Source organism: Nelumbo lutea, chromosome 5 (genome assembly GCF_056320005.1).
Source record: "Nelumbo lutea isolate HS-2025 chromosome 5, American lotus-T2T, whole genome shotgun sequence".
Taxonomy (NCBI): Eukaryota; Viridiplantae; Streptophyta; class Magnoliopsida; order Proteales; family Nelumbonaceae; genus Nelumbo; species Nelumbo lutea.
Window position 1 is genome coordinate 17,013,368 of NC_142688.1, and position 114,061 is coordinate 17,127,428.

At 38.3% G+C, this 114,061-nt stretch overlaps 4 protein-coding genes and 1 long non-coding RNA gene across 17 annotated transcripts; 3 read left to right on the forward strand and 2 right to left on the reverse strand.

Annotated features, from left to right (window-relative positions):
* The first annotated feature begins 603 nt into the window (after nucleotides 1-603).
* On the forward strand, nucleotides 604-18,289 carry LOC148850643 (ubiquitin carboxyl-terminal hydrolase 17-like). Of its 2 annotated transcripts, none has more exons than XM_088944781.1 (11): nucleotides 604-1,533; nucleotides 7,349-8,648; nucleotides 8,748-8,833; nucleotides 12,734-12,819; nucleotides 12,932-13,094; nucleotides 13,184-13,304; nucleotides 13,878-14,035; nucleotides 14,908-14,992; nucleotides 15,077-15,289; nucleotides 17,241-17,302; nucleotides 17,385-18,289. In XM_088944781.1, exons 1-11 carry the CDS (start codon nucleotides 1,250-1,252, stop codon nucleotides 18,166-18,168), a joined length of 3,342 nt encoding a protein of 1,113 aa, XP_088800907.1. In that variant the 5' UTR covers nucleotides 604-1,249; the 3' UTR covers nucleotides 18,169-18,289. The 2 variants fall into 2 exon arrangements, with proteins under 2 accessions (XP_088800907.1, XP_088800908.1); XM_088944782.1 differs by having other exon boundaries at nucleotides 835-1,604.
* An 18,241-nt stretch (nucleotides 18,290-36,530) lies between these two features.
* LOC148850644 (AT-hook motif nuclear-localized protein 17-like) lies at nucleotides 36,531-38,643 on the reverse strand. Its single transcript, XM_088947165.1, has one exon. The coding sequence runs from the start codon at nucleotides 37,670-37,672 to the stop codon at nucleotides 36,758-36,760; it is 915 nt and encodes a 304-aa protein (XP_088803291.1). The 5' UTR covers nucleotides 37,673-38,643; the 3' UTR covers nucleotides 36,531-36,757.
* A 6,057-nt stretch (nucleotides 38,644-44,700) lies between these two features.
* Nucleotides 44,701-51,286, forward strand: LOC148850645 (ribosomal protein S5 domain protein). Of its 2 annotated transcripts, none has more exons than XM_088947264.1 (6): nucleotides 44,701-45,249; nucleotides 45,358-45,399; nucleotides 45,514-45,629; nucleotides 47,082-47,187; nucleotides 47,405-47,458; nucleotides 50,736-51,286. In XM_088947264.1, exons 1-6 carry the CDS (start codon nucleotides 45,022-45,024, stop codon nucleotides 50,892-50,894), a joined length of 705 nt encoding a protein of 234 aa, XP_088803390.1. In that variant the 5' UTR covers nucleotides 44,701-45,021; the 3' UTR covers nucleotides 50,895-51,286. The 2 variants fall into 2 exon arrangements, with proteins under 2 accessions (XP_088803390.1, XP_088803391.1); XM_088947265.1 differs by having other exon boundaries at nucleotides 44,731-45,249; nucleotides 50,742-51,286.
* A 2,811-nt stretch (nucleotides 51,287-54,097) lies between these two features.
* On the reverse strand, nucleotides 54,098-90,421 carry LOC148850646 (protein FAR1-RELATED SEQUENCE 4-like). Of its 9 annotated transcripts, none has more exons than XM_088945138.1 (7): nucleotides 90,018-90,421; nucleotides 87,221-89,442; nucleotides 72,268-72,363; nucleotides 72,111-72,179; nucleotides 71,941-72,009; nucleotides 71,725-71,817; nucleotides 54,098-54,494 (listed from the first exon to the last, which is right to left on the reverse strand). In XM_088945138.1, exons 2-6 carry the CDS (start codon nucleotides 89,390-89,392, stop codon nucleotides 71,740-71,742), a joined length of 2,484 nt encoding a protein of 827 aa, XP_088801264.1. In that variant the 5' UTR covers nucleotides 89,393-89,442; nucleotides 90,018-90,421; the 3' UTR covers nucleotides 54,098-54,494; nucleotides 71,725-71,739. The 9 variants fall into 9 exon arrangements, with proteins under 9 accessions (XP_088801264.1, XP_088801263.1, XP_088801262.1 ...); XM_088945137.1 differs by having other exon boundaries at nucleotides 54,098-54,502; XM_088945136.1 differs by having other exon boundaries at nucleotides 54,098-55,837.
* Nucleotides 90,422-90,515: 94 nt separating this feature from the next.
* On the forward strand, nucleotides 90,516-91,809 carry LOC148850647 (uncharacterized). 3 transcript variants are annotated; one of them, XR_016099320.1, is made up of 4 exons: nucleotides 90,516-90,656; nucleotides 90,744-90,902; nucleotides 91,004-91,084; nucleotides 91,221-91,809. It is a non-coding gene; the product is annotated as an uncharacterized LOC148850647 (long non-coding RNA). The 3 variants fall into 3 exon arrangements; XR_016099319.1 differs by having other exon boundaries at nucleotides 90,744-90,898; XR_016099321.1 differs by having other exon boundaries at nucleotides 90,744-90,898; nucleotides 91,010-91,084.
* The last annotated feature ends 22,252 nt before the right edge of the window (nucleotides 91,810-114,061 follow it).

The following is a 114,061-nucleotide window of genomic DNA, read 5'->3' on the forward strand; positions in this document are numbered from 1 at the left end:
CGGTGGTGTAACGGATAATAAGTTTTGGAAAATAAAATCTCATTAACATGGTGAATTTTTATGTTTCAGAAGGTTATGGTGGATTTAAGAGAATTCGGAAAAACTGATGGTGGATTTTAGAAAATTCCCCCCCCCCCCAAAATCCAATCCATGGTTCATTCAACTGCGCTGGCTTCAGGTTTCTCGTCTTCTCGTCCGGCAACACATCACCGCCAACTCGACCGGCCATCAGTCATTAGGGTCATTACTTAATCATGGTTCAGGACAAGAGAGGCTGCAGCAGCGTATGGTGATTGGTGAGTAATACATCTCCATCAGTAGTAGTTGGGTTGGCAGCCAAGAAGGCACTGCAACCCTACGATTATTCGGTTCGTCTTCCAATTATCTTCTAAGCGAAAAGTAAAATACAATGCATGGATCTTTCGGCTAACTTTTGCTACTTACATTACACGTCTTCTGGTGTAAAACCTTATGCCACGTGGCATTTTAGGCTCACCAATTTCAGCCCTTTGCGTGTAAGACTCGCGTCAATCGTCAACACTGACTACAGCCAGCATTTTCCTGAGCAGAGACAAATAGGGACATCAGGGCAATGGTCGTCTCGAAAATGTAACGCAACTTCCTTTCTATTCCCTATTCACTTGGTCGGCCGGTTCGACCAAACGTTGGTTGAGTGGTCCGTGCGACCAAAAGGCCGAATATTTGGTGAGCGAAGAATTCACGCTTCTCCCACACCACAAAATTCCTTTCCTCCAACTGCCACTCTCGTTTTTTATTTTTTAATAAGAAATAAATATAAAAAACACTGAAAATGAAAGAAAAAAAAAAAATTGTGTGTCTCTGTCTTCATCCGTGGGCGGTTCCTCTCTCTCATTATCTCAAAAATTGAGGCAGAGGAACGAACTACGGATGTGCAGATTTTGCTGTGTCACGACCTCCATCGCCAGTACTTGTGTACTACAGACAAACTCTCAATTCTGTTGTTTCTTCTCTCTCTATCTCCCCAAAACGGACGCTCTGCCCTCACCTCACCATCCTCGATCTTTCCTAAAACCACCAACATCATTACCGAATCATGATGCGTCACCGTCAATCATCGATGGCTCACATCGTGAGACACCACTGATCTTCTGATCATCATTTGCATGCAGAAGAAGAGCCACCGCCATCGCCACCGAATCTTTATGTGGTGTGGTAAGAACGGAGAATTACGGTTGAGCGTTCTGGATGCATATCGGGTGCCGGATAAATGCTTGTTCCCGGGGATCTAGGATTTTCGTACCTGGTCCTGCTCTTCTTTTTCTTCACTCCGATTTTCGGCTTCGTAATCCGTCGGAAATGGAGGATTGCGGTGGCCAGGCAGGAGGAGATCAGGAGACTCATGGAGTTGGCTTCCGAACAGGAAGAAAGGGCCGCGCTCGAGGCAGCTGTTGAGTACGGCGCCATCTCTGTTGCTGCTCGTCAATCACTGTGTGCTGTTTGTTATTGTCCGACCACTACACGCTGTGCTCAATGCAAGGCCGTTCGGTACTGGTGTGTTGATTCTACATCTTCTATCCCAATTGGAATATGTAGCCATGGTTTTAGGGTTTTCATTTGGGCTGGTATCGTTATAAACCCTTTGTTCTCCAAATTCTGCTCGTAGAATTGTTGAAATTATGTGCTTGTTTACATTTCGTACATTTTTATTAGTATAATTGCGGTTCATCGACTAGAATTTGGTAAGAGACTGACTGCATAGATAATTTTGGCAAAGATAAATTGGGCAGCTGTTGCAGATGGTCCTTTAGGGCAAGGGCAGTGATGTTAACTCTTTTTATTGGGTAGTGGAAAACCAAAACATTTCTCGTCCAGTATTGATTTTGAATCAAATGGACGGGACAAACGGGAAAAACAAGTAACAAGGGAAATTTAACTGATATCATAATTCATAAACTTATTATCTGGCTTGAAACCTCAATTATCACTGCCAAGCTTTAGGTTTGCAGATTTGCAGGATCAACCTACTGAGACTTATACAAAGGAAAACTGTTCAGTATTTTGAGAGATCTCTAGAGCCAAGCTTGAGCTTCACAAGCTACCACCCAAAACTTAAGGAATTTCTTGATGAACAGAATTTTGGGACCAAACAATTTATTTAAGATTCAAAACTACCATGAATAAAAAGTAGTTCAGTTCATTCTCTCTCCATGGGCAACCACGAAGTATCCTTTTTTTTTTTGTAGTATCTCACAAATCGTAATTTCTCAATGAGTTACTCCCAGATAAAAACATGTATATATGATGGAGCAAGAGTCTCTAAAGTTCCTCATGGGTAAAGGACAAAGGCTTGCTATTCCTAGTGTAAAACCTTGCAAAAGGCAAAAGGTTGAATCATGAAGGGGAGAAAATTCCATTAGGATCAAGGGTCCATATATGACTGACTGCCCCTGCCCCCCTGCCCTCATTAATAATGAAGACCTAATAAAAGCTATTCATAAGAATCATAGCTTCCTCGCTCTACAGTTTCTTAACTCTTTTTTTTCTGATAAGTAGAATTCTATTGATCAGAAGAAAAAGGTATTACAGGTATCCCTTGGAGAGGCATGAGCTACCACCTCTCCCATGAAAACACAGTACAATTTACAATTCAGCCCAAAATAATTGACCCCTATAAACCCCTTGCTTGGTCAAATTATCCTCTATCACCGCTGGGAAAATGGCTTTGGAGATTTCCTAAAGAATCTATTTTTTTTTGTGGGCAACTAACATCATCACCAGAAAGTATGGGTCAAGTGCTACAGGTTGGGATGGCAATCTCCATTTGAACTCGGTAAAATCAATGAACCCTTGGAAAGGTATTACTTCTACTTGCAGTAGAAGTAATGGTTGCAAGGTTAAGTTTTGGAAAGACCTTTGGTGGGGCAATTCTACCCTAGCTGCTTCTTTTCCTACACTCTATAACCTAACCTTAGACCAAGAAGCATCCATTTCTTCTTGTCTTCCTTCCTCTCCATTTGAGAATACCATAAACTTAAGCCTTAGAAGACCTTTTAAGAGCCTTACAGGTAATTGATGTAGCAGGCTTTCTTCAAGCTCTTAAGGAGGTTTACATCTCACCCTACTCCCCTGACTCAAGAATCTGGACCCTTCACCCAAATGGCAAGTTCTCTTCTAAGTCTTTTCTCAAGGCTTTGATTGCAGGTGAACAGAGTACAAAGAGGGGAAAAGATCCTTAAGAGTAGAATTGCCAACCCAAACATCCTCCCAAAATTGGGCAGAGTCACTAGAAGTCTAGAATGCACATCATACCTGATAAAATTGAGAAAGTGTAGAAGAATACCATGAATAACCATCCAGGGTGAAGCCAAGTAGCCCGATGTGATACACTTGCATCCCATCCACCACCCAACCAACCATGATTGCTTGCCACAACCTCATGTCACCTTCAAAGCCATTTCCTTAATAGAGCTATATTCTTCTTTTCAATATTACCGATACGTAGTTGACTAGATGATCTTTGTTCCCTTCTCCCGGCTCCCATAAGAAATCCCTCATGACGTTCTATATCTTCTCAACCCCCCCTTTGTGGAATCCAGAATATTAAGAGATAGTATATTGACAGGTTACCAAGTGCAGATTTTATCAGTGTAATCCTACCTCTTGGTGAAATGTAGTTCCTCTTCTACAAAGCTAGTCTCTGAGCATACCTCTCTAAAATCGGATTCCAAAACATGCTTTCCTTGAGGCTTGCACCTAAAGGAAGACCCAAATATGTCATTGGCCAAATGGTTGTGGAGCATTCTTGACAGGCCACTGTAGATTATAATTTCCTATCCTCCAAGTTAATTCTTGTTTGTAACTCTTATCATATTTGATGTTCAAATTTGAAACATTTTCAAACTTATACCAAACCTTTTAAATTCCATACCATCCTAGTATCTCTCTCTTCACAAAAGATCAATTATATCACTTGCAAATTGAAGGTAACTAGAATTTACTTAATGAATTCAGTTATCTTCTCTCAAAAAAAGAAAAAAAAGGTAACTAGAATGTCATTTCTACCTACTCTCAAACCCCTAATCTCATCCTCATCAGCCTTGGAGATAAGCTTGCAAAAAGCATCAGTTACTAAGGTAAGTAGAAAGGGTGATAGTAGGTCCTCTTGCCTAAGCTCTTGCAAGTTGGAAAAGAATCCTTCACCACTTCATTGACCAAAATGGGATAATGACAAGATTTTAAACATCCGCTTAGCTAGTTGCATCATCTTTCCCCGAAACTACATCCTTCCAACTTGCACGAAAAACATTTACACCTCGATTGATAATGTATGGGAATAGTACCTTAATCCTCAGCGACATGACCTTGGCAATTATTTTGTATATACTAGTCAAACTAATGGGCCTAAAATCCTAAGGATGACTAGAAATAGGGTTGTTCAGGATCAAAGATAAAATGTGGCATTAATCCCTAGGATGATGAAATGCTTATCAGCAAATTCATTTAAAATCTCCTATAAATCATCTTTCAACACATCTGAACAATCATTTATCAAAAAAAAAAAAATCCCAACAATCCTGATAAAAAGCTATGCTAAAGTGTTAAATGCTGATAAAAATCTTCTTATTCTTCAAAATTCCTTTCCAACCATCTCATCTCCTCATTACCCAAGGTTGGTCAACCAAGGTCTTCCACTCTCTCCCTTGCATTCAGGGGTTTATTTGAAGTGATCCACAAAGGGGCTATCTCTTCTTAATTCGATATCACAATCCCGTGAACATCCAATTTAGCCACAAAGATTTTGCACATTCTATCATTAGCCAAGGCATGGAAGAATTCCCATTCCCTTAATTTATTTGTATCTTGATTTCTGTCTCTAGAAAATCTCTTCCCTAAGGACGACTTCTTCTAGCTCCTTCTTAAGTCTCAATCTTAACCCTCTATTTACTTGTTCCCTTACTTTTCCTTTTCATCCTATTTCTCAAATTGAGACATCAAATTAATCTTTTGTTCCTCTGCTCTCCCAAAGTTATCCCTATTCACACTCCTTTGTTTTTAACGTCACCCTCTTCAATTGTAATGAATTTTCACTCCCTTCCACTTCACCCCTCAAATTTCTTCATTTCACCACTCCACTTAATGCACAAAATCGTGATGGATTAACAACATATTTTCAAATCTAAAAGGTGTAGAGGGTCATTCAAAAAAGTTAATTTAATAGGAGGCTGATCAATAAGTAATTGTCTACAGTTCAAATTTATGACCTAGATCATGCTTTTGAATGGGTTCTTAAGGTAGAGAAGAAGAAACAAGTTACAACAAGGAATTTGAAGCAAATGGGAAGAAGCTATAAAGTTTAAGATAAAGCAAATGATTCCTTACATGTTTATGCCTATTCTAGAGCTAAAGTTGAGAATGAAGCTAAAGAACCAGAATTTTAACCTATAGAAGCTATAGACATTGAAGATCAAAAGGGTGCGGGACAAGAAGAGAGAGAAATTGTTGGAGGAGTTTCCAACACCCGTGATCAGCTTGAGGTTAATGATGAAGAAGAGATAGAGGTGGAGCAAGTTGAAGAAATTCAGGTGCAAGATACAAATATGCTGGTTGTAGTAAATCTTAGTAAGGGAGTAAGTCATGACTTTACCTTACAAGTTACAAGTTCAACTGGAACCAATTCAGGAATTACAAGCCAAATTGGCAGAAGTTCCACTTCCACCAACATCAACAACATAAGAAATCCTAGAGTTTATTGAAGAACCAAGGGTAGTTTAGCACAGTAGGAGTAGGGTTATTTTTGTCATTTCACAATTTTGGTGGGTTCCAATGATATGGTCTAATTTATCTTGTTATAGTTTGTTTATTTTTAATGTTTTAGAGTCATTGAATAAGTATATAAGATTTATTGGTCTTCTTTGAATTGAAATAGGATAGTGGCAATTCAGTTTGAGTGCTACTAGGATTCTTATGAGTCTTACAGTTTTGTTTTGAGTCCTATGAGGATTCTTAAGAGTCTACAATTTATAAATATGTATTGACATTTTACACAAAGATCAATGAAATTTATTGGGTTTTTTTGAGCTTATACTAATTATGGCGAGTGATTCCCATACCCTAGAGAGATTCTAGGTACCTCGTGCCGGGTATTCTCTCTTCTTTCTCTCTCTATTTTCTTCCTTATTCTTTCAAGAAGCCATTGCAGTCATCAAGAGCCATAATTTTTAATGGAAGGACTGGGATTGAGCTGGTCCTTACATCCAAGTATTCTATACCTATTAACTTCCTTAAAAAAATGCTTCATTTGGGTTGAAGTTGCTGACTTCGTTAAAAATAGATGCATTTGTCTCTTCCATAGTTGTCAAGGTGACACCTAGTCGGGCACCTAGGCGACAATGCCCTTGCCTAATCACCAAGCAGTTCTGTACTGCTTTAGCAATGTTTATAATTAAAAATAGATGCATCTGTCTCTTTATTTTTTGAGATTATAACTATAAAATAGACATTATTAAACTAAAATTTCATTTTGTGTGATTATATACTATTTTCTTTTTTATTATTTTCTTATTTATTAGGGTTTAATAACAAACATTGCTAAATGCTGTATTGAACCCTCAAAGACTTCAAAACCTGAACCAATAAGTAAGGAAGAACTTAAAAGAACTTAAAATTTTGTCTAATCTTCTTCTTCTACTTCTTCTTAAATATGGTTATGGTACCTAGGGAACTACCCTAGGATCTGTGTTTTTCACATAAAAAAGTCCATCGCCTAGGCGGCTAGGCGACTAGGTGACAAGGTGCTCCCCCTGTCACCTAGCCTCGCCTTGGTGCCTTGAAAACTGTGGTCTTCTTTAATAAGCCAGAGCCAAATGATACTAGTAGGTGAAGATTTTTAACAAAGCTTTGTCTCTCTCTGTGTTTTTCCCTTGTCAGAAACAAATCAATATCTTTTTTTGTTGAAGAAAAAAGAGTGTATAAATGGTACAAGAAACAAAACTTCGTCTCTCTTACAAAAGAAAATTAATAAATTAATTATCAACATGGTAGGTACTCCCGGAGCACTAGTGAAGTTAGTTGTTATTGTCTTGGCACATAACATTTAAGAACTAAATTTTAGAGAACTCTTTGGGTCCCTTTCCATTATGAAGATAGTTATGCAGCGGTTAGTAGAGATTGTTTTGGGTGCATTCTACTTGGTCAAGTTGATATCTCTATTAGTTTTTGGAGTTTTTTTTTTTCAATAAAAATACTAGCATGCAACTTATTGTTAAAGAACCCCATAAATACAATCAAATAGCTGTTTATTCTGGCCTCTCTTTAGATTCTTTGAGTCTATTCATTCAGGTTTGATCTTTGATGTACATTCTTGCAGTTCTGGTAAGTGTCAAATCATCCACTGGAGACAAGGTCACAAGGATGAATGCCAACTTCTGTATGCTACTCACCAGTTCAGTGACAAGGGAGGTGACTCTGACTCTGGTCAGAATGTAGTATTGCAAGGAGAACAGCATGAAATTTGCCATGATGATACTGGGAAAGAAGGCATATGCAATGCTCAACCAGTTAAAATGTCACCTGAGAAACCTACATCATCCAAATTTGGTTCCTTTTCAGAAGTCCGGTGTGAGAAGCATGATGATAAAGTTGAGCCACTGGTTAATATCAAAAGAATGGATGGCATTTCTGAATCTTCTACCTCATTGTTGGATGGATTTTCTGCATCCACTGCCGTGGATAAATCATCAGTTGATGTTTCTGCTGGCAAGATCCCTAATTCAATTTCTCCTGACAGATCAGAAGTACTTCAACCTGATGATACCACTGCTGCTGAGACAACCACTGATGTTAATGACAGGAAGCTAATTGAATCACGATCTTCAGAGTTCAATAATTTGGTTGATTCTCTAAATAGTTTTTCTTGTTCAAGTAAATTAAAGCAGAGGAAACCGAGTTGTAGTGATGGTGAGGTTCACAGTACATCAACTTGTCCTTCGGGCCCAAGCTCAACTGATTCTTCAGGTTCAAGCATCAATGGCTCTGATGAGAGTACAGCTTCTGAGTCTTCTACAGCCTCTTCTGATTTCTGGGAGGGAACTGTGGAGTCAAGTGGATCTAGCTATGATGTCTGTGATAATTCTGCTCATTCACGTGACACTGAAGGTGGGGATAGCATCTCGTCTGGTTCTGATTATCCTTTAAAATTCTCAGTTAAGAACCTTAGGCATACCATTCCTTCTTCACTCTCACAATTTTCCAAGCCCAAGGATGGTGTTGCTTCTCAGATGGGCTTGGGGAATGGAATTCCTGCCTGTGGAGATTCTCTTGCAGAGAAGATAGTCACAGATGTATCTGGGAATAGTATCCCAAAAGCCCTGATACATGAAAGATCAGAATCCATGGTTAATGCCAGAGGCAAGGATTCACAGGTATTGAAGTCTGTAGACAATGGATCTTATCTTCCATATTCTAAAACGGGAGGGCTTTCTATGAAATCCACAAAGGTTGATGGCATTCACACAGCACGCACTGCTTTATCTGAGGTTTCACGATCATCAAATGCTAATAATGGCTTGAAAACATCTGTTCAGAAAGTTGTTCAGCAATTTAGGGCATCTAAGATTTTGATATCCAACCCATTGGGAACCGAGAAAGGTGGAAAGTACAACTGCAAGGTATTCAATTGACTCATGCTGTATTATTTTATTGCATAAGTATTTGTTTCCTAATGACTTAGTAACATTCTTTGTTTGTTTATCTCTCTGTTCTTACAGATGATCTTTCCATATGAACAATTTGTCAAACTCTATCATGACAAGATGGAACTGCAGCCTTTTGGCCTCAAAAACTGTGGGAACAGGTGAGTTAGTTTCATTCTTGTTCATGGCAATGGGAGCAAAATATCCGTTAAATTACATTATGCAGTTCTTGAGAGTGATACCATCATGCTTTACATTATACATGTATTGTTATTTCAATGCTGGATAAATACTCAAAAGATAAGCTGTACATACCATGCATTACTATATATGATTTTAGAAGTTATTGAAAAAAAAAAAGAAAAAAATTAAAGGGTTATAAAGATGGGGGCTTGAGATAGAAAAATGAATACAAGGGCCAAAGAAATCAAGAGTTACAAATTATATCAGTGCCTAGTTTTGTTGGATATGCTACTAAAGAGAAACTAAGATCCTTTTTTCCCCTGCACAATGTTCCCCCATTTAGATGGTCTTCATCTTCTTCTATTCAGGAAAATAAGCTTTCCCATTGCTGTCATGAAGTACGAATTGGCAACTCTGTTTATTTAAAGCATCAAACATTTTCTTTTGATGATAGAAAAAGAAAATTCATTAGAAGGAAAAGGAATCAATGCAGAACACAATTACGGAGTATTCAGGGGACACTCAGCAAACAATCCTAAATCTACAAAGATCAATTTCAGTACTACCCCCAATAAACATCTTCAAAGAAAGCCACCCAGAAAATGAACCAAACAAGAGATGACATCAACTTTAAATTTAAGCTGCATTTGTTTTTGAGAAAAAGGATATTTTTCATTGAAAAAAAAAAGAGATAGGATGTAGACGATGAGATGTACATGTAAGCCCAGCCAAACTGAAAGCCAAAAAAGAAAACCTCCTAGGATTTACAGAGGCATTGGGGAGTTACTATGCAAAAAAACCCTACCCACCCCAGATTTAGCCAAATCATTGGCCACTCTATTCAGCTCTCTAGGAATCCATCTAGATTGACAAGACACGTAAGATAAGATTTCCTTGATTTCATTAAATTTAAACTGCATCCTTGCCCTTGTACAGAATTCAATTTTTAAGAGTCTTCTAACTCTTTTCCTTGGTCAACTCCCTCTTACTAAAAGGGCAACAACCACAGCAAAAACCAAAAATGTTGATCTTGCTTAAAAAAAAACCAGTCTCACCAACCTATACAGTCACAATCTCATTAATTCAGCAGTCCCATTTATGAATATCTTTGCTCTTCCAATTTCTTTGTTTTGGGCCACTTTTTAGCTTTCTTTCTTGTTCTCTGTTGTGGGGGAGTTAAGATATTTTACCTCCCCTCTCTTGTACTCAAAGTTTCACAATTTTTATAATCTAATAAAGCATTCTGTTATTGATAAAAAAAATATCTTTGCTCTTCCATACCATCAAATCCCTTAACTACCTACTTCCCTCTATTTCCATCATTTTGGAAAGCTTCATTAACATTGATTACTGATCCCTTTCTCACCTCCCTGGTTATTAAAACTCAGAATCAATGAGCAGACAACCTGGGAGTTGCACGACACAAGAGTTAAACACTGGACTGCAGAAAATCCACCACTATCACTTTATCAAAACAACTCCTAAGCAGACTTTTTGCACCACTACTGCTATGCATTGATTCTTTTCAAGCCAACTCTTTTCAGTACCACCACTAGTACACCTTGGTTCTTTGACTGATCTTTCACAATTATCACTGGGTTTATACATGAATGAATTTGATTTCAGTGGTTTCTCACCTCATAGTTATTCATAACCACTGAAAACCCATTCTCTAATATATGATTGTGAAATCGAATTTGAAATCATCTTGATTTTTAAAATGGAATATTCTTCCTCTTTTGAGATACAGTTTTTTGACTTGGGCAGCTGGTTTCAGTCTATGAGTCCAAGATCACTTGTTAGCTGATGCCATGTGTAAGAGACATTTGACAAATTGAGAATCCGTCCATGTTGAAGAATGTCACTCATGGTTTTTTATTCCTGAAAAGCACTGAAACCAAAATCATTCTTGGGACTCAGTTTGGTGGGAGTTTGAATGACAGAAATCAGCTCATGTTCTCAATTTCTTCTAGGGTCTATGAAGAAGATTCTGAACTTCCTCAAGCACATCCCCTGGATCTGTCAGCACAAATGTCTTGCCGATATCTTTTTTTAATTAATAAATGACATGTTGATATCCTTACGTAAACAATGGACTTTCTCTTCTCTCAACTTTTTAGAGTGGCCTCAACAAAATCATTTTTATTTGATAAGTAAAAAAGAAAATTCATTAATAACAAAAAGTAGTACATCCATGATAGGTGTTGAGGCAACACCTGATAACAGAAATAGAACAAAAAGAAATATAATTCCAAATCGCCATCTCATGGATTTGTAACCCCACCACCACCAAAATCTATCTCCTAGAACATCTCCCAGCAGATGAGATGCCTCAGCCAATATCACTGCCAAAACTATAGTAGATTTGCTCACTGCCGACCTAGTTGTCCAGCATCCATTCCTTGTCTTCATAGATTCCTTGATTCCTTACTAGCATCCTTCTTCTACAATCTCGAAAACTCCTTACAGACCAGGAAATCAGCTTCATTTTTGTCTTCCCCTTTTATTATCCCCTGTAACTTTCTTCCACCAACCCTTTCACTCTTCTCCAACTCAATTATTTTCTCTCTTCTCCTCCCTCCAACTCCTCTCTTCCCTCCCTAATTGTTTTTTTCTTATTTTTTCTTCCCTTCTGTTTCTTTCAAACTGTTCTATTACTTTCCTAACCACCCTCTCCCCTCCCAAAATGAACAGGCCAAGTGACTTGCCCACTTCCACCTGTTTCTCCACCAGCTTCTCAGTCTCCACCCTCTTCTCTCCTCTACTTCCTTTGGAATTTCCCCCTCAGTGTCCACCTCCACCTCACTCCCCTCTTTTAAATCCACTCCCGAGCTTTCCAGCTCACTCTCTTTCCCACCACTGAAAAGAGGGTAACCCAAGCAACGTTGCACTCACCTCATGCTGAACTACCTTTTTCAATAGAAACGACTTACCAACCTGGTGAACTTCATTCATCAACGTCTTCATCAACCTCACAATCTCTTTCCCTGCATCCTTTGTTCCTTCCAATCCACTTCCTCTGTACCTTTGTACTCCACTTCCAACCTTTAAACACCTCCCATCAAGGCTGTTGATGACAGCCCAACATTTAGATCCTCATCATGGCCAAGCATGATGAACAGCGGTAACTCACAAATTGAATCTCCTTCGCTGTTTCTGGCACTGATCCAAAAGCCACCTCAGCCTGACTTCTATTCTTCACTAGCCCGAGTAACACTTTCTACCATCAGCAACTCATTTTAGACAGGGGCTAGTGGAGTCAGCAGATGCTTGTGACTGCGCATCAACTGGCATCACAATCACAATAGGAGCCACCAACAATGGAGATTCTTCCTCAACACAGATCTCTTGAGTGATGCCACTGGCCCTTGTTATGATGTTACATTTCTAATTTGTTATTGATTCAATCCATGATGTTTTGGGTATTTATTTACATCACATGGAAGTATTCACCTGGGATTTTCTGATATACCTCATCTATTTACTTGCTATCAAATGCTTCCTATGGTACATTATTCCTCGATACTTTTATTATCAAATATCCATTCTAAACTAACACCTATATGTGGATTTGCATTAGTGGAAGGTATTTAATCTCTATTATTACTAGATGTCCCTTAAAATGCTTTGTAAATATGTGGGTATTTACATCATCTCTTTTTTGGCCTCCCAACACCTTAAAAAGGAGATACTGCAGGTTTTACAAATGTATTTGCAATGCTCATTGCTGAAGTTTATTTGTTTTTTATAATGCTATGATATCATCAGCAGAAGTACTAAATTTTCTCTTATAAAAAAAAGAACATTCTTTTTTCTCTTTAGTTGGAAGCCTGTTTTTCAGTTTTTTGATCTCTTTATTTTTTTTTAACCTTCTGCAGCTGCTATGCAAATGCTGTGCTTCAGTGCCTGGCTTTTACTCGGCCTCTTACTTCTTATCTTCTTCAAGGACTCCATTCCAAAACATGCACGTTCCTTCCTGCTCTTCATGTCCTTGGATCTGTATCTTATTTTGTTTCCTAGGATTCTTTGTCTTACAACTTTGTGATTTTGTGACATTCCTTTTTGTGCTCTATCAGGCCCAAAGAAAGAGTGGTGTTTCACTTGTGAATTTGAAGATCTAATTATGAAAGCAAGGGAACGGAAGTCTCAATTGTCTCCAATCCGTATTCTTTCCCAACTACAAAATATTGGTAGTCATCTTGGTCAAGGGAGAGAAGAAGATGCCCATGAATTTTTAAGGTGAGTGTGTTTCAGTGTCTGATTATTTGAGTTTACATGATTATGGTTTTATGTCTTCTCTTAAATGTATATAAGAACTACTTTGGCAGGTATTCCATTGATGCAATGCAATCTGTTTTCCTAAAGGAAGCTGGTTCAAATGTGGAGGGCCCTTATGCAGAAGAAACAACTCTCATGAGCCTGATATTTGGGGGTTATCTTCGGTCTAAGGTACCTTGTGGCCTCTGGGAGATTGTATATTGATATATTATGAAACTGATAACTTTCCTTTTCATATGTTTGACATATTCTGATTTCTGTAACAGAAAACATGAGCAGTGCTAGTGGTGCAAGTTTTTATTATCGTAGTGGGCATAAATGCATCATGCATAATACATTTGGAGTATTGTGTCAGTCATGCATGGTACCTGCAACTGTGGCTCAATTAGTTTGACACTATGTTTTCGATGTGTGATGTATGTACACACTAATATCCTACACAAGAAAGAAAAACTTGTATTGCTAGCATTGCTCAAGCAACATTCATCATATATTAATGAGGTGTTGGAAATTATAGAAAGGATAAGATGAATCCCTCACAAAGGGAATGCTGCCAGTTAATGCCCTTGAATTATTTAATGGCATGCAACCATTCAACTAACAAATGATGAATGTCCACGATTCTCTCTCTCTCTCTCTCTCTCTCTCTCTCTCTGTGGGAGGGAGAGGGGTAGTCCTGGTATTTCTTTTGTGTCTGTGGGCAAAACATTGTATAAGTTCACCAGTCAAGATTGGGATATGCAGATAAAGTGCATGAAGTGTCAAGGAAAGTCTGAACGTAATGAACGCATGATGGATCTCACTGTTGAGATAGATGGTGACATTGGAACCCTGGAAGAGGCACTTAAAAAATTTACAGCTACTGAGATCTTGGATGGAGAAAACAAATACCAATGTGAGAGGTAGGTTTATTTGCTATTTTGCTTTAATTCTCTTGACTGAAAAATTTGGCATTTTTTGTTTTCAGTAAGGTTGTAGTCTTAGTTTGTTATATCCTTGCTCCCCTTTGGGAAGTCTAGCATGACTGAAAAGACATGTAGCAACTGCTTAAGCTATAAATTGTAGCCAATTTCTATTACCATCTGGTACAGCCATAAACTAATGTGGTAATTCACTCAAGTGAAGCTGTTACCAGTACTGCATTTGTTATATCCCTGCTTCTCTTTGGGAATTGTAACATGACTACGATGATATATATCAACTGCTTAAGCTACAAATTGTAGCCAAATTTATTGTTACTGCAATCTGGAATAGCCATAAAATAATGTGTTAATTCACTCAAAGTGGAGCTGTTAGCTCTACTGCAAGGTTTAAAACTTACCTTAGCAACTATCTGGATAGGATTACAAGTTAAAGGAAACTACCAAGTGGTCCATAAACTGGTTGATTTTAGGGCAAGAAGCACTTTATGTGCTTGGTTGATTTTAGCAAGAAATGGAGTCAGAAGGGAATAGAACAATTTATTGAGGAAAATGAGAGTAGTCAGCACAGTGCTATATCTTTCTACCCTGGTACCTAAATTCTCTTGAAAAATCTCAATTTACTGTTTTCTTATTAAAAAGAAATCAAATTAATGTGGTACAACCATTGAAGTCAGGGTTTACAAGGTGGTGCTTGATTTTCATCTGTCCATCTTAAGGAATTTTAGCAAGCTGCTGCAATTGTCTATATATTTATATAATGGCCTAGTCAATACAGCTGTACTTATTGCAGTTTTGCTGTTAGTAGCTGCTCTTTTGAGACTACTTTTTAAATGCTCTTTTTCTCTAATCAGATGCAAATCGTATGAGAAGGCTAAAAAGAAATTGACAGTGTCGGAAGCTCCTAATGTCCTTACAATTGCCTTGAAACGTTTTCAGGTAATCCTTAAAAGTGCAAAATGGTTCTCTGTTTTGGTTGTTATTTTTGTCTTCTTAACACTTGCTTCAATTTCTGCTTTACAGTCTGGTAAATTTGGGAAGCTCAATAAGGTGGTACGGTTCCCAAGGGTCCTTGATCTGGCTCCATATATGAGTACAACAAACGACAAATCTCCTGTATACACACTTTATGCAGTGGTGGTTCACTTGGATGTTATGAATGCTGCATTCTCTGGTCATTATGTGTGCTACATTAAGAATTTTCAGGAAAAGTGGTACAAGATTGATGACAGCACAGTATGTTCCCTATTTACCATTAATCTATATCCTCACAACATGTTTTGCATTTAAGCAGCTTGTGTGGATTCCCATTTTCTGACAAATTAATGATGCTCTCCTTGATTGTTATTGCTGATCCACTAATAAAAGAAAAGAAACTATAAGGCATGCTTCATTTTGGGTTCTGCATTCCCCTTGTGGTTTCGGATCATCTACTGTGAAATGTCATGCACCAGTTTAATGGACCTTAAAAACCAATTTGCATGTAGTCTTCAAGGTGTTAATAAATATAGAGGATGCATCCAATATGGAGATCATCCTTGCGTGAATATAAATCCTGTTGGACAGTTCTGACCATCTGGTGTATTGACTTTCTTTAGAAGAAAATGTGCTGAACCCTCTAGGAGAAAGCATAGAGACCAGATGGTTCAAATATTGGTAGTGATTGATTATCTGCTTTAGACATATCCATAGGTCTGGCTATATGGTAGCTCATACTTTATTTTTGACAAATGATTAATGCATTAAATATGTCAGAAGAATAAAATCAGTACAAGCAACCCTTGGAGAGGGGTGATTTGCAACCTCTCCCATAACAAAGGTAAAAAACAAACTAAATAAGGAAGCCGATTACAACTGAGCCCAGTGTAACATATCCCCATTTGTCCCTTGTTTGGCTAACCAATCAGCCATAGTATATGCTAATCTCCTGACCCACTGTACTCTTATATTCGTGTTTCTTGTATACCATTTAAATTTCTTGATTTTATCCCTTTAGCACCATATGACAGTCTGGGTCTTGCAGCCACCCTTCCCTACCACCACCTTAGAATCTCCTTCAATTATTAATTTCCATATTTAGCTGATTTGCAATTCAGATTCCTTGTAGTGCATCTAGAAATAGCTTATTCTTTGGCATCTAGAGGCTTGTCCTAGTTGGTTGAGGGAGGTCATGGATTTAGAGTCCTTTTGAATCTTCAGGTTGTTGGTTTCTTGTTTGTTTGCTCCTTTACTCCTTTTAATGGGTTTTCTCTTTACCCCTACCCCCCCCCCCAAAAAAAAAAAAAAAAAAAAAAGAGATTGATAGGCTATGTTTTTTTTTGTGTTGGATGCTGGCTCCCTCATTCTTCTGTGTTGGATGCTGGATGCTGGCTCCCTCATCTACCTTTAGGCTGAAAGGTGGGACATGTTGGATGCTGGCTCCCTCATTCTTCTGTGTGCAATATCTGACTCATAATTACCTGATTCATAGGCTATGTTTTTTTTTTTTTGATAAATGATTCATAGGCTATGTTGTTGGTTAGAATTTTATAATTTGGAGCCCTTGAATGAACTGTGTTTTCTAGGGGTAGGATGTTCATTGGTTTGCTAATGGCTAATGCATAGAGTTCTTGGGAGATATTTTTTACGTGTATGATTTACAAGTATTGTAGATATGTGTTACATGGTAGACGATTTGCAAGTAGGGATAAGTATATGCAGGTAATAGAAGGCATTCTTTTGTAGGTTTTAGTTAAACTCACAGTAAAAAAATTCAGTTCCCAAAATACAAGAACATTTATTGTTATAGATTCATTTCTTATTCAATATCTTTCTTTCTGATAAAAATGTCCAATTATTGTGTAAATATTAAGTTATTAGGTTTGTTTAAAATCGCTAACATATTATTAGGTATATTTTTTAGATGTCTCAATAAGTTGGAATCCTTATTATTAGGCTCTGTTCTTTCCATTGGCTGGCCAAATTATTGCAAACAGTTCTGCAAAAGTGGTTTGAACGGAACTAGTTTGAAAATCAGATATGTTGCAAGTAACTATGGTCCAACTGGGATACCAGTATGTGACAATGTCCATAGTCCATACTATAAATTCTAAGAAGCACTTTTCCTGTGATTAATATGCATTGTTCTTTAAACTGTAATAGTTTTGAATGTATTGTTTTTGACAATGGTGGTGGTCATGGATGTTAGGTAGAACCTGTAGAGCTTGAGAAGGTATTATCGAAAGGGGCATATATGCTCCTTTATGCAAGGTAACAAGACAGATTCTCGCTTTATATGCTGGTTTGCTTCTGATTCCTGTGATGTAAACATGTTTAATTGTCTCATGTCCAGGTGCTCACCACGGGCCCCAAGTTGGGTAAGGAACTCAATGTCCCATGATGGCAAAATCAGGAGAAGCAGATTTTCGGAAGCTATTTCTTCCAACCATGGTGGAAGGAGTGCTACGTGCAATTCCAGGCCCAACGTGGCTCCAAATGGCAGCCCGTCTGGGGCACATTGGAAGCCTGAAGACTATCCCTATCGGATGACCTTAAATGGTTCTGTAAACTATGAATCTTTTGATTCAGATGATGGGAGGTTTCACCATTTATCCAGTGATAACTCGTCCCTTTTCAGCTGTTCAGATGAAGCTTCCTGCAGCACTGAGAGCACCAGAGACTCTACTAGTACAGAGGATTTCTCTGATTACTTTTTTGGAGATGCATGTCGCGAATGGAGCAGTCCTTTGAGAGTTTCGTCGGATTCCGATGGTTCTTCCTCCCCTCTCTGCTCAAGATTTTCACCACTATCGGTCTCAAAGAGGCATTCATTGAATTCCCCCGTGACAAGTGAATATAGAACTTGTAACACAGGTTCAGTGCCTGATGCAGATGAAGCACGTATAAGGCAATCCGAAGAAAGCAGCACAGTGGAGAATCCTCCCCTGCAGAATTCTAATACAACTAAACCCTGTAGAAAGTCAACAACCCGTAGTAATTGTAGCAATAATCTTGATAGTTGTAGTTGTAGGGAGACTGACCGGAAGCGATTTGGGTTGGCTAACCCCTTCGGTTCAAAATATGGTATATCATTAAGAAGATCCACTAGGGAAAGAACAACTCAAACATTTTATTAAGGTTTGAGTTGAGGGGAAAATAAGAGTTTTAAGCTGTATGTAATGTATACATTTTGCTGGTTTAATGGAAAGAAATCAGCAGTCGTTTTGCTCATCAAATATATCTGACTACATTACATTATCTCTGAATCTAATTATTGACTAATGACCCTCCCCCCCTCCCGCGGGACAATAAAGAGCGCCTTCATTTCATTTTTACTCTTCATATTAGATAATGGATCTAATGGCCCCATTTTCAGGTACTGAATTTCTTAGATTTGTATTGTATAGAAAATTATAGATGAAAGGTTGATAGCACGTCTTCAGTGTTCCCTTCTACTTTTCCAAGTTCCAACAAATCAACAATGCTTGCAGTATTTTTGAGTCATTTCAGAAGGAACACTCCTTGATCTCTAGGTCATCCCGTGGGTGACGTTATGCATGTTGAAAGTGCAGAAAACAAAGAAACGGAAAGCTAGAGTTACTGGGCTGGGCTTGGAATTTGTCTTCGTCATTGTGCTCTGGCCAACGAATATGAATATTTCTTGGTCAACTTTCTCGCTTCTGGATTTTAAGTCTTAATTTTATTTGGATGATAACAATATTGATTGTGTAAATGAATCACACCAGGTTCACCATAGCAGCTTTTTCTCACAAAACCTGTGTAGGTAGCATTTTCATTTAGCCTTGTGCAATCCGCAACAGAGAAGTTCTCTGAAGAAAGCATAAGAAAGATGAAAGTGACTTTACCGTAAATTTGATTCTTTATGAAATTGACTTGAGCGCTCCACCAAATTTCTGCAAATGATTTGGTTGTGCTCTTTGCCAATTCAATTGCCACCCCTCAATTGAAATGGATCTGCAGACAATCAATCCACAAGAGGGTGGAATCTAATCAGGATAGGATAGACTTATGCCTGTGACCAGACACTCCACATATCACAGTCACAATGATCAGGGCCAGAAGTCCAGAAGCATTCCGGCTTTAGCTCTATCAATCACTATGACAAGCATCTACAAATACAAATTTATATTTTCGTGAAGAGCTTATAAACGTACCCTGCACCAAAAGAATGGAATTTCAGTTGTCCCTTGTCCCCCCCACACAGAATCAGGATGAGTGGTGTTAAACTGCTTAAGATGGATTCGTAATTGTAAAGTCATACAAGTGAAGTGAAAGAATCTGTATGCTCGGCATTTTGAATTTTGAAACGAGCAGGTCAATTTTGACCCGTCGGTCGGCTCATCACTGATCAGCATTCAGCAGCTGTCAGAAAGTCAAAAAGATTGAAATCCGGAATCAGAAAAGACAAGAGATTCCACGTGGCAAGACTTATGCTACGGCACCAACTTCCCACTCAAGAGATGATGAATCATACAATTTTTACTCATTTACAAAATATTAACGATACCCCATCCTCTTTCTTTAACCTTTTTTCTTCTTATTTAATTTAAGACCCGTATAAGAACCAACTCACACGCACGCGTTGAGTTGAGTGGGCCCGATATGACGGTGGGGTGGGCCCCCCATATGACAGTCAAACTCCAATCAAGACTTCAATCAGTCAGCATCCACGTGTTCAACTATTATGATGCCTACGACGTCAACCACATGCAAATTGCAAGCACACTCCACCAGATGGATCTGGATCTGGACCTGGACCTGGATTGTTCACCCAACGTCATTTGTTTCGTGGGCCCCATCTTCCTGTCGCCGACAAGCAACCACCTACTTCTCTCTACATCTATCTCTACACATCTACATCTCTCATCTCTAAATCTCTATATAACGAGAAATCCGTCCTCATCACGCCCGCCTCCACCACCTTCACCTCTCTCTCTCTCTCTCTCTCGCGGGTTGCTTAAATCAAAAGTCAACGGTATTGATGAAGCTGATCGTCCAGGATGTTTATGTACCGTTCATCATAATTACTTTAGCAATCACGACTACTCTATCAAGTGCGACAAAGCATAGAAAATCAGAACGCCAATCATCTCATCTGATGAACGATTGGCCTACCGCCTACCCACCAAAAGTCATGTACCCCATCCAAGATTTGACCGGGACCACATCAAGTTGTTAGTGCAAGGAAACAGGTGGGGGCCCAATTTGCGTCATTGAGATTTGAGCCATTTATCATTTTCTGCAGGCTGCAGCCAGCCCGGTCCAGCCCAATTATGGTGTTTGATGCTGCTGCTGCACTTCATCTATTTCACCAACATTATTTACAAAATATATAGGGGACTGGGCACTGAAACAAAGTTATTCTAAAGCCAACGGTTTTTTTTTTTATAGTCAGTGAGCTTCGATGGGCATCAGCCGTCCGACCAACAGTGATGTTAACCTAATTGGAGTGTTAGGGTAAAAGGGCACAATCGTCATTCCACCACTTTTTGACCTTCCTCTGTGTTATTATTAGTACTTGTACAAAAAAGGGCACAATCGTCTTTCCCTCGCTTTATTGTTACTTATTACTTGTACACGCACGTGAGCCGTGAGGCCAGCAAAAGTGTGAAACACTACATTAATAGGAATTTGTACAGCAATCAGAGCCGTGACCATTATGCAATTGCTTTGCACAATGATCTATGTATGATATCTCTATAGTCCCAATGTTCCATCTAAGATGTTTTGCGTCGGGATCCCCAATTTGTACACCCCCCACTGAGTACAATTGCCTGAAAGAATACAATTTTTAAAGGAACGACCTGAGAACTGAGGTTGTCCATTTGTCCTACGTGGGCTTCCCCAAACGACCCTGAGATTGTCCTACGTGGCAATTTAATTGGTCCCAGAGGGGCCCGCATCAATTGGTGTCAAAGTTGCCTCACCTCTCAACATTAGCAGGAGGTCACATTATTTTCTCTACTTTGTTTGTTTGATTGATTGATGAGCACTAATATTTCTTCTCTGGCTAAAAGTTTGGTTTGATAGGATATCATAGAAATAAACACTTTCTCCTAACTCTCTTTTCTCTCTTATTTTCTGTCAAATCCAACATAGCCTTACAGTGTAACAACAGAGATAGGTTCATGAACCATTGGCCTGTTTTTTTTTTTTTTTCTGTATTTTTCTTTTTCTTCGTGTTCAATAAGTAGTACAGTAGGGTTATATTGTATTTAATAGAACAGTTGTATCATACATGGTTTTTAAAACCGAACCGGTCAGGGGTTTAGTTACCGGGTCAAATAGTCTGACTGTTCGAACTGAACGCTCGACCCATTCTGACAGAAAAATAAAATAAAAATAAAAAATGATCAAAACCGTTTGAACAGTTAATCGCCCGATTTAGCAGTTTGTTGACCAAAATCAACAGTATTGGGGGAAATCCAGTTTTTGGAGAAAACGGAACTGATCAGGTGTCTGGCTTTAAAAACCATGGTATCATAAACAACCCCATCACTCAATGGAACTTAGATATGAATATGAATACAACTATTTTTCCTACCTAGGTAACAGGTTAGTGGTTCAATCATTTAAATCAAATGGGTTAATCCATGATATCATAATTAAATAAAAATTATAAAAATAATTAAAATATAAAAAATAAATAAAATTTATTCAAAATATTTGGACACATCTATAATATAAATTATGAGCTTTTTTAACCAATTGTATAAATTATATTTTTAAAAATTGTAAATTGCTAAAAGGTTATTTAACTCTTAGTAAGGGGTTTATTGTCAATATGCGTATTTTTTTTTTCAAAACAAAACAATTAACACATTAGCAAATACATATTATTGAAGACCACCTAAATTTTCTCGATTTTTTTTTTCAAAGTAGTTTCAACATTGGATTATGGGAGTAAATATATCAGGCTACATGTTTTCCCATTATTTAAAGCTTTTGATTTTGCCACAAGGGTGCCTTCACTAGCCTTTACACATACTATTATTAAATGACTCTTCATTAGTAAGAATCAAATAACTTAGTAATACAAACCAAACCCTTAATTTCATTAAATATGCCCTCTCCTGTTTTTTCATCCATCCTTCTCAATGGTCTACATGGTTTTAGCTGATTTCTTACATCCTAGAGATAAAATTAAATGATCAAATTAACTAACTTCCAATATCCAATGACTACACAGACAGAAACATTAAGTACACATTTTTCATTATATATAGCTGGTGTTCACCAATCTAAATTGTTTTCCTTGTTGCCAGTTCCAAAATCAAATCAAAACCATTTGGTATGAAAATAAATTGTTTTCAAAACAAAAAATAAAAACATTTTCTTGGTTGTGTATGCATTTTTTGTTTTCAAATATTTAAAGAGCAAATATTTGTTTTTGTTTTAGAAAACATAAATTTGATGGTCTTAAAAATATAACTTGTTTTTGAAAACAAAACCATCTTATTTCACTTTTCCAAACAAAAACAAAGAGAACATGCTTCTTTATTTTGCTGATGTGGCAATTGAAAAACAAGTGAAAAAAGAACATTCACATCATAGAACACCCCATGATTAATCATCCAGTAATCAAAATGAATGCTTAAAAAGAGCATATCTCAGCTAGACCTTAGGCTAAGTTTGGGTGTGTTTATTCGAATAAGCACTTATTTTGGGTTGGGACTACACCAATAAGTACTTATTTGTGTTTAGGAAATAAGTTCGAATAAGTGCTTACTACTTAGAATAAGCACTTATTTGAGAAGCCTACAATTTGAGCTTATTTAATAAGTACTTATTTCCTTTCTAGTCTATTTTGGCCTACCACATCAGTTTGAAAATACATATACTACCCCTGTTTGAAATACGACCCCATTTGAGGGAATGATCATTCCCTACCCCTCCCTTGGGAATGAAATCTCATTCTTGCTGATTCCAATTTTTATTCACATTCTTATCTAAATCAAACAGACTATGGGAGTAAACCATTCTGATTACTATTCTAAAGGATTTCAATTCCAATTTTGAGTGCGAAGCAAATGGATCATAGCAAATAAACCCTCAATTCCATATACACCTCATGAGCACTTATTAGAATAAACACTTATTTTTCAAATAAGCACTCCTAAATTCGGTCTTAGACACTTAAACCCTAGCAAATATAATTAATTAAGCAATTAGGTAAGACCCACTTAACAAACTTGGACTACATGAAAATTTTGTCCAATCCAAATCCGAAAGGATAGTAAGGTTATATTTGTTTGAGGCATATTTACACCATTGATTAGCTGAATGATGTAAAAGGGAACCGTTGATTTTTTGAGCTTTATACCATTATTGTTTAGTAGTCATCACGGTGTACAAGTGTAAATACAAATTTCCATCAAGTTATGAGAAAAGAATGGAGTTTTACAGTTGACTAGAGTACTGGAGTTTTACACTCATTAACAAAATCGAACCAGAGCGTAAAATTTATCCTACTTCTCTATTTTACACCTCAAACAAGCGCAGCTAAAAGAAGAAAGAAGAGTTCACATGCTTAATATACGCACAAGGCGCAATGCATCAAGAGTGGAGGGGTTACTTACTTTTTAGATAAATCCTCTCCTTTTAGTGTTAGGTGAGGGAACAGCGCGTAGAGTCGTACCATGCTACACTCTCAATTCTCAAGGCTAAGTAACAAATTAAAGAAATTAAAGAAGAGGAGGAAGCTAAGCCTAAGAGAGAAGAAAGGTGCGGTGGGGCGCACCGGCTTTTGTCCAGGTGTTGTGCAAAGAAGAGACACATTCCAAAGAGTCGAATCCGAGTGAACACAACTCATCAAATCGATATTTGGCTGTGTTCGTCTCTGCTCCCACTCTCCCCCACCACTCCTTTACGGCTAACGCAGTTTTCAGACTTTGGTCGTTTCTCTCTTTAATGACGCGTCTCGCCCCGGTGCATGCACTTGAACCAAAAAGTTATGACGGTCCGGTCCTTCCCATGCTGTTCCCTTCTGTATTCAAATTTTCCATTATTGACATGGTCAGCTTCATTCACACCTCTCATGGCCCCATGACCCACCTTCCATCCCTCCTCCTCCTCCTCTCACTTTTGGTAATTCTCTTTCTCTTTCCTCTCCTTTGTGTAATTCCTTTGGTGTACGCAATTTGTTTTCATTGCTGGCCGACTTATTGATATAGGACTGGGGGGAGGGGGGCTAAGTGGCTACGTGTCATTTTGGGAGGGTTAAAGTGCAGTGGCTTCTGTCATTTTTTTTGGGGTGGGGGTGGGGGTGGGGCTAAGTCATGTTTGATGACAAATCGGGAGAATAAGGGCTGTTTGCTTCAACCTCTTTGAATACTTTATGTTGGCACTTCAAAACAACTGAACCAGCTTAGCTAAATCTTAATCTCAGCCCTCTCAAAATGGAGTGTAAATTTCGGTTTAGGGTAAATTTGCATTTTTGGTTCACTTTTGCCTGTATTTGGTAATATTACATTTATGCATTGACAAATGACAGATCAATGCATGTTTACATTGATAATAAGATGTAAAATTACATCAATGAAAAAGAAGTAAATTTACATTCAAGTGGGCTTTTGATGAAAAAAAAATACTTTATTGGAATTTGTATTTGCATCCGTAGCTAAAAATTTGTTTGGTAAGAAGATAAATTTGTCAATGTAAAATTAACCCAACTTTGTAATTTATAAGAACAGTTTTACACTCTACATATTTGCATTCACACTTATTTACATTATTTCCAAATGCAGCCTAAATGTTTCGGTTTGGGTTGGGTTTGCTTGTCCAACTCTAGGGCGACAAGGTTGGGTCAATTCAGGATTCATTTACCCCTATCCTAGCAAATAAATGAGTGGTTGGATTGGACTTTAATCTGATTCAAATTTGAACATGATTCGTTTAAATTCAATTCCAAATTTTCAATATCAACCTAGCCATAATTTAAGTTAAATCAAATAATAATTGTATAGATTTATGTAAATTTATTAAGTTTTAAATCAAATAATAATCAATGGAATCATAAACTTGGATACTTAAACAATAAATGGAATTTGAATCCATGTTTTATGTATCTGTTGGAAATCCAATTCGGATTTCTCTGAATTATACCCATCTGAATTCAATTCTATCTATTTGCAGCCATGGCTGCCTGATTGGTGATTCATCCAATTTAGAGCGAAATTACGGTGGTTTAAAATATTTTACTTGATGGAGAGATAAGGGAGTCAAAGACAAGAATGAGCAGCATTTCTCTGTCTCTTTACCTTACTGGTAACTGAGTGGGTTGTTGAATATTTGTTGGTTTTTGACCCTTCCAACTTACTTTCTCTTCTTCATCTTCCTACTAATTTTCACCTTCAGTTCAGTTCAGCCTTTCTTTGTTAAAACATTGAGGTGGGATGAGACTACTGATGGCTGTGTTGAGGGTTGCTTTATCAATAATAATGCCCTATGGCAGTCATCAGGTGTGGATTGAGTGGTTGTGGAGCATATACGCTTGATGGCTGGTGTGGTGTGGGGCATTATTATTGGTTGAAAAAGCCCCCAAGCTATCAAGTGCAGCTCAACATTTGATTGATTGATTGACGATAAAAGGCCATTATCTAATGTTGGTCCCAGTTATTTGAAATCAGGGGAGAAGTATACCGGAGCCAAATTGACCATTTCAGGTTTAAACCCACATTCTCACACTTGTCAGTCTAGGTTTTTGATGGATAATCTCAAGGCCTAATACATTTTGGCTCGACGCATGCAGTTAGGACTTGGACCGGACCCTCGTCGATGCATGCAGCTACCGGCCGGATGCCCATCTTCGCCTCTCAGCCCTAGTTTCTTCCCGGCTGTGTTTAGTGCTCATGTGGAAAAAGATGAAATGGAAGCCACGCTGCCGCGCATAAACAGGAAATGCTTGGAATGATCACAACACCTACATACGCCCTCCCATTAGTAAATACATACACAAACAGTACACAGAAGAGGAATTGGAATTGCATGATGATAACGATGCTTTTGTAAATCCAAACACTTGCTGTTCTGTCATTTCCTCCAGTGGCAATTATATGACCAATTATGGCCTGTCTATTTTGCTTATATGAACGTATTTGGCATTGAGTCAGCATTGGTTGTTAAGGGTTGTACATAGATGTTAATCCCATTTATGTTTATATTAAGAATATTTCCCCATGAACAAAAACATAAAAGTATAGAGATGTTCCCAATGTATGACTGTAAAAAAGTCAGGTCATGAGAATAGTATGAAACAATTTTATAAGGATGAAATCCGAATTCTTATGATACACCCCCTGCCTCCTGTTCATGGAAAAGAAAAGTATAAAGCAAGGCCAACACCACCACCAACCAGTCTAACCGGTTTGTTTTAGGGTTCAAGGTTTGAGTGTCTCGTCACTCATCAGTCCAAATTAATGCTTGGTTATTGGGTTGATTTGGGTCCTATTCCACTCTCAAATCCTATTATGACTACTGCCTCATGTGGGGTACAAGTAATTTTCATTACAACTCAAAAGCCTCTTTCAGTCCTCATCAGTCTTCTCTCTCAAACTTCAAATTAAATCACATACCCCACCACTATATTGGACTTTGTTGAGCCATGTAAAGCTTCAATTTGTGCAATATAATTGAAGGGGAAAGAAGAAATGAAATGGGTACTAGAAATAATATGGCCATATATATACATATATACATGTTACATTGTTACCATCATAAGTTGCATGATACTGATAGTCTTATGTAGTCATGGCATCCAACCAATGTGTGTCCATGTCATATATCTTATCATTGGTGAACCACTTCTTTAATGTGGCCTAGCAATAGCAAGCCTAAGGCAACCCATGCCTATCAACGAGACAAAAGAGAGGTCCACAATTCACATTCCAAAACAAAAGTGTACAACCCATGCCTATTCCAACTTCTTTTTTCTTTTTCCCTTTGGCTTTGTAATTATCCAGTTGATATGCTCTACCAATTACTTTGGTTGGGGTCTAACTTGTATTAACCCATGTGATCTACCTACTCTTCTATCCTTTCTCTCGCTCCTTCCTTTTCCAAAAATGCCAGCAGCTACTATTGCTTATTGCTTGCGTGGGTATGCGACGCGCCTTGTCTCTTCTCTCTCTAAAGACCCAAGGATTCTAGGCTGTAGGCTGGAGCAGATCTAATGGGGGGGGGGGGGGGGGTTTCAGTATTTCACTACCTGGACTGTATAGGGAAATGGGTCTTCTACTTGCTCGACGCAAGGCTTCAACCAAACTCGGCTTCCCAATGCTTCTGTAGGGACATTTATAGATAACTGTATGATAATTTGTCCTATTCAGCTCAGAAGAAACACGAGGACATGTCATGTGAAGAAGAAGAAGAAGAAAGTTGGGTCAACGGGGTTGGTTTAAACTGTGGCAAGCTTATATGGGTTGGCTTGGAGGGCGTTGCAAAATTGGGTCAAGAGGATAGATGCAGGTCTTTGGCTCTTTGCTCCTTGGCCTGCATTATGTGAGCATGTAGGACCCAACCTATATCATTTTGCGCATTTTAGGCGGAAGAATCAGCAAATTGTCGTTCTAAAAGGAGGTGAATTGATGACCTCTCTCTAATTAAGTATATTGACAAGCCTGCTTGTTAGCATTTTCCTTTCAATTGATAAATCCTTGGTCCCCTGTTGCTGTTGGTTTTGGTTGGCTCAAAAGAAATTATTTGAATGCTTTTGACATGTGCAAGCAGGTGTGTCAATAGTTCACCTAGAAGTGATAGGTTACTGTTAGCGCCACTGATGATAGATTTTGGATGCTTGCAACGTAGAGCAGTCCTAGGGCCCTCTAGCTTTTTCTGCCACAGCATTAACTTGGAAGTTGGAGCCGTAAGGAGAGCACCTGGAAGGCCAATCCAACGGCATTCTAGTTGTTTTGTTCATTTTATTATTTTCACAAACACTTAGTGCCCATTTTGAGAGGGCTGAAGCTCGGCGGCTGCCGGCTTTTAACTTTGCGAGTGGGCCTTGTACGGTCAGTCTATAAGCAGCTGAAGCAACTCAGTTGAACCTTCAGCTCAGCCCTCCAACTGGCCATTTATAGTATGCTGTTCAGTTTGCTGCCTTGAAAGATTGTAATTTTGAGGTTTAATTTAGTGATGACCAAGAGTAAAGCATTCTATAACCTATGTTTGATAAAAACCCAGAAAGCACAAATAGTTGTCAATTTGTCATTCAGCCAAAAATTTGGCTTTTTGGTGAAGCTTGTTTTATTAGTTTCTTTTTTTTTTGAATCCCTTTAAGAGGGCTTTAGCTTTGATTGAGTTGCTTTCATTTAACCACTTTAAAGATGCTACTAAAACCAGCTCGACAGAAAAATCAATTTCTTGACTGGATAGAAGTGTATTTAAGCTTTCCGGGTTTTCACGAAATACAGCTTTTATACTTTCCATGTAGAGTCCACCTTGCAAATGGGCACACTCAGTGAAATCAACTCAATCAAAACTTCAGCGCTGCCAAATGGGCACATTCAGTAAAATCAGCTCAATCAAAGCTTCAGCCCTCCCATATGAGTCCAACACTTGTGCATCAAGTGAAACTGTAACCATTTAATTCAAATCATCCCTTTCATCCCTGATATTCCAAAGACAAAATTGACACACATACAAGTGTGTGAATACTCCTTAAAAACAGTAAAATTTATAGGTATCAATGGTGGTGGATAATAAGGTTTTTAAAATCGATCCGGAGAACAAACCAGTCAGGGGTCTGGTTCCTTGGTCGAACGGTCCGGCTATTCAAATTGAATGATCGGCCTGTTCTGACAAAATAAACGGTCAAACCCGTTAAAACAATTTGCTAACCAAAATCAATGATTTTTTATAAAAATCTGGTTTTGGGAAAAAATGGAATCAATCACTAACCGATTCCTGATTTTTCTGGTCCGACCGCCCGGTCCAATCTGGTTTTGAAAACCATGGTGGATAACTATTGCTTTAGAGCATAGAAATCAGTTTCTTTTCTTTTTCTTTTTTAAAGAAAATACCCCTAGGCCGATTTGTTCATCAACAGAAGTCAAAGTACATTGCTAGGTTTCAAGATCCACTAATTGTTTGATAGATCAGGCACATTTGAAGATAGAAATCAATTTTCTTATTCTGACATGGAGGTTGTAAGTCTTTAATCTTCATCACTATTCCTTTGTGTGTTGAAGCCATTTCCTCTGAACAGACAACCAAGCCAAGCCTGTTATCATACACCACTCATAAATGAAATGATTCCATGATGCATGTGGTATTTATTCAGGTTTTAGAGCACTAGCTTCACAATGGATCCATTCCCAGTTACAAATCCATATAGGATTGCAAGAAATGCCCTCATTTCCTTCTTACCATTAGCAAGTAGCAACCACAAATCCATCTCTAATTTCGTGTAGGGCAAATGTGGGTTTAAACTTTAAATGGAATGCCAAACTAAATGGGCGATTCATCAAAATCTATGAGTTGGGATCTCCTACCCAGTACCCAAGAAACTTATCTACGCTACATTATAGCTGTGCATTGAGAACATCTTTCTTATTTGCATGTTATCATTTATGGAGAGATATTCCGAATGTATACTTATGGTGTTACGTGGGTAGGAAATCTGAATTCATCAAATTCTATACGGCATTAGATACATAACCTAAAAGATGTGGATTCTCTATACCAGACTCTAAGTAAACACAACAAATTTCAATTCAAATACCATAACTTTTGTTATCAATTCCACTTTCCCATATGTTGAAGTTTTTAGCAAATGAAGAGTGCATCACTACGATATGTATACCAAGTAGATATTTATCTCGATTTTTTATTATATAATATTAACTTATATGTTTATCCTTTATTTACACACCACATAGCATAGCAGGTGCCCTTTGAAATAACGTTCACAGTTTTATGTGGTGAAACCCATCAAACATAGCTTCTATTTGGTATTCAATGACATCAACCCAGTTTGACTCTTACAGACATGGAAGATGGAACATTTATAGAACTCCACTGTTTTTCTGTCTTTGGGTGCATGGCCTTGAGATATTATGATCAGGCCTTTCATAACTCGAGCTCTAAACGACAAGAGGGTGTTTGGTTTCATTTATATTTAAATGTTTTATATTTGTGTGGTTAAAAAATCGAGAAAAGTAATTAATGAGGGTGTTTATGACATATCGGTGTCATTAGATATCACATCAGTATAGTGCCAATAAATGCCTATCCGTTTCAAGAAGCTCTAAAATGAAACTTCCTGAAACGGGAGAAATGCATAGAAATCAATATGTACAGATGTAACTAATGAGACCTTTACTGATGGAGCACCTATGTAACAGCGTTTACTCAATAAACGTAAACAGAATCAAATACATATAAGGTGATCAGCATGAAGTAGCTTAAACGGCAACTTCCGTAGCACAAGGAGAAATTGATCTTGCCCATTTGGCTGAAATTGAATTAAAAAGAAAAGAAAGAAAGATAATTGGAATCGAGTTAAAATCAAAATTAGGTAATAGGAGGTATAAATAAAACGAATAAAAGTAACAGAAAATATCAGATATAAAATTACTAAAGCAAACTGAACCAGTTTTTTTTTTTTCTTCTGTTTTTCTTTTCTTTTGATAGAGACAAACTAGAGAAATAGTTCATATATATTTAGCTACTGCCTAAACTAGAGGAAATTTAAACGAAATTTCATTTATAAGAATTAAGAATGAAAGGGTGGATGTGTTAACTTGTGTTTTAAGGGGTATTGGAAAGGATAATGAGACCTCAGCTGAGATAAATTGAGAGGGGGAAGAACGTAGCTCATCGATGCTGCATTTTAAGAGGAAAGTTGCCATCATCTAAAGCCTTGTCTCATCTATATGGAATTGGCTACATGAATCTTGTTTCACCGTTATGTTCTTTTCCATTCTACGGAATGGGATGAGCTATGCATAAAGTTATGTGCATTAGGCTATGCATGGGACCGATAAAAAATGAACATGCTCGTGTGGCCACACTTTACATGTACGGACTCCGTTTCACTCCTGAGAGGTCCCATAGTCCACTGTGCAGAATTTTGTTTGTAGTCCATCTTGACTCCATAACCATAACCATTGTTAAATTATGGGCACTCAAATGGGTATTCAACAACATGGTTGGTTTTATTGTCAAATGCCCCCAACTTTATGAGGAAAGAGGAAGGAATAATTTTTTAGTAGGATTAATTCTTAAGGTTCTGTTCGGGAAGAATATAAATATAAATATATTCAATAGTTCATAATTATATTTCTAATCCTTGTAATTGCACCCTTTCCAAATGGAACCTAAATTAATGATCCAATTGGATAATCAGAAGGAGAAAATGTGGAATTTTCTTGAAACCCGCATCTGCAAATTATTGTTTTGTGTGTGTAAGGGGTAGGGGATAAAAACTCGTATTAGATCTATATCAGATTAGATTTAGTCTTCACATCGTCCTCCTAACATTTACAGCCCTGCATTTGAAAACATCTCCGTATTTGTATATTTTTATTCGTAGGAAAATGTTCGTAATGCTCCGTTGTGAAGTGCTGTGAGGACATTTTTGTAAGGATGAAATCCATATTCGTTCTATGTAGGCCGACCAGAGCCAAAAGAAAAACGGGAGACCCACACGCTTCTCCATCTCCATTAATTAAGTGGGTTCTGGCTGGTAGTAATAAAATCATCAGCTTTGGATGAATTTGTACCACCCTGAAGGCCCTGAACAATCTGAACCTGACTGGGTCAGCAATCTGGTTGGGATAAGTCAAGTAATACCCGAAAGTGCAGATGCAACCTCCCGCTCAGGTCAAGAATTGTCATCTTCACTTCTGCTTAAAACAAAAGTTCCATGTGATAAGGAGGTAGTTGTGCTGATGTTGCTTTTATGACTAAGCAATACTTTGGTCTATTCACAGGTGAACACTGTCATTTGTACATACATACATATATACATATATATTATTATAATCGTATCAGTGACTTATCTTTGCAGTATAGATGCAGAGAATTGGAAACCTGAGATGGGCCATGGAGGGCCAGCAGAGGACTTGGAGCCTTTGCTTGCAGTTGGCCAGTTGCATTCCCCACCCTCTAACAATAAAGTGGATCTACATCAATCGGTCTCAACTCTCAACACATGTAAAGAAGCTTCCAGGCACCACCTAAGAAGAAAGGGTGAAAAAAAATTGTCAAACCAGTCAATCAATATGGTGGTGGATGCCATGTCAAATTTAGGTGAGGATTAGATTGGTGTAACACAACTCTGGTGGGCCATGCGAGCTATATGGGGCGGAGGCAGGTCAGGAGCCCATCTGGCCTGCCAGTTGAAATTCGGATTTGCTCCTCACAGAAGTCATCTTATAGCATATTGCAGCCGTGCATTGAGACTATTTCTCTATAAATGATAACTTACAAGTATAAAGATGTTCCCAATGTGCAGTTTCAAGCATTGTGAAGTTGGTGTGAGACGTGCTCGGCGATGAAAAAATCTGGATTCAGCCAGGCTGACCCTAATTCTGTAATCTGTCCCACATGTTATTACCGTGTGAGAAGCCTTATTCTTCCAAGTTCCACTGCTTAATATGAGATGGAAAGAGAAATTTGTGAGCAGGAATCTAGGTGAGAAAAACTAGTACTGAGATTTGTCTCTCCAGTATCCGCTTTGGGTCTCCTGTTCCTCTGTGTGCTACCATTGTCATTGCGTCCATTAACCATGACTTTTCACTTTCACCTCTCTGTCGACAAAATAATGAGAAACCAAAAAAAAAAAAGAGAGAGAAAGAAGATAAAACAAAGAAGAATTTTATTTTTGTTAAAGCCATTTTCTTGACAAGAAAAAGCACATAAAATATTAAAAATGCAGCAGTTAGTGATCATCCCTATTCATCCAACTTCAACCATCATCATCATCCAAGCCTTATCATGACTATACCAATTATACGGATCGGTTATATGAATCCATTTTTGACATTTTTTTCTATTTAAAATTATTTTCATTATCAAATTATTAGCGCTTAAATGATCTTACTACTTGAGCTCGTGTCATTTCTGGTCTGTCCATGCTCAAACTTGCAATAGATCACTTTCTTATAGATGTTATCAAAGGTTTTATACACATTTCTTATAGATGTTCCATCCTTTCTAGTTTTTTCGCTGATCCATCTCGTTATACACATTTATGTAACGCTCATTTTTTAGACATATTATTATTTTTCCATTCATCTATCTTCAATCACAACTTGAATTTAATTTTCTTGCATTTTTTTTCAGATAATTTTACAAAAAAAAAAGTAACTTTACTATTAAAAAAAAACTAAGAATTAAAATCGAGAAAATCCTGCTGGGGTCCTCTCCTATTCCCTAGACCAACCAAACGAACTCACAACAAATATATTCAGAACTTGAGGTTGTTGGCTTATCTTGTCAAATAACCTCAAGGAAATATTAATGGAGTCCCATTATTATTTTAATATTTTGATCACTTGGCTAGGGGTATGGGCGCCCATAATTTTGACAAGGCGCACCTCTTTAGCCATTGATGCCCAACTCTACCAAAAAGTAGATTGTCAATTAATCCATGCATTCACAAAACCACCAAGCACGCCCAGAAGGCCAGAATCATTTCGTTTCTCCTTTTCATTTTTTTTTTCCTTCTTTTCTACACATACTCAGTCCCACTCCCACATGATAACCCACGTGTATTTTATAAAATATTAATTACTGGATTATGGTGGTTTATATCTGCGAATTTTCCTTTTGGTTGTTGACGTGCATGGCGCTAGCATTGCTTTCAAATGCAATCGGTTTGGGAGGTTCCCTATGTCATAGAGCCTTTTAGGCTGCGTTTGGTTTTACTATATTCTGCTTCATGTCTTATTTTATTTTATTTGTATTAAAATCAAACAAAATAAGTTAAATTTTGAAACAGAAATAGGTCAGAATTTACACTCAAATTATTTGCACTGTCATGGTTTTGCAACCAAACACTGCATTAGGTTCAAAGGGTGACAGCCCAGGTTGTTAATTGAGGTATAGCCATTTTTTTTCACATAAAATGGATAAAGAAATTTTAGCATGAAAATATTTGAATTTTATTTTATTTTTGTCTATTTTACAATGAAAACTAGGTTCTTGACATCTTGTCCCTTGTTGGTTAAAAATAATCCAATGAAAACTAGTTTTTTTAGTGCTTGGTTGCTCATAACCAACAGACAAACATAATATCAAATGTATTCATGTATGGTAGTCTCCTTAAATTAAATCACCCTCATCCAAATAATCCAATGAAGCTTTTGATTTCATGAATATTTAATATCTCTTTCTTCGGTGTAAGCCCAAAATATAAGTAGTCCAGCCCATAATCCCATTCTCAATTTTCTTTCCTAATTATACTGGAACATTAGAAATTTATAAAAAATAATATTTTATAAATAAATATTTTTCCTTATGAATATTTTACTGGTCAAAATGCTCTCTAATATCACACAACTGTAGTATAGAAAGTTGGTGGAACACTAGAATCTGTAGCATTTACCAAATAGAATTTGATAAAGAAGAACAGTGGAATTTGTAGGTCCCAAACCTATAACCTATGTCCCCTGATTCCCTGAAGCAAAATTGTCATTTTGTTTTCCAAAACCATATGAAATATGAAACCAACCACGAATGAAACAAAGTAGTACATCAAAACATATTAGAAGGAATTGAAAAAAAAAATTTATGCCCATTTTGTGGGAAAAAACAGCTTTTGTTTTAATCCTTGCTTATCCTATTGATTAGGAGGATAATTCCATTTCCAAAACAAGTGCAACTCTAATACAATTCAAATTTCTGTACAGGGAGCAACAGTCATGTTCATCTTCAGGCCATCCAGAATAAGTGGGTCAACCCAAAAACCACATTGGTAAAATGAAATATGATTTGATTAAATGATGGGACCATGTGATCCTCTTTCAGACATAACCATAACCAACAATCAGCCACAGTAATGGAGTTTAAGTATGTATTTGGTATAGCTTCTGTTTATTAAATATATATTTATATTTAATTTGTCTTTAAAACAAAACAAAAAAAAAACTTGTTAAACCGTTTATTAATAGTTCGGCATCATTAAGCACCACATCAGCGAAAAACACATATACAGCATGATGGGATAAATGCTGGCGATGACATGACATGACACGATCTATCAAATAATCTGGTTTTTGCTGATTCGGGTCCATGATCAAATCCAAGGAAAATGAATCTAGAGTCTAAATTGTTAGTTGATTACTTTACTTTCTGAGGCCATGCAGGTCTGTTCTAAAGAAGCTCCTCCAAAGCCCAAAACATGGCAAGTCTTCATAGACAAGGCATTCATATTCCAGATTTTGTAAAAAAGAAGAAAAAACCTGTTTCGAGCTGAATCTGGTGCTTTGATTTTAGTTCCTAAACAAGGGTTGTCCTGTTTGGCTTTCAAAGGTTATTTTCTCTTTTAACCCATTTTGGTAAAGCCAATGGGGTCCAACCCCTTTCCATCTAAATCTATCAAACGATGAAAATCCATACATTATATAGATTAAATTTAAAAGATGGAGTAAAGGAGGGATGATTCTTGATTGCCATCTCTAAGTCTCATACATACCAATACCATAGTAGCAGTAGCACTTCTTGATGAGAGCTGTGAGCCGTCCAATGGGTTGACTTTCAGGTGATGAGTTGGCCATTGCAAACGCTGAGCTGAAGGCTGAAGCTCACACAGAAGCTGCATCTCTTTGCATGAATGAACTCAAATAGCCATTGGACAAAAGGATTAAAGCTTAGGGCTTTTACTGCATTTGCATTGATGCATAATTACAGCAAAGAGCGTTGGAGAATGCTCTTCTTTACTTCCCTTTCCTTTCTTTTATCAGAGGAGAGAAACCAACTTATGAAATGACAGAATGAGTTCGACAACAAGTACTTCCCTCCAGAGAGGGAGAGAGAGAGAGATTGCTTTCAATTCAATGTACACTGCTGATCCAAAAACTGCAAAAGAGGAAAAGAAAGAAGAAAGTTGTATCTGAATTATCTGATAAAGCAAAACCATCCAAACACCGACGTTATCGCAACTTCTCTCTAGAGTCTAGTCTTCCATTAATAAAAGTAGACCTCGCGTGACCAGCTATATCTCACTTTCTCTCTCTTCTCTCTCTCGATTCACTGATGCGCTGGAAGAACCGGCAAATACAATCGAACCCATGTTCACACACTCACTTTTTTATCCGAACCCAAAAGAAGCTAAGAAAGGAAATCTGAAACGCCATTACCTACGCCGGTAGTGCAGCAGCAATTGCTGCAGAAACAGCTGATGTGGTTTTCACTCATCAGTCTCAAAGTTCAAAGCAATCCCCCATTTCACATGTCCCCAGAGAGAAAATCACAGAACACAGAGAGAAGAATTGATTTTTTACGTTGGACCGCGTTGAAAGAAAAAGAGATGAACTTTCTTCTCACAAGCATGAAAAATTTGACTAAATTTTGCTAAAAACTACACTGTTTTCTTTCTCCATCTTTCATCTCGCTTCTGTTCTTCAAATTCTAAAACTAAAAAAAGAGAATAATATTAAGATTAAAAAGAGTGATTAAAAGAAAGTACAGAAAATGAATTCTTAATTCACAAGCTAACCGGGAAAAAGAGAAGAAAAAGGAAAAGCAATCTAAACTCAGAGGTCAGAACGGTGGCGGTGCGGGTTGTCTGGCGGTAGGCGCCCAGATGACATCCGAAGGTAGGTGGCAGCTGTAGATGGACATACCACATGACTCCGCCGAAGGAGGGTGGCTTCCCTCTCCACCGCCGGGAGCAGGTGGAGAGTGGCCGGCGTTACCGGTAACCGAATTGGGTATTTCATCTTCGATGGGCAAACGGTGATAAGACGGGTTGCTGAATGTCGCAGCAACAATAAAGACGGTACCTGCGGCGAGAAGAGGACCTACGACGGAGCCTCCGAGGATCTGACCCTGCGGCCCAGCAAGCGAAATCGCAAACCCATTCACAGAAGACGGAAGAGACGTGGCTGACGGAGGTAGGAAGGTAGCTGAGATGGAGAGTATGTCAAACCGGCCATGAAAGGTGACGGTAGCACCCGGGTTGGTGGAAGGTTGACGGAGGGTGACGTTAGCCACGGTGCCGGATCCGGTAAGAACACAGACACCAATATTTCGTCGACGAACGAAGCGAGATATGGCATCCACGACATCGAGACCTCCGGGGACCTCGAGAACTTGGGGGCGCATTGCGCACTCGGCGTCACGAGTGATGATGACGGGTGGCTTGGGCTTGTTCTTGGAACCAGGCGGGCGGCCTCTGGGACGCCTGACTACTTCAATAGTAGCACCATCTCCAGCGCCGTTGCCATCAGCTTTCTTCATCTTCTTGGCAATAGATCCATCAGCGCTACCGCAACCAGGTCCACCGCCTCCTCCACCGCTGCTTCGGCTCTCCTCTTCTTCGGAAGTCTGGCCTTCCCGACTCACAACGTGGTGCAGCTGCTGCAGCTTCTGCTGTTGGTGCTGTGGGTGGTGTAGCTTTGCGAACATATTGCTTCCACCGCTTCTACTCTTTCCTTCTTCATGTTCACCTTTCATCTCTTCAAATTATTATATATATATATATTAATTCTTTATAATAATACTACTAATATCTAGAATTAAAAACGAACAAAGGAGTGACAGAGAGAGCAGTCAAGACTCAAGATAGAATTTTGATATGTTTATGGTTGACGATGTAAATAACCCAGGTACATAAGAGAGGATCTACTCATCTACGGAGAGAGATAAAAAAAGAGTGAGAGAGAGAGAGAGATGGGGGTAGTGGTTGAGCTTGGAAACCAAGTAAAGAGTAACGGCGCCGCTGGTTGGAGGTGGTGCGGGGTCCACATACAAGACAGAGAAGGATGGAGAAATTTCCACTCTCTCTCTCTCTCTGTCTAATTTTTTAACTTTAGCCTAGCCAAGCCAGAGGCCCAGAGCCACTCAACTCAGCCTTCGCTCACCGCCTTTAATTTCTTTCCATCGAGCTTAGAGCTTACACAGCGGGAAGCCGAACAATGGAGGGGACTCTCAACTGATAAACTCTGTGTAAGCGTAGCCCAACTAAGCCCATTGACAATGACCCATTTCATAGTTCAGGCTTCGATGTTTCCACCTTTTCTTCCTCCTGTCGATTAATTAGCAGAAAAAAGATAAAAATCAAAGCTCGCAGCCCACATTCTTTGACGAAGGGAAAGCAGACTCATGGCATGGGTAGATGGGAGTTTGATTTTCAACCTGTGTCCCTGCTTTTTTTCACAGAGTGGATGAATAATAGATGTTGCTTACAAGAAAAGATGGTTATCTACCACCGTCTTCATTCTAAAATATAGGGTTTGCATAAGCATGAGACAACGCTTCACCATTGATGTCGTTGGTGGTTCATCACTCACACATCTCTTTCTTTCTCTATATATTGTTGCTTGTTGATGCATGCTCTTATCGACAACTCAGAGAAGTTGTGAATGTCTCAGGCTTTCTCTCTCTCAGCTAGCTTTAATTATGTGTCTAATTCAATGTATTAATTCTGTCCAAAAATACAAGAGAATTGCCAATTAATTTATCCAAGCTGTCTTGATTGGACGGTCTTGATCAACAATAAGAATTTGACAGTGGGCCTGGGGAGAAGTAGTCAATCATGGTATCTTGCTTTGCGTGTACCTTAGAAAGAGCTGAGCTGATAATATCAAATTGACTGTCATCTCTCTCTCTCTCTCTACCCAATTGACGCCTCTCTGTGTTTCAAAACCTTCAACGGATATACATCAACACTACCCAATTAATGAACTCAAGTTCTCTCAAAAATCAATAACTTGGGTAGTTTGTCTCAATCCAAGGAATGAAGGAAGTTTTATTTTTGTTATGAATTCCACTTAAAAACAACATCGAACATATTCAATGCAATATTCAAATCAAGTAAGGAAATTTGAAGTTGCTATCTCCTCGAACTGTTGTGAGGGTGACATGCATCTATAAACCAAATTCTAGCTAACTCAGACTACTCTTCGATTTCTTGTAAGGTTGAAACTTGAAGGGTGCAAGTTCTACTGAGACTTATATACTCTGAAAGCTATAAGGCGTAACTCGTAAGAGAAACTATTTACAGCCATAGAAGATGTGAACTCGTTTCCATGCACCATTCCGTTTGATTTGTCACATCAAACTTCGTGTGATGCATTCTGCGTAGCATGTTCGTTTCCTTCCTTGAATGTTCATGAGTTTGTGTGGGTGCATTTTACTTTTCCGAAATTGATATTAATGTGCATCTCTTGTTCTATCCTCGATGCAGCTGCTAGAGTTGCAACTTGGACTTTGGTTGGCCTTTAAAGCCCAACCCAGTAGATGTTTTCGCCTGGGTCGGATTAAGTGGTAAACCCATATGATCGGTTGTTGGGTTGAGGTGGGTCCATTCAGATATTTGCACACATTGGCTTGCTGAATATAGGTGTATCATACCAGGGGGACTGTCGGGTCGGATTCAATACCCCTCCTCCAGGCTTGGCCCTATAGAACCTGATCCGTTGACATTAATTCCTAGCTCCAATTTTAACCAAACCTTTCTCCAGACTTAGACTTAAGTGAAAGTAATAAATTAAAAAATGATTTAAACACCTATAGAATTACGGGCCCTAATTTAAGTTCGAATTATATTAATCTATTTGATTTCAACCGAGATTTTTAAAACCAATCCGAACAATGAATCAGTTAGGAATCTGGTTTTTGGGTCGAATGATTAAACCGTTTGAATCGAATGGATGGCCTGTTTTAACAAAAAAAAAATAAAAAACAGTTCAAACGGTTTATATCAACATAAAAATCCGATTTTGAGTCTAAACCGACTATCCGGTCTGATCCGACTTTGAAAACCATGATCCCAACGACATATGCATATATATAAAGAGAGAGAGGGGACAAAATCAGCCTCATTGAGCCTCATTTGAGTCATACCGTCCACTTGGTTTCTCATGCAATAATCTTGCCACTTAGCCCGTAGAAAGTGTTAATATAACAAGCTGCACATTGCATCACGTACGGACCTAACCTTTGTAGTTCGTCGCAGTTGATTTGTTGCTTTGCTCTTGATCATGGTCATTAAGCATTCAAACCGGAATTTCTGACCTATCACCGGCCATGAAGAGCTAGCATGTCGGCCAATCTACCTTGCCGACAGTGTGTAAGTTGAGACGGTCGATATTGGGTTGTTCTCTGGGCTTATTAGGCCAAGCAGATGCCCAACTGCAGCTGACGCTGTTCTTGGTTTCAAACTCTTCTTTTTGTTCCTATATTTGTGAAGCCTATTTGACAAGAAAGACCCAACCTACCAGAAGCCAAACGCTCCAACAGTTTTATATCTCTCAACAGAAAATTACTATTTCAGAGAATTTCTATAGCTAAACATACCACATATATGCAGCCTCTACTCTACTGGAACTGGTTTAGCACTTCATGCTTCTCAATCATGTTACTACGACATTTTGCTTTTTAGTGATATATAAGAGAGAAGGTTCTAACTTATAAGAGTTAAGCATTGGAGAATGGAGAGGCGTGAATACGACAGTTGGAGACATTTCTTTCATCTGCATGCGGCAGTTAAGACGTCAGCTATATATTGAACAGGCCAAGTGGCAACACACTGCCCCCTTCCCAATTCCCACCTTTGTGAAAATTCCTTGGCCATCATTTCAATGGCTAATCTAAAAAACCAAATAGTTTAATTAGCAAAGACAAATATTAGAAACCACCTATTACTGGCTATTACCTCCAACTTTCTGAAATGAAATACTACATATCAGTGTTGATAAATTTCAGAAAAAAAAAAATTATAAGAGCAATGAGCAATAAGAGTTGAATCCTAAGGCTTCGTGTGTTTGTAACTGTGATTTGCTTCCCATTTGAAATATTTTCATTTTATATTTATTGATAGTACAAATTTTGCATCTCAAAAGTTGATACACAATTTGCACCACTTTGGAGGTCATTATATTTTACTTGAAAACAAATAAGACAAGATCAAAATTAAAGCAAAATTTACACTCCTATTCATTTACATGAGTGCAAATGGAAATCTGTAGTAGCAAGGACTGAGGACTCTCTGGTCGTCATCAATAATTTTACACAAGCTCGTGACGCCTGTATTGCAGAGTATGGAGTATGGAGGTGCAGATGAGAGTACGGTCTACGTCGACCCTAGACGTACCCTAGAAAATGTCTTTTACTGCATATGGGATGAGATAATGGCTGCAGGAATGCAGAAGATTGGATTTATCCATGATGGGTCCACTTAATTAATTGATCTAGCATAACAAGTGTGATTAGATGATCATGACCACTTATTCAACCTGCATTTGATTTTGGATGGGAAAAGGCCAACATTAAGATAAGGGCACCTTACTGTTTAGTTCCATCCCGTTTTCTCATGTTTATTTATATTTGTTTCTTTTAAATATTTTCTGTTTTTGTTATTTGGTTGTAGTTTACTTTAAATGTTTTTTATTCTTTATTTCATATTAATACCCATAAAAGTGTGTACCATTTGGAGTATGGAAAATAAGAATTTAACATTTTGCCAAATGTCCTATGCACAAAAATCAAAGCATTTTAATTTTCTACCATTTATTTGATAAATGGTGAAACCAAACAATTGTTTCATTTTGCTTCATCTACAATAAGGCCAATGCCTATGTGGCACTGATGTAGTGGCATTTTTTCAATAGACGCCAACAGAACCAAACATCCTCATTGTCAATTCTACCATTTGGTTGGTTGTGTTTTTACAATATGACAAAAAATGGAATCATAAAAAAATACATCAATTTTCAAAAACTGGGCCACTTTGGGAAATACCTTTTTTAATATTTTTTTTCTTTCTCTAAACGTTACAAGACATGATCAATGATGGGGTTTCAACATGCACGGGACCATTTTCTCAGAAAATGGCAATAGAACCAAACACCACTAGAGAAAGTTCAGCTTTAATCAATGCAATGCCCATTTGAACAACTTTTACAGCCTTGCATTAGGAATATTTTTGTACTTATGTATTTTATTTCATGAGATATTCCTAATACAAGATTGTAAGAGGCTGTTAGAATGGCATGAACACGGGCTTACACTGATCGAAGCCGAACTCCACCGGAGAGTTTGATCTACAATCATAAAAGAAAGTTTATAGAAGAATTTAATAATTATGAGAGGATGTTAGTATATAATCCATTACTACTATATTTATTAAGGCCATGTCTGGTGAATAAGTGGTTGTTAAAATAAGTACTTCTTTCACAAGTGCTTATTGTAAGTACTTATTTTAACAACCACTTAAGGTTGTTTGATGACACACTTGCCAAATCACTTATTGTGTTTTTTAAGCACTAAGTAGGGTGGGGTTGTTTGGTGAGTCACTTTCACCACAAGTGCTTATATTGACATAAATGACAATTTTAGCCCTTACTTCACTTATACATATAAACAATGCTTTTCACATGTTATACTACACATTTCAATGAAAAATCGCCACACCATGACACCTGAGAGCACACGTGGGCCCACAAGTGGAGTGTCATGTGGAGCCAATTAATAATAATAATAACAAATAATAAACATTATTGATAAATAATAATAAAATAGCATAAATAATAATAATAATAATTTAACAAAATATGGAATAGTATTTCCAGGAAGTACTTTTAAGGTGCATTCTTCACAAAATTCTTCTAGAAAGTACTTTCATGGATCAGTTTTCACAAAATACTTTCAGAAAGCACTTTTAAGGCACAAATTTCATAAAATACTTCCAAAAAGTACTTTTAAGATGTACTTTTTACAAAATACTTCCAGAAAACACTTTCAAGTAGCAATTTTCACAAAAATACTTATAGAAAGTACTTTCAAGAAACATATTTCATAAAATACTTTTAGAAAGCACTTTTAAGGAGCAGTTTTCACAAAATACTTCTAGCAAACACTTTCAATGAGTAGTTTTCAAAAAAATAAAATATGATAAAATGAGTAATACATGTTGGTTCGATTTATTCAAAAAAAATCACCATAATATCAATGAGATTTGTAAATAAATTAAAGTAGGATAAAATGAGCAATACATGGAAATTTGGTTTATTCAAAAAAAATATATAAAAAACATCACCAAAATAGCAATGGGAATTAAAAGTAAAATAAAATAGGATAAAATGAGCAATACATGAAAATTTGGTTTTTTCAAAAGAATAAAAAAACATCACCAAAATATCAATGAGAATTGAAAATAAAATAAAATAGGACAAATGAGCAATACATAAAAAGTGCAATGTGAATTTAACAAATATTAATACAATATAATCAATAAACACAAAACTCCATAAAATATTAATACAATATAATGAAACACAAAATTCCATCAACCATTATTCAGATTATGCAAATTAATCAACATAAAATAATTAACACAACCAAAGAATCACAACAATATCATTTTTATCTCAAAAATTCAAAAAAAAAATAATCAGGTTTGAGCAAAATATTGCAAGATAACCAACATAAAATAACTAACAAACCACATACACTTCAATAGATCACAACATTGTCATTTTTACTTTGGAAAATAATAAAAAAATAAATTTAGTTTTGAGAAAAATAATCAACATATAATAATTAACACAACCACATACACATAAAAAAAATCACAACATTGTTGTTTTTATCTCTGAAAATAAAAAAAAAAATCAGTTTTGAGCAAAATATTGCACTAAAAATAATTATAAAGCAAAGATGAGGGAGGAGGATGACTGGCTTGAGTGTCGTCGGTGATTGTATAATGAGAATGCGTGAAATCCCTCCAAAAAACCAGATATGGTAATGAACAATACAAAGAGGTTTTCAATCATTTAAAACCAAAAATATTCACAAAAACATGTGCAACATCGGTCCAAATGTGAAACCAACTTGGTTGCCGGCAAGTTTCTAGCTCGTTTGGTGGTCGTCAGTCACTCCTAAAACAATTGTCGCCGCTGGTATGCTCGATCCTATTTGAATGAGGAAGAAGAGTGTTTAAGGAGTTATAGGGGTATTCTGGTCATTTAAAAAATTAAACAAGGACCTAATCGTCCCAAATTTTTTGAATGTCCACTTATTTAGCAAGTGCTTAAAATGAGTTGCTTTTTTAATAAGTATTTCTTTACCAAATAAGTACTTTTCGATACTTTTTTACCAAATACCCACAAGTGCTTATTTTTCACTTAATGTGTAGTCCTGGCACTTTTATTAAATACTTATAAAAAAAAGTACTTATTGAAATCAAACAGGGCCTAAATCAGAGGAGGAAGGGTTATTAGTGTGTTTTAGCTTGTAAGGATTTTATGTCTAGTATTCAGACAGAGAATCCGCTGACTTGATAATAGGCTTGCAAATGTAGTATTTTACCAAGAGGAGTCATTTTAAGGCTCCAGTAGGCCCATCTTCTCAATTGGGATTTATATGGGCTGAGGTTTCCCCTGAGGCTCTAAGCCCAACCCAAACAAAGTCCATGAGAGCCCAAGACAAGATTCGACCCATTGAGCTTGCATACTGCTAAGCAGACCCATTGAAATTAGAATGGTTTGGAGTCTGGAGTTTCCTTTAGCCACTCAAATCCAATCTAAGCTTTTGATGAGTTGAGTTGTGAGGGCTGACTGGCTGAGCAGCTGGTGTCGGTCATCCATCGGTGAAGCATCAGCCACTGTTGAAGGCCGAAGAAGCTGGCAACAAAGGCACGGCCCAGCTCCGAGGGAGCTGCACTTGAGGGTGCACCCCCAACCCCAATTCCCATTCAACATCCAGTCGTGATGCATTGACAACCTCAGCCATCTCGAAGGCGGGCCCTCAGTTGTGTCAGTTACCAATTCGATCGAAGAACCGCCCCACGCACTCTCAACCAAATGACCACCAGCCTAACGTCCTACCTGAAACTGAACCCTCGAATCCCTGCTTCACTCTTTGTAATTGCGGGAGGGAAGAAGGCAATGGTCAGCACCAGCAAAGCCCCAGATTCTTACACAACTATCCGGGAGAGGTTCACCTTAGAACGGGAGATAAAAAAGAGCAAATTTATTGCCATCGCAGGCCCCATCTCCGACGAGCAATACGCCCATTCTTTTCTCGCTGAGGTCTTTCCTCACACTTACTCGTTTTTCTTCCTTTCTCTGCAATATTTTTAGGGTTTTATTACTTGGGTATTTGATCAAGAGTCTCAGTTTACTGCCTTAATTCAATAGGTCCGAGATCCCCGAGCGACTCACAATTGTTGGGCTTATAAGGTACATGCCGCACACCATGCGTTTGCTTTTTGATTCCACAGTAGTGGGTAAGACTTTTCATCCCCCCGCTCATAAACCCGCTTTAACATAAAAACGCATCTGTTTGTTTTATAGCTTGGAGATCAATATCGGTGTAATGATGACGGTGAACCATCGGGTACGGCTGGTAAACCGATATATTCTGCAATTGTTTCCTCAGGGATTGATAGGGTGATGGTAGTTGTCATCAGGTGAATTATATTTTTGAAAATTTTCTTTTGGCATGCTCTTCTGACACAGTGTGGTGATATGCCATTGATTTTGAGGCAGATTGACACTGTTTTACCGTAGCAATATGATAAAAAAATGTACCTGGAAAATAGAGAAATTTCTATCACTTCAATAAATTTTGAGGAGGAACAATCTCTAGAAAGCCAATACGCGTACATGCGCATGTACACAGACAGAAGTTACTAAAGAGAGAAATAGATGAATGCAAAACTTAAACTAAATTGACAGCTAATATAAATAAATTGCCTCCAAGTTAATGTTAATTTCCCCCTTTTCTTACTTCTATCTTTATTAACAATTAACCCTATTTAATTTGTCTTCATCCTAAATCCGTTCTGAATAAATAAACATCAAAATTGCATCTAAATTAAGGAGAAGAAAAAAATCAATTTCCAGATGACCTGAATGAATATTTTCCAGACCAACATATCTCTATTTAAATTCTTTTTATTCTAAAATCATTCTGATTAAATAAACATCAAAAGTGCAGCTAAGAAATAACTTTTTTTTTTTTTTTTTGAGCAAAAGGATATTAATTAGTAGAAAATAAACCAAAACAAAGAGCACCACATCACAATGGCAATTGATCTTGGATGCATGTGGTTTTAACCAGACCTTCCTTGTTTATTTATAGTGTCTGGTCAACTTAGCTATATTATGTGCTAGTTTGTTCTTTACACGTGATGCATAGATGAAATTACAACATTCTAAAAAGAATGCTAACTGCCTGGTGTGCTCAATTAGTGCTTGCTCAAACCATTGATATTTACATATTATTGTCCCTGATTTTTTCTACTGCCAGAGCCCAGAGGACCTAAATGAATTATTTTCAAACCGACATATCTCTATGTAATTTGTCTTCATTTTAAAATCATCCTGAATATGTGACTCAAAACTTTAGCTAAATTAAAGAGAAGAAATAACAAATTCCGGATGCCCTAAACAAATCATTTCCCTGGCACCATACAACATACACTTCATATAGAAAATAAGAGAAACCTTTTATTCTAATATATGCATAATTTCTACTATTCCTATCACTTATTAAATTCAATATATAACCAACATAACACCTCCATGGATAATAGACTCAATTTTTGCATACACATGGAAGACAAAACTTGTGATGCAGAGTTTCAGGTTAGAGCCACCTATCAAGGAAAAGACCATTTGGTGGCATAATTGCCAACTGACGTTTGGAAGTGAGGAGGGTTAACCAAGTTGATTAAGATTTGTGTAGAGGACTAGGATGTATTATTTCTGAGAATTTCCGGGGTTGGGCCACTTCCTGATTAGTGTAGCTGTTGCCATGCCTTTCTAAGAAATTAAAGATAAAGAAAATTGCCATTTATCCTTATATTCAGTGGATATTAGTTATTCTGAAAATTCCAATTTCTTTGTCTCATTTTCAGGCATTTTGGAGGTATCAAGTTAGGAACTGGAGGATTGGTCAGGGCTTATGGAGGTGTCACCGCAGAATGCTTAAAAAATGCTGCAACATGTCTAGTGAAACCTAAAGTAATGAACTGTATGCTTGAGCTATTAATTTCTAGATTTGTTTTCCTTATCTTTATTTCTTGTTGCAAAATTACTTATTTCATTTAACTGGTAGAAAAGCTTTTTTTCATCTTTACATTTAAAAGAAAGAACAGTACATACTTTTATAGAGGATGCCTTGTCAATTTGTGTATAAATTTGTTTTTTGGATGTTTTATGAGCAAAATTACTTTTGCAGGTTTTAATTGGTCTAGAGGTGCCTTTTGAACTGTTGGGGGTTGTATACCATCAGGTGAGGGCTATTTCAATTTATAAAGGTTTCAACTTTCATGTTACTTTGGGTTTAATATGAAAATTCATTGTATCATAAAATGCAAATTATTGATGAAAAAACAACATGCAAATGCTTGGATATTATTTGCCTTTTGGTATTCAAAGATTGAGTGTACTTTGAAGGCACACGTAGCATTCATGGATGTTCTTTAGCTTATTAGCCAGAACTTACCTTGCTCTTATTAAGAATTTTTTTTCCTGGGAATTTAGCATTGTCATGTTGCTATCCCCTATTAAACAGAATAGAATGGTTAAATAGGATTCATGTAGCCAACTCCATATGGTTGGGATGAGGCTTAGATGATGTTGTTGCTATCCCCTACTTACCTTTAAACCCATGTTTGATATTGCCATGATGCCATCATAGAAAAAGGCCATGCTATGATAAATATAATGTACCTGGAAGACAAAAATCTAGTTGTTCCTGCTATATTTTATTTTCAATAACTACTACTAGTATCATTTATTTCATTCTATTTCTCTGAAGATGCTATTACTTTATTCAATTTTAATTCCAAGATTCACCTTTCAATGGGTTTCTTTTAGATAATGTAAAACTAGTAATTTTGAGACAATTATTCATTTAACTTGCATAATAGAACTTATAGTCCCATCTTGGTTTGAAACCTAAAATCCAATTTTGGTTGGAAGTCTGCAAAATAAAGTTAACTTGAGTACTTACATACCACATTATATTTCTTTATTCTGCTCTATTTAGACCATATATTCTGTTAAATGATTGACTTCAACATCTTTTCCAACTACTTGAACCATTCTCGTTTCCATTTTTCCTTTTCCTTTTAGATCCTTTAACTTGAACAATTTGCTCCCTAGAGCACTAGTTGGTCTCCGTTTCACATGGCCAAATCATGTTTAGCAAACTCTTTTTGTTCAATCACCTGAAGGTGTCATTTATATGTTTCTTCAAGTTATGGTTGTAAGTATGAACATGGCAGTTGGAGCCACATGCATATATGGGAGTTTGATTTGGCAAACTAAAAAATTGGATTTGGAGACTTATACAAGTTACAATATCCTTTCTTGAACATCCACGTATATAGATTAGAATGAATAAATGTAGCAAAATTCCATTTCTTATGGCTAATATGTCAATATTTGAAATATAAAAAGATCATTGTTAGTATAGTTTTTTTTTTTTTCTTTGTATGACAGAATGTGATGAAAAACTGCGCATTGCATTAGGGAGCATAATTGCAATAGATTAGGAATGACTTGGGATTTGATTAGAAATCTCTAATAGGTAAATTTCAATATGATACAATAATTAATAGTTCTATGAAAGGAAAACAGCTCATCTTCTATGGTACAACAATTAGTAGGGGTGAAATAGGGATTCTATTAAGGTAAATTACGAGATAAGATCTCCTAATAGAGACATCCATGAGAAAAAACCAAAAGACTAAAACACTAAATCTCCTTTTTACATTGTAAAGCATAAACTAATACTCTTATATCCATCCCCCTGTTGGCTAGTAAGAATTGGGAAAAGCATCATTCTTTAATCAACAAAAACAGACAAATAAATGGAGAAGTCATTGTTGCTGGGAAGCTTCACTGGAAGGAATATGAATTGGGCTGATATTCTTCAATTCCTCTGTTCTTCTCATCTTTATTGGGAAATAATAAGTATGCAGCATCTGTTGTTGCCAGTCTCTCTCATGCTCCAGCCCCCACTTTATGTATTGCTAAGTTTTTATTGTTTCTTCTTATCCTTTCCCTGTTTTAGGTTGAACTTGTCAAGGCTACTAGGCACCCACCCTGGTGTCACCAAACCTGGTTAATTTCATGTTGTTTCCCTAGCTTTCTATGAGTTAGCTTATTCCTTGGTTGAAGTAACAACTAGGAAACATTGACAATGATCTAACATGAAGAATCAACCCTTAGAAGTAGAACAAAACCATGTATGGAAAGATAGGTGGAGCCCTATTTGTCGATGAAGAGAAAGATACAAAGAGTATATGTGCGTAATATAGATCAAAGATAAGAAAAAAGAAAAAGAAATAAACAAAAGGGATGTTTAATGCGACAGAAGTACAGAGGCAAGAGAGTGCATGAATATTAATTGCAAAATAAGAAAATGATGAGGTAGAGCTTTTTACTCTGATCCCTGTAAGAAAGACAGTTGATGTGAATCTGTCCTTCAAATCTGATATAAAATTGATAAAAAATAAGAAAAGTGAGAGAGAAAAGAAGGTTACAGTAGAATAGAAGAAGATGGAGAAGAAGAGAAAGGAGAAGAGAGTTCGATGGATTTCTCTTTCCCTTCACTAATCTTTTATTAATCTTAATAAATTATGCTAATTACAAGTCTGTCCTTTAAGTGGGCGGCCAGCAAAGCAAGAACTTAAAAGAAATTAAAAAGAGATTAACAGGCCCATTAAGAAAAGGCCCATGAACTCATAAAACAGATAGAACACTACTTAAACATAAAACAAATATTAGGGCCCACTGGGCCCAGTCTCTCTACACTTATGAAAGGGGAAATGAAATAAAGATACAAAGTCCCTGCTATTTTATAGAGACAGATTATTCTTTGCTTTATGTAGAGAAGTTGGTTAGAAGAGACATCTTCTGAAGAATATCATGATGAAGTCTGTCAATATAAAGTAAATCACCAAGGCAGTCAAAGATGCTAACTAACTATACAAAAGCTTATCACAGTGAACAACCCCCTCCCCCCTCTAAAAAAAGAAAAGAAAAGAAAGAAAAATAATCATTTTATGGCTATCTGAATTTAAACTCTTTTTGTATGGTGCCACTTCAGCTTTTGATTAATTCAATTAATGGATTCTGATCTGAGTGATTTAGGTTGCTTGAAAAACTGAATGGGCCAATTTCGCATTCCCAACTTTCAATCAGACTTTTGATGAATTTGAAAACAATTATTCCATGATCTTTTTTTCTTGCTGCATTGATGTACATCTCTCGTTTTATGCTTTCAAATACTACGAGTTCAAGGGAATTCATGGTTTCAATTTAGATTCATACATTTTACTTATCAAATCTCTAGAAATTTTACCTAGCCAACTTTAACATCAATGTTCCACTTACTACTATTTTCAGAATCTGATTTTTTTTACCTTTGCTACTTCTCTTTTAATCGTTTGTGCAAGTTATATCTACTTTAATGACTTGGCAATTTCTGACAATATTATCTTGGGATTTTATCGGATCCATTTAATGTGTATTCTGAAATATTGCACGGTTGCCGACAGCTACAGTCTTTTCAAGTTGAGGATATCAGTCAGGACTATGACACTGGTAAAGAAGGTATCACGGTTGTAACTTTCAGAGTTGATTATGACAAGCTCGAGAACTTGGAAAATGCAGTCAAATCCAATTGCAGTAGACAAATCGAATTTTTCAAACACTAAAGCATATTTAAATTTGTTCATCTTCAGTGGTTTATAGTCTTCCCTTTATTGGGCTGTAGAAGTGGTTAAACAGTTTTTAAAAAGAAGGAATCATGTTAAGGTTGGTTCTGTTCTCTTTTTCCCAGATCTCTCGTACTACCTAACCTAATGGGACTAATTTTATTGTTGCCTTGTTGGTTTCTTTGCTTGCTGGGTTGTATGATGAGGCTTCAATCAATTACAAGTTGAGGATTGAACTTTGAAGCTTGGCCTGTCTGTTACAGCTAAATATTCACCCAAAACTTAGTACTTATGGTGAATATTGTACATACACTCGTCGATATGTATGTATTTAACCGATTATTTGCAAGTTTGTCCGATAATGACAAGTGTTCTGTAACAATTATGGATCATTCAGTTCGTGAGCCACTTCTTGGATGTATGCTACTCCATATAAAACACATATTAGGGAACCAATATGATATTCTAAACTCTTGATGCATTAGCACCCATTCTCTTCTAGAGTTTCTAGTTTTTATGTTTAAGCACTTGATGGTTTGATTTTGATATTCCATGTTCTTTGGCGATACGATTAGAATTTCTGAAACGTATCTTTTGGTTGATCTCATCTCGAATTTTACACCCGCCAAGATTAGATTCAGCCTGCTTCACCTACAAAATCGAATCATCCAAACTTTCGAATAATCCAACGTGCACTTTTTAGTTATTAAACAAAGGGAAATCAATGTTAATTAGAATTTTAGGTTAATCTGTTGAGTTGGGGTTGAGCTGCTGATCTACGTTGAGTTGAGCAGTTGGCTAGTCTGTTCGTTCGTCCAATTAGATCAAGCCATTCAATCAGTAATTACCTGATTAACACTTGTACTACCACCCATCAGGTTGGTGCAACCGAATTTTTGTCCACCAAGCAATCCAACTACTGGGTTTTGCCTTACCAAGGTATTGTTAACAAAAACCTAAATACGATTACCTGTGACACTGGCTGTGTTAACAAAAACTTCCCTTACCTGACCTCCCATCATTGTTAGGGATGTAAATGGATCGGATCGGATTTGAATCAGGGTATATTCAAATCTGATCTGACATTATTATTTGCAGATCCGGTCCGATTCAAAGATCCAATCGGATTTAATAGATATGGATCTAAATTTGAATTAAATTGGGAAGTCAGAATTCAGATCTGATCCAATTTGTTTTATTTAAAAATCAACAAGTTATTAAAAGATAAATAAAATATATCAATTTAAATAAAGAAAAACAAAAATACAAGTATCTTTTAATTGATTTCATCATACATATACATGTTTTTTATAAAAAATAAATACTATAGCAATTTTATAAAAATACAATTTAAATAATATATTGGATCAGATCTTCTCAGATCAGATAGGGGGTGATTTGAATTTAACCAAATAGGATTGAATCAGATCATATGATCCGATCCATTTGCATCCCTAATCAATGCCTTCAGTAATGGAGGCTTAAAAGTTACCAAATTGCCCTTACAACTTATTTTCACATCTATCAATATAATTCAAAAAGCTAGATTTTCCCTTCTAAACTTCCCTAGACATAATGATTTTATAGACTAAAATTACTTTACTCTTTTCAATGGATTCTTCCAATTAAGAGTTAAAAGTTCTTTTCGAGGTATATTATTAAATTTTCTTCTGGATTGATAGATATAAGAGTAAAATGGATATTTTTGAAAAACTAAAACATTAGGCCAACCTTTTCCATCCGGGAAAATAATAAAAGGGAGGTAGCTGCAGGTTTTTTATTATGTTTATCAGAAACCTCAGGGGAGGTTTAAAAAAGACTTATCAGTCCAAGAAACTGTCTAACGACTATTTATGGGGTTCGAATTGAATCGGATAATAGGTAGATTATTCGAATCGAATCGCCTGATTTAGGGCTGCAATCTAGAAAAGACTGGATTAGCCCGAACCCAACCCTAACCTAACCCAAATTGGGTTAGATTGAGAATTAGGCTAGGGACTTAGGGTTACGGATGTCTTTTCCTAACATGATTAGGGTTGATCCCTTGGGCAACCCAGCCCAACCTAAACCCAACTCTATTTGCCATTGGAAACATGTACCAAAGTCTCACTACATACTATCTACTCCATTTGTCTCAATTCTCAAATCCCAACTCTAATGACAAGTTTTTAGTGATTTTCATTCCATGATTTTAATTTTTATTATTGCCAATTTCATGATTTTAGATTTTCGATAGGAGATCTATCATAATTCATAATAAATTAATAATTTGAAATCCTCCCTTTTTCATATTTAATTTGTGCCAAAAGAACCAATAAATTTATCAAACAAGGAAATACTAATAAAAAATATGGCCATAAAAATTGAGTTTAGGTTTGTTTGTCAGTATAAAACAATTTGACAGATATTAGGAGATTTTAACCACCCCAAACCAACTGGGTTGGGTTGGGTTAGTATTAGGGTTGAAGGTTGGATTGGGTTAGGGTTAGGGGTTCAAAACCTTGGGTTGCTAAGATTGACCTGAACCGACCTAACCTAGCTCGGCTTGCATCTGTAATTCAAAGTTGGATAGCAATCAAATATTAAATAGCATCAATAAATTAAATCAAACATGATCAAAATGCTATATATTATTAATAAAATGAATTAAAAATACTTTTAAGAGAAAAACTAAAAATGACATTGATATTATATATCACGAACAAAATAAATTGAAAATAAATTTTATGAAACTTTAGCTAATGACTCTTTAGTGAAAACACAACATCAAAATTTCAAACCAACTTCACTGATGTAATGTTATATATAACATAACATGTTGTATTTATATATGTATTTATTCATTTATTAATAACTATCCTGGATACAAAACCTTGGCCCAAGTACAAAAGTTTATCTGAACCGCTCTCTAAGCACCAGACCTTATTTGTTTATAAGACTGTGTTTGGTTGCAATGCAAATAAATTTGCCCTGATGCAAAATGATGGTAGAGCAAATGATTTGAGTATAAATCCTGACCTATTTTTGTTTCAAATTTTAACTTATTTTGTTTAATTGCAGTATAAATGAAGTAAATTAAGACATGAAGCAGAATAAAGTAAAATACAAAACAAAATTAAACAAATTTGCATTTTTTACATTTGCACTCCCGTGCATTTGTATTAATGCAAATAAATTCACACTGCAACCAGACACAGCCCAAGTGACCCAAATAACGCCATAGCAAATTAGCATGTTTATCTAACTTCTGAAACCGTAGCTGTTGTGATGAATATACAGTATTAGTGTATTACATGAAATAAAAAAGCTTCCATTCTGCTCTTGGATCTTGCTTAAGCTGCTCTTCTGCTTATTAACGCCCATTTGGCAAGGCTCTCATGCAGTGGATTCTGGCTTTGCGAGGTGGGCCCCAAACAGACAGCCTATATGTTTAGTGAAAAGCCAGAAAGCCCAAATACGTTGTCATTTAACCAAAAAATTGGCTTTCTAGTGAAGCTTCTTCAATGTGGCTCAGTGAAAGCAGCTCAACCCTCCAACCTGGTTCCTTAGAGCAGAGTTAGAGAGGTCCAACTGCACTTCTTGGTTTTGTTCTCGTTGCCTCTGTTGCACTTCAAATCAGTTTCATTGCAACGCCAGCAAGATGCAAGTTAGATGCTGAAATTTGGGATGATCAATCCATGCTTATATGAGGAAGCCATGCTAAGGGTGTGTTTCGTTACAGTACAAATTTCATTTGCACTGGCATAAATGCATGGGAGTACAATAGGACTGGGTGTAAATTCTGGTTTACTTTTGCTTCAGATTTGTTATTCGTTTGTGAGAAGTGAAATACAAAGGAGGGTTCTGTCTAGAAGTAGGATGCAAGATGTAGTTCCCAGTTCAAATAAGAAAGATCATGAAAATGAATTGATTGAGGTAGAAGGAAGGTGGTACAAATTTTGTATCAGTTTTTGGGATGCAAAATTTGCACTGCCAGTGAATGCATGAGAGAAAATACAAATTTTGCATCAGGTAGGAATACAGATCATAATTACAAATAAACAAAGGTAAATCTGAACCTGGTACAAATTTTACACCTGGTCAAGATTTGACACTACAATCAGTCTGACAAGATTGAAGTGGCATTAGGAGCTGAAATGAGAAACACATCACATCTTCTGGAAGCTATCATATCCATGAAGGGGAAACAGATCTATGGGATATGAGATTGAGACCTAAGGCTTTTTATCACATGGGCATCTTGGTTTGCTTGCCTAAAGAGAGTGAACTTGGACTTCCATGATCTGCTGAGTGCCTTGATATCCATTACGATGGGAAAATAAGAGACTGTAAGTTTATGGCCTTATTTATGTTTATAGCTTCAACTATGTTTCTGCTTCCTTGATATTTGAGCTCTTTGATTAAACCTAGTTACAGAAGTGTGGATACCTTCTGCATTTTGTGACAAGAAATACCCAAATTCAATGGTGCCAGAACCCAAGGGAGCACCAATGTCACACTTTAGCTTGAAGCATTCAGCCGAGTTGGGGGGGGGGGGGGGGGACTGGTGAACTTGATGAACATGACTGTAAGGCTGGAAACTCAGGATTTTGGTTCCTTCATTAAAAGGTTTTTGACACAACCTTGAGTTTACTAATAACTATGCCAAAAATTGTTGCTATACATGTTAACAAGGTGTATCTTTTTGGTTCAAAAATATAGATCCATCCATCTCAACTTTTTAAACCAGAGTGCAGGTTTCCCTGCACCAACCTTTTTAAGTTACATTGTGCCAGCCAACCTCCAGTTATGCCCATGAAGCATAAATCAGATAATAATACAAACTCACAATTGATCATCATAAATAGATGAACGAAAACTCCTGACTATGGATAACCCATAAGTGGGATGGTAACATCTGCCTCAACACTTGGGTTGTCCATGGCATTGGCTTAGAATCCTTGCTGCAATAACAATGCACAAATGAGTGAACTGTACCTTTTACAGCCACTGATTCTGAGAATAAAAATATCTTCTGTTGCTACCAGATTAGGTGTACTTGCACTTCTTTTATCTATTTTTTAATCAATTGCTTTTTATCTAGTTAGGCATGGAACCATACTGAACCTGCAAATCTTTAGAATAACTCAAGCAAGCCAATGAACAATTACTTTTTTTTGGTACTCAACAATGAACAATAACTTTAGAAATGGATGCTTACATGCTAGAGTGGAGTATGCCTCCAAAACGAACTTGATGTTATATGCTTCAGATTTAACTTTTAGGTATGATTCTTACTCTTCTCCCATGCTATCAGAGAGGATAAGAATGGTAAATTGCATAGACTTCTAATAATTTCAAATTATATCTTTGCGGTTTACCATTTATAGATTAACCATTCATGCAGGTAAGACTGGTCCTCAAAATAGAAGAGCACCTTGGACATCTATGTTCTCCATTTATCTAAAAAATATGGTTGTTTAGATCCACAAATATGCTAGACATTGATCCAGTTAATGTCATCTTCATCCATCCATGGGAACAAGTAAATATTAAAAATCAGAATGCCAGTTTCAAGGAGTAAATCAGGGTTCTTTTCTTATCTCTTTGTAGGTGATATCGTTAGAAGACAGTAATGATTTGGGAAATCCATGTAGGGTAAATGGGTGAATAATGTTTGGACCATAGGCCTAAAGGTTCATACCCATAGATCCATGGTATGTTAAATGGGTTTGGGCGAGGGTGTAAAGCATGAGTAGTTTTTAGGATCTGTTTGACCTCAAAATATCGAGATGCAGGGAGCCAGGGACTGGGCTAAAAGTAAATGGTCAATCAATACTAAAATTGTGGACACACGGTACATTGGATAAACATTTGATTACCAATCATGCAGGTAAGCTATGTTTGACCAGTATTTTTAGAGCTTTAAGGCACACCTCAGAGCAATGCATAGCCGAAGTGCTCCAATGCTCTTGAGTTAGCTTCATGGGTTGAAACTTGAAATGTATATTAAGAATAGATGTATATGCCTCAAATATGCTTCAACCTTGAAACATCGAGAGAAATAAAATAAAGGCTAAATTATGTACAACCACCCTGTTAGGGGTAATGACACTTAGCCACCGAACTTTGTTTTGCAACAAAGACCCCCCTGCCCTGAACTTTTGGATTTCAGCACTTTCCCCCCACTGTTAGCATACTGTCAATTAATTTCATAGAGTATTCTGTTAAGCATTTTTAAAACCACAAACTACCCTTATTTCAGGAGACCATTTTGACCATTTAACTTATCTTTTCTAAAATCTTAACTCTCACATGTTTCTCTCAAATTTCTTCGAGCAAAGTTCATAATTAAAAACACCTTGAGAATGATTAGTTCAACAATGCATTGAGAACAATATGTGCTTTAGAATGGTTATTTCCACCATTTTGATATTTGTGTCTATCATGGCTATCATCCCTGGAATCACGAACAGACATACTAGTAATTTTATATTGACCATCAACCCTGTTAAGTGTTAGCAGGTCAGGGGGGAAGTGTTAAATCTAAAAATTCAAGGAGGTTTTTGTTACATAACAAAGTTTGGGGGGGCTAAGTGTTGCCCCCTCCCAAGTACAGGGTGGCTATCTGTGATTTATCCTAAAACAAATTTGCATACCTATTTGTTGTGTCTTCTTTTGGGTGGAATTGATGTTGGTTCCCTCTTTAACTAGTTGAACAGAATAAAGCCTAATATATTCCATTTACATATGCTAATTTTCACAACTTTAGTCATATGAAGTTACATAATTGCTCATTGGTCCATAAGTCTTTTACAATTGAACTTTGACCTCTATCAAACTAATTGCATACTTTAAGAGGGTGGTGGGCCTTGGAGCAACGGTTGGGTTGCTCCATTGTGACCTGGTTCTAAACAGCCTCTCTGTATATGCAGGGGTAAGGCTATGTACATCTGTCCCTCCCCAGACTCTGTGGTAATTATTAGTTAAAGATTACTACTGATTACTATGAGACCTAGAAAATTACCCCAGATTTGTATTTTTTTCTATTATAAAAATCTCATTGCCTAGGCGATAAGGTGCCCCCCTGTGGCCTAGCTTTGCATTGGCAAACAATTATCAACTGATAATTGTGAGTCCATTAGAACAAATAGTGGGAAGATGCTGGTAGTGTACTCAGGTATGTTACTCAAACAAAGCTACTTTCTATTCTGCAATTGGGATATTGCAACTTAAAGTGGAAGGAGGACTTGCAAACAATTATCAACTGGTTTAGAAATGGAGCTCTAGGTCCATGACATTTAAGACATCACATCAAGGGGGCTAGTGCAATGACTGCTAGCTTAAAATCAAGCTTCAAATGGGTCTCTAGATTAGCACTTAATGATGCTCTTGCTAGAAAGAGTCAATAGGAAGTTTTTGTATTGAGAGTATGTGCTACCCGGGTTAGTTCATCTTTCTTGAGAAGATTGTATGTTTGGAGAGGTTAGAAGTGGGCTAGCTCTCTGTGTACCACTTTCTGTTTTTAACCAATTTGTACTTTTTCTATTATTTCTGACTTTATTAATTAAATACTGATAGTTTACACAAAAAGGAGGAAGGCTACACGCTAACTTTGGGGGGGAAGACTTTATCCTAAGTCTCTTAATGTACAAGGAGAAAGGAAACATGCATCGATATCCTGAATTTACAAAAGCCATGTAAATCTCATTTATTCAAATAGTTTTGCATGATATGTAACTCTTCATAAAAAACCTCAAAAGTATTTGAGCTAAAAGAAAAGTATGGTTGGACCACTAGTGAAGAACAAAAGAGAAAAGGAAGAAAGTAATAAAGCAGAAATCGAAATCATCAAGATGGAGATTCAAATCATTTATTCAACTTGTGGATTATTCAATTAACTGAACATAATTAACGATTATTCCAATTGTTCTTATTGCAACTTTGGTTGTATCTCTATTTCCATTACCACAAAAAAAAAAAAAAAAACACTATTAACTCAATCATAAGGTCATATAGTCAAATCCACCTTTCAAAAATCTTAGTTTTGGTGGAACCAGGAAAATAAATTCCAGATACAGAATGATTTATATAATAAAGGTATTCCAATAAATAACTTGAAATAGGATTGCAAAATTGGATGGGAGGCTTCGTGGAGAAAGTGGAGGGAGGTTTCGTGGAGAAAGTAAAATGGAGGTCAGCTCTGAGGATAGAGGCCAAAGAGTTTCTCTTCGAAGAGATACGGATCAAAGGAAGAATGGGTTTGAAAGTAAGAGAACAGAAAAGAGCCACAATCCTTGTGGAAGGCTCAGAAATGATTGAGTGGATGAAAGAGTTTGTCTCTGATGCAGCTGCTAAAGGGAAGCAGAAATATCGGAAAGAAAATTTCTCAGGATTGGGTAGGAGGTATGTGCTGGAGAACAAGAGGAATGCAAAAGGTGCATTTATTTCTTTAACTGAATATTTCTCTAAAGGAAGGAAACAAATGATTTGCCTTCCTCAAGGGATGAATGATCAAGGGTGGAGAAGGATTGCTGGGACACTAACAAATTTTCTAAATAGAAGGAGAATGGAGAATAAAGAGAATATGAAAGTTGATGAAAGGGGCCAATGACCAGAGACCAGAAGCCAGTTTTTGTGTAAAAAAGAGGATACAAACAAAAAGTTTGTGGCCATGGCAAATAGTAGGAGGGACCCTTCATTGGTAGCAGAGGGGACAAAAGGAAAATGGGATAGAATGCTAGTGGTTGAAGCTGGAGGGGTGGTGACAGACTGGTGGAAAGTTGCAGAAATGTCGATGAGCAAGATGGAGCTAAGAAGCACCTTTATTGTGACCCCGTTCGATCCTGCTAAGGCAGTGTTGGACCCTCTTGAAAACAAGGTAAATGTTAGAGCCCTAAGTATCCAAGATGATCCGGGAACCTTCTTGGTTTTCAAATGGTCGCTTTCATCAAATTCAAAAGTGTTCTCAGTGGAAGATAATGTAATTGTTCGAGTGTTTGGGTTGCCATTCCATCTCTGGAATCAAAAAGCAGCAAACTCAATTGCTTTCTTGTGTGGAGCTCGCCTTGATGGTGTTTTTGGGGAGACCTGCGAAGTGCAGCCATTCTACTAGGTGGTGTAAAACCAGAAGATATACCGAGGAAGGTGAATGTAGCTGTGGAGGGTTTGTTCTTCCCAGTGTGGTTACTGTCCTCCATTGAAGCTACCCTGTGGAGAGAAGCAAGGCAGGAGGAAGACGAAGTGGTGGAGGAGCTGCAGCTACGTGGTAGTCTGAAAGTGGCTGTAAAAAAGAAACAAGGAGTTTTCACAAGAACGGAAGCACAACCTTTAGGCAGGCCAAAAGACTCAGATCAGAAAACCATTAGAAGTGTTAGACGTGTTACACAAGGCAACGGTGGGGAAACCAAAGTTTCTTTTGCTCAGGCAGTTGCTTGTGGACCTAAGCAATTTACTCCAGTGGAATGGTCCGAGTGCAATACAGGAGGAGGGAGGTGATTCATCGGGTCGGACAGAGGTATTGGTAGCCTCAGGAATATGCAGGGGGGTCCAACCAGCAGGCCCATCTCTAAATTGTAATTCTGGGCCCAGTAGGCCCAAAAAGTAAAGTGGGCTATGCTTAAAAGACCCAAGAGTGAGGGGGGCGCATGACAACTTAAAGGAGCATGTGACAAGGTTGGCTCCTCAGGTAGACAGTAAAATCCGTATACCATCGTCTTCCTCAAGCCCTTTCTCTAGTTCGAACAGTTCAGCGAAGGTCTCCAGCTTGTTACAGTGGAGACCCTCGAAGAAGATGCCGCATAAGGAACAGGAATGCTGTAACCCCAGGAGTGTGAAGAGCAGTGAGGTTTTCGACTCTGATTCGGAAAGATTGACAGATGATGAAGAACTTTCTGATTCCGATTCAGATTTGGAAGAAACCATTAGCTTGGGAAGTATCGACCTCCAAAAACCAAGAGATATACTGGAAGAGGGTAGCCTAAACATTGAACTGTTATTCCTAGAGGAGGAGACAGATTCACAAGATTCTGGTAATATCAAAACTCAAAGAAGAGTGAGCCTTAGCAGCGGCGAACAGATCTTTCCCAAACTGGGTATGCTATACAAAAGACAAGTGGAGTTGGGAACACTTAAAGAGGTAAGGCAGAGTGCATCCCGTCCAATAAACGAGTCCATTCCATATGTGCAGCCTAGTCAGGACATTAGGCCAGAGAGACAGGAATCAGACTTGGAGCCTTACCTAAGGATTCATGCAGAGGGAAAGAGATGTGATGTTTTTATGATCGTAGAGAGTGAGGAAGTATTGGTTGTACCTAGTCCGCTTCCATGGCTGAGTCCGGAAAAGGGGAAGGGCCTAGTCCTGACTCCAAGAATTGATACCCAACAGCCGGTCCACATGCAACCATCTATCCTAATTCCAGGTAAGCCTGTCCATTTGGTTTTAGATACTAACTTGGGTTCTCTGCTTGTAACAGATGTCCTGAAATCCCAACCAGACCAACCAACTGGTAGCAGGGAAGTGGCGATTGATAATGATGGAGTCCAATCAGAGAAGGGAGTTGGGTTGTTAGAAAGGAAACAAGAGGAGTTAGAATGGATTTGGGAGCGGGTTTGTGCCCTGCTGGAGGAATATAAACAGAAGGAGGAAATGATAGAGGTGGCTCCAAAAAACCCTGAATCAGAGGCAAGAACCAATAGATTGGAGCAGAAATTAGGAAATAAAGGGCAGAATAGGAAGTCAGTGGGAAATAAGGGTAGGAAAAAGAGGAAAAAGTCTAAAGTAGAGAGACTAATAATGGACATTGAAGGGGATATTAAGTTCAGTGGTAGAGGGGAAAGAGAGAAGGGTTCTAAATGAAGGAACACTATATTGGAGGGCTAAATTCTTGAAAGGTAATGAAAATAATAAGCTGGAATGTAAGGGGTTTGGGTAGTGCCAGAAAAAGGAGATCGATTAAGGAGCTACTTAGGAGAGAAAGACCTGATGTTGTGATGTTGCAGGAGACAAAATTAGCTGAACTGGATAGAAGGTGGGTCAAGGAGATTTGGAAAATAAGAGGGGTAAGATGGTGCTCAGCTCCGTCGTGGGGAGTCTCGGGGGAACAGTAACTTTGTGGAGACAGGACTTTGTAGAACCAGTAGAGGAGCTAATAGGAAACTTCACTGTATCCCTAAAATTCAGAATGGTGGAAGATGGATTTATTTGGGTGCTAACAAATGTGTATGGTCCAAATAACTACAGAGAGAGGAATGAGTTATGGGAGGAGCTTTATGGAATTCAAGGTTTGTAGGAAGGTCCTTGGTGTTTGAAGGGAGGGGGGGGATTTTAATGCAATAAGAGTCAAATAATCCTAGGCAGGCCATTACAACTAGTATGAGGAAGTTCAATGACTTCATAAATTCCTGTGAGTTATGGGAGCTTCCTTTACTACAGGCTACCTACACTTGGTCCAACTTCCAAGAAAACCCAACCTGCTCAAATCTTGATAGATTCCTATTTAATGAGGGTTGGGAGAGCCACTGGAGAGGTTTGGTGGCTAAGGCCCTACCTAGGATAACCTCTGATCACTACCCTATAGAAGTAGGACAAGAACCTCTTGGTAATGGACTTAGACCATTCAAGTTTGAAAATATGTGGCTGACACACCCAGACTTCTTGCCTAAGGTTAAGGAATGGTGGAGTGAAGAGATGAAAGAAGTGAAATGGGATGGGGTTAGATTCCACAAAAAATTAAAAATGTTGACAGGCAAAATAAAAGAATGGAATAAGGATCAATTTGGAAGAGTGAAAGAGGTAAAAGCTAGATTATTGGTTCAGATTGAGGAGTTAGATGCAAAAGAATCCCAAGGGATGATGGATGAGCAAGATAGAGAAATGAGGAGGAAACTGAAAAAGGAGTTAGAGGAGACTTTGTTGAGGGAGGAGATCTCTTGGAGACAAAAATCCAGACATAAGTGGATCAAGGAAGGGGATGGGAATACCAAATTCTTTCATGCTTTCGCTAATGGGAGAAGGAGGAAAATTTTGATACTAAAGCTTGAGGTTGATGGTGTGGAGATAACCTCTCAAGAGGAGATTGCCAGTAGGATTGTGGATCACTTCAAATCCATCTCTCAAAGACCCTTAGAGAATCAGTTAATAGTAGGAGAGGAGAATTGGCCAACTTTGAACCAAACAGATAAGGGATGGTTGGAAAGAATGATTGAGGAAGAGGAAATTAAACAAGCTGTTTTTTCTATGGATAGGGCTAAGGTACTGAGTCTTGACGGATTCACAATGGCATTTTATCAGGACTGTTGGGACATAGTCAAAGAAGACTTAATTGGAGTATTTAGAGAATTTGAGGAAAAACATTTTGTGAGTCCTAGAATCAATGCCACCTTTATAGTCTTAATTCCCAAAAAGAATGATGCCAGACAACCCAAAGAATTTCGGCCAATTAGCCTGGTGACAAGCATCTATAAGATTATGGCAAAAGTGCTCTCTAGGAGGATCAAAGCAGTTCTCCCCTCTCTCGTTAGCCAAACACAAGGAGCATTTATACATGATAGAAAAATTACAGATCAAATCCTTATTGCAAACGAGAGTGTGGAAGAGATAAGGAGATCGGGCAGGAAAGGATTTGTTTGCAAATTGGATACATGATAGACAAATTACAGATCAAATCCTTATTGCAAACGAGAGTGTGGAAGAGATAAGGAGATCGGAGTTTGCAAACTGGACTTGGAGAAAGCCTATGACTTAGTGGATTGGAGTTTCCTGCTGGAGATGTCAAAAAGACGTGGATTTGGGGATAAATGGTGTAATTGGATAAGAGGATGCTTAAACTCTTGTCGTTATTCAGTGTTGGTGAATGGGGTGATTAAGGACTTTTTTCCAGCCAATAGAGGCTTAAGACAAGGGGATCCACTCTCCCCTTTCCTCTTTACACTTGTTGTCGATGTCTTTAATAGGATGATCTCCAAAGCAGATGAGGAGGGCCAAATAAGGGGATGGAGAATAGGGAGCAGAGGCATTCCAATAACTCACCTTCAGTTTGCTGATGATATTGTTATTTTCTGTGAAGGGAATGAGTTGAGCAAAGTGGAGAACCTTAAGATTTTAATAAGTACTTTTGAGAGGCTCTCCAACTTGAAGGTAATTTTTGATAAAAGTTGTGTGGCTGGAGTGAATTTGGAGAATAGGGAGATTGAATCCATTGTAGAATGCTTAGGTTGCAATATTTCTTCTTGGCCTTTGACATACTTAGGGCTACCCTTAGGAGCCAACCCTAAAGAAAGTAGTTTCTAGGCCCCTATTGTGGAGAAATTTGATAAGTGCTTGGCGGCTTGGAAAAATAATTACATTTCAATAGGGGGTAGGATGACTTTAATTAAGGCTACACTTGCCAACCTTCCAACCTACTTCCTTTTAGTGTTCAGGATTCCTCCAAGGGAGGCTAAGAAACTGGAGATGAGAATGAAGGACTTTCTATGGGAATCAAGAGAGGTGAAAAAGGACCACTTGATTAGATGGGAGATAGTTAACAAACCAAAAGAAGAAGGGGGTTTAGGGATAGGGAACATAGTGCTGAAGAATGAAGCCCTTCTAGGGAAGTGACTATGGAGATGGCCCTGAGAGAGAGAGAGAGAGAGAGAGAGAGAAGTTATGGCATGAGGTGGTGGCAAGCATTCATGGTTGTGTAGGAAATGGTTAGGATTCCGAGATATCTCGCCGAGCTACCCTTACTACACTTTGGAAGGCTCTACATGGTATTCTCCCTCGCTTCCTCAGATTCATCAGGTATGATGCTTGTTCTGATAATGTTATTCTGTTATGAGAGGATATTTGGGTGGGTACTCAACCCCTCAAAGATTGTTTCCCCTCGCTCTATTCCCTTTCCCTTCACAAACATGAGCCAATTGCAACTTTTCTCCTGAGCCCGTTAAACCCCTTATCTTTAAACTAGGACTTTGGGTTTCATAGAGGGTTAAGGGATGGTGAGCCGAGTTGTGTTATTCAGCTAGTTCATTTACTAGTGTTAGCGTAGGGGTATTTCTATCTTTATACCTAGATTAATGTTGCTGATCTATAATGTTGTGTTGGAACCAGTGCTCCTAACTTAAATAAGGGCACATATGTCTTTTCAATCAGTTTTAATAATATAAGTTTTGTCTGGCCGATTGGGAGAAGGTTATGTTGAGACTTCCAGTTCGAACCAGAATTTCCCCTTCTCTCTTCCTCTCTTTCTTCCACCTTTCTACCTCTTTCTACCTAACCGATCTCAGACAGATAGAATTCTAAGGCATGCCAAATCATAACATGGTATCAGAGCTGATTGAATCTACCTAGATTTCTGTCTGCCTAGATTTCTATTCTCTGCGCACCCTATCTAGGGTTTCTCCTTTTTTTCTGCATTCGACTGGAGATAAGGGAAAGGGATGAAAAGGAGTGATTGCCCTCTTCCCTTGGAGGTTTTTATGCCTCTAGTCAGATCGTGTGTGGTTGGTTGCTGTGGTTTCTAAGATTGCCCTCCCCTAATCGATGAAGAATAGAGGGCCGATCTGTGTGGTGCAGTGGCTGTTGTGTGTGGACTGATTTCCTGCTCGTGTGGTTGTTACTTCAGTGATAAGGTAAGAGATCTCAGTGCATGATATCTGTTATTGATCAAATAGGAAGTGTGTTTCAGACCATATGCTAGGGTTTCAGACAATAATGTGCTAGGGTTTATGCTGGTTTTTGTGTATTTCGAAGGAAGAGTTATAATCATATAGTGGTGAGATTTCAGGTAGTCGTAGGAGTAGGGTTTGTGGTGTAAAGAGCACACTTTTCAGCAACAAGTGCTGAAACCAATGTGACAGGTGCGATCTAGTTGTGTGCAGTGTGCAGAATTCAATGGTAATAGAATTCAGCAAGTGTGCAGAATCGATGATAACATAATGGGAGATAACAGTGATTGTAAACCTAGTGATGGTGCCTACAGACTACCTGAATGTTCAAATGACCTCCATTAAACTAAATGGAGAGAATTATGTGCCTTGGGCTAAATCTGTCGAAGTCTTTTTGAAGGCAAAGAAGAGGGTAAAACACATAAGAGAGGAGAAACCCTCCACTGACTCTCACGAGTATGAAGACTGGGAGAAAGAGGATGCTCAGATCATCACATGGTTGTGGAATGGTATGGAACCCAGGATTAGTGTAAACTTCATATTTCTTGGCACTGCCAAAGATGTGTGGTACCATGCGAAGAAATTGTATTCGGGTCAAGACAATACAACCAGAGTGTATCAGCTGTATCAAGAGTACTTTAACCTGCAACAGGGCAATCAGAGTCTTGAGGAGTACTATGCCAACATGAGAAACATACGTAATGAGTTAAATGTCTATCACCCCCTCACTTCTAATGTCAAGATTCAGCAACAACAGAGAGAACAACTTGATGTGACTAGATTTTTGGTGGGATTGAAGTCTGAATATGAACCAGTACGGGCTTAGATATTAGGAGGATCAGCTCTTCCCTCCTTAGAAGAGGTATTTGCTCGACTCCGAAGGATTTCTATCGGATCTACTGAGAACTCTAATATCTCAGATAGATCTGCCTATGCTGTATCGAGAGGCCGTGGTACTCGAGGTGGAGCTAGGGGAGCTCAGTTTGGCCGTGGTGGTGGTAGTGGTTCTGTGTATGGCCGAAGTGGCAATGGTTGGCCTACTTATAATCGTGGTGGTGGTCGTACTGGGGGCAGAGATTCAGGGGAAGCCCGTGGTAGAGAACGTGGCTCAAGCCCGAGGAAGTGCACTCATTGTGGTATGGATGGACATACCATTAACGATTGTTATGATCTACATGGTCCACCCTCAACCTGGGCCAATCATGCCGCGACCGGTGACTCAAGCTCCAGCTTTATACAAGAGAGTCATTCATCTGATCAGATACCTCCTACACCCACAGATGGTCCCGTGAAGGAGATGGTGAGTGTTCCCCGTGATGAATATGAGAGGTTTATCCAATCACAGCAGAACACAACGGCTTTTGCTCACTTAGGTATGGCTTGTCTAGCATCCACACCCAATCCCTGGACTCTGGAGCCTCCGATCACATGACCAAAACTCCAGGTGTGTTTTCTTCCTTATCTCATTGCTCAACATCACCCCTTGCTAATGGTTCCACATCCTCAATTTGTGGTATTGGTAATGTTGACCTAGATCCTGTATCCCTCTCCACAGTTTTGTATGTTCCTAAATTGCCTTTTAATCTTATGTCTGTCAGTAAGCTGACCAAATCACTTAACTGCTCCATTACCTTTTATCCTTCTATGTGTGTTTTTCAGGATCTCAAGACGGGGATGAGGATTGGTGGAGGGCATGAAGCCGGTGGACTGTATTATCTTGATGGTGGTGGTGGTAGAACTTCAACAGCTTTCCAGTCATCCCTTTCTCCTCTCTAGTGGCACTGTCGATTTGGTCATCCGTCGCTAAAAGTCTTGAAGTCTTTGGTTCCGTCCTTGAGTCAGCTTTCTATTTTGGATTGAGTCGTGTTAGTTTGGGAAACACCATCGTGTTCCCTTTAGTTCTAGATTTGATAACCGCGTGTCGAGTCCCTTTTCTTTAATTCATTCAGATTTTTGGGGTCCTTATAAAGTGATGTCATATAATAGATACAAATATTTTGTCATTTTTGTAGATGATTTTTCAAGGATGACGTGGCTCTATCTAATGAAAGAAAGAAGTGATTTGTTTACCATTTTTCAGAAATTTTATGCTGAGATTCGTAACCAATTTGGTACCCACATCAAAGTTTTCCGTTCTGATAATGGCCGTGAATAGTTTTCCTCATCATTTCAGGAATACCTGGACCAACACGGCATTATACATCAGACCTCATGTACCTACACCCCACAACAAAACGGAGTGGCTGAGAGAAAGAATCGCCATCTCCTGGAAACAGCAAGATCCCTCATGCATCACATGCATGTTCCCAAACCCTTTTGGAGTGATGCAGTGCTTACCTCGTGCTTTCTGATTAATCGATTCCCACGTTGATCCTTGATGGTCATTTTCCGTTTTAGGTCTTGTTTCCTGCTTTGTCTCCGTTTCTTCTTACACCGAGGGTATTTGGGTGTGTCTGCTTCGTCCATAATCTGGGTCCCGGGAATGACAAGTTCGATGCCCATTCTCTTAAGTGCATCTTCCTTGGCTATTCTCGGAGCCAGAAAGGGTATAGGTGTTACCATCCTAGTTCTCGACGGTCCTTTGTGTGTGCTAATGTCACCTTCTTTGAGTCTACTCTGTTCTTTTTGGGGTCCGGTGATGCTTCCTCCTCTTCCACTTCCCGTTGTCAACCCTCTTCCCTTGGTTCCAATCGTGACCAAACGTACCAGCTACTACTCTGTTCTTTTTGGCAGTCCTCTAGTGCCACCACCTGTTGAACGCCCACCCATCCGTCATGTGTATACACATCACCCATGCGTACCAGCTACTACTCCTCCGGCTACATCTCCGTTGACGGATCCGGCACCAGACCCGCACTCAGCATCTGAGCTTGACCTCCCCATTGCTTTGCGGAAAGGTAAACGCACTTGCACCCTTCATCCTATTTCTAATTAGGTTTAACTTACTCACCTTTCCACTTCCCATCGCCAGTTTGTCACCTTGTTATCATCAATTGTTGTCCCTAAGGATGTCCAGGAAGCCCTTGCCTCTCCAGGGTGGTGCCAAGCCATGGAAGAAGAACTCTCTGCCCTTCATCATAATCATACTTGGGACCTCACTGCTCATCCTCTTGGGAAGCAAGCTGTCGGTTGTAAATGGGTTTATATGGTTAAGTATCTGCCTGATGGTAGTGTTGAACGCCTGAAAGCGTGATTGGTTGCAAAAGGGTACTCCCAAACCTATGGTATTGACTACACAAAGACCTCATCAGTTGGTAAGATAGGGTCAGTTCGTGTTGTGATCTCTCTTGCAGCCATGTATGAGTGGCCACTATATCAGCTTGATATCAAGAATGCCTTTTTGCATGGTGACTTACTCGATGAGGTCTACATGGAGCAACCTCCAGGGTTCGTTGCTCAGAGGAGAATGGTAAGGTGTGCAGACTAAGGAAGGTTATATATGAGCTTAAACAGTCTCCTCGAGCATGGTTTGGTAGGTTCAGTGAGGTGGTAAAGAAGTTTGGTATGAAACAGTGCAAAGTTGACCATTCTGTATTTAGTCATGACTCTCTGGGAGGAAAAATAATGTTGGTGGTGTATGTAGATGATATTGTTATTACTGGAAATGATAACATGGGTATTGACAGGCTGAAGACTTATCTACAGGATCATTTTCAGATAAAGGATCTTGGTAAGCTGAAATACTTCTTGGGAATAGAGGTAGCAAGATCCAAGTATGGTATTAACCTGTGCCAGAGAAAATATGTGCTTGATTTGCTGGAAGAAACAGGCTTGTTGGGTGCCAAACCAACTGAAACACCCATGGACACAAATACCAAGCTAAGCAGTGATATGGGTGAAGTGTTTGAAGACCCTGGTAGATACCGACAACTTGTGGGCAAACTGAACTACCTAACCATTACTAGACCAGACATCTCATTTGCGGTTAGTGTGATAAGCCAATTCATGCAAAAACCTCTGATTCCTTATTGGAATGCAGTTATGAGAATTGTGAAGTATCTAAAAGAGGCTCCGGGTCGCGGTTTGATATACAAGAGTGGCGGAAAACTTGAAATAGAAGGGTATTCTGATGTTGACTGGGCCGGTTCTATGCTGATAGGCGGGTCTACTACAGGCTATTGCACTTTCCTGGGAGGTAACTTGGTGACATGGAAAAGTAAGAAGCAGACGGTTGTGGCAAGAAGCAGTGCAGAAGCAAAATATATGGCTATGATGCACACCGCTTGTGAATTAGTGTGGCTAAGGAACCTTCTACAGGAAGTAGGGTACAACATCAACACTCCAATGAAGCTCTATTGTGATAATCGGGATGCAGTTCATATTTCCTCTAATCCGGTGTTTCATGAAAGAACCAAGCACATTGAAGTTGGCTGCCACTTTGTGAGGGAGAAGGTGCTGAATGGAGAACTAGACACTACATATGTTAATACAGGAAATCAGTGGACTGACTTATTTACAAAAGGCTTGAGTCGGGGAAGAGTGGACTACATATGTAACAAGTTGGGAGTATATGATATATACTCACCAGCTTGAGGGGGAGTGTTAGCGTAGGGGTATTTCTGTCTTTATACCTAGATTAATGTTGCTGATCTGTAATGTTGTGTTGGAACCAGTGCTCCTAACTTAAATAAGGGCACATGTCTTTTCAATCAGTTTTAATAATATAAGTTTTGTTTGACCGATTGGGAGAAGGTTATGTTGAGACTTCCAACTCGAACCAGAATTTCCCCTTCTCTCTTTCTCTCTTTCTTCCACCTTTCTACCTCTTTCTACCTAACTGATCTCAGACAGATAGAATTCTAAGGCAGGCCAAATCATAACAACTAGAATCCGTTTTCTTGGACCCCACTTCTTCTAATCAAAGGGTTTGGACTCCTCTTCCAAAATGTACTTTTACTTGCTCTTATTTTCTAAAATCCCTCAGTTCTAACCCCATTTCCCAAGGATTCCCTATCAAAGAAGTCTGGGCGTGACCTATTCCCCCAAAAATTGTTGTATTTTGCTGGGAAGTCTTCTATGGGAAAATCAATACTTTGGAAAACTTACAGGAAAAGAGACCCTCTCTTTGTCTTTCCCCAAATTGGTGTTCCTTGTGTAAGGCTGAGAATGAGGACTGTTTCCATTTGTTGATCTCCTGTTCCTTTGCTACAGCTATATGGAGGTGGAGTCTTTGTTTATTTGGAGGTAGGTGGTCTATGCCTTCTGATTTAAGCTTGTTATTCAACCCATCTATCTTTGTTTGGCACACTAGAAGAGGTAAGGTCATGTGGAAATGTGTCAGGGCAACCACTCTGAGGACTCTTTGGGAGGAAAAGAATGCAAGAATTTTCTTAGAGAATGAAAGAGGGTTAGATGAAATGAAGGATTGTATCCTAACAAGAGCAATCCATTGGTTAAAAACTGTGGATATCTTTGATGACTTGTGGAGGAATTGGCTAGTAATAGCTAACACTTCAACAAAGAATGATAGAATTCTGTCAGAATGGGTTCTGCCTTTGGAAGGTGTCATCAAGCTAAACTTTGATGGAAGCAGCCAAGGCAACCCCAGGCCTTCAGGTATAGGGGGTATCCTGAGAAATAAGGACAGCAACATAATTTCCCTATTCTCAGGACCGGTGGGAGTGGGGGATTCCACAAGGGCAAAAATCCTTGCTGTAGTACAAGGAATTCAGATCGCCGACCAGCTTGGGGTGGAGCATCTCCTAGTTGAAGGGGACTCTCAGGTGGTAACAAGGTGGCTCCTAAACTTGGATACCACCATTTGGGGTTACAAAGATCTCATCAAAAAAGTAAAGTGGTTAACCAGCAATATGAGAGTTGAGGTAAAATGGGTTAGTAGGTCTGCTAATTCTTTGGCTGATGCTTTAGCCAAACAAGGGGTTTCTAGGGAAGATCTTTTTTGTGCTTCTTTGTAAGTTGTTATTAATTTGGAAATCTGTACTTAACTAGCCCGGAGAGGTTGCAACTCGTGCCTTTCCTTGGGGACTTTGTACTATTATCTATTGCTGATTAATAAAATTATTTCAATTATCAAAAAATACATAAATAACTTGATCAAAATATAGATACAACATAATATGTTTATTATGATTTTTTTTCCTTGACAGAATGTTGTTTTTGATCTTTCATATTAGTCAACAAGTAGGATATCTTGCTCTTTCCTCCACTAAAAGCATTAAGAATTTAAGAGACATGAAATCACCTTGACAGAGTGCTGTTAAAGAAAGAGATCCTTTTCATGCAAATGCGCTGACATCATGTCATCTAATGGCCTTGATCCTAACCTGGAGCCTGCCTGCAAAAGCTATGAAAACCTTTTGTAAGTGATGCTCCAGTTTCTTTCAGATATTGTTTTTGATATTATATCAATATTTGCTTACAAGTGATTTTAACCAAATAGTCATATGATATGCCTTACTAGTGTCTCTGTATTTTGTTCAGTGGCAAAAGAATCATCACAAATTAGTCCCCTTGAGTTTATTTCTCCCTGTAATAAGAAAAAAAAGGCACAAAAAGAATAAAATAATGGAAAACATAATGTTTCTTGCATGCTATCATACTGTAATTGAGTAGAATAATTAGCCATACTGTTGCTTGCATGCTCCCTTGATCATCATAGTAACTATCAAGGCTTAAAGGCACTGAACTTATTTGTCCCTACAACAAGTAAGAACACCAATTCTTTCACTTTAAGTAGATATGATCTCAATTCTTTCTAAATTAGTGATATCATAGCATGTTGTACCAGCTCCTGCATTCTTTGTTGAGTGCCATCATAGTAACCTTGCATGTTCTGCTCAGTGCCATTATGGTAACCATCAAGGCTTAGAATAGATTGCTCCTGCAAGTGCATACTTCAAGTTAGGAAACATCTTGCTTGAAGTATACTATTATTAGATGTGTTTGTCCTTGTAATCAAAATATTCCTAAGCTGTTTATTTTTTCCTTCTTCTATTGTGTGTGCATTGTTTGTTCAGAAGAGGAGTTATACTGTTCCTATATCTATTACCTATTTAACTGTATCTCCAATTGAAAGAAACTGACTTGGTTGCTCACGAGCTAGCCAAGGAGGATGTTAGGAAACCTGCTTTGCACTTTCCTCTAGGATATATTTTTACCACCATGGGAGGTGCTATTGTATGTCCTTTTTTTTTTTTGCTCTTGATATTTGGATTCTTTTTTTTGATCAATAAGATAATATTTTATTAGAGCCAAATAAGAAAGTTACAACAGGGTGAGAAGGTTCTTCCCCCAAAATAGACTTTTACAGCTTTGCCCAAAACATTTGATGTCTCATGGGCCCTTGTTTAGTAGCTAGAGTATCCACCATCCCATTTGTTGTTCTTCTCACCCATTTGAAATTAACATCTTTCAATCTCCCTATGTATGCCTATAGATCCAAGGAATTTGGGTGCTACATCTTGTCCAAAAGATGACCACTTGAGAGTCCCCTTCCACTTCCAAATTAAGGAACCCAAAATGCTTGGCAAACTTTAGTCCATGTAGAAGTCCAAATAGTTCAGCTGTCAGTGCATCACCATTTTCTAGAGGCCCTGAATACATAGCTAACACCTTTCCTCCTGAGTCTCTGAAGACACCTCCTAACGACATCCTGGTTACCAAGGAAACTTCCATCAAAATTAAGCTTCACAAAGTTGGTTGTTGGGGGTCTCCACTCCATAAAGATTTTTCCTTTCTTTGGGCTGATAAAGCCACTTCCTTCCAAGTTCTCAAAATGTCATTCAATGAGAATACTTGGAAGTCTTCCAAAGTTTTGACCCAGTAAGCAGCTTTTAACTTTACTCTTTCTAAGATTTCCACCTCTGATCTGCTTTTTCATTGAAGATCATTCCATTTCTTTCTTCCCAAATAGTCCATAACATGGCGGCTCTAGCTGTTTTCCATAACAATCTTCCTCTTTGCTTTGGTTGCCCCATGAAGCTAGGATCAAAGAGGCCCACCACCTCCTATGGAGGAGTCCATCTGCAGCCAAAAAGAGAACAAAGATACTCCCAAATACAAAGCACAAAAGGGCAGAATGAAAGACATGGGAAACGGTTTCACCATTGTGTTTCCATAGGATGCACAAGTGAGAGGAAAGGCACCTATTTGGCCTTCTTTTCTGCAGCACATCACAGGCGTTGATCTTTCCAAGGAAGACTTCCCAACAAAAGGCCTGAATCTTAGGAGGGGTTGACTTACTCCAAATTTCTTTCACCAGGAAATTTACCCCATAGGTAGATGGCTGAATTAAGAAGTTACAGAAAGAAGCACAAGTAAAAAAGCCATTTGGGGAGATTGACCACACCTTGGTATCCTCTACATTTTGATCCAAAAAAACAGAGCCTGGCCAAAAGAGAGATGAGAGACTCACATTCCCTAAGACCCCTTCTGAACCCAAAGACCCAATTTAAACCCGAGGCAGAGAAACCACAAATTTAGATATGGGTTCAGATTTGTAATTTGAAAATGCATAAAGCAAAGGAAATTAGACCTTTAATGGAAGCTTACCTATCCAAAGGTCCTCCCAGAACAAGACTCTTAGTCCATTTCCCACATCATATCAAATAAGGTTAAGGAAAAACAGATAGACCTCATAAATAGCTTTCCAAGGAGAGGTTGAATTTGAGGAGGGGGTCACCTTTGCGCCCCAGCCATTGTGCCATAGCCTATCTCTTTCTAAGGGAAATCTCCATAACCACTTTCCTAGCAGACAACCAAGGAGCTTTTGTGAAAGGGAGGCAGATAACAGATCAAATACTTATAGCAAATGAGAGTTTGGAGGAGTTCAAGAGACCCAAGAAAAAAGGGGTGGTATGCAAATTGGATTTGGAAAAGGCTTATGACATGGTGGATTGGTCTTTCCTGCTGGAGGTGATGGTCAATTTTGGGTTCGGAGATAGGTGGTGTAAGTGGATGATGGGATGTATCCGGAAATGCCATTACTCCATATTGATAAATGGGATAATGGTAGATTTCTTTCCAGCTCTGAGAGGAATAAGACAAGGAGATCCTCTTTCCCCTTTCTTATTCACGATGGTTGCAGAAGTTTTGGGGAGATTAATTTCTAGAGCGGATTCTAGGGACTTAATAAGAGGTTGGACAGTTGGAAGGGAAAGTGTGCCACACACACATTAGCAATTTGCAGATGACAAAGTACTCTTTTGTGAAGGAGGGGACCTTAATAGGATAAGAAACCTGAAGCTCACTATACAATTCTTTGAGCAAATGTCAAACCTTAAGGTGAATTTTGAGAAGAGCTGTCTAGTGGGGGTCAATATGGGGGAGGAGGAGACATCGAAGTGTGCAGACATTTTGGAGTGCGCAGTTTCTAATTGACCTTTAAATTACCTCAGTTTGCCATTAGGAGACAACCCTCAGAAAGATGAGTTTTGGGTTCTGGTTGTGGAGAGGTTTGAAAAGAGACTTGCAACTTGGAAGAAGAATTACTTGTCTCTTGGTGGGAGAATCACTTTAATTAGATCTACATTAGCTAACCTTCCTGTCTACTTTTTATCAGTCTTTAAGATTCCAGCGAAGGTGGCTAACAGGTTAGAAAAACAAATGACAGATTTCTTTGGGAGCCGAGGGAGGAAAAGGACCATAGGGTTAGGTGGGAAATGGTTTGTAGGAGCAAGAGGGAGGGAGGTTTGGCACTATTAGGGAAATGGCTATGGAGATTTTCTTTGGAGAAGGATAAGTTGTGGGTGAAGATAGTAGGCAGTATTCATGGGGAAGCAAACAATGGACGAGATTCTGGGATTCTGGCAAGGACTACAAGAGCAGCACCATGGAAAGCTACTATTTTGCCATTGTTCTCTCCATGGATTAGGTATGACTTGCACTCAGGTAATCTCATCAATTTTTGGGAACACATATGGATTGGGGATTCTCCCTTAAAAGACCAATTCCAAAGTCTTTTTACTTTTTCAACTTTTAAAAATGAACCAATTTCCTCCTTGTTCCTTCTAACTCAACTTCTGGGTTCAGCTAGAACTTGGGCTTTAGAAAGAAAATTAGGGACACTGAGCTTGATTGTATCTTATCCTTGTTATCCATTCTTAAAGGGGTCTTTTTAGAGCCAACAAAGGCAAACAGTAGAATTTGGACTCTTACCCCCTCTAGTTATTTCACATGTGCTTCTTTCTTCAAAGCTCTAACACAACCTCCTTCTTTGGGTCTGTCATTCCTTGTTAAAGAGGTGCGGTGTCTTCCTATACCCCCTAAGGTTGGGAGTTTCTTTTGGGAAGCCTTTCTGGAAAGAGTTAATACAAGTGATTTACTTCAAAGAAAAAGACCCAACAGTTATTTGTGTCCTCATTGGTGTGCTCTCTGTAAAGTTGATGGTGAGTCTGAATAGTATTTACTGATTTCCTATTGATTTACTAAAGTCATTTGGGAGTGGTGTACTTCTTTGTTTGGGTGCAGATGGACCCCCCCTTTGAATGTGCAAAGCTTATTCAGTTACATGCCGAGTGGGCCAACAAAAAGGGACAAGATTATATGGAGATGTACGAGGGCTGCGGTTTGTTGGGCTGTTTGGGAGGAGAGGAACTCACGGATTTTCTCAAAAAAGGAGAGAAGCTTGGAAGTAATTTTGGAGGTAATCCATATTAGGGTGATATTGAAAACTTTGGCATTGTTTGCAGATTTCTCAGTAAATGAGATGTTAAAAAACTGGAAGGAAACTACAGAATTAGCTTCAGCTAAGAAGGCATCAAATTCTTGCTGGAGTCCACCTAACGACTTTATTAAACTGAATTTTGATGGCAGCAGTATGGGTAATCCAGGACCATCTAAAATAGGGGAGCAATAAGAGATGAACATGGGAATCTATTAGCTATGTTTACAGGACCAATTGGGGAAGGAGATTCTTTGAGGGTTGAGATACTTGCAGCTCTTGAAGGGGTACGAAGAGTCAAGGAGTTGCCAATTAGTGAGCTGATCATTGAAGGAAACTCTGAAGTTGTGGCGAACTGGTTAAAAGAGGATAACTCAAGGATATGGAATTACAGCAATGAAAAAAGAAAATTTAAGTGGCTGACTAAGGATATTGAAATTCAGTACAAATGGGTAAAGAGAAGTGCAAAATCACTGCCAGATGGTTTAGCTAGGCAAGGGGTGAACAGAAACTCTTTATTTTGGGCCTTAATTGTAATTGTATTTGGTGCTCTTTGATTGTTCTAGGGAGCTAAGATTGTTTAGTCCCCTTGCTTTGTAATTTTCTTAATATTAATTAATACATTTCACAGTTATTGATCCAAAAAAAAAAATTCCTAGCCCAAGCCCACCCTTCTCTTTAGGCCTACTAACTTGTTCCCAGTTCACCAAATAGTCTCTCTTATCAACTCCAGGTTCCTAGAGAAAATCCCTCATTAATTTTTCCAATTGCCCAGCAATTTTGGCAGGACTATGAAAAGTGGATAAGAAGTAAATGGGAAGGTTATCCAAGGTGGCTTTGATCAAGGTTATCCTTCCTCCCAAAGAAATGTAATTCCTCTTCCAAAGTGCCAATTTTTCAGTAAATCTCTTTACCACAGGCTTCCAAAAACTCTCAGATCGTGGATTTCCACCTAGGGGGAGCCCTAAGTACTCTAGGGGTCTGTTTTTTACTTTACAGCCTAAGAACTTTGCTATTCTAAGGATTTCCTCTTGTAAATCCAGGCCCATAAGACAACTTTTCCCCAAACTGACCTTTAAATTGGATAATTTCTCAAAGGAGCTAACAAGAAGTTTCAAGTTCCTAAGGGCCTCGGGGCTATAGTCATCACAAAAAAGTATTAAGTCATTTGCAAATTGCAAGTGGGTAACCACAACCTCATCCCTTTCCACCATCCAACTCCTTATTGAATTATCCAAATCAGCCTTACTAACCATTCTGCTTAGAACCTCTGTAATCAAGGTGAAATGGAAAGGGGATAAAGGGTCCGCATATCACAATTCTCTTTTAGTTGGGAAGAAATCTCTAGGAGACCCATTAATCAAAATTGAATAATGCACTGAGCCCACACATCTCTTAATCCACTTTCTCCACCTTTCTCCCAACCCAAACATCTCCATAACTTCAAGAAGGAAAGACCAATTTACAAGACTCTTTTCTTGTGTGTAGGATTTAGAATCTTACTTTATAAAGACTCTTTTCTTGTGCCTTGTTTTTATATCCTTGCTAGAGACACTAATCTTGCTTTTGTGTGCCCTATTTTACCATAATAAAATTAACACTTGTGAGAATCTTCAGCAGAGGAGACCTTGGTGTATTTCCCCCCATGTGTGCCTCTTGTGCAAAACAAATGGTGAAAATACTTTCCACCTAATAATCTCCTTCAACTTTCTATATGTTATTTGGGAGTTCACTTCTCCTCTTTCTGGGTGCAGCTGGACTCCAACTGATCTAAAAGTTTGTTCAGACCCTCTTTTTTCTCTCCTTAGAAGAAAAGAGGTAATATTTTGTGGAGATGCATGAGGGCTACAATATTGTAGTTTATTCAAGAGGAATAAATGCAAGAATATTCAAAGATATGGCTAGGGGTGTAGAGGAGATCATTGAAAACAAATCAATCAAGGTGGCAAGTTGGGCTACATCATGTAGGAGTGTAGATCTCTCATAGATGATGATATTTTAAGAGTTTAATTTTTTATTTTTTTTATCAGCAACACAATGAAAATTTTCATTTAGTAATTTAATAAGGTACAAAAAGAGGTGAGTACAAACAACGAGAAATAGTTACAGCCTGAACTTTCCCACCCACCCATACATTTTACATCAAAGCCCAAAAAAGCTGCTATCTATAACACCTTGCTTAGCAGGCAATCAGCCAAGCCATTGGCTGATCTTTGAACTCATTTAATTTCAATCAGCATATCCTTGAGAATCATTTGAATCACCTTATATCATTCCTAAGACACCAAGCAACATCTGCCTCCTTTAACAACCAACTAATAACCACTTTGGAATCACCTTCAACAATCAACCTTTCAGCTCCCAATTCCTTAGCCTTCTCTACCCCTAGGGTTGCTGCCATCATTTCAGCCCTTACTGAGTCCCCTTTCCCCATTGGACCTGAGTACATTGCCAGGACCCTTCCATTTTCATCCCTTATTACTCCTCTAGTACCAAATGGCCCAGGGTCACCCATACTACAACCAACTAATAACCACTTTGGAATCACCTTCAACAATCAACCTTTCAGCTCCCAATTCCTTAGCCTTCTGTACCCCTAGGGTTGCTGCCATCATTTCAGCCCTTACTGAGTCCCCTTTCCCCATTGGACCTGAGTACATTGCCATGATCCTTCCATTTTCATCCCTTATTACTCCTCTAGTACGAAATGGCCCAGGGTCACCTATACTACTACTATCAAAGTTTAGTTGCCCTCTAATGGGGAGGCCACTCCTTTGCTATTTTTGCCTTTTTCGAAGAGAATGACACCACTACCTCCCAATATTTGTGGATATCATCAAGTTTAAACTCAGAGAGCAGTTCCAAAATTAACTTCAATGCCTTGAGAAGAAGGGAGTCGATGTGCGATTGGTGTGGTTTCTACAGACTATCAAGGTAAGACTTGTTTTGTGGTAAGTAGGGATATAAGAGTCTGCTCCATCAACATGGCAGAGGCTTGAACAATGTTAGAAGTGCAACAGGTAGCAAGGAAATTTCATAATCATAGGATTATCATCAAATGAGATTCTATGATAGTTATCAATGGACTAACAGACTGGGAAGTGGAGACGACAATGCTGATCGTAAATCTCCACCCCATCGATGCTGATAGAGCGGTGGGCTTTGCTCCATCTGAGGAGCTAGTACTAAAGTGGGTTAGCTAAAGAAACTTCAGTTGTATGGAAAACCGATAGCTCTGGAACGGTGGGTTCCTATGAGCAATGCCTCTCCAGACTCCTTAGTCTTTAACGGATGGATAAAAATCCACGGGCTGCCCTACCACCTCTGGACTGAGGAGCTCTTCATCCTAATCGGAAGCTTGTGCGGCGGCTTAGAGGAAATCGACAGGAAAACTAAAGATCTTTCAGCCTCGAGTTTTGCGCATATAAAGGTTAGAAGCCGCGGAGTTCATGCGATTCCCCGCTCCATTCCTCTGTTAGAGCGCGTAATCTGGTTCTACCTCTCAGTCGAAGTGGAGAGGACAACCGAGTCTCCTCCCAAACCTGCCGAGTCAACTCACCTCCCCCTTCCCAAAATAAGAGCTGAAGACTCTGCAGGAACAAAAAACCTTTCCGGGGCTCTTTCGTAAGCTAGAGGGAAGGAAACCAGCAGAAAAAGCCCTTTTGGAGAAACCCAAAGAATTACCTAAAAAAGCTTCTTCTGGGCTCTATAAAAAAAGGAGCCGAAAAAGCAAGGTGGGCCAACCCCCTCTCGACTTGAATTTTCAAAATTCAATTTTGAACCAGAATCTGGGCCAGCCCCCAAACAAGCTTCATTTAATGGACCCATATCAGAAGCAAGTGCTGGGTCGAACCTCCCCCAAAGCCCACCTGTTAAGATCAAAAGAAGTTCTTCCAGGTCCAAGCCCACCTGAGACCCCATCTTCTCTCACCGAGCCGATGCCTGAAACTCCCCCAAGTTCAGGAAAACATAACAGGGAGGTTTTTAGGCCTCCAACTCCAGAAGAAGAGCCAAGCTCATCCTCTCCACTCGAGGCAGATAAATCCGAATCTGAAGAAGAGGCAAGTCCCTACGACACAGAGACTGAACCAGACCCCAGGGAGGTGGCGTTCTCAAGGGCCAAAGCTCTGTTTTCTGGAAAGGAAACATGGGGCAGAGTGGATATCCTCGAACAGACACTCCTTGTTCACCCTGAATATGGAACAAATTGTGAACCAGCAAGCCTAGGGAGAGATGGAAGATGAGAATCTAGCCTTCGAACCAGAGTTTCTTTTTCTCCCTCCCATACCTCGCCTATCTTTCATTCTTTGCCTTCTCCAAATCTGGGTTCTCATTTTACTTCTTCCCTTTGTGTTTCAGGTTTGAACGGAGACCTCTCCCAACTGTGCATTTACCCAAGAACCCACAAAAAGTCAGAGGAAAGGCAGCGCAGTTCTGATAGACACAGACGGGACAACAATCCGGGAAGAGAAGTAACCGAAATGCCCAGGAAATTGGGGATAAGCAAAGAAAAGGGACAGAACTCAAAAAAGGGGGAAGAAGCATATCAGAAGGCCGAATTTGTGACCATCGGCAAAAGGACCTCAAAAAGGGAGTTAAGGAGACTTCAATGGGGAATGTTAGATCAAAAAATAACAAGGCCTAGGACAGTTAAGGGAAAATCAGCGATAGGAGCCCAATGAAATTATTAAGCTGGAATGTCAGAGGGTTGGGAGGCCAACTAGAAAGAAGTCTGGCAAAGGAAACCCTGAGAAGAAAAAACCAGATATAGTCATCCTTCAAGAAACAAAAAAAAAAGAAGAAGTGGATAGGAAGCTTCTGAGAGCAATTTGGGGAATCCGTGGCAAGAAATGGGTCTTTCTTCTAGCTTTTGGTGCCTCAGGGGGAATTATCCTAGCATGGAGTGAAGAGGAGGTTTCCGGTACTGAAATAGACAGAGGAGAGTACTCAATCTCTGTCATTTTCACCAATAAGTCTGATGGATTTAGTTGGATTCTGACGGGAGTGTACGGGCCTAATGCACCTTCAGACAGGTAAAGTTTTTGGAAGGAATTGGATGCTCTCCACGAGTTTGACGGAACCCCTTGGGTTCTAGGAGGTGATTTTAACATAACAAGGTGCCCTCAAGAAAACTACAACTAGAATCATGAGAGGATTTTCCAGTTTTACATCGAGGTACAACCTCTATGACCTTCCTCTCCACAATGGACAGTTCACTTGGTCAAACCTTCAAGAGAATCCAATAAGCTGCAGACTAGATAGGTTTCTGGTTTCCTCGGACTGGGCAAAGAAATTTCCAAATCTCCTCCAAGAAATCAGACCTCGCTGTACCTCAAACCACTGGCCTCTAGTGTTGAGAACAGATCTGACTTTGAAAGGAAAACACCCATTCAGATTGGAGAAGATGTGGACTCATCACAAAGATTTCCTAAAAAATGTAGCTTTATGGTGGAAGGAATGTAAAGCCGAAGGCTGGGAAGGGTACAGATTGCTGCAAAAGCTGAAATTCTTGAAAAGAAAACTAAAGTACTCGGTGAGAGAAGAGTTCAAATCATTCACAGAAGAAAAAAATGCCATCCTCATGGAGCTGGAAAAGTTAGACAAAAAAGAGCAATCAGGAGACCTGGATGGAGAAAGAAGAAGCAGGAGAGATGCTCTAAGGAGTTCGTGGGAAAAGGTAATCCGAAAAGAAGAAATTTTTTGGAGGCAAAGGTCAAGGGTCAGATGGTTACAGGAAGGAGACAACAACACAAAATTCTTCCACAGCTATGCATCGGGTAGGCGTAGAAAGAATCTCATCTCAAAAATTAAGGTGGAGCAGGGGGAAGTGGAAGATGTAGAGGAGATCACTGAGACTTTTCTAAACCACTTCAAATCTCTTTACTCCAAGGAAAGGGCTAGGTGCTTTAACTTAAGAAACTGGGAAGGGCCGACTCTAGTAGAAGACGAGAATTTGGCTTGAAAGGGAATTTGAAGAGCAAGAAATTAGAGAAGCAGTCTTTGATATGGATGGAGATAGAGCACCTGGGCCTAATGGGTTCCCAATCTTCTTCTTCCAGATCTGTTGGGAAGTAGTAAGAGAGGACCTTCTGGAGGGGGGTGGTCAATAAAGGAATTAACTCCACTTTCATATGCCTCATTCCAAAGAAAAATGGTATCTTGGAAGTAGAAGACTACAGGCCAATAAGTTTAGTAGGGAGTGTGTACAAAATAATGGCAAAGGTGTTGGCAAAATGACTCAGAGAAGTCCTAAAAGGGTTGTTTTTTCAAACCCAGTTTGCTTTTGTGAAAGGAAGACAGATTGTAGATAGCATCCTAATTGCAAATGAAGTCGTGGAAGAGAGAAGGAAGAGTGGAAGGAAGGGCCTTCTAGTGAAACTAGACCTTGAAAAAGCTTATGATAAGGTTGATTGGGACTGCCTGCTCCAGATTCTAAACTTGAAGGGTTTTGGTTCAAAATGGCTGCAGTGGATGAAAGGCAGTATTAGTTATACCTGGTTCTCGATCATGATCAATGGAGAGCCTAAAGGTTATTTTAAGGCCAGCAGGGGTCTACGGCAGGGATGTCCCCTCTCCCCGTTCCTCTTTACAATGGTAATGGATGTTTCCAGCCAGCTTATGGAGAAAGCTAAAAACCTCAATTTGATCAAAGGTTTTGAGGTCGGAAGAGATGCCATAAATGTTTCCCACCTCCTCTTTGCCGATGATGTCATCTTATTCCTAGAAGCCAATTTGGAGAACAACTCAAATGTGAAAAGAGTGCTCCAGTGTTTTGAACTAGTATCAGGGCTGAAGGTAAATTACTCTAAGAGCAGCCTAGCAGCAATAAACCAAATTGAAGGGTACCTGATGGAAAGTTTCAAGGTGAATTGTCGAGTGGAAAATCTTCCCCTTTCTTATTTGGGCATGCCACTAGGAGGTAACCCAAAAAATTCAAGCTTTTGGGAACCTGTGGTGGAAAAGTGTGAAAAGAAGTTAGCTACTTGGAAAAACTACTACCTATCAAAAGGGGGTAGAATCACTCTTATTAAGGCCTCCCTTGCGAACATGCCTGTCTATTTCCTATCAGTATTTCAGATCCCTGCAAGAATCAAATCACATATCAAGAAAATCCAAAGAGATTTCCTTTGGGAAGGTGGAGGTGTCAAGAAAGGGCATCTAGTTAATTGGAATTAGGTCTGTAAACCAAAAGAGGCTGGAGGATTAGGAATCAGGCATTTAAAAGAGAAAAACAATGCCCTTCTCAGAAAATGGCTGTGGAGATTCCCCATGGAATCAAATTCTCTCTGAGCAACTATCATCACCAGCAAGTATGGGTTAAATGCAAATGGTTGGGACTGCAATCTCCGATCAAACCGACCAGCTCTCTCTAATCCCTGGAAAGGTATTTCTGCTATTCACAACCTCTTTTTTTCTTTCATTAGATACAAGGTGGGTAACGGTAATAGAACAAAATTCTGGACAGATTTGTGGTGGAGCAACTCCACATTAGCAGATCTGTATCCCAGGCTCTACAACCTTACTATAAATAAGGGTGCAACCATCTCCCAGTGCCTTCCCATATCCAGCAATGAAAGAAACCTAAACCTGAACCTCAAAAGACCCTTAAGGGATCCGAAGATCAGTGAGCTAACTGAACTCCTTCTTTCTCTTAGTGAAGCCTACATCTCCCCAAATTCCCAAGATTCCTGAGTCTGGACACCCCACCCTGGAGGTGAGTTCTCGTAAAGTCTTTTTTCGAAGCTCTGGTTGCAGATACTCGAGACAGTGATTTCCCTCACAAGAAGATCTAGTGCAAGGTTATACCCTCAAGAGTGAGTTTCTTTCTTTGGGAGGCTTGTCTGCAGCGAGTGAACACCTGTGAGTTACTGCAGAAGAAAAATCTTGGAAGACTTTATATCTCCCCTCACGCCTGTACCCTATGCTTATGTGAAAGAGAGACAACAGACCACCTCTTCGTACACTGCCAGGTAGCTAGCAGCATCTGGAACTTCTTTCTTCAGTTAGTCGGCTTCAGTTGGGTGGCTCCTAAGCATCTGCAGGATCTGATTTCTCAGTGGCAAGGAATAGGTCTGAGTAAGAGAGGTAAGACCTATTGGCTGAAACAATCGGCTGTTTGAAAATATGTCCAAATCTAAAGGTGAACTGATCAACCACTACTGCAATTTGTGGGCCTCTAGTTCAGAGGAGTTCACAGGAGTTAGTATCAATGATCTCAGTAGAAACATATATAAATTCCCGGTTTCTTCCCCTCCTACCCCACTCTCTACCAGAGCTCCTTTAGTTAGAAGGGAAGGAATCTGGACTCTCAGCTTTGATGGAAGTGCTTATGGTAACCCCAGAGCTGCTAGCATTGGAGGAATTCTAAGAGATGAGAATGGCCACACATGCTGGGTTTATAGTGGTGGTCCGATTGGGATAGCTGACTCAACAAAGGCAAAAGTGTTAGCAGCTCTAACAGGGATTCGCCTAGTCAGCAAATTGGGTATCCAAAGCTTCTCAATTGAAGGTGACTCAGCCAATACTATAAGATGGTTGGAACAACAGGAAACTGGACCTTGGAGACTTAGTCACTTCCTATCAGAGGCAAGGGACCTTCCTCCTGGTTCCTTTGAATGTTTCTCTAACCTGGATCCCAAGGGAACTAAATGCAATGGCAGATGGTCTAGCAAAATTAGGAGTTATTCTAGAGACTCTGTACTATGATTCCTGTCCTCCTGTGTAATTCTCAGGGGTCTAGCCCCTCTTTTGTATTTGTACACACTCTTGTGTACCTCTCCTTTCATCAATAAAATTGCTAACTTTTCTCAAAAAAAAAAAGACTGGGAAGAACCTCTATTGAATATGAGAATATCAAACCTATTCTTAGTGAATGTTATGAGGGTTGTTGAAGTTATAGCTTAACCATTTGTTATGAGCACATGTTCAAAGAAGCAAATTGGGCCGTGGACTGGTTAGCAAGGTTTGGACATTCATGCAGAGCGGCAAATTGGGCCGTGGACTGGTTACCCCCTGTAGTGTAATTTGTCCTCTCATTCCCATGTTATCAAAGAGAGAGAGAGAGAGAGAGAGAGAGAGAACAGTTCCAAAATCTTCACCCAATGAGGGACTCTTAGTGTGATGGCTTCAATCAAAACCTCCCTACTCTTTTCTTTTTCTTCAAATATTCTTGCATTTCTTTCTTTCCACAACATCCATACAATTGCAGCTCATATACACTTCCACATCATTCTACCCCTTTTCTTTGAGCATCTGACCACAGAGGAGTCAAACAATCTATCCAAGCTAACAAAATGATCCCATCTACAACCAAAAAGTGCAAAAAAACAATTCCAAATACAACAAGCCAATGGAGAGAATATTAATAGGTGGTATGTAGTCTCAAAATTCAATTTGCACATGATGCACTAGTTAGGAGATAAAGGCCAGCTAGGTCTCCCTTTTTTTTAACATGTCATAGGTGTTGATACTTCCATGGAAAATTTCCCAACAAAAAGCACTAACTTTTGGGGGAATAAGTGCACACCAGACTTCCTTCATAGGAAAGGACCTATAGGGCAGACTGACCCTAACCAACATATTAAAAAAGGAACCACAAGAAAACCTGCCCTGAAAATTAGGAACCTAAGTTTGTTTATCCAACAAATTCAAGAAAACTAGAAAAAGGGACTAGTTGAAACTCTCTCAGATTTCTCCTAAAACCTAAATTCTAATCAAAACCAAGGGATGAACAAGGTAGAACTTAGAGATTGGTTTAATTTTACGATTAGAGATGGCATAGAGAGAGAGAAAGAGAGGGAGGGAAACACATCTTTTAATGGGGACTCCCCAAGCCAGAGATCTTCCAGGAATTTAATCTTGTTTCCAGAGGGAAGGTCATACCTGATGTGATTAAGAAACAAGGGAACACTACCGTGGATTGGCTTCCAGGGAGAAGGGTAGCTCTAAGAGTCCACGGATGCTCACCACGACTTTATGCCAAAGCTTTTCAAACTCCCCTATAAACCCTCCAAAACCATTTCCTAAGAAGAGCTAAATTATTCTTAGTAATATTACCTATCCTCAGTGCCCCATCCACCTTCATTTCACTCACTGACTTCCATCTAGCCTAATGATACTCCTTTCCTTCCCTAGATTCCTATAGGAAATGCCTCTCTAGCAACTGTTTGAGGCATCTTAAACACAAAGAAGTAATAAACATGAAGATTAGCTAAGGTGGATTTAACCAATGTTATCCTTCCCCCAAGTGAGATAGAATTGCTTTTCCACATCGCCAATCTTTTCTCTATTTTCTCAACCACTGGAGTCCAAAAACTAACAGTTTTAGAGTTGGCTCCCAAGGGGAGACCTTAATTCCCCCTCCTTGACATTTGGAGAATGGTGGCTGAATCTTCCACCATGAAAACTATTACAGCGGCACAATGGGACAAACCACCAAGATGAATTTTGATGCATACAACCATGGTTAATCCAGGCCAATCTGGTGTAGGGGGTATTAAGGGATAACCGGATAAGGTAGGGTATATACTAGCATTGTATTTTCAGGAATAGGCCAAATAGTTCTTTTTTTTTTTTTTTAATTTGGCTCTCTTTTTATATCTATGCACACAGAATACACAGAGTCAAAGTTGTGCAGATCTGAATTGGGCACTGCACAGCTTGTTGTTGTGCAGAACTTGGATTGCTTTTTCAGTAGTACAATACTTTACCTTCTTCCTCGATATATATTTATACGTATACTAGCACAAAATTTTGGGCTGTGCTGGAAGGAGTATGAAGGGTTGTAAAAGGTTTACACGGGGACTAGGGGAGAGTTATAAATGGTTTACCAAGGATCCTATACAAGATGATTAACCAAGGTTACCACCTCTGAGGAACTAGCTATTGATGCACGAAAGCATCCTGTAACACCTTTTTCATTACCATATTAATAAAATTCAGAACTGTTACTCACAAAAAAAAAAAAAAAAAAAAAACTAGATTACAAAAACAACTATAAATAACTAGATTATATGCATGGATTGAAAAACATAAAAGCCAGATTGTGTCAACTTTCTATAATTAAAATTCAACTAACCTTTCTTTTTTTGGGGGGTTGCTTTGTTGCAGCTGGCTTTTTGTTATTTTTATTTCTCCTCTTTCCTTGTTTTTCCATTACAGGCATAGTGGGTGCTGCAGCATTAACAGAGTTATGCATATTTTCACATTGCCTCAGAAGTTCTTCAACTCTAAGAACTATAAGATTGTAGCTCTCTAGAGATATTGATCCATATTCACCCAATTTGAGAGCCCGTTGGCATATGTCATTGTACCGTTGCTCTGTATATTGCACCTCCCCTGATCTTTGATTCATAACTTGCCAATTTTTTGCATCCTTTGTCCATCGCTTCAATATATAGTGGGATGGGATTTCAGAAACAGCTGAAGTGTGGAGAACAACCATCATATGTCTGCAAAGAAAGCCATTATATTCAAAACAATGGCATAAGCATGAAATCTCTGATTTTGTCTCATCCCATGCCACAATGAAGTCCTGCTGCACTCCAAAATCTTCAACCCTAAACACTGTAGTAGTCCCATCTTCTTTGTCTTTTCTTACTTGGCATGAAACTATTCCCAAAACTTCAACTTGAAATTTCTTGAATATTTCATGAGTGTAGATTGTTGACATTTGTTTCTCATAAGGTGAATAAGACTTCAATGCTGGAGTCCCATGCCATGAATCAGATTCTGCTTTGGATTCTTTCTCATATCTATCACGGAGGGCAACTCTGCATTGTTCAACAAACTCTATCAAGCTTGTTTCCTTGTACATGAACTTGTCAAAATAAGAGATTATGCTTTCAGATCGCTGAGTAGTGGAAATCCCAGCAAAAAAATTATCTCTCATGAAAGTTGGCACCCATTGTTTTCGGTCTTCATATAATGATTTAAGCCATTCATCTCCACTAAGTTCAAAAGTGTGGACCATTTTGGACCATTGGTCTTCAAATTCTTCCTCTGTCCATGACCTATAAATGCATTTGTCAAATTCCACCATAAAGTTTCCATGTTTTTTAGTTGCATGACCAAGCTTCTCAGGTATCTTGTTTAAAATATGCCACAAACAAAATCGATGACGGACATTAGAAAAAACCTGTGCAATAGCTGCTTTTATAGCTTCATTTTGGTCAGTAACTATTGTTTTTGGAGCTATTCCACCCATTGCCCTAAGCCATGTCTGCATTAACCAAACAAATGTTTGTGTAGTCATATCTGTGAGCAAAGCACATCCAAGCACCGTGCACTGGAAATGATGATTTACTCCAATAATAGGTACAAATGGTATTTTATATCCATTTGTGAGATATGTTGTATCAAATGATACTACATCACCAAAATGAACATAATCTTGTCGACCTTTAGCATCAACCCAGAATGCATTTCTTAGATGCTGTTCATCATTCAAATCAATTGCATAGAAGAAGTTTGGATTCTCATTTTGCATATGAATGAAGTAATTAAGCATAGCTTGTGTATCCTCTGTGTCTATAGCCAGATGTCCTTCCTTATCAAAACTACTTCTCATGTTCTTTTCTACATTACTCTTGTTAATTGGACTTATACTCCTGAAGTTTTCAAAAAAACGCAATTGGGTTAGCAAAAGCTCATGGTTATGCTCATCGTTGAATTTATTTATTACCCATTTTCCATGTTTCCTCTTGGTTACATGCATGCATGCCTCACAACCTATCTTATAACAAGGGCGTGGTTTACTGACACCAGCTGAGTTTCGCTTTATCCCTTGTCTAGAGCATGCAAAAGTGGCATGGGTGAATTCCCCACTTGATTTTGAACGTGAGCTGTTTTTCTTTATGGTGTTAAATCCTACAATCCTAGCATATTCTCTATAAAAGGAATATGCTTCCTCAAGTGATTCAAATTCCATTCCTTTAGATGGCTTGAAGTGCATAATCCCTTTTGGAACATCTTCACCATGAACCTTTTCATCATTTGTCATACTTTCACCCACATCCTGCCCAACATCTTCAAATGCATGAACTTCTCCATCATTTATCATACTTTCACCCACATTCTGCCCATCTTTACTTGCATGAACTTCTTCATCATTTGTCATGACTTCGCCCAGATTTTGCCCAACAGTTTCAGTTGTGTGAACCTCCCCATCATTTGTCATGCTTTCTCCCACATACTGCCCAATGTCTTCAGTTCCATGTTCGTCAACATCTGCATCAGGATCTACTTCCATTATGAGAATCTCAAATTTCCCCTTCTTTTTGTCTGTTTACCTGCAACTTACTTTATTCATGGAAAAGAATGTGAAATTAAAAATATAAGTTATGCCAACGATTAAAAACGAAATGCATTTCAATGTAAAGGAATTAGAACTTATTAAGAAACTAGCAATTTGAAGCAAACCCAAGTCAACGCCCACGGAGAGGGGTTTTTGAATTACCAAACTGAAATTAAATAAGCAACCTACATAATCTCAAGTTTAAACAAAATAGGCAACACACACACACACACACTCTTATGCAAAAAGTTATACTCAAATTCTTAACAATTAAAGAAGAAAAACCAGAATAAAGCTTCAACTTTTCCCTATTACAACATCTAATACAAAGACCTTTCAACATCAAAAAGAGGTGCATAACGATATCTATAGCACAACTAGATCCAAGAAGAAATTAATCAATCAAGACGCCAAATATATCTAAGTTTTAAGCTCTAAGGAACAAGTAACTGATTTACTGAGTCATAATCAACCTCTCAACACCAACTTTTAAGGACATAAACGATGAACTTAATACATACAAATTTTAAATGGGAATAGAAGTAGGGATAAAGAACAAGTAGGAAAAATGGAAACTTACCATCACGAAGATCAACAACCAGAAAATGAATTAAGATTTATCCCGAGTCCGCTAGCCAAATCGTAAGAAGAAAGGGCAAGATTACAGAAAAGTTTTAGATCCAGGCCAGCGAATCACCAGAAACAGATCATTTATTTCAACTCAATAACTTGAGTTAACGTCCACAGCTATTCAATTTGAGTAAAGCACAGAGGGAAAGAATGAAGGAAGAAGACGTTGAGCAGGGGAAACGAGGAAGGTAATGAAAGAAAAAAAAAAAAAAAAGGCGCTAATTTGTTTCCTTTTTCAGCTGCCTTTAATCTAACAGCTCCGAGCACTGCTAGCCATACGGTTCCCGTATGGTACGGTAGCCTTAAATAAGACGCCAAAAGACAAAGCTTAAACAGCCCAAACCAGCTTTGTTGTTTTGTGATTAGGGTTACCGTAGACAAACCGTATGGCTAGCATTTCTCATAAACTCTTTTAAATGGTTGTTGCATTTTAAGGCCGTCGACGGTGGTCTCGACTCTCTCTCTCTCTCTCTGGGCTCCTTCCGGTGGCCGGTGTGTGAGGGTAGTTAATGACTGAGACTCAGAGAGTTCATCTTCGCTGAAACATGTGAGTGACATTAAAAAAACAAATAAATAAAGTGGGCAACAGGTACAGCCAGTTTAACATTTCTTTTATTTTTCTTTTTTCTCTTTATCCCTTTTCTCTTTCTTGCTCTTCATGAATCCTCTCTCGCAGACCCACTTCGACGTCTGAAGGGCACTTGACCGGTTGAGCCTAGACGTGATTAATTTTCAGAATTCAGACCCATCTTGGTTATCAATTTGAAATGTCACAAAAGCAGTGTGCGTGGTCAACCAAAGCTCTAGAAGCTCTAGAAGCTCTGGAAGCTGGTGGGTATGTCTTTCTTTTTCTGTTTTTCTTTCTAGTATTATTAGTATTGCCATTTTAGTTTACTGTATTTGCGTTTATTCTATTATTTGGGTTTAAATTTGAAGTTACAGAGAGATCATCTTGATACCTCTGGTAGTTCTCCCAAGTTCCAATTTTCTTAATATAGCAACAAGCACCATTTGCAGGTAGGAGTTGTTTAATTAATGTTCTATTTACATTTTAATTATTTTCTTTGAAAAAGTTTCATCTGCATACCCCAATAAGTGTGAAGATGTATCCCCATGTCCCACCACTAATCAGTCGATCACACACTGTGACCAGAGACGATGATGGTGCCAGCTTCTGAGAACATGGATGAAGCTACTGGGACTATAGTTAAAATCACGACAAAATAGAAGATGGTTGTCGGTGGCTAAAGGAGGCAATCTCCTTGATTAGGCATTGTCTAATCCCGTTGTTACTGTTCGAAGAGATAGTAATTTGGAGTTTATATACTTGAGAAAATGGCTAGGCAGCCACAGAGCTTGATCCTGTTGAGTCAAGAAGTTCTGGTTCAAAAGCATGACCGAACAAGGATTTCTACATGCTACAGTTTGATGTGCAACAGCCACGACGTTGCAGACAGATTGTATCCACAAAGAGATAATCATAAAATTCTAGCTTGAAAATGCAAATTGACTAGCTTTTCCATATTGAGACTTGAGATGCTGCCCCTTAGAGCATACTTGGTAGGACACAAGGATGTGACAAAAACTGCTTTTCACTTTCAATTCTATATTGTCTTTTTGCTTGCTGATCTCTAACGGTTTTAGAACACAAGTTAGTTTTCTTTATTCTTATCCTCCCAAGTTGAATTTGTCTTCATAGTCTCAAGATAATGAATCTTGATGCATCTTCTGTTTTCGGATGAGTTATTGACCCATCAATTCTTTTCCTACCGTCCAATGCATTTAAAGTTGTTCATGAGAAGTTGTTTGAGTTCTTTGATGTTTCTTCTCCTAGCCTAAAGAGCTTGAGGTGGTAATACCAATTTATATTAGTGTTGTATGAAGCTTTCTTCCCAAATATTCATTTAGACCATTCATTAAAGATTATGTCCTCTCTGTCTCTGGTTGATGCATACATTGGCTTGCAAACTTGTTATCATGATTTGAGAAGGCACACCAACAACAACAAACTATATTGAGCTGAAATATAATTTAGATTATGTAATTGAGGTTGCATCTCACGCCTCTCCTTGGGAAGCCTTCGTTGTATACTTTTCTGCTTATTGATTATTTAATAAGCCTTCTATTACTTATCAAAAAAAAAAAAAAAAAAAGACACGAGAACAAATATGCTTTGTGCCTTTAAGTTTCTTTGAGGGCTTTGTAATGCAAAAAATGTCTTTCCGTTTAATCTATTCTCTTGGCAGCCATTTGTTGAGAAAGTTTTCTGGTATTTCTTATATTTGGCTTCTATACTTTTTTTGGGAGACCTTTGATGCTACCATTTTCCACACAGATTCTCTCCCTAGTGCAGAATCTATTTGGTCGTTTGCTTAAATTTATAATATCTAAAGCTGACTGCAGGTGGTAACAAAGACCATCTTCTAGTAATATATAATGAGCTAAAAATATATGTAATCAAAATTCTTGACACTTGGGTACTCTTTTGGTTTTTCAAAGGCACTAACTTTACATAGTTAAGCACTCCATGAAGTTCCTAGTTATAACCAGTCCATATCACCATTGGCTGCATGAATCCAAGGATCAAGAATGCTGAGCAAAATGCTTTTAGTTTGTTCACTTCATCAGCTCAACAAGGTAGGCTTCAATGGCTTGAGAAAGGTAGTCAGAATGAACTTGAACTAGTGAAATTTGTTTGCTGAAAAATGTATTCCAAGAAGAATTTTTGAAAATGCTAGGGTCTGGGAACAGATAACTATTGTTGCTTCTCCAAACTTGTCTGAAGCTTCAGAGAAGCAAATGGAGGTTCACTAGAAGCTAGTAATTTTTTCCAAAGCCTCAGATTGTATAATTGAGTTGGATGTCTCAGGAAGTCAACTTGATTACACTTGGCTGCACTTTTTTTTTATTGATGATGATATTACCCAAAGTCTCACTTAGTACCACATTGGAGATGATCAAACTAGTTGGAAGAATGCATGAATGCAGCTATAGATACTGCTGCTTGTTTTTGGAGTATGTAATTGTTAAATTTATAATTTGAATTGTTGGGAGGTTTTATTTCCTTTAGCACGGCATGAGATACAAGAAACATCTTCCCTTGTGGGTCGTCTGAAATTGTTTTACCAGAGTCTTGAATACTCTTGATCAGGCTCAAGCTGTTGGATTGGGACATTTAGTACTGGGTGACTGATATAGGATGGAATGAGGCAGTACCACCGCTTTAGCATATGAAGCCTAGGAAGAGGCACCCTTTTTTCGCACTTAATTCCCCCTCCCAACACATATGGAGCAGTGCATCTCCATATAGGATTTTAGGTTCAAAGAAGTTGTGGATACGAGAGAGAGAGAGATCATAGTTTTGAATTTTAACGAGTAGTGAGTACCAAATACGCTATGTCAGAAAGGACAGAACTTAATAAAATCTTCACAAGATCAACAAGTCCGGGTTGGCTCCTCACGCCGACCTCATAGCATGTGTTGGCCATCGGGAACATCTTCTGTACCTGTATTTAATATTCATGGGGAGATATTCCCAATACATGGTGGAATGTGGTTGTGAGGTCGATGTGAAAAGTGCTCTGTGAGGAGCAGATCTTGTACTTGTATTTAATTTTTATGGAGAGATATTTTCAATACACGATGGGATGTGATTGTAGATCGGTGTGAGGAGAGCTCTGTGAAGAGCAGATTTCAATTCAAGATGAGTCCGGAAATAGATTAATGAAAATGCACATGCATTCAATCGTAAGAGTGGAAGAAAGTAACGTGACGTTAACCCATGGCCCATGGTTTGAGTGGTGATGGCACCCCAAAACATGTTTACAAAACGAAATTACCCTTTAGCCTCACAAAAGTCCCAAGCGGTGAATGAGGTGATCCCCACCTTGCCAGCCGTCTTTGGTGAGAACTCCGGAAATAAAGCCCAAAATAGCTGTTTTCAGCCAGAAGTAGGGCTCTCCAAAGCAGCTCAATCAACCTTTTGGGAATGCTTTCCCATGGCAGCTCTCGACTATACAAGGTGGGGCCCACCCTGATGGCTTATAAGCAGGTTTTTTTTTTTTTTTTTTTTTTGTGTGTGTGTGAAAGAAAAGAAAAACAGAAAGTTCTAATTTACTGTCGACGAAGGCTTCAGCCCTTCCAATATCAAATGGGCCCTGAATGTGTTCTTTCTAGTGTTAAAAGTTGTTTCTTACTTTTCTTACGACATTGTTTTCCTTGGTATGCATTTTGTCGGATTACGTTTTTTTCGTCAGTGTTTATGGAGAACATGGAATAATTTTACTCGAATAACCTAGGGGCTTTTTACAAAAAAAAAAAAAAAAAAAGAAAAAAGAAAAGAAAAAAAACAGCCTGTTGATAACAGCTGAAGTAGCTGAATTGAATAATTTTAAATTATGCCTTCTAGTGAATAAGTTGTTAAGTAGGTTTTGAAATCTTTAATGACCATAACTGAAGTTGGGTTGATTAATATGCACTTCAAATTTTTATTATCTGATAATTTTATTCACTAAAAGACAAAGCAATAAGTCATTTCAGTTCAATTCAAGGTTTAAAATATTGATACAGGGCGATACGCCGGTAGGGCATATTGGTACTTTTTTGTTTTTTCGTTTTTTTTTTTTTGAATCTGATTCCAAGGGGCCGGTTTAATGTCAGTCTACCCCATGAACCACTCGCCAATCCAAAACACCCCCTGTAGGGGAGTATCAGGAAGGCCTCGATACAATACATATCGGCAAATATGGGCTGATACATGACAAAATTTTAAACCTTGGTTGAACGGTTCAATCCAGTATTTTAAAACCTGGCCTTGAGGCTGAACCACTTTTTACTTCAGGTCAATGGGTCAGAAATTCCACTGTCCATGAATGGGTCAAATTGGTTGATGATTCAACCATTTGCATTGATGAACCTTTAACCGAGTCAGTAATTTTTTTTTATGCAATGTAACAGTTAAAAATTGACCAGAACTGGGGCTGTGAACTTATTCCCCATTTGGGAGTACTTATTTTTAGGCACTTGTTGGAAAAAGTACTTATTTTAGGCCAGGACCACACCAATAAGCACTTGTATGCATTAAGGAAATAAATCCAAATAAGTGCTTTTATAGAAAACATGCCCGTTTGAATACGTTCAAATTTTTGACTTTTTTCAAACACTTTTTGAAAAAGTGTTTATTTCATTTATGGCCTGTCTTGACCCACCATATAATTTTCAAAATACTTATACTATCCCTGTTAAAAAAAAGTTTTTTTTTTACCACACACTCATAAGTGCCTATTAGAATATATGTACACTTATCCTATAAGCATTTTTTCTTTAGGCTTAATTTGGAAGCATTTTTACCACACACTAATAAGTGCAAAACCTTATATTTTGTATTATTTTCTATATATTTACATTGTGCATATTTGTATTTGTACTCTTTCCAAATTAAGCCTTAGTATTTGATGAAATGCCCAAAGCCCCCATCGGAGCCATTGAACAGCACAGCTTCACACTCATAACCCCCTCCCCAAAGATGACAGCAGCAGGATCCGAATCCCCGTCTTCGCTAGAACGAACCAGTAAACATACATGCTGAGCCACCCCTCAGTTGGCACCTTATAAGCACTTATTTAAGCCCCCGTTTGAGAGTATTTATTGGATAAATAAATCCTATAAGCACTTATTTATCCAATAAACAGTTCCAAACGGGGCTTAAATAATGGCAACCATACACTTCACCGGCTTCAAAAATAAATAAACACTTCACATACTTCGGCATAATAAATTTAAAACGGTGCACAAATGATATTTTGTCAAAACATAACTCTTTATCTATGAAAACGAAGTTACACTGATCAATACAAACCAAATATGAGCTCAAATTGTAATACAACACTAGACTTGTAGCCAAGCAAAGGCCAGAACCCAGAAGTACATCAACTTCTATTAACAAAGAAGACAGAACGTCCCAAACAGAATCACTCCAAACTTAGACAAGAGATTTCATAAAAGCAGCTACAGAAAGTCAGCAATGGCATACACGTACAGGAGGCAAAGTCACAGAGAAGGAGTGCCTCCTTATTACCATATTCTAAGGATCATGACTACAATGAATGCTAGCTAACATGCAAATTTTAAGGGCCAAAGGTGGGATGGGGGTGGGGAGGGACGGGTCACGGACTCACGGGTGAGGAGGGGTAGGAATGGTGGGCAATGTGGGCTTGGGCAATTCTGTCAGTTTTGGCACCTCGGGCTTGGGCAAAGTTGGGATTTCGGGTTTTGGCAAGGTCGGGACATGTGGAACAGGTGGCAACTCGGGCTTAGGCAGAGTTGGCACTTCTGGTTTGGGCAAAGTGGGAACATGTGGTACAGGTGGCAACTCAGGCTTAGGCAGAGCTGGCACTTCTGGTTTGGGCAAAATGGGAACATGTGGTACAGGTGGCAACTCAGGCTTAGGCAGAGCTGGCACTTCTGGTTTGGGCAAAGTGGGAACATGTGGTACAGGTGGCAACTCAGGCTTAGGCAGAGTTGGCACTTCTGGTTTGGGCAAAGTGGGAACATGTGGTACAGGTGGCAACTCAGGCTTAGGCAGAGTTGGCACTTCTGGTTTGGGCAAAGTGGGAACATGTGGTACAGGTGGCAACTCAGGCTTGGGCAAGGTAGGAACATGGGGTACAGGTGGCAACTCGGGCTTGGGCAAGGTTGGCACCTCTGGTTTGGGCAAGGCCGGCACATGGGGCAGTGGTGGCAATTCAGGCTTTGGCAAGGTAGGCACTTCAGGTTTGGGCAAAGTAGGAGGATGGGGCAATTCGGGCTTAGGCAAAGGTGGTGGTAGTTCAGGCTTAGGCAGTGTTGGGACAGTAGCCTCTAGAAGATGGCGAGCCGCGAGGACTACATCCCCGGCCATGAGTGACAAACTGATGAACAGCAGAACGAACTGAAGGCTTTGGGAGCCAGAGGGAGACGCCATGATTAGTTGATAGCAAGGTCTTGAAGTTGAATGCACTTCCGGTGATTACTCAAGTCACTAGGGGTTGTGAAGCTCTTGCACCAGTTCTTGGCTTTTATAGGGCGAAATGTGGGAGGGAGCTAGGCTTCTTTAGAGAGTAGTTATAATAATATAAAGCTTATGAGTTGTCCTTTGCGTGTTTGTTTAAAGGTTTGTATGAGTAGTGAGCGGTTGGTCTTTGGAGAGGTTGGTGATTTCTGATGTTAGTTTACCATCCAATGATCGATGATTTTTCTTCCATGCTTCCAAAAATGTCATGGTGTTAGCTGAACAGATATTGCTTACAGAACTTAATGTGGTTGTTGACTGTAATGCCATGATCATGAAGCTGGATGACTCTGATCCGTACTATACAAAAGTCCTATTCATCGGTAGATTTTGAGTTGTGAGCCTAAACCTTGGGTCTGTGGATTCTACTAGTATCGTTTACCCAAATTAAATTATAGTTGTTGGGCAGATTTGCTTGTTAGATAATCAATTTAATTTCTTCTAAGTCTAGATTTCATTGTCAAATCCTTGTTTTTGATCAATTGTACTTACCTCAAATGTTAAAACCTGAAAAAATAAAAAAGTATTCTGTAGAATTTTGAAATTACAGTTCCCCATAGTCATAGCAGTCTCCCCATAAATCGCATTGTGGATTTAGCATCAATCCATGATCAGATTTGTCGTATCTGTATGGTGGGGTTAAGAATTCTAAGGTAGACTCAAAAAATAATCTTTGTCTTAATCTGTTAAAAGTACATAAGAGTACAAACAAATGAAAGAACTTTGAGTTTTACTTTAATATTGTTATTATTGCAGCTCCATACTTTTGTATCATTATCTCCTATAACGCTTCCTTCATGCTTAATAACCACCACCACTACCAATAACAACAACATTAATTGATTTAACAAAGGTTGTATTTGATATCATTGTTGTTTCTGCGTATCTTAAAATGTTTTGAGTTGATAGCTACAAATTTGTTAGATACTTAGATTATCTATTTGAAATATTTTAGGATGATCAATACAAATTGCTGTTTCAACATGAATTTGACAATTCAATTATAAACATCAATGATCAATCCTGTACATACATTTTGCTAGTTGAAATGACTCATATGTGATCTAACAACTGAGAACATATATTTTCTCGAATTTGTATTTGATTAGCCCAGAACATTTCAGGTAAAAACAACAATAATACCAAACACAGTTGAAGCTTATTGTAGATATATGGATCTCACCATGATAATCTAGATGGGAATTAATTGTTGATCATCTAATCCATGTTTTATTCGAAAACTTTTAAAATTAAGAAAAAGTTGGCTTTTCATTTAGCTATAATATAGGCCCATCTAGTAACTGATAACATTATAGAAATCTGGCATTTTATAACATTTACAAGTAACAATCATTTTCATTTCTAGGGATATTTTTACACTTAGATTTTTCTTTCTTTGTTTCTTTCTTTGGGTGCAATACATACACTTAATTAATCTATGAGAATGTATATAATACAAGGTAGTTAGCCTTTAATCTTAATCCTACAAGTACTCTTAATATTAAGCGTCACTTGCAAGAAAATCCAAACAAACGTGTAATTGACTGATGATCCATGTCAGATAAAATCTGTATTCCCAACCCGTTGTTGACCCGATTGGCCGGATCAGTTATTTTGGTCATCATCCTGGCTTGGTTTAACTTGTAGCCCACTACTTTTTTTTTTTTTTTTTTTTTGGTATGAGCCCACTAGTGTTGATTCGTATGCATATTTCAAGGTATTTTTAGAAATTATTTTTTAATGATTAAATAACATAAAAATAACCCATGTGAAATTTGAAAAAAAAATTAAAAAGAAAATAAAAAGTTCGGTTCAAAGTATCAATACATCCCTTCTGATTTTCAATGTATCAATATTTTGAACCTTGACTATATTAGGCAATTGAATTATTGACCCATCTGACCTGTTTAATGAATTTTTTATTATTTTATGAATCTTAATTTTTGAAAATTTTCATAACGATGATTTCAGAGATTGACCAATATGTTGAACTGCTCACCCATTGACATAGAATGAAGAGTAGTTGAACCACTTTGAGTTGGGTTTTAAAACACTAGATCTCTAACCCACGAGAACTCTACTCACAGAACTCTTTGCAGTATGGCAAAAAGCCATTAATTATTTTCAACCTTATTTGTAAGTTCAACAAAACTCAACAATAAGATCCATTATTTTCAACCTTGTTTATGAGTTCAAGGAAACTCAACACTATTCATGGTTAGTTGTAAATATTGTAAGGGAGAACTACAACCAAAAAAATGCTGTTTCTTAAAGGCTGCATGAAAACAGATGGAATTGAATTCAATCAAGTACACCTAACACCTGTACCTATATCCAAATTTGATTTACTTGTTATCATCATTATCATTCAAGTCTTATCCCAATTATATGGGGTCTACTATAAGAGTCTTATTTCATCATTTTGTTATATTTAATGCAATATCATTGTTCAAATTGAGTCTGGTTAATGTTTTATCCAAATTTGATTTCTTAATATTTGCATTCAAATGAATCTGAATGAATCTGATTTAGGTCAGATTTGAATTGACATCCACGGTTATATATCATTACTTAATTAGCTTAAAAATGACTAAAATATTATATATTATCAATAAAATAAGTTAAATATGACTTTGGTATTGTATATCATGAGCAAAATTAATTAAAAATAACTTCTACAACTATGAGCAGATGGGCCTTCAACTCATGACTAATGAATACAAAAAATTCAAACCAACTTTATTTAATGAATACAATATAAATTTTTGTAGATAAAGAACATCTATTTAAATATTATCAGATTGAATCGTATTGGATATATAATTCCAATAATCTCTAATTAGATTGAATTTGGATTCGAATTGATTTGGACATATGGATACCCATTTCCATCCCTATGTACCCATTTCTAACAAGAATGTCAGATTTATCCCAGAACATCTTAGGCCTGTGGGTATGGGACTTCTTGATGGGCCTAGGCCTCATGATTTCCTGTGTCCCGTGTTCCAAGCATCAGACACACCAGTTGATGGCTCTTACTAAAGCATTAGCTATGTCAAATCAACCTTGTCAGATTAACCATCTCATTTGAACATTATCGTGATCATCTTTTAAAGAAAAATTTATCCACCAATCGACTAAATGCAGTAAAATCGCAATCCATTGGCTTAAAAAAATAAAAAATAAAAATCGTAATCCACTGTTGCGGGTTGGTTCTGGCTACCTGTTCATGGGCCAGGTAGCCCGATGGCCTGGCCTGCACCTCGATCGGGCTTGGTCATGTAATTAGGCCCATAGGCCTGACCTTGGGCCTAACACAGTAAGTTCGACTGTGTTTTAGGCCGGGTTCGGGATTTGTCTAAAAAGCCCAACTCGAGCCCCGCCCGGCCTGGTTCAGCATTATATATTTTATAAAATATATAATATGTATTTTATATATTATATAAAATATATAAATAGTATAATATTTATTAAAATATATATTTATAATTTAATATACACATTTTTTATTCTTTTCTTTATAATTTCTCTCTCTCTCTCTCTCTCTCTCTCTCTCTCTCTCTATTCAGTCGTTTCAGCAGTAGTAACAGTATGGGTTAAATTTTGGGCTTGGGCCCAGGCCCGGGCTTCGGGCTTTTTATGAGGGTCGGGCTCGGGCCCAAGTTGTAGGCCTGATGGTCGGGCCGAGCTCGGGCTCTGGCCTTACAAAAATCTGTTAATACAGAGTGAAAGCCCAGCCCAGCCCGGCCCATGAACAGGTCTAATTCTGGCACAACTAACCTTTTAGGTAAATCAGTCCATTGGTGTGCCTCCTTCAAACATAATATTAGAGTCCGTTTGATTTACAGTCGAAATCAGAATTAAAATGATCTATTCCCATAATCTGTTTGGTTCAGACAGGAATAGGAATGGAAATTAAAATCAGCAAGAATGATATTTCATTTCCAAGGGAGGGGCAGGGAATGGCCATTCTCACAAATGGGAGAATGTCATTCTAGCAAGAATGGAAATGGGATTCTTATTCTGCCCAACCAAACAGTTGGAACTGGAATAATCCATTCCGATTCCGATTCCAAATCCCTATTCCTGCAAATCAAACGGAGCCTTAATTTTATTTCAGGTTCATTTGGGGCCATAAGTATAGCCCACCGACAAAAGCTAAGTCAAACAATTTATTTTGGAACAAGTTTCACATAGATATTTATATGGTCCTTCAAAATTGAAAATTATGAGCAAGATAACACAATGACACAAGTTAATTTGTATATGCATTCAAGTTATTGTTGTTTTGATGTAACTTTTTCCTTGAGCCATATTAGACCCTCTGATTGGAATAGCCCAACAGAGACATAATGTCACTAGATTAGTTTAAATTGTTTAACTGGGATAAATCTAATTGTAGGAGGTCGAAAAAAAAAACTATAGAACAGGGCCAGAAAATTTTAATTAAAATAAAATTGATAGAAGGGGCTTTGAAATCAAGCAGAAGCAACGTTATAATTGGAAAATATATGAAGATTACAAGGGAATACTGCAAAGAACCAAATCTCACACATCCACAACTGAAAAATTAAATTCAATAAGGCAAATGCAGTGGCCCGGTCCACTGGTATAGAAGCTAGCATTGCTTGATGTTGGATCAGCAAGGAGGAAAATCATGGGCTAGTGTTTGAGTGAGGTGGAGAGAGGGAAGGGATGGGGATGTCCTTTGGAAAGGAAGGGATGGTGGGCAATGTGGGTTTGGCAGACCGGGGACCTCCGGCACCGGCGGCAATTCAGGCTATGGCAAGGTTGGGATTTGGGGCAACTCAGGCTTTGGGAAGGTTGGAACTTGGGGCAGTGGAGGCAGTTGAGGTTTAGGGAAAGCTGTTGGGATGGTGGGAAGAGGTGGGAATTCCGGCTTGGGAAGTCCCGCTGCAGTAGGAATTGTAGGCAAAGTTGTGTCAAGAAGTCGGCGATCTGCAAGGACATGGCTGCTCAGCAATGACAATGTGACGAGCAACAGAGATAGAACAAAGGATGGGCACCGGAGATAAGCCATGGCTATTCGATGAAGATAAAAACTGCTTAAGAGAGTTAGACAAAAGCAAGTTTGATTGAAGCTTTGAGCTTTGGATTGCATGCATGAGCCAGTGCCATTTGGCTTTTATAGAGAGGGAGGGAGAAAAGACTACTGGGCTGAGGGAAGGCCAAAGTGATAGTAGTGGGGTTGTTGTTGGAGAGTTGCTTTGCTACTTGGTAGCTCATCCTCTCGACCTATCAATCATCAATACCACTTCCTTATTTTATTTTATGTTTTGGTTGGCTGATCAAAATTTTGCAAATGAAACACAATATTTTTTGCTCTAAAATCTATATGTGAGATACAATTTTATTTATCAAAGCTAAGACAAGCTGTATGGTTTGATTAGTTCAAACTACAATCTACAATCTATCTACCACAAACCAAAAGTGGTAGTGTTATTCTAACGAGGTGGTCTCTATTAACCAACTTCAGCCTTGTTTGGTTAATGCCCCATGAGAAACTTTAAAACAGAAACCAGCAAGGGTCCATACACCCAATTACCCATAGTCCATATATATTATCAAGATGGCTGACCTAATCTTGATAAACTTAGCAATATGGGCTAGATCTGGCAAAAAGTTGACCCAATCCGTGAATCTGATTCAATTCAACCCAAAAAAAACAGGGTTAGGATCTCATATTTAGCTACCCGAATGTGAAAATGACTCGACCCAAACTGAAAAAAACTGGGTTGGGTTAGGTTGGGTCATGGGTCAACCCGCCGATCCGATTATCAAATTTAATTGGGATTATTTATACATTGTTAGAAGTTTCTACTCTTTAAGTTTTTCTATTTAGTCTTTACTTTTTATTGTTTACTCTATAAATTGTTAAACGTTCAAGTTTTTTTATTTTATATTTAAAATTTTAAGGTTAATTCTTTTAATTTTGACATTTTTCATATATTTTTTCTTTACTTTTTAAAATTTAAATTATTTTTTTAGATGACCCAAATTGACCCATGGGTCAACCCTAACCCGAACATTTAGGGTTAGGGTTTAGGGTCTAGCATTTTGACAAACCAACCCAAAATTCAACTCAACCCGAACCCGACACACCCAACCCAATTGCCAGGTCTAATATTGGCCTTTCTCAATTAAAATACTCAATTGTTATTGAAGTATGGATATACAAAGATTTTATCTTTTAATTAATATAATTTAAATGTTATGGGGTACCATTTGATCCGAAAGGCTCAATTTAAGACAAATATACTAGATAAGATGTTAACTTCATTCATTCTGGATTAACTGAACTTGATGACTGTTTTTAGGGCCGTGCAACCAATAATAATGCCCCACATCAGCCATAAAGTGGAGCCCATATCTGTCCCATGCATAATGAACGCTGCCGTGCTCACTCATGATTGGTTATATAGCGGCCTATACATAGCAGTGCGAGCTGCAGATCCGCCTGCATAAATAGTATTTATCCCCGAGAACCATTCAATCATTGGCTTCACATACATGGCTGATGTAGCATTATTATTGGCTATATAACACCTAATACAATTGAGATGTGTTGATTTATGTTAGGCCCCAGTCTCATGGTGAGATGTGTGGTGTGAGATCATGTTGGTAGAGAATTGGAATATGTTTTATTGGCAGGTGATTGGACTTGATTGAGAGATTTTGAAGAAGCTACCAGAACTAGCCTTACCGGAAGGTCAAATTCTCGGCTCAGTATAAGCATTTTTTAGCTTTCTGGACCTTTTACCAAATATAACTTTAAGGAGAGTGGATATCTTAACTTAATAGTGAGTTCACATCTGTGCCCCACAGGACATCCCAACCTTGTATTAGGAGCATCTTACATTATCTCCTGTACTTATCATCGAGAGATGTTCCCAATACAAGATTGGGATGTAGTGTGGGGCATTGTGAGGCACCCCCTTGTGGGTTGTAGATCTAATCAACTCCTTAATAGCTGTTTTTCCTGCTGTGGGACCAATTATAACTCCCCACACCAGCCATAACTTGTGGGCCATGGCATGGGACATATTGATTGGTCCCACAACTTGAAACATAGCTATCATAGTTTCAGTTTCAGTTCACAGCTTTCCATGTGGAGCTTACCTTGCAACGCCAGAAGCTAATGTGTGAAAGCCCTCCCAAATAGGGACACAACCATCAAATTCATCTACTATTCTACTCCGTGCCCCCTCTTCGACAATTGTTGGCATTGGATGTTAATTTGAAGTCTTCACTATTTTTTTTTTGCATTGTTATAAAACCCTAACCAATCAAAAAGTGGTAAAGATGCGATTGAAGATCACTGGAATTTATGGATTTTGTGTTGAAAATGCAAGGGATAAGTTTCCTCTCTCATTTTAATCATTTCAAATAATGGGCCAAAAACCAAGTATTGTTTCGGTAAAGAAGGGGTGAAAATATAGCTGAATTAATACCCGAAAAACATGATATCCAAAAATATATTTAATCAATCAGGTGGAATTTATCAAAATTTATAGATAGATTGTAATCGATCAAAACTCTTCCAGTACCATATCTTTGCAGCATCATAGATTTTCCCTAATTAATATCAAATCTTTTAATTTAAAAATCCCATTTCACAGTGAAACAAGCCCAAATTAGAGGTTAAGAAATAAACTCAACCAAGGGGTGCTCACAACATGGTTTTATTTTTGAAAACAAAAATAACTGCCACGTCAACAAAATAATATAAATTAACTTAACGCTACTTCAACCCTAATATTGAATTGTTGTAAATTTATTTGATTGTTTCCATCAATTTGTATCTATTACCGTATCGTTCATTTTCATTTTAGACATGATCCTATTTAATACCCCAAATCGTTTTAATTGATCCAATTTTCACTAAGAAAATTAGATAGAAAGTTTTGCTAAACCCGACCTATATATGTGGCGAATCTTCAGATTCTATGTAACAGTTGAGAAGAGTTTGCGACGGCCGACCAACAATTCTAGATCATGAAACTTAGAACATTCCATGATTCATCACCTCATACCAAGCAACAGATAATCAAATAAAATTCCAATTAATCTTTAGTAATATAGGAAATATATGAAAATACAAATTCATCTAACACAGCTAATCTCATATGTAAACCACATAACAATATAGATAGATAGAAATATCGCATCCCAACACAGTGTCAATGGCGAATGAGTACTAGCCGGATAGTTGAATGCCAGCCTAATGCCGACCATATATCCCACCAGCTGCATGAAGAAACATGATCACAATGTGGGCTGCTCAGCACGGATGGATGAAGGAACTGATCAAGGGCTAGTGGTTGAATAGGAGGGTGGCGAGAGGGAAGGGATGGGTATTTCCTTGGGCAGTTGAGGTAGATTTGGTAACGTCGGAAAATGTGGAAGAGGTGGCAACTCGGCCTTGGGCAGTGGTGGAAGTTCAGGCTTTGGAAGACTAGGAACCTCAGGCATAGGCGGCAATTCAGGCTTTGGCAGAGTGGGCAACTCAGGCTTTGGTAAAGGTGGAAATTCAGGTTTAGGGATTGTGGGGATAGTGGGTAGAGGTGGCAATTCAGGCTTTGGAAGCTCTGGAACTGCCGGCGAGGGTGTCTCCTCAAGAAGTTGACGAGCTGCAAAAGCTACTTCATTGCTCATCAATGACAAAGTTATCAGTAACAGCGGCAAGAAAAGCTCTGGGAATTGGTGATTAGCCATGGCCGGAGTGCGGAGAACAAGAGGCGCCCAAGTAGAAGTAGATTGCTACTGCGTGCAATTGGAGCTTTGATGCTTTGGATCGATGGAGGTGATTGGCTTTTATAGATAGAGGAGTTCAGGAGTACGGGAAGGGACGTGGCGTATAGGAATTATCAAAATTGACCTTCCTCAGGTTGGTGGGGAAGATTTGGGCTGTTGGTTGAACAAAATGAACTTAAGATATGAATGATCTTGTATGACTATGAGCCTTCAATTATCAATGACTCTAACAAATACAAGAAATTCAAACCAACTTTATTAAACTTTTGTGGATGTAAGTGCATATGTTTAGCTGCTCCAAAGTCCAAAACGATTATATAATTAATCAAGTTTTTTAAAATCAAACCGGACAATGAACCTGTCAAAGGTTTGGTTCCCGGGTTGAATGGTCTGACTGTTTGAATTGAATGGATGGCTTATTCCGATAAAAAAATTAAAAAATTAAAAACTAGCCAAAACTGTTGGACGGTTCAAATGCTTTGAACCATTTATCCACCGGAATCAGTGCTTTGCTGACCAAATCAACGGTTTTTGACAAAATAACAGTTCTGAGGTAAAACAGAATCAATTACCTGACCAGTTCCTGGCTTTTCTGGTCCAACTATCAGTCTAGTTCGATTTTAAAAACCATGTAATTATATATATATAATTTCTGTCTAAAAGGATACATTTTATGTAAAGTAAGTGTATAATATAATTTTGGTTAAACTCATTTCTTTTATGAACACAAATAGTTTAATATTTTACTGTTATTATAAAAAATAAAGCTACGATGTTATTATCTAAGTCTATTTGGATCAGACCCAATTATCCTGATTAATAATTGGGTTGGTTCTAGGTAAAAGCGTTCATTATATGGTCTAGACGGTCAAATTGGATTGAACCAAACTGAGATTGGCAATTTGATTTGGTCTGGTCTAGTATGGCGAATTTTAAATTTTCAGTTCATGCCGGTCAAATTTATTGAATTTTTGGAACTAGATCAGACTGGGTTTCCAATTGGGTTAAGTTCAATAGATCAATGGCCCATACCATATTAGAAACAGGACCAATGGACAAGCACTCTAGGGCCTCTTGAGCCTTTGGCCCTTTGTGGACCTTCTCATTGCAACACTGCTTACTGTTAACGCCACCGCATGAGAGAAATCATCAGTTCAGAGGAGATGCATGATAAAGTTTTGGGTAAATTGTCGAAACCTCCCTTGAAGTTTTTAGTCATTGTTGAAATCTCCCCTGAAGTTTGGTAATTGTAATTGTCTCCCTTGAATTTTCTGATATATTTGCAAATAGACCCCTTCTGTTAAAATCCTCTAATAAGAGGTACAAAAATGTCCAAAATACCCATAAAATAAAATTACTATTTAGGATGGTTTCTATAGAAAAAAAAAACAATACAAATTTTATAAACAATAAAAAATAGAGAATTTAAAGTTGCAACTTTACCTTTGAGCGATTGATATGAAGGGCAACTTTGAAAAATAAATCAATTTCAAAAAAGAGATTGGAAGGATTTGGTCTGGCGATTCATATGAATAGAAAATTTGGAAAATAAACATTTTGGTCATGGAAATTTTGGACATTTTCATGCCTCAAAGAGGATTCTAACAAAGGGGGCATGCTTGCAACTATGCCAAAAAATGCAGGGGATGTGATTGTAATTACCAAACTTCAGGGGAATTTTCAGCCATTGTTTTAAAAGTCATAAGCCTTGAGGTGTGAGGTGTGCGCTTTGAGGCAAGGTGCACAAATTTTGCCTTAAGGCTTAAGCCTCGCAACTTTGATGTGAGGCTTAAGCCTTTGTCATAATGAGACGTAAACCTCAATCCTCAAGTATTAATGATTATTTAGTGATTTAATGCAAAAAAATATATCTTTTTTATAATTTAAAACATATAGAAAAAAATACTTCAATAATTATAGGCCAAATAAAAAATAAAAAAGAAAAATCAATAAGGCAAATCAAAATCTATTAATTTTTCTTAGTGTTTTAAGAGAGTTCAATGTAAAAAAGACTAATCAATTTCTTAATTTTTTTTTGGATAAATCAAGTGAGATTTTTCTTATTATTCTAAATGTAATGTCCCAAGTTCTTATTTTCTTATTTCTTCTACTAATGGATCTTTTTATTTTTAATAATAATAATAATACTTTATTATTATTATTATTATTTTAGAACAATTTTCACCGAAATATTTATATGGGCCTCCAAAATTGAAGATATGAGCAAGAGCGCTATCGAGTATCGACAAGTTTGCATATACATTCAAGTTATCGTTGTTCTAATGTAACTTTTTTGTTTTTTTCTTGGGCCATATTAGACCCTCTGATTGGAATAGCCCAACACAGGCATAACAGCATTGAATTAGTTTAAATTATTTAATTGGGTAAATCTAATTGTAGCAGGTCGCAAGTAAAAATTAAAGCAGAACAAAACCAGAAAATTTTAATTAAAAATAAAATTAATAGAAGGGGCTTAAAATCAATCTGAAGCAACATTACAATTGGAAAATATATGAGCATTACAAGGGATACTGCAAAGCACCAAATCTCACACACCCACAACTGAATAAAAAAAAAAGAAATTATATCCTAGAGCACGCCAATAAAATTCAAGGAGGAGAATGCAGTGGTCCGGTTCACTGGTATAGAAGCATTATTTGATGTTCGATCAGCAAGGAAAATCAAGGGCTGGTGGTTGAGTGAGGTGGAGAGAGGGAAGGGATGGTGGGCAATGTGGGCTTTGGGAGTCCGGGGACCTCCGGCACTTGGGGCAATTCAGGCTTTGGTAAGGTTGGGATTTGAGGGAATGGCTGAAGCTCAGGCTTTGGGAAGGTTAGAACTTGGGGCAGTGGCGGCAGTTGAGCTTTAGGGAAAGCAGCTGGGATGGTGGGAAGAGGTGGGAATTCAGGTTTGGGAAGTCCTGCTGCAGGATTAATTGTAGGCAACGTTGTCTCGAGAAGCTGGCGAGCTTCAAGCACATCGCTGCTCATCAGCAATGACGATGCGGTGAGCAGCAGAGGTAGAAGAAAGGATGTGCAGCGGAGATAAGCCATGGTTGATATATTGTTGAGGACGAGAACTATAGAGTGAGACAGCTTAATTTCTGTAATGTGGAAAGACAAGTAGATCTGATTGAGGTTTTGAGCTTGGAATGCATGAATGAACCCTCCCTATTAGGCTTTTATAGAGAGAGAAGAGAAAGAGTAGTGGGTTGGGTTGGGGGAAGGGACGAAGCGTCTAGCTAGGAGAGGTCAATGTGACAGTATTGGGGTTGTTGGAGAGAGTTGCTCATCCTCTCGACCAGTCAAATCTCAATACCACTTCTTTGTTTATATTTCAAGATCTGGATGACCTAATCTCGATTAACCTGGTAATATTGGCTTTCTTTATCAAAGTACTCCATTGTTGGATGTACAAACGTTCCATCTCTTTAATAGTTAAAATGTTTCAATTCAAGAGGAGCATTATCTGGTTGTGTGTGTGTATCTGTAGTAGTGAGAGTATAGGGGTACCCCAGTTGATTAATTTGACAAAACTTGTGATCAAAAATCTATTTGACCTGAACTGCACAAGACTCAATTTAATTAAGACAAATATATTAGATAAGATGCTAGCTTCATTTTGAATCCCGATTAGCTAAACTTGATGGCTGTGTTAGACGTTGTATATATGTAATGCCCTACATAATTTTTATGTGAAGGTTTTAAAAATCGATCTGAAAATGGAATCGTTTTGGCCATTGATTTCTAGGTCAACGGTTTGGCTGTCCGGGTCAAATGGTTTAAATATTTTAATAGGTAATATGCAATCTTACCCATTGGATTAGAATATTAGGGTACGATGAATATAAAAATCATGAGAAAGAAAGTTTGAGAATGAGAGTGAGATTTGAGAAGCTATTGAGAGAGAAGGAGGAGGTCACTTGTAGTGACAACGACAATGACAGCAACCTAAAGCAGCGATGGCGACGACAAACTATAGTGGCAACTGTGGCAACAAACTATAGCAGCAACGGCGGCAATGAAAGTAGATCTAAGATTTTTCTCAGATCTCTCGCCTAGATTGCTCTCCCAAATCTCTAAACGCGAGATCTCTCAAATCTCTCTTTATTAGATCTCAGATCTGAGAGGTTGAAGTTCTGAACTCTTTTCATTCTTGTTTTTTCATAAGTAATAAACTGTGAATCGTTGTCCGGGTTGAATGGCTCAGCGGTCAAACCATCCAGACCAACGGTTCGTTGACCAATTCAACAGTTTTTCGGCCAGGGACTGAGTTTGGCATAAAACAGAACCGGTTGCTTGGAGGGTTTCCGGTGCAAAAGGTCCAAACCATCAAGGTCAACAACGGTTCAAAAACATTGGTCTACGTCCCATAACCACTCAATAGATCATTTCATATATGCATGGTTGACATGGGGTGTTACCAAGGTTTTTAAAACCGGATCAGACAGGGAACCGTTCTGGAGACCGGTTTTTGGGTTGAACAGTCCAACTGCCCGGTTTGAACAAACAACTTATTTTGACTTTAAGAAAATAAAAAATGGCCAAAATCTGTTGTCTGAGTCAACGGTTCGACTGCCTGAATCAGCGGGTTACTGACCAAATCAACAAATTTTTATCAGAAAACAATTTTAGGGTAAAATGGAACCAAATTTCAAAGTTTCTGATCTGACCGTCCGGTCCGAACCGGTTTTGAAGACCATGTTCCCAACTATTTGTTATGCAGCCCCCAGCCATGAAGTTCAAGCTGACTTTCACTCCTGTTATTAAGGACTAAAGAGGAGAGGAAACAGTCAGATTGATGATGGATGTTAAAACTTAAAGCCTCATTCAAAAGTACAAAATTTTTCAGAAATAAAAAGAGGCGTGCGTGGCCTTGTCATATCCACGGTAAGTCTTTGAGAACCATGCTTATGCCCTAACCAGCAGCTAACCCTTAAAGGCTTAAATAAATAGGTTCTTTTTTCCAAGAATCTATACATTTACCTAACGGTCCAAAACAACTTAAAAAAAATTGATCCTCCACTTGAAAATATTTCCTATGCAAACTTTAATTAACTAAAATTAAAATGTTCAAGATCGATATTGGATAGTGGATGTCTAGATAGGAAAGGGAAGGAAAATTAAGGTACTGATATTGGATATTGGATGTCTAGATGTCTAGATGCATTAATTGCTTCAATACCCTGACCAATCAAAAGATCTGACTGAAGACACAAATTCAAGAATATTGTTTTGAAAGTATAAAGGATGCAAAAGCTTATAATTCTATCGTTAAGCTGCGTTTATTTTGATGAATGGGCAAAAAAAAAATCATGTTATTTTGATGAAAAGCCCATTATTAATTTTACCGTGGAAAAAGCAGAGCGTAATTAAGGGTTAAGAAAGAAACTCAAAGCGTTGCCTCACCAATAGAATATTTTGATTCCTTAAATTCAACTGTCGAGAGAGTTTGTCATCACATTAACTATGAGACGGCCGGCCGGCCGGCCAGTTTTAGTTCTAATTTGCTCTGTTCTCGTGATTCATCTCCTCATGCCAAGCAACAGTTAACCAAATAAATTCCAATTAATCCTTCGTAATATAATTAATTAAGAAACAGTTAATTAAGGCTCCCAAGTCCCAAGCGATTTATGGAATCAAAAGCCAAAGGAAAAGGAAAAAAAAAAAAAAAAGAAAAGCCCATCTTACTGATATAAATTATATATTCTTTCTTTCTTTCTTTCTAAAAGCTATATATGAAAATACAAGATAATGCATTCCAATACAGCCAGTATCATATGTGAGACCAACAACTATTATAACAATAGATAGACCTAGATAGTGCGTAGTTTGTATTGAGAAGAGAAAGACCCCATCCACACTAAGAATGCAACCAGTCTGATCTCAACACAGAGTATCGACGCCAATAAAGTACTAGTTACATAGATCATAGATGAGTGCCTAATGCCGACCATCCTTCCTGCACGAAGATCACAATGTAGGACGGATGAAGGAACCTGCAGTCAATTAAGGGCTAGTGGTTGAATAGGAGGGTGGGGAGAGGGAAGGGATGGGTATGTCCTTGGGCAGTTCAGGTAGTTTTGGCAACGTCGGAAAATGTGGAAGAGGTGGCAACTCGGCCTTGGGAAGTGGTGGAAGTTCAGGCTTAGGCAGACTAGGAAGCTCAGGCACAGGCGGCAATTCAGGCTTTGGGAAAGTTGGGAAAGGTGGGAATTCAGGTTTAGGGATATTGGTGGGGATAGTGGGTATAGGTGGGAATTCAGGCCTTGGAAGTTCTGGCACCGCCGGCGAGGGTATCTCCTCAACAAGTTGACGAGCTGCAAAAGCTACATCATTGCTCATCGATGACAAAGTTATCAGTAACACCAGTAAGAGAAACTGTTGATATTGGTGATTAGCCATGGCCAGCCGGAAAACAGCCTGAGACACCGTATATAAGTAGAATATTGCTACTGCAATCGGAGCTTTGATGCTTTGAAGTGGGTTGCAGGAATTAATGGAGGTTATTGCTTGGCTTTTATAGAGAGAAGGGTGCAGGAGTACGGTGAGGGACGTGGCGTCTGGGAATGATCAAATTGACCTTGCTAAGGTTGTTGGGGAAGATTTTGATTGTTGGTTGAACAAAGATACGACTTTCATAGTGTATAGATGAACTGAAAATAACTTTCTATACATGACTATGAGCGTTAAACTCATCTCTAATAAGCAAACAAAATTCAAACCAACTTTATTGGCGAATACTATCCAGAGACTGCGGTTCAACGGACAAAACTGGTCATCGTCATCCACAAGTATTAATTATCAGATTTAATCATATTCGATTATAAAAAGGGTGGACATAGATTTTGTTCTAATTATAAATAAACCAACTTCTGATCATCTCTAACTGGATGGATTCAAATTGAAACTCTATGTACCTTGAAAGTTGGTGGGTCCCACTAATTCATTGTACCAAAGGTTCAAAATTAATATCCTATCACATATTGATATAGAATACACTTTGGATATGCATAGAAAGATGTGGATATAATTTGATATATTAGAAAAACAGAAAACTCAACAAATATGTATCAATAATACTAAATCTAAAGTTAAAATAATTATGAATAAGATATAAATATATAGAAAATGTACACCTTAATAATTTATATGAAGAAATATATTACAATCAGTGACACTGGGAGATGAGATTAGAACATGTAGATATCATACAATAATTTTATTAATAATACATTAAACATTTTTGAGCTTTCAATCTACTAAAAATTTATTATAAGACATTAAATTGTTGCTCCATCAATTAGTTTGATGGATCATTGATAAATAGAGGTGGCAATTTTTCAACTCAACCATTAATTGATGGGTTGGGTTGTATCCATTTAGTTTCGGGTCTGGTGGGTTGGGACGTTGGGTAAGCCGACAAGGGAGAGGCTTAATGGTTTGGGTGGATAGGGTCATGGATATCCAATGGATATCCCTTTTAGCCTCTTTATATTCCGATAGGTACACTCTCTTCTTTCCTTGTTGTCTTCTTCAATAGACAGAAATTTTTAGGGTTTTCTTTGCAATCACTACTGTTTGTAAGCTCAGAAAACAACGAATCAAAACCAGTCTGAAACCTGTATCATCATTGATGTTTATGAAAATGACCAAATCCATGTTGCCATGTAAGGTTTAAAGTATCGTTACATATCAGCCCTATCGGCTGATACGTATCATTTTGGGACCCTTCCAATACGCCCCTATAGTGGGTGTATCGGGGGTCTGCCCGGATCAAGGGATGGAGGGGTCCTAGACCGGTTCCCCTGAACTAGTTTTGAAAAAAATATAAAAAAAAAGGTAAAAAAATGAGTATTGAAACACTCAATACGCCCCTACCGGCATATCGGGCATATCAATATTTTGAACCTTACTGCCTTGGTAGATGAAAATGAAGATAATGGGATTGATAGAAGAGGAGAATAAAGTACATCTCAAAGAGAAGGGGCTTCTAGCTATAATGGGTTCTGCAACAGATGAGTTCACATCTCCTGAACTTGTCATCGAAAGATGTTCCCAATACAAGAACAGGATGTGATGTGTTGTGGGGCACAGATCTGAACTCCTTAATAGTTGTTTTTCCCGCTGTGGGATCAATCATAACTCCCCACGCCAGCCATAACTTGTGGG

Bases quoted from the DNA above. Each gene is read 5' to 3' on its own strand.
- LOC148850643 (XM_088944781.1), top strand. From the start codon at position 1,250: ATGCTTGTTCCCGGGGATCTAGGATTTTCGTACCTGGTCCTGCTCTTC. The intron at 12,820-12,931 runs GCACGTTCCTTC...GTGCTCTATCAG, and splicing joins AGGACTCCATTCCAAAACAT to GCCCAAAGAAAGAGTGGTGT. The intron at 14,993-15,076 runs GTAATCCTTAAA...TCTGCTTTACAG, and splicing joins TTGCCTTGAAACGTTTTCAG to TCTGGTAAATTTGGGAAGCT.
- LOC148850644 (XM_088947165.1), bottom strand. From the start codon at position 37,672: ATGAAAGGTGAACATGAAGAAGGAAAGAGTAGAAGCGGTGGAAGCAAT.
- LOC148850645 (XM_088947264.1), top strand. From the start codon at position 45,022: ATGACCACCAGCCTAACGTCCTACCTGAAACTGAACCCTCGAATCCCT. The intron at 45,250-45,357 runs GTCTTTCCTCAC...TTAATTCAATAG, and splicing joins CCCATTCTTTTCTCGCTGAG to GTCCGAGATCCCCGAGCGAC. The intron at 45,630-47,081 runs GTGAATTATATT...TCTCATTTTCAG, and splicing joins GTGATGGTAGTTGTCATCAG to GCATTTTGGAGGTATCAAGT.
- LOC148850646 (XM_088945135.1), bottom strand. From the start codon at position 89,392: ATGGAAGTAGATCCTGATGCAGATGTTGACGAACATGGAACTGAAGAC. The intron at 72,364-87,220 runs GTTAGTTGAATT...ATGCACTTGCAG, and splicing joins AACCCCCCAAAAAAAGAAAG to GAGCAATCTATTCTAAGCCT. The intron at 72,010-72,110 runs GTATGGCTAATT...TTCTTATTACAG, and splicing joins AAGGGAGCATGCAAGCAACA to GGAGAAATAAACTCAAGGGG.